A 144179-nucleotide genomic window follows, 5' to 3' on the forward strand; every position below is an offset into this window, starting at 1 on the left:
GAAATGTCGTTAATTCGCATACCAGATGTGCCGAATCATTGCGCATTTCATGGTCCTAGGATAGTACAGAGTGAGTCCACGAAACCAAAGACTCATTCTAGGTCACCGCCAACTTCTGACACCAATGAAGCCGTGAAACTTACTCTAGGTCTTCCAACCACTATAGTGATGGGGCCATTACCATCTGGATGTACTCCACCGAAGCGTGATTCCAGACCGTCTTGCCTATCTAAAAACTATGTTACTTAATTTTGTGTTGTGATCTGTGAATAAGTTTTGTTAGAGACTTTGTTCCAGTTGAATGATCATGTTAGGACTGTCTGGTGACTCAGTTCCTACTCAATAGCAATAGTGCAGCATTCATGTAGAGTTTAAGACTGTTTCAACTGAATTATTCTCCAACGTCCACGTGCTTAGTGAGTTTGGGCATTCATTATTGGACTTAGCCATAAGTTATGCTCAAAATGAATATGATTATAATTTTCTATTCCAGTCATGGAAGTGTTAATTGTTTATTAGTCAGGTCAGTTCAGAATAGTTACAATTTTGGAACATGTTGAATGATCAAACATAGTACATATTACAGACCATTTGAGGGATTCAACTCAAACATATACATTAGTACATAGATTCCTCGCTTTACAGGTTCAATTTTAATCGGGTTGTTATGAAACTTCTCACGCACGTTCACAGATATTTATACTACCTAGTGTTAGAACGAGGTCACAGTTACTATAAATACAATATTGACATCCTCTTCACTGGCTCCCACTGTTAATCCCACTGTCACGAAAACATGACTTGTTAAGTCTGCTTTTAGTTTCTGACGCGCGTTTAATCGTATTGTCTGCTGTGCGTCACTTGAAAAAAATGCATCTCCGATATCAAAGCAGAGTTTTGACGGATTTATTTGTCAAATACAATGTTCTTGAATTTGTCAGGTCTCGGGCCAACATGTTCTATTTATAGCGACTCAACTCATTCTACATATGTATTGTTTAACAGAGATTAAAAGAGATTGTGGCTAAAATGTTGAATTGAGAACTAACATCGCTATCCCGTCATGTTAAAGAGTGTGAACCTTTCAGCTCTAATGGGGACAATTTTGTAAATAAAACGTGGAAAAATTGTATCATCAGCTAATCTTTTATTTTATAATTGAACATTTGTATGTTGAAAGAGTTCATACTTTCCACAAAGATTTTGGAATGTTGAATGCCCAACCATCCGTGCGGAGGTCACACGGGGAGTTAATTAACAAATGAATTTAGATGTCCATCGTCAATAATCTGTGGAACGATCGAAGCTCTATATCCGGGTTCCCAGCTCTACATCCGGGTACAGTGTGTAGTTGTATTTGTCATGGTAAGGCCTGTAGCACTATGACTCGAGTCATCCATCTTAGATAAAGTTGTGTAACGCTGTTTCTTGTAACAGCCAAACATTATTTTGAATCCTACAACAGAAAACAAGTAAATAGGGTACTCAGAAAGTTAATCTTATTCCAGAGGTTCGAAAAATGCTAAGGTGCTCGCCAACGTTTCGATACACAAGTTGACACCATTTGATATAATGATGTTTCTATGGATTATTTTCCAACAGAAACAACAATATCACATATAAAATACACTTAACTTTTGTATCAAAACGTTGTTCAGACTTAGAGGTGCCGTTTCCAAATAAACCCAAAATGACCAGAGTTGACCTCCTATTTAAATACTAAACCAAAACCTCTTACTCTATAGATAGTGGATCCCGTGGCCGAGACATACCAGAGTCTATAATATACAAATATAGACTTTAGTTGAGGGCAATACGTGGTTTAATAGACCTGATCAGGACAATATTTACCGAGGCCAAAGGACCTGGCGAAACTACTCGGTGACATTATGAGATATTTCTATGGATATAATTAATGTCATGTGATCTCATTTGGACCAATGAGTAAATGTGTTACATACTAATCATATATTAGATTGTTTAACGCTCAGCATTAAAGTGCAACAACTGGCCATACGGTCCGAATCAGTCGGCTTACTCCCAAAATACTGCTGCCCTGCAAGTAGGGCGAAGGAATTGTACCTACTGATCGTAGGCTTACACGGGAAAGTGTCATATCAAGGAATGAATTAGAAAGAAGAGAAAATATAAGACCCCTAAGTTAGTCGCCTCTTACAACGGCTGATCTGTGTGATCCAGATCAGGAACAGGCATATACCGTTGTCAATATCATGTGACAGGATGGGATACCCTGCATGATGTATTCGGCATCATACGCCAGGGAGGAAGCGATTTGCTGGGAACAGTTTAATAAATTGTGGATATTATTTACGCAAGTCTTGTTATTTCACTGATAAATGAATTCCAATACGTAATTATTATAAATGCCGCGCGAACGATCACAGGAAAAGCCACGGGGCAATTATTCGGCTGTACGTGATATAACAATGGGAGGAGTAAACATTTCCTAACACATCTTTGTCAATATTTCATCACAACGGCCTCACCTTTACGGAAGTTGTTGTTAAACCCAGCGTAGATGATCGGGTTCATTGCACTGTTTGAAAAGGCAAGGAGTTTGGCGAAGAAAGTAAAGTCTTTGTACCACGCAGCAAGCTGATGATGAAATAACAATTTATATTAATACATCACACATTTCCTCGTCTATGTAAATGTTTCGCTTTATATAACAAACACAAACTTTATTTAAAAAACCGAGTGAAGAAATGTAATGGAGTAGAGATTTTAGACTCTAAATTATGTTTTTCTGTATGCATTTCAAAATTAGGAAACACAGTATTTTTCAGATCAAAACAACCGGGGAAATTATAACATGATTATAAATCAATGGATGTTTTAATTATAATCATTGTATGATATTTGCTGTCGGCAGGTGTTAGTAGTATTGCCTGGCCAAGTATCACATAGGAAATGAATGTTTTGCCGTAGAAAATCATTAAAACAATTAGTAGAAAATTTATCAACTTTCCCTCGAAACCAGTAATGCTTTATATGGATTAACAAAATAAGTTTATCTTTATAATAAATAGACACCAGAGTTATGGAAGACTAATATAACGTGGGTCTGATAAAAGCTGGGTGTTTTCCCATTTTTTGTTTTCTGTCTACTTACCGGAGTATTTTGATTTGGTCTGTAGTTATCATATAAAACGGAGAATTGGAGTGGAAACCAACAAACAAAAAACACCACCATGATCAGAATCAACATAAACACCACCTAGAAATAAAAACAAAAAGGAATTCAATCTCTATTCTATAGCTGTATAATACTAAAAAGATAAATAAATCTGTATTCTTAAGCTGAAAAAGAGAAATAAATCTGTATTCTAAAGCTGTATAATACTAAAAAGAGAAATCAATCTGTATTCTATAGCTGTATCAACTAAAAAGAAATATAATCTGTATTCTTAAGAAACAAAGAAACACGTGTACACTATTTGACAATGCAGTATACACGTGTACACTATTTGACACTGATACATGTGTACACTAGATGAACTTGATACACGTGTAAACTAGTTCACTGATACACGTGTACACTAGATGACATTGATACACGTGTACACTAATTGACACTGATACACGTGTGCACTAATTGACACTGATACACGTGTGCACTAGATGACATTGATACACGTGTACACTAATTGACACTGATACACGTGTGCACTAATTGACACTGATACACGTGTGCACTAGATGACATTGATACACGTGTACACTAGATGATACTGATACACGTGTACACTAGATGATACTGATACACGTGTACACTAGTTGACATTGACACACGTGTAGACTAGATGACATTGATACACGTGTACACTATTTGACACTGATACATGTGTTCACTAGTTGACACTGATACACGTGTACACTAGTTGACATTGATACACGTGTACACTATTTGACACTGATACACGTGTACACTATTTGACTAAGATACACGTGTTCATTAGTTGACATTGATACACGTGTAGACTAGATGACATTGATACACGTGTATACTATTAACGTCGATACACGTGTACACTAGCTGACATTGGTACACGTGTAGACTATTTGACACTGATACACGTGTATACTATTTGACTCAGATACACGTGTTCTCTAGTTGACATTGATACACGTGTAGACTAGATGACATTGATACACGTGTATACTATTTGACGCCGATACACGTGTACACTAGATGACACTGATACATGTGTTCACTAGATGACATTGATAAACGTGTAGACTAGTTGACATTGATACACGTGTACACTAGATGATACTGAAACACGTCTACACTATTTGACATTGATACACGTGTCCACTAGATGACATTGATACACGTGTTCACTAGTTGGCACTGATACACGTGTACACTAGTTGACACTGATACAGGTGTACACTAGTTGACATTGATACACGTGTACACTAGTTGACATTGATACACGTGTACACTAGATGACACTGATACACGTGTTTACTAGTTGACACTGATACACGTATACACTAGTTGACATTGATACACGTGTTCACTATTTGACATTGATACACGTGTACACTAGATGACACTGATACACGTGTAGACTAGTTGACATTGATACACGTGTAGACTAGTTGACATTGATACACTTGTACACTAGATGATACTGAAACACGTGTACACTAGTTGACATTGATACACGTGTAGACTAGATGACATTGATACACGTGTATACTATTTGACGCCGATACACGTGTACACTAGTTGACATTGATACACGTGTACACTAGTTGACACTGATACACGTGTTCACTAGTTGACACTGGTACACGTGTACACTATTTGACACTGATACACGTGTACACTATTTGACTCAGATACACGTGTTCACTAGTTGACATTGATACACGTGTAGATCAGATGACATAGATACACGTGTATACTATTTGACTCCGATACACGTGTACACTAGTTGACACTGATACACGTGTAGACTAGTTGACACTGATACACGTGTACACTAGTTGACACTGATACACGTATACACTATTTGACACTGATACACGTGTACACTAGTTGACACTGATACATGTGTACACTAGTGATACTGATACATGTGTACACTAGTTGACATTGATACACGTGTTCACTAGTTGACATTGATACACGTGTACACTATTTGACACTGATACACGTGTACACTATTTGACACTGATACATGTGTTCACTAGTTGACATTGATACACGTGTACACTAGTTGACACTGATACACGTGTACACTAGATGACATTGATACACGTGTACACTAGTGACACTGATACACGTGTACACTAGATGATACTGATACACGTGTACACTAGTTGACACTGATACAGGTGTACACTAGTTGACATTGATACACGTGTACAATATTTGACATTGATACACGTGTACACTAGTTGACACTGATACACGTGTACACTAGATGATACTGATACACGTGTACACTAGTTGACACTGATACAGGTGTACACTAGTTGACATTGATACACGTGTACACTATTTGACATTGATACACGTGTACACTAGTTGATACTGATACACGTGTACACTATTTGACGCCGATACACATGAACACTATTTGACGCCGATACACGTGAACACTATTTGACGTCGATACACGTGTACACTAGTTGACACTGATGAAAACTTAAACAATGGAAAGAAAAACGAAATCAAAAATGATAATAGGACGTTAAACAAACCAAACCAATCAAAACGGATGAGTTTGCTGTCAGTAATGATCGGTTTTAAGTCTGATTAGTGGACTTTGACACGTTGTATAAGTCAGAAAGTTTGGTTGTTATAAAAAATAAATATTCTCTGACCCGACTTCTTTCTTATTTTAACCATTTTGTAAATTTGACGTTTGCTGTTGTGAATTAAGTACCACTCCTCTTTATTGGTAGTATTCTTAGTGACACGGCGATTTAACAAACGGAAGTAGTGATTAGTTCAACTCCGTAAAATCTCATCCTCTGACTTCATCAAATTAATTCATTTCCGGCTCGTGTTGCCCAAACCGGAAAAGCGGTAATGAGCATACACACATTCTGAGGACGGCCATAACCGTGGTTTATAGACCGAGACAAACAAGGACACCACAGTTGGTATAGAAGGACATCACAATTCAACTCAGGAATACGGCAAACATCAACCCCGATCACATGTACAACTCAGGAATACGGCAAACATCAACCCCGATCACTGTACAACACAGGAATATGGCAAATATCAACCCCGATCACCGTACAACACAGGAATATGGCAAATATCAACCCCGACCACCGTACAACACAGAAATAGGGCAAATATCAACCCCGATCACCGTACAACACAGGAATATGGCAAATATCAACCCCGATCACCGTACAACACAGGGAATATGGCAAATATCAACCCCGATCACAGTACAACACAGGAATATGGCAAATATCAACCCCGATCACCGTACAACACAGGAATATGGCAAATATCAACCCCGATCACCGTACAACACAGGAATATGGCAAATATCAACCCCGATCACTGTACAACACAGGAATATGGCAAATATCAACCCTGATCAGCGTACAAGACAGTAATATGGCAAATATAGACCCCGATCACCGTACAACACAGGAATACGGCAAATATCAACCCCGATCACAGTACAACAAAGAAATATGGCAAATATCAACCCCGATCACAGTACAACACAGGAATATGGCAAATATAGACCCCGATCACCGTACAACACAGGAATATGGCAAATATCAACCCCGATCACCGTACAACACAGGAATATGGCAAATATCAACCCCGATCAACGTACAACAAAGAAATACGGCAAATATCAACCCCGATCCCCGTACAACACAGGAATATAGCAAATATCAACCCCGATCACAATTCAACTCAGGAATATGGCAAATATCAACCCCGATCACTGCATGTACAGTATAGGAATATGGCAAATATCAACCCCGATCCCCGTACAACACAAGAATATGGCAAATATCAACTCCGATCACCGTACAACACAGGAATATGGCAAATATAGACCCCGGTCACCGTACAACACAGGAATAAGGCAAATATCAACCCCGATCACAGTACAACAAAGAAATACGGCAAATATCAACCCCGATCCCCGTACAACACAGGAATATGGCAAATATCAACCCCGATCACAGTACAACACAGGAATATGGCAAATATCAACCCCGATCACAGTACAACACAGAAATATGGCAAATATCAACCCCAATCACAATTCAACTCAGGAATATGGCAAATATCAACCCCGATCACTGTACAGTATAGGAATATGGCAAATATCAACCCCGATCACCGGACAACACAGAAATATGGCAAATATCAACCCCGTTCACAATTCAACTCAGGAATATGGCAAATATCAACCCCGATCACTGTACAACACAGAAATATGGCAAATATCAACCCCGATCACCGTACAACACAGAAATATGGCAAATATCAACCCTGATCAGCGTACAAGACAGGAATATGGCAAATATCCACACCGAAGATTTTACTCATGAAGAAATATAATTACAAATCTCACCTTAAAGCCTGAATTTTGTTTGAAATATTAACAATAATCAATATAAAAACATTAAACAGAACATATCATTTGAATTTCATTAATACAAATAACCGTTATTTATTTGCGAAGGTGCACGGACGGTGAAAAGAAGACAGCCTGTATGACATGGGCCGAGCTGACGAGGGTCTCTGAAAACCGTGACCACCTGAGCACTTTGTTCCCGAGCGAAACAAGATGCATAAGTCAAGTAAGTCATAAGGCTCAACAATCCCATAATGCAGTGCGAATTGTGATGATCTGATGTAAACAAAAATGGCCGAACGAAAACATGATTGTAAGAAAACAGTAATGGAGTCTGCGACAAAGTGAGAAGACGAATATGACACAGACCGTATCCGAAAATATCTTTGGGAGTAAAGATAGATTGTGTAAATGTCATTAAACTAGAAACGTTATACTGTTAGTACCTCAACCTGCTTCTGTAAGCTTTTATCTTTTATCAATAACGGCTCAGTGAATAAGAAAAAAAAAAAGAAAAAAAAAAAAAAAAAAAAAAGGAAAAAGGAAAAAGAAAACCCCCCAACAAAACAACAACAACAACAAACAAACAAACCAACAAATATAACATTTGATATTTTATAAGCCGTTGTTCAAACGCAAATAAAATAAGTATTTTCCTGTTGAAGCTGAACATTAGACTGTCTAATAAAGATGTTTAACGAAGGAATGGTCATCTGAAAGCAAAATGTATTTTGTGTGATATTTTAGTACGTGACTACCTTTAACGCTCAGTTTTGGAAATGGAACAGCAACAATGAAGTTCTAAGTTTAATGTGACCAGGTGGGGTGCCCTGCAGGGTGTCTCCGTCAGTATATTATGATGCGGCGGTGTTCCCTTCTGAGTGTCTCCTTAAGTATAATGTGACTAGGTGGGGTGTCCTGCTGGGTGTCTCCGTCAGTATAATGTGACTAGGTGGGGTGTCCTGCTGGGTGTCTCCGTCAGTATAATGTGACCAGATGGGGTGTCCTGCAGGATGTTTCCGGCAGTTTACTTCAGTATACTTATTGTTTGAGTCCTATATACAGCTACATGTAATATCACCATACACCATGACAAAGTCCGTAGAGTGTATCGGATGGCTTGTGTGGTACCAGGTTTTGTGTACTTCACATTATGGTGAAAATATATGTGGCTGTTAGATAATAAAATTATCTTTGTTCTTCATTGCTTAAGACACTAGTCGACCTTTCCGAGTCTCTCATTAAACGCCGATGTTGCCTGATCATCACGCCCACATAGTTTTATGTCAGAAATAAGTAGAACACCTTTTCCACATAATTCTGAAGTCTACTATTTTATAAAACGAAAATAAAAATGAAATAGAGAGAACCCTCTTTACTAGAAGTATAATTTATATTAGGTTTCAAAAGACTATAAACATCGACAGAAGCACAAATAATCTCCCGTACTGTTGTTTGTTGTTTAACAATAAGGTAATTGTTGTTTGTTGTTTAACAATAAGGTAATTGTTGTTTGTCGTTTCACAATAAGACAACTGTTGCTTGTCGTTTCACAATAAGACAACTGTTGCTTGTGAGCAATTGTTGATAGTAAGAACCTTATCATTAATCTTGTTTTATTATCATAATAATCCTGATTGCATATCTATTTATAGTTTGATATCAGGAAGGTAACTAAAATCAATGTATGACGTAGGAATTGTACCTGCTGTATCCCATTAAGTGATTCACAAAAGGCGACTAAAGATATCTCATCTTTATCTTCTCTCTACACGACTTTCTTTTTCTTATATCTCCCCCAATACTGCCTCACTTTTGGCATTTAATTGAGCGTTCGTCCCTGTAAGGAAGGCTCATAAACTCTATAATTGTAACCCCTTCGAACGTTCTCGATAGTCCTTGATAGTCCTTGATAGTCCTCGGTAGTCCTCAGTAGTCCTCGGTAGTCCTCGGTAGTCCTCGATAGACAGTCCTCGGTAGTCCTTGATCGATAGTCATCGACAGTGAGAACCAAGGCGACAAACATGAGTGATACCGCAGTCACCGAAACGTTCACATCGCAAACAGGTGAGGTCGTCCTTAAATGACCATATATCTGTCGATAGGACGTCAAACAGGTGAGGTCGTCCTTAAATGACCATATATCTGTCGATAGGACGTCAAACAGGTGGGGTCGTCCTTAAATGACCATATATCTGTCGATAGGACGTCAAACAGGTGGGGTCGTCCTTAAATGACCATATATCTGTCGATAGGACGTCAAACAGGTGGGGTCGTCCTTAAATGGCCATATATCTGTCGATAGGACGTCAAACAGGGAAAGCCAAACTGAAATGTTATATTATTGAGTAAGGAGTGACAGCTATCGATAATGACGAATTAACACGTGTTTAACTCTTGTACTAGTAGATTGTTCTAAAGGGGAAAATTAAAAATTACTATTCTATTTCCGTTCTTTATTTAAAGATCAGACTTGAAAACGTGAGTGTGGTTTCGTTGACACCTCATCTGATTAGGTGAACATGACTTTAATTCAATTTTAGCTCGATTGTCACTATCCTGTGGCGTATCAATTTTATCTGCTGCTCTAAAGGGGAAAATTAAAAATTACTATTCTATTTCCGTTCTTTATTTAAAGATCAGACTTGAAAACGTGAGTGTGGTTTCGTTGACACCTCATCTGATTAGGTGAACATGACTTTAATTCAATTTTAGCTCGATTGTCACTGTCCTGTGGCGTATCAATTTTATCTGCTGCTCCATTGTCAGATCAAAATAGTCGACTAAAATCTTATCTCTTCTCTTCTTTATAGTAGTTTTTTCTTTCCATTGTCTCCCTCGACACTGTCCCCCTCAACACTGTTCCCCTCGACACTGTCTCCCTCGACAATACCTCCCTCGACACTGTCTCCCTCGACACTGTCCTCCTCGACACTGTCCCCCTCGACACTGTCCCCCTCGACACTGTCCCCTCGACACTGTTTCCCTCGACACTGCCCCCTCGACACTATCCCCCTCGACACTGTCTCCCTCGACACTGTCCTCCTCGACACTGTCCCCCTCGACACTGTCCCCCTCGACACTGCCCCTTCGACACTGTCCCCCTCGACACTGTCTCCCTCGACAATACCTCCCTCGACACTGTCCCCCTCGACACTGTCCCCCTAAACACTGTCTCCCTCGACACTGTCTCCCTCGACAATGTCCCCCTCGACACTGTCTCCCTCGACACTGTCTCCCTCGACACTGTCCCCCTCGACACTGTCCCCCTCGACACTGTCTCCCTCGACACTGTCCCCCTCGACACTGTCCCCCTCAACACTGTCTCCCTCGACAATACCTCCCTCGACTCTGTCCCCCTCGACACTGTCCCCCTCGACAATGTCCCCCTCGACACTGTCTCCCTCGACACTGTCTCCCTCGACACTGTCCCCCTCGACACTGTCTCCCTCGACACTGTCCCCCTCGACACTGTCCCCCTCGACACTGTCTCCCTCGACACTGTCCCCCTCGACACTGTCCCCCTCGACACTGTCTCCCTCGACACTGTCTCCCTCGACCCTCGACACTGTCTCCCTCGACACTGTCTCCCTCGACACTGTCTCCCTCGACACTGTCCCCCTCGACACTGTCCCCCTCGACACTGTCTCCCTCGACACTGTCCCCCTCGACACTGTCCCCCTCGACACTGTCCCCCTCGACACTGCCCCCTCGACACTGTCCCCCTCGACACTGTCTCCCTCGACACTGTCCCCCTCGACACTGTCCCCCTCGACACTGTCTCCCTCGACACTGTCTCCCTCGACACTGTCCCCCTCGACACTGTCCCTCCTCGACACTGTCCCCCTCGACACTGTCCCCTCGACACTGTCCCCCTCGACACTGTCCCCCTCGACACTGTCCCCCTCGACACTGTCTCCCTCGACACTTTCTCCCTCGACACTGTCCCCCTCGACACTGTCCCCCCTCGACACTGTCCCCCTCGACACTGTCTCCCTCGACACTGTCCCCCTCGACACTGTCCCTCTCGACACTGTCTCCTTCGACTCTGTCCCCCTCCACACTGTCCCCCTCGACAATGCCCCCCCCCCTCGACACTGTCCCCCTCGACACTGTCTCCCTCGACACTGTCCCCCTCGACACTGTCTCCCTCGACACTGTCCCCCTCGACACTGTCTCCCTCGACACTGTCCCCCTCGACACTGTCTCCCTCGACAATGTCCCCCTCGACACTGTCCCCCTCGACACTGTCTCCCTCGACACTGTCTCCCTCGACACTGTCTCCCTCGACAATGTCTCCCTCAATACTGTCTTACTTGAACTTGAGCTGAGTATTCGCCTTTGAGAGGAAGGCTTTAGATTCTAGCCCTGGCCATTACATATCATTGTCTATGAAATGGTAAAATTGTAGTTGCTACTCCTGTTTAGTGATCTGTATTTTAGGAGCTGGACGATAGGTTCGCCCGTTGTCAGTATAATGTGACCTGGGATTTCCCTTGTCGATTTTATTGAGGGTGTTGCTGATAAAGCAAAAGATGCTTTCTTTCTGGAACGCTTAGTCTTTTTTTTTACTTGAACTTGGATGGATTTTTATTCAACTTTGCGTTCGTTAAATCCAAGAATAGAAAATAATGAACATAAAGCAGGATTATATTGTACTTATCGACACCACAAACAGATATAAGTATTATATTGTACTTATCGATACCTCAAACAGATATAAGTATTATATTGTACTTATCGATATCTCAAACAGATATAAGTATAATATTGTACTTATCGATACCTCAAACAGATATAAGTATAATATTGTACTTATCGATACCACAAACAGATATAAGTATAATATTGTACTTATCGATACCTCAAACAGATATAAGTATAATATTGTACTTATCGATACCTCAAACAGATATAAGTATTATATTGTACTTATCGATACCTCAAACAGATATAAGTATTATATTGTACTTATCGATACCTCAAACAGATATAAGTATAATATTGTACTTATCGATATCTCAAACAGATATAAGTATAATATTGTACTTATCGATACCTCAAACAGATATAAGTATAATATTGTACTTATCGATATCTCAAACAGATATAAGTATAATATTGTACTTATCGATATCTCAAACAGATATAAGTATTATATTGTACTTATCGATACCTCAAACAGATATAAGTATAATATTGTACTTATCGATCTTCAATCAGATATAGATCTTAATCTAAGACTACTCAAACAGTATTAGTATTATATGACGTCATCTCGTTCTAGCACGATTGATTAATTGACATACGCCACCAATCAAATTCGCCTCTACCGAATCTTTCGTGTGACAATACGTCCCAATGTACATTATATTCTCATTATCAATAAATACTAATACTCTTAGACACATACCATGACAATATTCCAACTGCCTTTAATACATCTACGATTGCTGTAAACATACCTCCAAACAATCCATACGTATATTCCTGTGTAGACAACAATACAATACTACTATATCCTGTGTAGACAATACAATACTATCTATATTCCCGTGTAGACAATACATCCAATGACAATACTATCTATATTCCTGTGTAGACAATACAATACTATCTATATTCCTGTGTAGACAATACAATACTATCTATATTCCTGTGTAGACAATACGTCCAATGACAATACTATCTATATTCCTGTGTAACAATACGTCCAATGACAATACTATTTATATTCCTGTGTAGACAATACGTCGTGTGACAATACTATCTATATTCCTGTGTAGACAATACAATACTATCTATACTCCTGTGTAACAATACGTCCAATGACAATACTATCTATATTCCTGTGTAGACAATACGTCCAATGACAATACTATCTATATTCCTGTAGACAATACGTCCAATACTATCTATATTCCTGTGTAGACAATACGTCCAATGACAATACTATCTATATTCCTGTGTAGACAATACGTCCAATGACAATACTATCTATACTCCTGTAGACAATACGTCCAATACTATCTATATTCCTGTGTAGACAATACGTCCAATGACAATACTATCTATATTCCTGTAGACAATACGTCCAATGACAATACTATCTATATTCCTGTAGACAATACGTCCAATACTATCTATATTCCTGTGTAGACACTACGTCCAATGACAATACTATCTATATTTCTGTGTAGACAATACGTCCAATACTATCTATATTCCTGTGTAGACAATACGTCCAATACTATCTATATTCCTGTGTAGACAATACGTCAAATGACAATACTATCTATATTCTTGTGTAGACAATACGTCGTGTGACAATACTATCTATATTCCTGTGTAGACAATACGTCCAATACTATCTATATTCCTGTGTAGACAATACGTCCAATGACAATACTATCTATATTCCTGTGTAGACAATACGTCGTGTGACAATACTATCTATATTCCTGTGAAGACAATACGTACAATACTATCTATATTCCTGTGTAGACAATACGTCCAATGACAATACTATCTATATTCCTGTTTGACAATACGTCGTGTGACAATAATATCTATATTCCTGTGAAGACAATACGTACAATACTATCTATATTCCTGTGTAGACAATACGTCCAATGACAATACTATCTATATTCCTGTGTAGACAATACGTCCAATACTATCTATATTTCTGTGTAGACAATACGTCGTGTGACAATACTATCTATATTCCTGTGTAGACAATACGTCGTGTGACAATACTATCTATATTCCTGTGTAGACAATACGTCCAATGCCAATACTATCTATATTCCTGTGTAGACAATACAATACTATCTATATTCCTGTAGACAATACGTCCAATACTATCTATATTCCTGTGTAGACACTACGTCCAATGACAATACTATCTATATTTCTGTGTAGACAATACGTCCAATACTATCTATATTCCTGTGTAGACAATACGTCCAATACTATCTATATTCCTGTGTAGACAATACGTCAAATGACAATACTATCTATATTCTTGTGTAGACAATACGTCGTGTGACAATACTATCTATATTCCTGTGTAGACAATACGTCCAATACTATCTATATTCCTGTGTAGACAATACGTCCAATGACAATACTATCTATATTCCTGTGTAGACAATACGTCGTGTGACAATACTATCTATATTCCTGTGAAGACAATACGTACAATACTATCTATATTCCTGTGTAGACAATACGTCCAATGACAATACTATCTATATTCCTGTTTGACAATACGTCGTGTGACAATAATATCTATATTCCTGTGAAGACAATACGTACAATACTATCTATATTCCTGTGTAGACAATACGTCCAATGACAATACTATCTATATTCCTGTGTAGACAATACGTCCAATACTATCTATATTTCTGTGTAGACAATACGTCGTGTGACAATACTATCTATATTCCTGTGTAGACAATACGTCGTGTGACAATACTATCTATATTCCTGTGTAGACAATACGTCCAATACTATCTATATTCCTGTGTAGACAATACGTCCAATGACAATACTATCTATATTCCTGTGTAGACAATACGTCGTGTGACAATACTATCTATATTCCTGTGTAGACAATACGTCCAATACTATCTATATTCCTGTGTAGACAATACGTCGTGTGACAATACTATCTATATTCCTGTGTAGACAATACGTCCAATGGCAATACTATCTATATTCCTGTGTAGACAATACGTCCAATACTCTCTATATTCCTGTGTAGACAATACGTCGTGTGGCAATACTATCTATACTCCTGTGTAGACAATACGTCCAATGACAATACTATCTATATTCCTGTGTGGGATATAAGTAGACACTCTCTTGGTGTTAACACAACTTCTACAATCGTAAATAATAAATAAAACCTAAAAATACTTCTGGAACCGTTTCAACAACCAGTCCGACGATGGACTATATAACTGTAGTACTGATGTAACCTCACCACACCTCCTCTGGGAAGGTAGAGCTTACAATATGTCTGTTGTCAAGCCAGATTTCCCTAAGGTCTTTAAACCTGTACCGACTCTAACCTTGTCTCTAGAAGAACAGGGACACGACCACTGTTATTATTGTACCACAATTTAATGTTCTCATCAGCTGAAATGCCTTAAAAAGCAGAGTAAAATTACACTTACTACAGCGGTTCTCGAACCTTCATAGGTCGGCATTGATGTTATCTATTATTAAACATATTTAAAGTTTTTGTTCCCATATTTCTTTCGATCAGTCATTAGGGATGGCTGTGGAATTATGTTCGATTGATTTAGGCCCCGCTGATTACCATAACCTGTATATATCGGTATCACGGTGTGTCACAGGGTCGCGATACATTCTACACTGACGTCAATGATCCCAAACTATCGAATGTGTACAGTTATGGCATTTATAGCGGGACTGGACTGGGTCGATCATCGGTGACTAGGTAGCTCAATCGGTAGAGCATCCGGTTAGTGTTCGGAGGTCCCGGGTTCGAACCCCGGTCTGGCCGCTACATTTTCTCCTCTCCTGTTACACATTTGTTAATATCCTCTGTTCGTTCTGGGAAGTGTTAGGACAATTTAAAGTATGACATCTATTCTTCCCGAAATTCCAACTCTTCGTTTCCTTTATCACCATGGTGACACCTATAAGGACCAGATATCTGTTTGAGTTCTATATTAAATACTGTAAGATTTCAACAGACTTTATTTACGATAACAGGTTAAAAACAACTAAACAATTCTACATTTAACAGAGAAAGGGTCACACAGATCCCTGTTGTAGCCGTCCCCGCTCACAAAGACCCGGAGAGGTCACCAAACGCTCTAATTCGACGAAGTTTATGACATGGGGAATTACCGCACGTCCTGCTGGTTCATAGCTTGGGTCGAAGAGAGCGAATCGCATCTCCCGCCACAGGAAAATCCACACAAGGGGAGGTAACTCTTCCGAGATTCCCAACAATACTATATGTTTTAAACACTCGTACACAGTGTACCTACCTTTCGTTTGACCTTGGTTTCCACCTTGACGTCACTGGACAGTCGTTCCCCTGGCACCTTGGCCTGCCACAAAGTTTTGATGATGCCGACATATGTACCAAGCATTATCAACATCGGAATGAAAAACAGCACGACGGTTATAACTGTCAAGTAGGCCACTCGACCTGGACGGTGGTCCATCCTCTGTCCAGTTTCAGGTGAAACTCTCTGGACAACAGTCCAATCTCCTTCACACCAAAGTTCTAAATGGTCACGCCATTGTCGTTTATGGACTGTTCTCACCACCAACATGGGAACGCCCATGGCAAGGGAAATTATCCATATCACAAGTATGCTGTGAAAAGCACGTCTCTCTATGATGTGGGCCTTCATGGCGAACACAATCCCGAAAAACCGATCACAGGCGATAAGGGTTAGTGACATGACGCTGGAAACAAGAGAGGCAACTGGAAAAAAAAGGGGAGAGAATTAGAAAGCATGTTCCAGCTAGGATCGTTACTACGTGATAGGGTCATCATGTTGGACTGAAAATAATAAAATACTATTTTATGCAATACTAACCGTAATTTACTATATCTTAATTAGTACCATCCACCATAACGTTTTCGATTCTCTTTAATCAAAGTGTTGTGTGTGACATGCTAGCAGTGTAACGATGTCGACAGTGAAGCATCTTAAAGGAACATGTCTTTACCACGTGGTCTTTTGTCTTGTAATTGTGTAAATCAGTTAAAAAAGAAAAAGAAAATTTTATTTCCGATAGTAATTATTTCACAAGGTTCTTTGATGATGTGTTCATGGTATTGGTTGCTCGATTATTTCATCACTACTGAATTCTGATGAACTTTGTTGATCTATCACAGATTATGTTTCAGTGAATACCATTAAAACAATGGTATCCTACGCCATTTCTAGATCCAAATCAGTAGCTCGTATGCCCACCCCTGGCATCAGTCGCTGATCTAACTCGCCGTAATATTGACCCCACAAAGGTGTTTATTGCCCTTTGCTCGATTTGGGACATATATGGACTGTATGATGGCCAATTAATAACTGGAACGTTGTTTTGAGTCAGAAAGTTACGACAAATCCCAACAACATAGGGCCTCGCATTGTCCTACTCCAACGTAAGGTTACGGTGATGGATAAGAAGAAGATCGTGTGGTCTCAAGATCTGATCCCGATATCTTACTGCTGTAAGATTACCGTCGATAACCACGAGAGGTGTGTTCACGCCTTGAGATATCCCTGCCCATACCATAACAGACCCTCCCCGAATCTGTCGCTTTCCGTTACGTCAGAATCTCTCACACCCCGACGTCGTTAGACACGTTGTCGTCCATCTGACCTGTAAAGCGAGACTCATCCGTGAACAACACGCGTCTCTAATGGGCCAAAATAAACCGATAAGGTGTATGTGCAAGCAACCACGGCATTCGACGTTGGCGTGGCCACAGCGTAAGTGGCAGACCAACATTGGGAATGTCGTGGCCTTAAATGAAACCCCCACAATCAATTCCTAACCGTTCTTGGACACAATGGTTGACCATGAATACCGATAACTTGACGTGCCGTCTTCGTCGCCGTCTGAAGTCGGTTACGGAGGTGCGAGAAGTATAACCCTATCTTGACGTCGCGACGTAATGCGAGGACGTCCGCCCATGTGACGGTCACCCAATCTCCCTGTGGCTCTGAGACGCCCAGTTAACGTGATATTCACGGTGTGGAATCACGTGGTCAGACGATACGAATTCAACATGGCGGCCGCTAGTGTAGAAAACATAAAATGAGGTAAGATATTGAAAATACTCATTACATAGGTTTTTGTATTGTAGCGAGCATATGTCATACTATAATCTCGACATATCCATACCTCATGTGTGCTGGGACAGTTTGTAGTTATCCGTAACATCGAAAGGATTCCACTGACGAATTCCATTCAAAATTTTGGTCAGAATGTTACGGAAAACTACGGACTGTTCCAAAACACATGAGGTATGGATATGTCTAGATTAGAGTAAAGAATATGCTCGCTACAATGAAAAGCCTATGTAATGACTATTTTCAGTGTCTTACCTCATTTTATGCTTTCTACACTGGTGGCCACCATTTTGAATTGGTATCTTCAGATCACGTGATTGCCCTCCGTGATATTGTTGTCTCATATACACAATATTACTGAGGTACATGACGTTGTGAATGTCCCTACCCCTATCAACTTCACACAATCGCGGCATTTCGCTGTAAGTTCGCTTCGAAAGGCATCTGTGCTGTTCAAATGTTCGGTTTGTAATGATTTACAAGCACATGTGGTGTAAGGGTACCCCGGAGACAGGTTTTCTTGAAAAAACTGCTGAAAGCATGCAGCGTCAAGCGGGGTCACGGTCGACTGAATTTGAACTGAAGAACATTTTCACAATGCACGGAGTTAGCTCAGTGGAAAAGTTAATAGAATTTAGACCACGAGTCTAAAAGTTTCTTTTTTCCCGATAGTATTATTACAAAGTCTAAATTTATCAAATCCAATTCGCCTTTTCTCTCTGTATATCATCTATTGTAATGTTCAAATGTATAGTATATTTCTGTCACCCTCGTCAGCCATATGTCTATAATTGTTCAGGTCGGTAGATATAAGTTATGAAGTAAACTGAATTGTAGCGCAATTCGGCATCACTAAGCAGTACAAAAGGAAGGTTTACTTTGTCGTGGTAAATGATAGATCAGAAACAAAAACATTTGTTCAAAGATATATATAGTGATACTTTTTGGGCTTTCAGACGCAAGCTGATCTGGAACTAAACAAAAGCTGATTGTACTAAAATTGCTCCACGTGTTCCCCCCCCTTCCTATACCGTAAATGGCTGTACGTCTCTATTGTGATGGCACAGCTTTACAAGTGCTGCAGGAACATATCAAAGTGCGTTGGTGACAAGCGTGTCTGCGACCCTGTCACCAATCGGTGTCTGACATGACGCTTTGTACTCATACGTCAACACTTCTGTTACAACTGTTATCAGACAATGCGCCTCTCGTTCTATATATAGCAACAGAAACGTAAATGGTATCCTATAATTGGTCAATTAACAAAATGCGTGGGAATAGTTTATGTATATTTATGTCAATAAGAGGTTAATGTAACTGCCATTCACACAGGGTACAAACAGTGCACTTGAGGAGAAGGACCGACGACTGTTGTCATCTTTATACCACGTGACAAAGACTTCAATATTTACTTGGCCAATAATATAAAATAACACATGCGCAATGAATTTGGTTTGGTGTGGTTTATTTTCTTTAACGTCCTATTAACAGCCGGGATAATTTAAGGAATATTTGCATGATTTATATTGACTATGAATACGGACAAATTTCCATTTTTCTGTTCACGCGTTGATTTATTTAGATAAATGAGTATCACTTCCGGTTGTGCCACCATTTTTACATGGGTCAATCGTTGAACTCTGAGATAGAAATCTGACAGACGAATGATTTTAAGGATTATCCCCAAGCCACCACACAGACCCGCCAGATTTGTCTACGTGTAATCAACATCAGCTATACCTGTTTTATAACGACATTGCCACCACTAATGACTTATTTAACAGAATCCAGGGAACGGCATTCTAAACATAGTACTTGTATACCATGTATGTGTGCTTTCGGCACTCCTTTGAGGTAGGTGTTTGGTAAAAGCCCATGTTTAATATAATAAGCTTTGTTGCTTTCCTTAGCTAGGTATACTTTACAGTTTGCTGCGGTTCACGTAAACTCTGCTTTATTGATTAAACATCCGCAGTTATCAACGACGAGAGTCTCAGCACAGTCGGTATTGGACATAAGCTGTATATAGACACATTAAAACAGTCGGTATTGGACATAAGTTGTATATAGACACATTAAAACAGTCGGTATTGGACATAAGTTGTATATAGACACATTAAAACAGTCGGTATTGGACATAAGCTGTATATAGACACATTAAAACAGTCGGTATTGGACATAAGGTGTATAGAGACACGTTAAAACAGTCGGTATTGGACATAAGTTGTATAGACACATTAAAACAGTCGGTATTGGACATAAGTTGTATATAGACACATTAAAACAGTCGGTATTGGACATAAGTTGTATAGAGACACATTAAAACAGTCGGTATTGGACATAAGCTGTATATAGACACATTAAAACAGTCGGTATTGGACATAAGTTGTATAGACACATTAAAACAGTCGGTATTGGACATAAGCTGTATAGAGACACGTTAAAACAGTCGGTATTGGACATAAGCTGTATAGACACATTAAAACAGTCGGTATTGGACATAAGTTGTATATAGACACGTTAAAACAGTCGGTATTGGACATAAGGTGTGTAGAGACACGTTAAAACAGTCGGTATTGGACATAAGCTGTATAGACACATTAAAACAGTCGGTATTGGACATAAGCTGTATATAGACACATTAAAACAGTCTGTATTGGACATAAGGTGTATAGAGACACATTAAAACAGTCGGTATTGGACATAAGCTGTATATAGACACATTAAAACAGTCTGTATTGGACATAAGGTGTATAGAGACACGTTAAAACAGTCGGTATTGGACATAAGTTGTATAGAGACACATTAAAACAGTCGGTATTGGACATAAGGTGTATAGAGACACGTTAAAACAGCCGGTATTGGACATAAGCTGTATAGACACATTAAAACAGTCGGTATTGGACATCAGTTGTATATAGACACATTAAAACAGACGGTATTGGACATAAGTTGTATATAGACACATTAAAACAGTTGGTATTGGACATAAGCTGTATAGAGACACATTAAAACAGTCGGTATTGGACATAAGTTGTATAGAGACACATTAAAACAGTTGGTATTGGACATAAGTTGTATATAGACACATTAAAACAGTCGGTATTGGACATAAGTTGTATATAGACACATTTAAACAGTCGGTATTGGACATAAGCTGTATAGAGACACATTAAAACAGTCGGTATTGGACATAAGTTGTATATAGACACATTAAAACAGTCGGTATTGGACATAAGCTGTATATAGACACATTAAAACAGTCGGTATTGGACATAAGGTGTATAGAGACACATTAAAACAGTCGGTATTGGACATAAGTTGTATAGAGACACATTAAAACAGTTGGTATTGGACATAAGCTGTATAGACACTTAAAACAGTCGGTATTGGACATAAGTTGTATATAGACACATTAAAACAGTCGGTATTGGACTTAAGTTGTATATAGACACATTAAAACAGTCGGTATTGGACATAAGCTGTATAGAGACACATTAAAACAGTCGGTATTGGACATAAGTTATATAGAGACACATTAAAACAGTCGGTATTGGACATAAGCTGTATAGAGACACATTAAAACAGTCGGTATTGGACATAAGTTGTATATAGACACATTAAAACAGTCGGTATTGGACATAAGCTGTATATAGACACATTAAAACAGTCGGTATTGGACATCAGCTGTATAGAGACACATTAAAACAGTCGGTATTGGACATAAGCTGTATAGAGACACATTAAAACAGTCGGTATTGGACATAAGCTGTATAGAGACACATTAAAACAGTCGGTATTGGACATAAGTTGTATATAGACACATTAAAACAGTCGGTATTGGACATAAGGTGTATAGAGACACGTTAAAACAGTCGGTATTGGACATAAGCTGTATATAGACACATTAAAACAGTCGGTATTGGACATAAGCTGTATAGAGACACATTAAAACAGTCGGTATTGGACATAAGCTGTATAGAGACACATTAAAACAGTCGGTATTGGACATAAGTTGTATATAGACACATTAAAACAGTCGGTATTGGACATAAGCTGTATATAGACACATTAAAACAGTCGGTATTGGACATACGCTGTATATAGACACATTAAAACAGTCGGTATTGGACATAAGGTGTATAGAGACACGTTAAAACAGTCGGTATTGGACATAAGCTGTATATAGACACATTAAAACAGTCGGTATTGGACATAAGGTGTATAGAGACACGTTTAAACAGTCGGTATTGGACATAAGCTGTATATAGACACATTAAAACAGTCGGTATTGGACATAAGTTGTATATAGACACATTAAAACAGTCGGTATTGGACATAAGCTGTATATAGACACATTAAAACAGTCGGTATTGGACATAAGTTGTATATAGACACAATAAAACAGTCGGTATTGGACATAAGCTGTATATAGATACATTAAAACAGTCGGTATTGGACATAAGCTGTATATAGACACATTAAAACAGTCGGTATTGGACATACGCTGTATATAGACACATTAAAACAGTCGGTATTGGACATAAGGTGTATAGAGACACATTAAAACAGTCGGTATTGGACATAAGCTGTATATAGACACGTTAAAACAGTCGGTATTGGACATAAGCTGTATATAGACACATTAAAACAGTCGGTATTGGACATAAGCTGTATAGAGACACATTAAAACAGTCGGTATTGGACATAAGTTGTATAGAGACACATTAAAACAGTTGGTATTGGACATAAGTTGTATATAGACACATTAAAACAGTCGGTATTGGACATAAGCTGTATATAGACACGTTAAAACAGTCGGTATTGGACATAAGCTGTATATAGACACATTAAAACAGTCGGTATTGGACATAAGCTGTATAGAGACACATTAAAACAGTCGGTATTGGACATAAGTTGTATAGAGACACATTAAAACAGTTGGTATTGGACATAAGTTGTATATAGACACATTAAAACAGTCGGTATTGGACATGAGTTGTATATAGACACATTAAAACAGTCGGTATTGGACATAAGCTGTATAGAGACACATTAAAACAGTCGGTATTGGACATAAGTTGTATAGAGACACATTAAAACAGTCGGTATTGGACATAAGCTGTATAGAGACACATTAAAACAGTCGGTATTGGACATAAGTTGTATATAGACACATTAAAACAGTCGGTATTGGACATAAGCTGTATATAGACACATTAAAACAGTCGGTATTGGACATCAGCTGTATATAGACACATTAAAACAGTCGGTATTGGACATCAGCTGTATAGACACATTAAAACAGTCGGTATTGGACATAAGCTGTAAAGAGACACATTAAAACAGTCGGTATTGGACATAAGCTGTATAGAGACACATTAAAACAGTCGGTATTGGACATAAGCTGTATAGAGACACATTAAAACAGTCGGTATTGGACATAAGTTGTATATAGACACATTAAAACAGTCGGTATTGAACATAAGTTGTATATAGACACATTAAAACAGTCGGTATTGGACATAAGGTGTATAGAGACACATTAAAACAGTCGGTATTGGACATAAGCTGTATAGACACATTAAAACAGTCGGTATTGGACATAAGCTGTATATAGACACGTTAAAACAGTCGGTATTGGACATAAGTTGTATAGACACATTAAAACAGTCGGTATTGGACATAAGCTGTATATAGACACATTAAAACAGTCGGTATTGGACATAAGCTGTATAGACACATTAAAACAGTCGGTATTGGACATAAGCTGTATAGACACATTAAAACAGTCGGTATTGGACATAAGCTGTATAGAGACACGTTAAAACAGTCGGTATTGGACATAAGCTGTATATAGACACATTAAAACAGTCGGTATTGGACATAAGCTGTATATAGACACATTAAAACAGTCGGTATTGGACATACGCTGTATATAGACACATTAAAACAGTCGGTATTGGACATAAGGTGTATAGAGACACGTTAAAACAGTCGGTATTGGACATAAGCTGTATATAGACACATTAAAACAGTCGGTATTGGACATAAGCTGTATATAGACACATTAAAACAGTCTGTATTGGACATAAGGTGTATAGAGACACATTAAAACAGTCGGTATTGGACATAAGGTGTATAGAGACACGTTAAAACAGTCGGTATTGGACATAAGTTGTATAGAGACACATTAAAACAGTCGGTATTGGACATAAGGTGTATAGAGACACGTTAAAACAGTCGGTATTGGACATAAGCTGTATAGACACATTAAAACAGTCGGTATTGGACATCAGTTGTATATAGACACATTAAAACAGACGGTATTGGACATAAGTTGTATATAGACACATTAAAACAGTTGGTATTGGACATAAGCTGTATAGAGACACATTAAAACAGTCGGTATTGGACATAAGTTGTATAGAGACACATTAAAACAGTTGGTATTGGACATAAGTTGTATATAGACACATTAAAACAGTCGGTATTGGACATAAGTTGTATATAGACACATTTAAACAGTCGGTATTGGACATAAGCTGTATAGAGACACATTAAAACAGTCGGTATTGGACATAAGTTGTATATAGACACATTAAAACAGTCGGTATTGGACATAAGCTGTATATAGACACATTAAAACAGTCGGTATTGGACATAAGGTGTATAGAGACACATTAAAACAGTCGGTATTGGACATAAGTTGTATAGAGACACATTAAAACAGTTGGTATTGGACATAAGCTGTATAGACACTTAAAACAGTCGGTATTGGACATAAGTTGTATATTGACACATTAAAACAGTCGGTATTGGACTTAAGTTGTATATAGACATATTAAAACAGTCGGTATTGGACATAAGCTGTATAGAGACACATTAAAACAGTCGGTATTGGACATAAGTTATATAGAGACACATTAAAACAGTCGGTATTGGACATAAGCTGTATAGAGACACATTAAAACAGTCGGTATTGGACATAAGTTGTATATAGACACATTAAAACAGTCGGTATTGGACATAAGCTGTATATAGACACATTAAAACAGTCGGTATTGGACATCAGCTGTATAGAGACACATTAAAACAGTCGGTATTGGACATAAGCTGTATAGAGACACATTAAAACAGTCGGTATTGGACATAAGCTGTATAGAGACACATTAAAACAGTCGGTATTGGACATAAGTTGTATATAGACACATTAAAACAGTCGGTATTGGACATAAGGTGTATAGAGACACGTTAAAACAGTCGGTATTGGACATAAGCTGTATATAGACACATTAAAACAGTCGGTATTGGACATAAGCTGTATAGAGACACATTAAAACAGTCGGTATTGGACATAAGCTGTATAGAGACACATTAAAACAGTCGGTATTGGACATAAGCTGTATAGAGACACATTAAAACAGTCGGTATTGGACATAAGTTGTATATAGACACATTAAAACAGTCGGTATTGGACATAAGGTGTATAGAGACACGTTAAAACAGTCGGTATTGGACATAAGCTGTATATAGACACATTAAAACAGTCGGTATTGGACATAAGCTGTATAGAGACACATTAAAACAGTCGGTATTGGACATAAGCTGTTTAGAGACACATTAAAACAGTCGGTATTGGACATAAGTTGTATATAGACACATTAAAACAGTCGGTATTGGACATAAGCTGTATATAGACACATTAAAACAGTCGGTATTGGACATACGCTGTATATAGACACATTAAAACAGTCGGTATTGGACATAAGGTGTATAGAGACACGTTAAAACAGTCGGTATTGGACATAAGCTGTATATAGACACATTAAAACAGTCGGTATTGGACATAAGGTGTATAGAGACACGTTTAAACAGTCGGTATTGGACATAAGCTGTATATAGACACATTAAAACAGTCGGTATTGGACATAAGTTGTATATAGACACATTAAAACAGTCGGTATTGGACATAAGCTGTATATAGACACATTAAAACAGTCGGTATTGGACATAAGTTGTATATAGACACAATAAAACAGTCGGTATTGGACATAAGCTGTATATAGATACATTAAAACAGTCGGTATTGGACATAAGCTGTATATAGACACATTAAAACAGTCGGTATTGGACATACGCTGTATATAGACACATTAAAACAGTCGGTATTGGACATAAGGTGTATAGAGACACGTTAAAACAGTCGGTATTGGACATAAGCTGTATATAGACACATTAAAACAGTCGGTATTGGACATAAGTTGTATAGAGACACATTAAAACAGTCGGTATTGGACATAAGCTGTATACAGACACATTAAAACAGTCGGTATTGGACATAAGTTGTATAGAGACACATTAAAACAGTCGGTATTGGACATAAGCTGTATATAGACACGTTAAAACAGTCGGTATTGGACATAAGCTGTATATAGACACATTAAAACAGTCGGTATTGGACATAAGCTGTATAGAGACACATTAAAACAGTCGGTATTGGACATAAGTTGTATAGAGACACATTAAAACAGTCGGTATTGGACATAAGCTGTATATAGACACGTTAAAACAGTCGGTATTGGACATAAGCTGTATATAGACACATTAAAACAGTCGGTATTGGACATAAGCTGTATAGAGACACATTAAAACAGTCGGTATTGGACATAAGTTGTATAGAGACACATTAAAACAGTTGGTATTGGACATAAGTTGTATATAGACACACTATAACAGTCGGTATTGGACATAAGCTGTATATAGACACGTTAAAACAGTCGGTATTGGACATAAGCTGTATATAGACACATTAAAACAGTCGGTATTGGACATAAGCTGTATAGACACACATTAAAACAGTCGGTATTGGACATAAGTTGTATAGAGACACATTAAAACAGTTGGTATTGGACATAAGTTGTATATAGACACATTAAAACAGTCGGTATTGGACATGAGTTGTATATAGACACATTAAAACAGTCGGTATTGGACATAAGCTGTATAGAGACACATTAAAACAGTCGGTATTGGACATAAGTTGTATAGAGACACATTAAAACAGTCGGTATTGGACATAAGCTGTATAGAGACACATTAAAACAGTCGGTATTGGACATAAGTTGTATATAGACACATTAAAACAGTCGGTATTGGACATAAGCTGTATATAGACACATTAAAACAGTCGGTATTGGACATCAGCTGTATATAGACACATTAAAACAGTCGGTATTGGACATCAGCTGTATAGACACATTAAAACAGTCGGTATTGGACATAAGCTGTAAAGAGACACATTAAAACAGTCGGTATTGGACATAAGCTGTATAGAGACACATTAAAACAGTCGGTATTGGACATAAGCTGTATAGAGACACATTAAAACAGTCGGTATTGGACATAAGTTGTATATAGACACATTAAAACAGTCGGTATTGAACATAAGTTGTATATAGACACATTAAAACAGTCGGTATTGGACATAAGCTGTATAGAGACACATTAAAACAGTCGGTATTGGACATAAGCTGTATAGACACATTAAAACAGTCGGTATTGGACATAAGGTGTATAGAGACACATTAAAACAGTCGGTATTGGACATAAGCTGTATAGACACATTAAAACAGTCGGTATTGGACATAAGCTGTATAGACACATTAAAACAGTCGGTATTGGACATAAGCTGTATAGAGACACGTTAAAACAGTCGGTATTGGACATAAGCTGTATATAGAGACATTAAAACAGTCGGTATTGGACATAAGCTGTATATAGAGACATTAAAACAGTCGGTATTGGACATACGCTGTATATAGACACATTAAAACAGTCGGTATTGGACATAAGGTGTATAGAGACACGTTAAAACAGTCGGTATTGGACATCAGTTGTATTTAGACACATTACAACAGTCGGTATTGGACATAAGTTGTATAGAGACACATTAAAACAGTCGGTATTGGACATAAGCTGTATATAGACACGTTAAAACAGTCGGTATTGGACATAAGCTGTATATAGACACATTAAAACAGTCGGTATTGGACATAAGTTGTATAGAGACACATTAAAACAGTCGGTATTGGACATAAGCTGTATATAGACACGTTAAAACAGTCGGTATTGGACATAAGCTGTATAGAGACACATTAAAACAGTCGGTATTGGACATAAGCTGTATATAGACACATTAAAACAGTCGGTATTGGACATAAGTTGTATATAGACACATTAAAACAGTCGGTATTGGACATAAGCTGTATATAGACACATTAAAACAGTCGGTATTGGACATAAGCTGTATAGAGACACATTAAAACAGTCGGTATAGGACATAAGCTGTATATAGACACATTAAAACAGTCGGTATTGGACATAAGTTGTATATAGACACATTAAAACAGTCGGTATTGGACATAAGCTGTATATAGACACGTTAAAACAGTCGGTATTTGACATAAGCTGTATATAGACACATTAAAACAGTCGGTATTGGACATAAGCTGTATAGAGACACATTAAAACAGTCGGTATTGGACATAAGTTGTATAGAGACACATTAAAACAGTTGGTATTGGACATAAGTTGTATATAGACACATTAAAACAGTCGGTATTGGACATAAGTTGTATATAGACACATTAAAACAGTCGGTATTGGACATAAGCTGTATAGAGACACATTAAAACAGTCGGTATTGGACATAAGTTGTATAGAGACACATTAAAACAGTCGGTATTGGACATAAGCTGTATAGAGACACATTAAAACAGTCGGTATTGGACATAAGTTGTATATAGACACATTAAAACAGTCGGTATTGGACATAAGCTGTATATAGACACATTAAAACAGTCGGTATTGGACATCAGCTGTATATAGACACATTAAAACAGTCGGTATTGGACATCAGCTGTATAGACACATTAAAACAGTCGGTATTGGACATAAGCTGTAAAGAGACACATTAAAACAGTCGGTATTGGACATAAGCTGTATAGAGACACATTAAAACAGTCGGTATTGGACATAAGCTGTATAGAGACACATTAAAACAGTCGGTATTGAACATAAGTTGTATATAGACACATTAAAACAGTCGGTATTGGACATAAGGTGTATAGAGACACATTAAAACAGTCGGTATTGGACATAAGCTGTATAGACACATTAAAACAGTCGGTATTGGACATAAGCTGTATAGACACATTAAAACAGTCGGTATTGGACATAAGCTGTATAGAGACACGTTAAAACAGTCGGTATTGGACATAAGCTGTATATAGACACATTAAAACAGTCGGTATTGGACATAAGCTGTATATAGACACATTAAAACAGTCGGTATTGGACATACGCTGTATATAGACACATTAAAACAGTCGGTATTGGACATAAGGTGTATAGAGACACGTTAAAACAGTCGGTATTGGACATAAGCTGTATATAGACACATTAAAACAGTCGGTATTGGACATAAGGTGTATAGAGACACGTTTAAACAGTCGGTATTGGACATAAGCTGTATATAGACACATTAAAACAGTCGGTATTGGACATAAGTTGTATATAGACACATTAAAACAGTCGGTATTGGACATAAGCTGTATATAGACACATTAAAACAGTCGGTATTGGACATAAGCTGTATAGAGACACATTAAAACAGTCGGTATTGGACATAAGCTGTATAGAGACACATTAAAACAGTCGGTATTGGACATACGCTGTATATAGACACATTAAAACAGTCGGTATTGGACATAAGGTGTATAGAGACACGTTAAAACAGTCGGTATTGGACATAAGCTGTATATAGACACATTAAAACAGTCGGTATTGGACATGAGGTGTATAGAGACACGTTTAAACAGTCGGTATTGGACATAAGCTGTATATAGACACATTAAAACAGTCGGTATTGGACATCAGCTGTATAGAGACACATTAAAACAGTCGGTATTGGACATAAGTTGTATAGAGACACATTAAAACAGTCGGTATTGGACATAAGCTGTATATAGACACGTTAAAACAGTCGGTATTGGACATAAGTTGTATAGACACATTAAAACAGTCGGTATTGGACATAAGCTGTATATAGACACATTAAAACAGTCGGTATTGGACATAAGTTGTATAGACACATTAAAACAGTCGGTATTGGACATAAGCTGTATATAGACACATTAAAACAGTCGGTATTGGACATAAGTTGTATAGACACATTAAAACAGTCGGTATTGGACATACGCTGTATATAGACACATTAAAACAGTCGGTATTGGACATAAGGTGTATAGAGACACGTTAAAACAGTCGGTATTGGACATAAGCTGTATATAGACACATTAAAACAGTCGGTATTGGACATAAGTTGTAAATAGACACATTAAAACAGTCGGTATTGGACATAAGTTGTATATATACACATTAAAACAGTTGGTATTGGACATAAGTTGTATAGAGACACATTAAAACAGTCGGTATTGGACATAAGTTGTATAGAGACACATTAAAACAGTCGGTATTGGACATAAGCTGTATAGAGACACATTAAAACAGTTGGTATTGGACATAAGCTGTATATAGACACATTAAAACAGTCGGTATTGGACATAAGTTGTATATAGACACATTAAAACAGTCGGTATTGGACATAAGCTGTATAGAGACACATTAAAACAGTCGGTATTGGACATAAGCTGTATAGACACATTAAAACAGTCGGTATTGGACATAAGCTGTATAGACACATTAAAACAGTCGGTATTGGACATAAGCTGTATAGAGACACATTAAAACAGTCGGTATTGGACATAAGCTGTATAGAGACACATTAAAACAGTCGGTATTGGACATAAGCTGTATAGAGACACATTAAAACAGTCGGTATTGGACATAAGCTGTATATAGACACATTAAAAGAGTCGGTATTGGACATACGCTGTATATAGACACATTAAAACAGTCGGTATTGGACATAAGCTGTATAGAGACACATTAAAACAGTCGGTATAGGACATAAGTTGTATATAGACACATTAAAACAGTCGGTATTGGACATAAGGTGTGTAGAGACACGTTAAAACAGTCGGTATTGGACATAAGCTGTATAGAGACACATTAAAACAGTCGGTATTGGACATAAGTTGTATAGACACATTAAAACAGTCGGTATTGGACATAAGCTGTATAGACACATTAAAACAGTCGGTATTGGACATAAGTTGTATATAGACACATTAAAACAGTCGGTATTGGACATAAGCTGTATATAGACACATTAAAACAGTCGGTATTGGACATAAGCTGTATATAGACACATTAAAACAGTCGGTATTGGACATAAGCTGTATAGAGACACATTAAAACAGTCGGTATTGGACATAAGTTGTATATAGACACATTAAAACAGTCGGTATTGGACATACGCTGTATAGACACATTAAAACAGTCGGTATTTGAGATAAGTTGTCAAACTGATTTAAACCATGATAGGTATCGTAAACGCATTGTAACGTTATGCCATCCCACAACTGTATCATAATTCACCTTTCAGCAATACAGAGCAGAAATATTAAATGCTAATTAAGCAGGCTTTTTTTTTCAGCAATACAGAGCAGAAATATTAAATGCTAATTAAGATACAGAGCAGAAATATTAAATGCTAATTAAGCAGGCTTTTGTTTCAAGAAGTGATATTACAGATTATCATAAAGTCTTTGGCGTTCTTCAAAATCCTACAGTCAAACAATTGCAGTAGGTCTTGACGGTAAAAAAACTGTAACATTGTCGGTTGTGAGTGTCACGTGACATTCAATTTGTATCCAATACTGACATGTCGATTTCGATTGTCACGTGATTACATCCAAATCATGTCTCAGAATAAACCTATTATTTTGACGCGATTTTTATTGTTTCCCGATTACTGCGCGCTTTACTGACACTTGCCAATTAAGCGTTGTTCTGACACAGACACGGAACTGATAGGTAGATAAAACACGATGCAAACATTGTGAGGACCTCATTAAACCTAAATTAAAGTGAGATAGGAGAGGACTGGAAGCTTCCTCTGTAATGAAGTTAAATGTAATCACTTACCTGTCAGTACATAATAAAACGTATTGGAGATGCCGTTACAAAATAAAATGCCATCAATTGTCCCACGTATTCTTTACCGACATTTATGTAGAAGACAAAGAGTCATTGTAATCGAACTTAGCAATAATTTATTTTTAAAGTTGTAAGTTACCGGTATAAATGACGTCCATTTCTATATATATGTTGTAAGTTGCCGGTATAAATGACGTCCATTTCTATATTTTAGTTGTAAGTTACCGGTATGAATGACGTCCATTTCTATATATATGTTGTAAGTTACCGGTATAAATGACATCCATTTCTATATATATGTTGTAAGTTACCGGTATAAATGACATCCATTTCTATATTTTAGTTGTAAGTTACCGGTATCAATGACATCCATTTCTATATTTTAGTTGTAAGTTACCGGTATAAATGACGTCCATTTCTATATTTTAGTTGTAAGTTACCGGTATAAATGACGTCCATTTCTATATATATGTTGTAAGTTACCGGTATCAATGACGTCCATTTCTATATTTTAGTTGTAAGTTACCGGTATAAATGACATCCATTTCTATATTTTAGTTGTAAGTTACCGGTATAAATGACGTCCATTTCTATATTTTAGTTGTAAGTTACCGGTATAAATGACGTCCATTTCTATATATATGTTGTAAGTTACCGGTATAAATGACGTCCATTTCTATATTTTAGTTGTAAGTTGCCAGTATCAATGACGTCCATTTCTATATATATGTTGTAAGTTACCGGTATAAATGACGTCCATTTCTATATTTTAGTTGTAAGTTACCGGTATAAATGACGTCCATTTCTATATATATGTTGTAAGTTACCGGTATAAATGACGTCCATTTCTATATTTTAGTTGTAAGTTACCGGTATAAATGACATCCATTTCTATATTTAAGTTGTAAGTTACCGGTATAAATGACATCCATTTCTATATTTTAGTTGTAAGTTACCGGTATCAATGACATCCATTTCTATATTTTAGTTGTAAGTTACCGGTATAAATGACATCCATTTCTTTATTTTAGTTGTAAGTTACCGGTATCAATGACGTCCATTTCTATATTTATGTTGTAAGTTACCGGTATAAATGACATCCATTTCTATATTTTGTTTGTAAGTTACCGGTATAAATGACATCCATTTCTATATTTATGTTGTAAGTTACCGGTATAAATGACATCCCTTTCTATATTTTATTTGTAAGTTACCGGTATAAATGACATACATTTCTATATTTATGTTGTAAGTTACCGGTATAAATGACATCCCTTTCTAAGTTTTATTTGTAAGTTACTGGTATAAATGACATCCATTTCTATATTTATTTTGTAAGTTACCGGTATAAATGACGTCCATTTCTATATTTTAGTTGTAAGTTACCGGTATAAATGACGTCCATTTCTATATTTTAGTTGTAAGTTACCGGTATCAATGACGTCCATTTCTATATTTATTTTGTAAGTTACCGGTATAAATGACGTCCATTTCTATATTTTAGTTGTAAGTTACCGGTATAAATGACGTCCATTTCTATATTTTAGTTGTAAGTTACCGGTATAAATGACGTCCATTTCTATATTTAGTTGTAAGTTCCCGGTATAAATGACATCCATTTCTATATATATGTTGTAAGTTACCGGTATAAATGACATCCATTTCTATATTGATTTTGTAAGTTACCGGTATAAATGACATCCATTTCTATATTTTAGTTGTAAGTTACCGGTATAAATGACATCCATTTCTATATATATGTTGTAAGTTACCGGTATAAATGACGTCCATTTCTATATTTTAGTTGTAAGTTACCGGTATAAATGACATCCATTTCTATATATATGTTGTAAGTTACCGGTATCAATGACGTCCATTTCTATATATATGTTGTAAGTTACTGGTATAAATGGTATCCATTTCTATATTTTAGTTGCAAGTTACCGGTATAAATGGCATCCATTTCTATATTTTAGTTGTAAGTTACCGGTATACATGACGTCCATTTCTATATTTATGTTGTAAGTTACCGGTATAAATGACGTCCATTTCTATATGTATGTTGTAAGTTACCGGTATAAATGGCATCCATTTCTATATTTTAGTTGTAAGTTACCGGTATAAATGACGTCCATTTCTATATTTATGTGTAAGTTACCGGTATCAATGACATCCATTTCTATATTTTAGTTGTAAGTTACCGGTATAAATGACATCCATTTCTATATTTTAGTTGTAAGTTACCGGTATAAATGACGTCCATTTCTATATTTATGTTGTAAGTTACCGGTATAAATGGCATCCATTTCTATATTTTAGTTGTAAGTTACCGGTATAAATGACATCCATTTCTATATATATGTTGTAAGTTACCGGTATCAATGACGTCCATTTCTATATATATGTTGTAAGTTACTGGTATAAATGGTATCCATTTTTATATTTTAGTTGTAAGTTACCGGTATAAATGACATCCATTTCTATATACAAGTATATTTTGTAAGTTACCGGTATAAATGACATCCATTTCTATATATATTTTGTAAGTTACCGGTATACATGACGTCCATTTCTATATATATGTTGTAAGTTACTGGTATAAATGACACCCATTTCTATATTTATTTTGCAAGTTACCGGTATAAATGACGTCCATTTCTATATTTTAAACTACTTTAAATCGGTCCAGAATGACACCGTACGTACACGTTTTCTGATCGCCCTACACTCATTCTATTTGTAACGTACAAATCCTATGAGTATACCATAAGACCATTCTTTAGATCAACGTATTACAAAGTTACATAAAAAAAGTTTCTCGACGAATGCTGACGTCACGACTGAGGAATCGTAGAGTATGAAATAGATAATAACATATGTTACACAACAAACTGGTCGGTGTTTTTATTGTATTATGTTAAATGAATCAGGACCTCACTCAGTAAAGACATCCTTTCCTGGTGTGCCTTTAATAATGTTGGTACAACACCAACGGGCCTTATAATATTTCATTGTTGAGGCTGACTAATCGTGAAGGCCATCATCCATTTCATAAATTACCAGCATGTGGAGGAAAAACCTCCGCGACCAGTTCTGTCACATTATATCTGAGAGACGTCAGGGTAATTACATAATGGGAGACCTACCTTGGGAATAACAAACCCACACCTCACATATCGATTTTACTGAAACAATAGAAAACGTGAGCACGGCAATTACGATCTGTTAGAAATCAACATCATCAACCAATGGGACACCTGTATCACTTTGATGTCCACACATCTGAAAGTGGTTACCAAGATTTTGTGGATTAAGACAGGTAATAGGAAGCATGTCTGGTTGTGTTTATTCTGAAGTATAATAATACCAACCATAAAATATTTAAATACTTACACGAAGAAAACATGCAAAACGTTTTCAATGGATACACGACAGGAATCTAAGGTTCCTTAGTCAAGTGTAAATGGCGGTTACCTAGACCACACATAGGCGCCGCCTCGTTGAATAGTAAGAGGCGACTAAATTTGGGATCTTTTCTTTCTAAACATCGCCCCCCCCCCCCCCCCCCCCCCCCCCCCCCCCCCCCCGTAATGCAACAGTCCTTAAATGACCATAGCTGTTGAAAGGATGTTAAACAATACAAATAAAAAAACAACAACTAAAAGTTGACATTTTGGCTGTGTTTCTATAAACTATTTCGTGTCTAAAACCGTGCACTGGAAATCAGTCCTATTTGACTGGAGGCATCTCTAGGTAGTGGGAAATAGTACAAATGGTGGAGCTGACCCCTAAGGAGCTGGGTGAAGGGGCCCTATACGGGAACTATAGCAAATAGTTTAAAACAGGTTTCATGTATGCATGAAAAGCTTGGGACTGAAAATTCGGCGGGTGAAAGGAGCTCAATAGGGATCGTATTGCAAATTCTTCAAAATCCTTTTTCTGCGTTGCTTACAGGTGTACTATGTATACCCCCTGTCGCCTGAAGACCGGGGCCCAATTGGGGAACTTGATGTATAACCTCCTTCGGCAGGAGGACAGGGGCCCAATGGAGGGATCTTGTTTTGGTTAACCTCCTGGAGCCCGAGGGCCGGGGCCCGAGGGGGATTTTTTGTATTGCCTCCTGAGGACTGTGGACCAGGGCCTAATGTGGGATTCTTTGTATAACCTCCTGGGGCAAGAGGGCCGGGGCCCGAGGGAGGTTTTTTGTATAACCTCCTGGGGCATGAGGGCATGGATCCATTGAGGGATTTTTTTTTGCATAACCTCCTACGGCCAGAGGGCCGGGGCTAATGAAGGTTTTTTTTTGTGTAACCTCCTGAAGCCTGAGGGCCGGGGCCCGAGACGGATTTTTTGTATAATCTCCCGGGGCCTGAAGGCAGGGATCCAATGGGTTTTTTTTTTTTTGTGTAACCTCCTGGGAGCAATAACTCTATGTATGTCTGGCCTGAAGTATCATTAGGTGAGGGGTTAAAGTGGGATTTACTTGAAATCTTACTTCTGTATTGATAAAAGGATTTTTTTTATTTGGTAACTAATATTGAATGCTTTTCAGCTTAGTCAGTTGTAAATCACCTTTTGCCCAAGAAAGATAAATTAGTTGTGTTGACTGGAATTCATTGCACTGCTCATCAATTGCAAATGTAAAAATGGGAAAAAGTATTAATAATATAACATTCAATGAAATTGTTTTTCCATAACCAAAAAAATATCCAGGTGAGCAATGCAGGTCGTCTGGGCCTCTTGTTTTCAATATAAAGAATAAATATCAAGTACTAATGTTGTTTGCAAAGCTGACCACAAATGCCAAATCAAGACAGTTTGATGTTTTACTGTATACCAGAGAAATGATTGACAAGTGAATTAAATAACAATCTTTCCTCTTCGTACCGAAAGCCTCGTAATCGTACAAGATACAAGTGTCAGACTGTCATCCGTTATAGACGTTTGATCATATTCCTGTTGACGCTTGATTGAGCCTTGGCTATCGGGCTTGCTTACAAACGTCTCGCAGGAATCCTGTTTGATATTTATTATTAGCGCCAGATCGTATGTTTCCGTATGGGAGTATGCTTTCAGACAGGAAAAGACACCATCACTTAGTTTTATTGTCTGACTGTTAATCGTGGGAACATGTAAACTTATTACCGGGGGAATTGTGAGGAAGGTAAAGATACGTATTCCCTGGACCATCGCTAGTCACGTGTATGGTATTATGTGAAAAAACTTCTACATATCAAGTTACACTGTAACTCAGAGCGAACACGTGTCCAGACTGACCGAAGGAAAAGGTCACTGGATCAAACAGGTCAAGGATATTGTATCAAGGGTAAAGATCAAATTATGTATCTTTTAGCAGAAGAACACTTAATTTGACATTGTGAAGTGCATGTAAAAGTTGGTTGGCAGTAAACAAGGACTCAACTGAGCAAAGGTCAAGGTCACATGGTCATAGATCAAGGTCAAGTTTTGTGTCTATCAACCCTAACAATAACATTTTGTTATGAAGCAAAGTGACCAATAAGGCACACGTGACTCTTTTATTACATTGTATGTGGTCGTGAATCTCATTATTTGTATCTACATTAAATGTTACATTTAATCTTTAAAACGAGTATTCGCATAAATAAATTGGAAAAGTACTGAATATTTTAATAATGTGATTTATTTAATAGATTGTGGAATCACACCAAATCATCTCCGTTCACTTCAACCTCCTACAATCGTCAATTTTAACAACATTTATAGAATCCCAAATTACAGACTTCCTCCTAAAGTCAGTCCTTTTGCAATTATTCCTTTCTCTCAACACATTTAAAATGATGCAGATGAACCGACTACAACGTCAAAAGGAAGCACGTCTGTATTTGTGAGTTTTCGCTGTGGTTAATTGTGTGTTTGTGAGTTGACGCTGTGGTTGATTCTGTGTTTGTGAGTTGACGCTGTGGTTAATTGTGTGTTTGTGAGTTGACGCTGTGGTTAATTGTGTTTTGTGAGTTGACGCTGTGGTTAATTGTGTGTTTGTGAGTTGACGCTGTGGTTGATTCTGTGTTTGTGAGTTGACGCTGTGGTTAATTGTGTGTTTGTGAGTTGACGCTGTGGTTAATTGTGTTTTGTGAGTTGACGCTGTGGTTAATTGTGTGTTTGTGAGTTGACGCTGTGGTTGATTCTGTGTTTGTGAGTTGACGCTGTGGTTAATTGTGTTTTGTGAGTTGACGCTGTGGTTAATTGTGTTTTGTGAGTTGACGCTGTGGTTAATTGTGTGTTTGTGAGTTGACGCTGTGGTTTATTCTGTGTTGATGAGTTGACGCTGTGGTTTGTTGTGTGTTTGTGAGTTGACGCTGTGGTTAATTGTGTGTTTGTGAGTTGACGCTGTGGTTAATTGTGTGTTTGTGAGTTGACGCTGTCGTTAATTGTGTTTTGTGAGTTGACGCTGTGGTTAATTGTGTGTTTGTGAGTTGACGCTGTGGTTAATTGTGTGTTTGTGAGTTGACGCTGTGGTTAATTCTGGGTTTCTGAGTTTGTCGACGTACTCGCTCCTTTTCCGATCCTTATAAGCCTTGTCACTATCAACAATGATCACTATTTAAACGTTCAGATATAACATTGGTCTTCATCAGTAGCTCGGTAGTATTTTGAAATTCAAATAATAACTTCGTAATCATGACTGATATAGTTTGTGACTAAGTGTCTGACACTATAAACCCCGATAACGGGTGGACATGCTGTACCACACAATCTCTCAATCGGCTAATCACGTGGTTACATCTCAGACCTCAGCCACTGATTGACACTTAGGGCCGAATACTCCGTAAACCAGCTAAAAGATTACACACACACGGATATCATTATCTCTGATCCTAGTAATCAAAGCTATTTTTCACAACTGAGAACAACTACCTATTTCTGGTGTCGTTGAACGTTTGGCGACTTTTTCTCCCAAATCAATACGATGATGTATAGACTGTGTAGAAGGGATAATCTGGTGATGACAAGTCTGACCGCACGACGTCGGCAAAAAGTGTTACCCATTAAACACATTGTGGGACTAATTACTAACTAAACATGTGCGGCCACCATTGAGATAAGATAATACATTTTCTGGGTTTTTTTTTACCTTTTCTTTACCAAAAAAACAAACAAACTGTTTTCACTAATTTTCTTATTTATGTCCGTCCATCGTCGAAATAAAGGAGTTGTCTGCATCTTGCTATAAAAAATAAAAAACAAAACAAAACAAAAAACAACAACAACAAAAGAAAAACCCAAAAAGCAATAGCCCAAAAGCTGAGTGAAATTGGTCTTTGGTAGATTATTTAGCCGAGATTTTAAGATACTGACTAAATAAATATTGATGGTGTCAATGATCTTACTATAAAGAGACTCGATTGACTACCAATTAAGTCCGATTGTGACGTATAGACTTGACTGGTAGTTATCGAGGTATCCGTGTATCGATCAGCCAATCAGATATCCCTGACGCGATCACGGACAGGTCATTTTCAATGCTTATCGACCTCTGCTGCGCATGCTCATTGGGTCTCTGGTGAAGTAAAGAGAGATTATAAATATCACGCACTGCCGCACTGGTACACTGCATTTATTTTGTCACGTGATTTTGTCATGTTTCACGTTTGAATTCAGTAAGGTGATCTGATACTAGATGTACCAAAAAATGTCCACGCCATCGTCAGAACTACACACGCATGGTACCATATCATCATCACTGTGACGGAACAAACCACAAAACCATATTACTGATTCATTCGTATACCGCTCAATTCCGTAAATGGAACAACTGCGTTTCACAATTTGATAAAATCAGTAAATGGATATTACTTTTACGATATTCAAATACATATCGGAACTATATCCTAAATACATATCGGAAATATATCCTAAATACTGATCGGAAATATATCCTAAATACATACTGGAAATATATCCTAAATACATATCGGAAATATATCCTAAATACATATCGGAAATATATCCTAAATACATACCGGAAATATATCCTAAATACTGATCGGAAATATATCCTAAATACATATCGGAAATATATCCTAAATACATATCGGAAATATATCCTAAATACATACTGGAAATATATCCTAAATACATATCGGAAATATATCCTAAATACTGATCGGAAATATATCCTAAATACATACTGGAAATATATCCTAAATACATACCGGAAATATATCCTAAATACATACTGGAAATATATCCTAAATACATATCGGAAATATATCCTAAATACTGATCGGAAATATATCCTAAATACATACCGGAAATATATCCTAAATACATACTGGAAATGTATCCTAAATACTGATCGGAAATATATCCTAAATACATACTGGAAATATATCCTAAATACATATCGGAAATATATCCTAAATACATACTGGAAATATATCCTAAATACTGATCGGAAATATATCCTAAATACATACTGGAAATATATCCTCAATACATATCAGAAATATATCCTAAATACTGATCGGAAATATATCCTCAATACATACTGGAAATATATCCTAAATACACACTGGAAATATATCCTAAATACATACCGGAAATATATCCTAAATACATACTGGAAATATATCCTAAATACATACCGGAAATATATCCTAAATACATATCGGAAATATATCCTAAATACACACTGGAAATATATCCTAAATACATACCGGAAATATATCCTAAAAACATACTGGAAATATATCCTAAATACTGATCGGAAATATATCCTAAATACACACTGGAAATATATCCTACATACATACCGGAAATATATCCTAAATACATACCGGAAATATATCCTAAATACATACCGGAAATATATCCTAAATACATACCGGAAATATATCCTAAATACATACTGGAAATATATCCTAAATACATACTGGAAATATATCCTCACTACCCACGGGAAATATATCCTAAATACATACTGGAAATATATCCTAAATACTGATCGGAAATATATCCTAAATACTTATCGGAAATATATCCTAAATACATACCGGAAATATATCCTAAATACTGATCGGAAATATATCCTAAATACATACCGGAAATATATCCTAAATACATACCGGAAATATATCCTAAATACATACCGGAAATATATCCTAAATACTGATAGGAAATATATCCTAAATACATACCGGAAATATATCCTCAATACATATCGGAAATATATCCTAAATACATACCGGAAATATATCCTAAATACATACCGGAAATATATCCTAAATACACACTGGAAATATATCCTAAATACTTATCGGAAATATATCCTAAATACATACCGGAAATATATCCTAAATACATACCGGAAATATATCCTAAAACATACCGGAAATATATCCTAAATACATATCGGAAATATATCCTAAATACATACTGGAAATATATCCTAAATACATACTGGAAATATATCCTAAATACTGATCGGAAATATATCCTAAATACATACCGGAAATATATCCTAAATACATATCGGAAATATATCCTAAATACTGATCGGAAATATATCCTAAATACTGATCGGAAATATATCCTAAATACATATAGGAAATATATCCTAAATACATACTGGAAATATATCCTAAATACATATCGGAAATATATCCTAAATACATACTGGAAATATATCCTAAATACATACTGGAAATATATCCTAAATACATATCGGAAATATATCCTAAATACTGATCGGAAATATATCCTAAATACATACTGGAAATATATCCTAAATACATATCGGAAATATATCCTGAATACATACTGGAAATATATCCTAAATACTGATCGGAAATATATCCTCAATACATACTGGAAATATATCCTAAATACTGATCGGAAATATATCCTAAATACATATAGGAAATATATCCTAAATACATACCGGAAATATATCCTAAATACATACCGGAAATATATCCTCAATACATACTGGAAATATATCCTAAATACATACCGGAAATTCATCATCATCATCATCATCATCATCATCATCATCATCATCATGTTAATCAAAATAATCAAGCAATCATAATGAATTTGACCACCTTACTACGTGGTAGTCGGGACATGCCAATACAGTAAGATGGAACTATTTTTGATTGTGTTCAATACTTTATCGGTCAGTCGAAGTGCTTTTTAAACAGTTAATTATCCTTTATCTTAGCTCTATAATGTCATGTTATATCTGCAATATTGCTTGTATAAGTACTACCCTCCACAGCAGCCATATCGCCATACATTGCGTGATATCAGCCAATCAGTGTCTGTTCCCTTCCTAAATCCTTTCTCTTTCTTTCCTCTGAACATGTTAAATATTGACACATGTTTTGTCAGCACTCTTCAATAGCTATTCTATAAACGCTAGGAGACGAATTCACATACATGTAAGTGCCATGTACTTGTTTCTGAATCCTTTCATTTTTTGTTTGCTTAATGCATGTCCTATTGCAATTTACAACAATGAAATACAGTTTTTTTCGCGATTGGCTACGGACCAATATGAAGACAACATGATTATTTTAATCTTTCAGAGTTTGTTTGACATGCCGACATTCTTCATTGTATCAGTTGAATTTATTTCGTTTGTCGCCCTACAGTTTGAAAATTATGATGCTGAACTGTTAACATGTTACAATGTAATACATATGACCATTGAAAGTGACCTTGACCGATGACCACCCCATTGTAATCAGACGTCCCTGTCCTTGTTTTGTTTTGATATATTAAAATTCATTTGTAACGAAAACCAGTAAAGCAAGACAACCTGCTGAAACTACCAAGACAACATTTTAGCTCAGCGTCATCTTTGCCGTCCGTCCGTCCGTACTTACTCAACATCGTTGTGGGGTGCATTTACCGACTCATTGCGTCAAAATATCTTCGTCGCCTAGAGGAAACGAATTTTAAGGTATTTTTCTTTTTTTACCCATAAATCAACATTAAATCTCACTGCGCATGTGCTTTTTTTAACGACGGAATGAACGGAAATAAAAACAGATTTTGAAATTCTGATCGACTTGCGCCGTGCACCCCACAAGTTGACAGACAAAACACTGTGTCTGTCCGTCCATAAACAATTTAATCCATGATATCGCTAATTCTTGATAAGTACCTAAAGGATCACGCTCAAACTGCCTTGCTGTCAAATTGTGTCCGTGCAATTTCGAGCCTGGTTAGAAAAACAAATGACTAACAGGCAGCCATCTTGTATATGGATTTTTGATGTTTGTTATCGGGGTGTAATTCATAAGAAATAAAGGAAGGCTTTTTCTCAAGATTTATTAGTACAATATTATGTTGGTTTCCCTTAGACAGGCGGCCATCATGAATAGTTGACGTTTATTAATGTCAACCCACGTATTATTGCTGGACATATTATTCCAGACATGGCATCAATCTAGATCTAAAACATGTCTGTATTACGGACAACACTACCAAGATACTATCATATTTATCCCAGTCGACGTCAATTTATTACAACTTACTATTAATCCTTTGATTGCGTATTTTGTCAAAAATTCCTGTATGCAGCACATGTATATTATATTCTGTAGGTGTGTTTTCGGAAACCTTCGCCAGTTTAGGGACAATTTACCTGCAGAAAAAGCCATCATTGTTTTATTGCCTTTTTCATGAAACACTTTTTTTAAGTTCAGTGCTGTGTGATCACTATGCATTTGTAGACGTGAACAGACCGTCAACTGACAATTTACAGGCATAGCTTTGTAACGTATTCACAAACACATACGTTGTGCAGCTTTAGATTCAGTAACGACCTCTCTAACTCTGACTTGACTTAAATACTAATTTATGGTAATGAACATCGTGTTGATTTAATTAAATACATTTGTTCATTAAACAGAAAGCAATTAAAACAATCAATAGTCATCGATTTTAACATGGTCACGGTGTCGATTAGAATTCACTGAGTCTGAGAATCTACAGGACCGACCATACTGAGGATTATTGACGGTAAAGTGTCTGATAATCTAAAGGCCCGACCATACTGAGGATTATTGACGGTAAAGGGTCTGAGAATCTAAAGGCCCGACCATACTGAGGATTATTGACGGTAAAGAGTCTGAGAATCTACAGGACCGACCATACTGAGGATTATTGACGGTAAAATGTCTGAGAATCTAAAGTCCCGACCATACTGAGGATTATTGACGGTAAAGTGTCTGAGAATCTAAAGGCGCGACCATACTGAGGATTATTGACGCTAAAGTGTCTGATAATCTACAGGACCGACCATACTGAGGATTATTGGCGGTAAAGAGTCTGATATTCTAAAGTCCCGACCATACTGAGGATTATTGACGGTAAAGTGTCCGAGAATCTAAAGGCCCGACCATACTGAGGATTATTGACGGTAAAGTGTCTGAGAATCTAAAGGCCCGACCATACTGAGGATTATTGACGGTAAAGAGTCTGAGAATCTAAAGGCCCGACCATACTGAGGATTATTGACGGTAAAGAGTCTGAGAATCTAAAGGCCCGACCATACTGAGGATTATTGACGGTAAAGTGTCTGATAATCTAAAGGCCCGACCATACTGAGGATTATTGACGGTAAAGAGTCTGAGAATCTAAAGGCCCGACCATACTGAGGATTATTGACGGTAAAGTGTCTGAGAATCTAAAGGCCCGACCATACTGAGGATTATTGACGGTAAAGAGTCTGAGAATCTAAAGGACCGACCATACTGAGGATTATTGACGGTAAAGTGTCTGAGAATCTAAAGGCCCGACCATACTGAGGATTATTGACGGTAAAGTGTCTGAGAATCTAAAGGCCCGACCATACTGAGGATTATTGACGGTAAAGAGTCTGAGAATCTAAAGGCCCGACCATACTGAGGATTATTGACGGTAAAGTGTCTGAGAATCTAAAGGCGCGACCATACTGAGGATTATTGACGGTAAAGTGTCTGAGAATCTAAAGGCCCGACCATACTGAGGATTATTGACGGTAAAGAGTCTGAGAATCTAAAGGACCAACCATACTGAGGATTATTGGCGGTAAAGAGTCTGAGAATCTAAAGGCCCGACCATACTGAGGATTATTGACGGTAAAGTGTCTGAGAATCTAAAGGCCCGACCATACTGAGGATTATTGGACGGTAAAGTGTCTGAGAATCTAAAGGCCCGACCATACTGAGGATTATTGACGGTAAAGTGTCTGATAATCTAAAGGCCCGACCATACTGAGGATTATTGACGGTAAAGTGTCTGAGAATCTACAGGACCGACCATACTGAGGATTATTGACGGTAAAGTGTCTGATAATCTAAAGGCCCGACCATACTGAGGATTATTGACGGTAAAGAGTCTGAGAATCTACAGGACCGACCATACTGAGGATTATTGACGGTAAAGTGTCTGAGAATCTAAAGGCCCGACCATACTGAGGATTATTGACGGTAAAGTGTCTGAGAATCTAAAGGCCCGACCATACTGAGGATTATTGACGGTAAAGTGTCTGAGAATCTAAAGGCCCGACCATACTGAGGATTATTGACGGTAAAGAACCTTAAAATCCACCAACGTGTAGTTTCGATGAACAATGATATAGTTACGGAATCAACAGAAGTCTTTGAGATAAGATAATGAATTCGCAAATTATTCCGATGAAAGTTTATTTGTCCAGAATAAATCTACATTTGATTTCTATAGAGGAAGTATGAACAGCTGTAAGTGTTGACATGACAATACACTGTATATAATTACCGATTCACCCTGTCTAAGTCTCCACACATAAATATCAATAGCTTTTGTATATTGACTGATATGTTCCATTTCGTTATTTCGTTATTTCGCCCCGTTAATCATCGTCTTTTCGCAGCGACAGAACGAAATAACGAAAAAGAAGCAACGCGAAATAACGAAATTTTAATCTTCGCTATCTCACCCCGCGGGGCGAAAAGACAATAAACATCGCTATCTCGCTGTAAAAAACGATGTTCTTTGCTCTGTCGCCCCGCAGGGCAAAATAACGATGATTAGCGGGGCGAAATACGATAAACAAAGGGGCGAAGTATTTCCGGTCGCTAAATAGCGACCTTAAAATTTCGTTATTTCGCGTTACTTCTTTTTCGTTATTTCGTTCTGTCGCTGCAAAAAGACGATGATAAGCGGGGCGAAATAACGAAATAACGAAATGGCACATATCAGCCACAATACTTTTGATATTTTCCTACCTTTATTCTATCAACATTGAGAATATAAGCCGTCATTTCGTAACCCTCAAAAATCTGACCCGGAAGTAATAACTCCAATGCCCTCACTGTAACTGATGCTCTGGAACTCTTACTCTCTAACATTTACTCTTAATTCATATTTCTTAACCAACCCTTACTCTGTAACCCTGACAATAACCCTTTACTCTGTAACCCTGACAATAACCTTTACTCTGTAACCCTGACAATAACCTTTACTCTGTAACCCTGACAATAACCCTTACTCTGTAACCCTGACAATAACCTTTACTCTGTAACCCTGACAATAACCCTTACTCTGTAACCCTGACAATAACCTTTACTCTGTAACCCTGACAATAACCTTACTCTGTAACCCTGACAATAACCCTTACTCTGTAACCCTGACAATAACCTTTACTCTGTAACCCTGACAATAACCTTTACTCTGTAACCCTGACAATAACCTTTACTCTGTAACCCTGACAATAACCTTTACTCTGTAACCATGACAATAACCCTTACTCTCTAACCCTGACAATAACCCTTACTCTGTAACCCGGACAATAACCCTTACTCTCTAACCCTGACAATAACCCTTACTTTGTAACCATGATAATAACCCTTACTCTGTAACCCGGACAATAACCCTTACTCTGTACCCCTGACAATAACCTTTACTTTGTTACCCGGATAATAACCCTTACTCTGTAACCCTGACAATAACCCTTACTCTGTAACCCTGACAATAACCCTTACTCTGTAACCCTGACAATAACCTTTACTCTGTAACCCTGACAATAACCCTTACTCTGTAACCCGGACAATAACCCTTACTCTCTAACCCTGACAATAACCCTTACTTTGTAACCATGACAATAACCCTTACTCTGTAACCCGGATAATAACCCTTACTCTCTAACCCTGACAATAACCCTTACTTTGTAACCATGACAATAACCCTTACTCTCTAACCCTGACAATAACCCTTACTCTGTAACCCGGACAATAACCCTTACTCTGTAACCCTGACAATAACCCTTACTCTGTAACCCTGACAATAACCTTAACTCTGTAACCCTGACAATAACCCTTACTTTGTAACCATGACAATAACCCTTACTCTCTAACCCTGACAATAACCCTTACTCTGTAACCCGGACAATAACCCTTACTCTGTAACCATGACAAGAACCCTTACTTTGTAACCATGACAATAACCCTTACTCTGTAACCCTGACAATAACCCTTACTCTGTAACCCGGACAATAACCCTTACTCTGTAACCCTGACAAAAACCCTTACTCTGTAACTCTGACAATAACCCTTACTCTGTAACCCTGACAATAACCCTTACTCTGTAACCGTTGGCTTTTTTTAAACATTTACACTTTTCCCCTGACGCTCATTTGTCCAGAAAACCTTAAATCAATAGGTCATTATTCTGAAATTGCTCTCGAAATCCCGAAACATTCGACCTATTAACATTGAAAAGCTTAGCTTCCTGACCAATGAATCTCTAAATCATAGGTCTCTAAACATTAGATGTCTTTACCTTGTCTCTATAAACCTGATCTCCCCTTACCTTAGTCACAGCGAATTCTAAGTCTGTATATTTTAGCCTAAGTAACATTAGTTTTAACTCTCTAAACCATGCCCAGCCCTTTGCTCTAAAAAAGTATTAGCTCTGTAAACCTTAACCCTGCGAACTTTATCTCTAAAATTCTTAAATCTATAAACATAAGCCTTTAGCTTCATAAACCTTAGCTCTAGAAACCTTAGCTTGATAAACATTAGCCCTCTAACCAAAGCCTAGACCTCAGCTTGATAAACATTAGCCCTGCAATCAAAGCCTAAACCATAGCTTTCTACACTCTAGCTCTATAAACCTTAGACTTCTAAACAGAAACCCTGTAAATCTTATCTGTACTTATTTCTCTATACCTTAGCTAAGTAAACATGAGTTCTCTAAACCTTAGATCTATTAAAGTTAGCTCAATCAACCTTAGTTCTATTAATCTTATGTCTATAGAATTAAGTTCTATAATCTTATCTCTATAAACTTTAGTTATATAAACTTTAGTTATATAAACTTTAGTTTCATAAACATTAGTTATATAAACCTTAGCTCTATCAACATAAGCTTTGTATACTTCAGCTCCATAAACCTTAGTTCTGTAAATCAAGTTGTATGAATCTTAGCCCCATAAATCTTTAGCTGTATAAACTTTAGTTATATAAATCTTAGCTCTATAAATTTTAGTTTTGTAAACCTCGGCTCTGTAAGCCTTAATTCTGTAAACCTTATCTCTATCAACTTTAGCTTTGTAAACATTAGTTGTATTAATCTTGGCTCCATAAAACTTTAGCTGTATAACATTTAGCTTTAAAAATCTTATCTCTATTAACATTAGCTCTATCAATCTTAGCTGTATAAACCTTAGTTCTATCAATCCTAGCTGTATAAACCTTAGCTCTATCAATCTTAGCTGTATAAACTTTAGTTCTATCAATCTTAGTTGTATAAACCTTAGCTCTATCAATCTTAGCTGTATAAACTTTAGTTCTATCAATCTTAGCTGTATAAACCTTAGCTCTATCAATCTTAGCTGTATAAACCTTAGCTCTATCAATCTTAGCTGTATAAACCTTAGTTCTATCAATCTTAGCTGTATAAACCTTAGTTCTATCAATCTTAGCTGTATAAACCTTAGTTCTATCAATCTTAGCTGTATAAACCTTAGTTCTATCAATCTTAGCTGTATAAACTTTAGCTCTATCAATCTAAGCTGTATAAACCATAGTTCTATCAATCTTAGCTGTATCAACCTTAGCTCTATCAATCTTAGCTGTATAAACTTTAGCTCTATCAATCTTAGCTGTATAAACCTTAGTTCTATCAATCTTAGCTGTATAAACTTTAGTTCTATCAATCTTAGCTGTATAAACCTTAGTTCTATCAATCTTAGCTGTATAAACCTTAGTTCTATCAATCTTAGCTGTATAAACCTTAGTTCTATCAATCTTAGCTGTATAAACTTTAGTTCTATCAATCTTAGCTGTATAAACCTTAGCTCTATCAATCTTAGCTGTATAAACCTTAGCTCTATCAATCTTAGTTGTATAAACCTTAGCTCTATCAATCTTAGCTGTATAAACTTTAGTTCTATCAATCTTAGCTGTATAAACCTTAGTTCTATCAATCTTAGCTGTATAAACCTTAGCTCTATCAATCTTAGTTGTATAAACCTTAGTTCTATCAATCTTAGCTGTATAAACCTTAGTTCTATCAATCTTAGCTGTATAAACTTTAGTTCTATCAATCTTAGCTGTATAAACTTTAGTTCTATCAATCTTAGCTGTATAAACTTTAGCTCTATCAATCTTAGCTGTATAAACTTTAGTTCTATCAATCTTAGCTGTATAAACTTTAGCTCTATCAATCTTAAACTTTAGCTCTATCAATCTTAGCTGTATAAACTTTAGCTCTATCAATCTTAGCTGTATAAACCTTAGCTTGACACATCTTAACTGAATGAATGATGATCTAACGTGGTTAAGTTGAGTTTAGATCTTGGTCCGGTTTTATGGCCGACATCAGGAAAAATTCAATATCTTTTTATTTGTCTTGTGGTGCCAGTTTCACTTCCCTAGTTCTCCTTTTGAGCTAGTGACATTACCTAGATTAACATAACATATATGGACGTTAAAGCAAAATACCTCTTACCCTTCAGAGAAACCTGGACTTATCCTGTACTCAGCATGTTTAGTATTCTAGGTATAGTTTGTATATTGGCCGTGTGGAATTCGTGTGAAAATAACACTGTTAGATAGTTTTCAAGGATTGAAATCAATATTCCTCATTCGTAATAGCATTTAATGCAATACGGAACATCTGTCACCCATTTGATAATATTGATATTGTTTATTAAGATGACGTCATTCATTTTAATTCATGTTATATCATTTGAGTTTTATTAGAAAATAATGATTTCCAGTGTGTAGTACAAGGTTTGGTGACAGTGTGTAATACAATGTTTGGTGACAGTGTGTCGTACAAGGTTTGGTGACAGTGTGTAATACAAGGTTTGGTGACAGTGTGTAATACAAGGTTTGGTGACAGTGTGTAATACAAGGTTTGGTGACAGTGTGTAATACAAGGTTTGGTGACAGTGTAATACAAGGTTTGGTGACAGTGTGTAATACAAGGTTCGGTGACAGTGTGTAATACAATGTTTGATGACAGTGTGTAGTACAAGGTTTGGTGACAGTGTGTAATACAATGTTTGATGACAGTGTGTAGTACAAGGTTTGGTGACAGTGTGTAGTACAAGGTTTGGTGACAGTGTGTAATACAAGGTTTGGTGACAGTGTGTAGTACAAGGTTTGGTGACAGTGTGTCGTACAAGGTTTGGTGATAGTGTGTAATACAAGGTTTGGTGACAGTGTGTTATACAAGGTTTGGTGACAGTGTGTAATACAAGGTTTGGTGACAGTGTGTAATACAAGGTTTGGTGACAGCGTGTAATACAAGGTTTGGTGACAGTGTGTAATACAAGGTTCGGTGACAGTGTGTTATACAAGGTTTGGTGACAGTGTGTAATACAAGGTTTGGTGACAGTGTGTAATACAAGGTTTGGTGACAGTGTGTAGTACAATGTTTGGTGACAGTGTTTAATACAAGTTTTGGTGAAAGTGTGTAATACAAGGTTTGGTGACAGTGTGTAGTACAAGGTTTGGTGACAGTGTGTAATACAAGGTTTGGTGACAGTGTGTAATACAAGGTTTGGTGACAGTGTGTAATACAAGGTTTGGTGACAGTGTGTAGTACAATGTTTGGTGACAGTGTGTAATACAAGGTTTGGTGACAGTGTGTAATACAAGGTTTGGTGACAGTGTGTAATACAAGGTTTGGTGACAGTGTGTAATACAATGTTTGGTGACAGTGTGTAGTACAAGGTTTGGTGACAGTGTGTAATACAAGGTTTGGTGACAGTGTGTAATACAAGGTTTGGTGACAGTGTGTAATACAATGTTTGATGACAGTGTGTAATACAAGGTTTGTTGACAGTGTGTAGTACAAGGTTTGGTGACAGTGTGTAGTACAAGGTTTGGTGACAGTGTGTAATACAAGGTTTGGTGACAGTGTGTAATACAAGGTTTGGTGACAGTGTGTAATACAAGGTTTGGTGACAGTGTGTAATACAAGGTTTGGTGACAGGGTTAATACATGTTTGGTGACAGTGTGTAGTACAAGGTTTGGTGACAGTGTGTAGTACAAGGTTTGGTGACAGTGTGTAGTACAAGGTTTGGTGACAGTGTGTAATACAAGGTTTGGTGACAGTGTGTAGTACAAGGTTTGGTGACAGTGTGTAGTACAATGTTTGGTGACAGTGTGTAATACAAGGTTTGGTGACAGTGTGTAGTACAAGGTTTGGTGACAGTGTGGAGTACAAGGTTTGGCGACAGGATTAATACAAGGTTTGGTGACAGTGTGTAATACAAGGTTTGGTGACAGTGTGTCGTACAAGGTTTGGTGACAGTGTGTAATACAAGGTTTGGTGACAGTGTGTAATACAAGGTTTGGTGACAGTGTGTAATACAAGGTTTGGTGACAGTGTGTAGTACAAGGTTTGGTGACAGTGTGTAATACAAAGTTTGGTGACAGTGTGAAGTACAATGTTTGGTGATAGTAAGTAGGACAAGGTTTGGTGACAGTGTGTAGTACAAGGTTTGGTGACAGTGTGTAGTACAAGGTTTGGTGACAGTGTGTAATACAAGGTTTGGTGACAGTGTGTAGTACAAGGTTTGGTGACAGTGTGTAATACAATGTTTGGTGACAGTGTGTAATACAAGGTTTGGTGACAGTGTGTAATACAAGGTTTGGTGACAGTATGTAATACAATGTTTGGTGACAGTGTGTAGTACAAGGTTTGGTGACAGTGTGTAGTACAAGGTTTGGTGACAGTGTGTAGTACAAGGTTTGATGACAGTGTGTAGTACAAGGTTTGGTGACAGTGTGTAATACAATGTTTGGTGACAGTGTGTAGGACAAGGTTTGATGACAGTATGTAATACAATGTTTGATGACAGTGTGTAGTACAAGGTTTGGTGACAGTGTGTAGTACAAGGTTTGGTGACAGTGTGTAGTACAAGGTTTGATGACAGTATGTAATACAATGTTTGATGACAGTGTGTAGTACAAGGTTTGGTGACAGTGTGTAATACAAGGTTTGGTGACAGTGTGAAGTACAAGGTTTGGTGACAGTGTGTAGTACAAGGTTTGATGACAGTGTGTAGTACAAGGTTTGGTGACAGTGTGTAATACAATGTTTGGTGACAGTGTGTAGGACAAGGTTTGATGACAGTATGTAATACAATGTTTGATGACAGTGTGTAGTACAAGGTTTGGTGACAGTGTGTAATACAAGGTTTGGTGACAGTGTGTAGTACAAGGTTTGGTGACAGTGTGTAATACAAGGTTTGGTGACAGTGTGTAATACAAGGTTTGGTGACAGTGTGTAATACAAGGTTTGGTGACAGTGTGTAGTACAATGTTTGGTGACAGTGTGTAATACAAGGTTTGGTGACAGTGTGTAATACAAGGTTTGGTGACAGTGTGTAATACAAGGTTTGGTGACAGTGTGTAATACAAGGTTTGGTGACAGTGTGTAGTACAAGGTTTGGTGACAGTGTGTAATACAAGGTTTGGTGACAGTGTGTAATACAAGGTTTGGTGACAGTGTGTAATACAATGTTTGGTGACAGTGTGTAATACAAGGTTTGGTGACAGTGTGTAGTACAAGGTTTGGTGACAGTGTGTAGTACAAGGTTTGGTGACAGTGTGTAATACAAGGTTTGGTGACAGTGTGTAATACAAGGTTTGGTGACAGTGTGTAATACAAGGTTTGGTGACAGTGTGTAATACAAGGTTTGGTGACAGGGTTAATACATGTTTGGTGACAGTGTGTAGTACAAGGTTTGGTGACAGTGTGTAGTACAAGGTTTGGTGACAGTGTGTAATACAAGGTTTGGTGACAGTGTGTAGTACAAGGTTTGGTGACAGTGTGTAGTACAAGGTTTGGTGACAGTGTGTAATACAAGGTTTGGTGACAGTGTGTAGTACAAGGTTTGGTGACAGTGTGGAGTACAAGGTTTGGCGACAGGATTAATACAATGTTTGGTGACAGTGTGTAATACAAGGTTTGGTGACAGTGTGTAGTACAAGGTTTGGTGACAGTGTGTAATACAAGGTTTGGTGACAGTGTGTAATACAAGGTTTGGTGACAGTGTGTAATACAAGGTTTGGTGACAGTGTGTAGTACAAGGTTTGGTGACAGTGTGTAATACAAAGTTTGGTGACAGTGTGAAGTACAATGTTTGGTGATAGTAAGTAGGACAAGGTTTGGTGACAGTGTGTAGTACAAGGTTTGGTGACAGTGTGTAGTACAAGGTTTGGTGACAGTGTGTAATACAAGGTTTGGTGACAGTGTGTAGTACAAGGTTTGATGACAGTGTGTAATACAATGTTTGGTGACAGTGTGTAATACAAGGTTTGGTGACAGTGTGTAATACAAGGTTTGGTGACAGTATGTAATACAATGTTTGGTGACAGTGTGTAGTACAAGGTTTGGTGACAGTGTGTAGTACAAGGTTTGGTGACAGTGTGTAGTACAAGGTTTGATGACAGTGTGTAGTACAAGGTTTGGTGACAGTGTGTAATACAATGTTTGGTGACAGTGTGTAGGACAAGGTTTGATGACAGTATGTAATACAATGTTTGATGACAGTGTGTAGTACAAGGTTTGGTGACAGTGTGTAGTACAAGGTTTGGTGACAGTGTGTAGTACAAGGTTTGATGACAGTATGTAATACAATGTTTGATGACAGTGTGTAGTACAAGGTTTGGTGACAGGGTGTAATACAAGGTTTGGTGACAGTGTGAAGTACAAGGTTTGGTGACAGTGTGTAGTACAAGGTTTGATGACAGTGTGTAGTACAAGGTTTGGTGACAGTGTGTAATACAATGTTTGGTGACAGTGTGTAGGACAAGGTTTGATGACAGTATGTAATACAATGTTTGATGACAGTGTGTAGTACAAGGTTTGGTGACAGTGTGTAATACAATGTTTGGTGACAGTGTGTAGGACAAGGTTTGATGACAGTATGTAATACAAGGTTTGGTGACAGTGTGTAATACAAGGTTTGGTGACAGTGTGTAATACAAGGTTTGGTGACAGTGTGTAATACAAGGTTTGGTGACAGGGTTAATACATGTTTGGTGACAGTGTGTAGTACAAGGTTTGGTGACAGTGTGTAGTACAAGGTTTGGTGACAGTGTGTAGTACAAGGTTTGGTGACAGTGTGTAATACAAGGTTTGGTGACAGTGTGTAGTACAAGGTTTGGTGACAGTGTGTAGTACAAGGTTTGGTGACAGTGTGTAATACAAGGTTTGGTGACAGTGTGTAGTACAAGGTTTGGTGACAGTGTGGAGTACAAGGTTTGGAGACAGGATTAATACAATGTTTGGTGACAGTGTGTAATACAAGGTTTGGTGACAGTGTGTCGTACAAGGTTTGGTGACAGTGTGTAATACAAGGTTTGGTGACAGTGTGTAATACAAGGTTTGGTGACAGTGTGTAATACAAGGTTTGGTGACAGTGTGTAGTACAAGGTTTGGTGACAGTGTGTAATACAAAGTTTGGTGACAGTGTGAAGTACAATGTTTGGTGATAGTATGTAGGACAAGGTTTGGTGACAGTGTGTAGTACAAGGTTTGGTGACAGTGTGTAGTACAAGGTTTGGTGACAGTGTGTAATACAAGGTTTGGTGACAGTGTGTAGGACAAGGTTTGATGACAGTGTGTAATACAATGTTTGGTGACAGTGTGTAATACAAGGTTTGGTGACAGTGTGTAATACAAGGTTTGGTGACAGTATGTAATACAAGGTTTGGTGACAGTGTGTAGTACAAGGTTTGGTGACAGTGTGTAGTACAAGGTTTGGTGACAGTGTGTAGTACAAGGTTTGATGACAGTGTGTAGTACAAGGTTTGGTGACAGTGTGTAATACAATGTTTGGTGACAGTGTGTAGGACAAGGTTTGATGACAGTATGTAATACAATGTTTGATGACAGTGTGTAGTACAAGGTTTGGTGACAGTGTGTAGTACAAGGTTTGGTGACAGTGTGTAGTACAAGGTTTGATGACAGTATGTAATACAATGTTTGATGACAGTGTGTAGTACAAGGTTTGGTGACAGGGTGTAATACAAGGTTTGGTGACAGTGTGAAGTACAAGGTTTGGTGACAGTGTGTAGTACAAGGTTTGATGACAGTGTGTAGTACAAGGTTTGGTGACAGTGTGTAATACAATGTTTGGTGACAGTGTGTAGGACAAGGTTTGATGACAGTATGTAATACAATGTTTGATGACAGTGTGTAGTACAAGGTTTGGTGACAGTGTGTAATACAAGGTTTGGTGACAGTGTGTAGTACAAGGTTTGGTGACAGTGTGTAATACAAGGTTTGGTGACAGTGTGTAATACAAGGTTTGGTGACAGTGTGTAATACAAGGTTTGGTGACAGTGTGTAGTACAATGTTTGGTGACAGTGTGTAATACAAGGTTTGGTGACAGTGTGTAATACAAGGTTTGGTGACAGTGTGTAATACAAGGTTTGGTGACAGTGTGTAATACAATGTTTGGTGACAGTGTGTAGTACAAGGTTTGGTGACAGTGTGTAATACAAGGTTTGGTGACAGTGTGTAATACAAGGTTTGGTGACAGTGTGTAATACAATGTTTGGTGACAGTGTGTAATACAAGGTTTGGTGACAGTGTGTAGTACAAGGTTTGGTGACAGTGTGTAGTACAAGGTTTGGTGACAGTGTGTAATACAAGGTTTGGTGACAGTGTGTAATACAAGGTTTGGTGACAGTGTGTAATACAAGGTTTGGTGACAGTGTGTAATACAAGGTTTGGTGACAGGGTTAATACATGTTTGGTGACAGTGTGTAGTACAAGGTTTGGTGACAGTGTGTAGTACAAGGTTTGGTGACAGTGTGTAATACAAGGTTTGGTGACAGTGTGTAGTACAAGGTTTGGTGACAGTGTGTAGTACAAGGTTTGGTGACAGTGTGTAATACAAGGTTTGGTGACAGTGTGTAGTACAAGGTTTGGTGACAGTGTGGAGTACAAGGTTTGGAGACAGGATTAATACAAGGTTTGGTGACAGTGTGTAATACAAGGTTTGGTGACAGTGTGTAGTACAAGGTTTGGTGACAGTGTGTAATACAAGGTTTGGTGACAGTGTGTAATACAAGGTTTGGTGACAGTGTGTAATACAAGGTTTGGTGACAGTGTGTAGTACAAGGTTTGGTGACAGTGTGTAATACAAAGTTTGGTGACGGTGTGAAGTACAATGTTTGGTGATAGTAAGTAGGACAAGGTTTGGTGACAGTGTGTAGTACAAGGTTTGGTGACAGTGTGTAGTACAAGGTTTGGTGACAGTGTGTAATACAAGGTTTGGTGACAGTGTGTAGGACAAGGTTTGGTGACAGTGTGTAATACAATGTTTGGTGACAGTGTGTAATACAAGGTTTGGTGACAGTGTGTAATACAAGGTTTGGTGACAGTATGTAATACAATGTTTGGTGACAGTGTGTAGTACAAGGTTTGGTGACAGTGTGTAGTACAAGGTTTGGTGACAGTGTGTAGTACAAGGTTTGGTGACAGTGTGTAGTACAAGGTTTGGTGACAGTGTGTAATACAATGTTTGGTGACAGTGTGTAGGACAAGGTTTGATGACAGTATGTAATACAATGTTTGATGACAGTGTGTAGTACAAGGTTTGGTGACAGTGTGTAGTACAAGGTTTGGTGACAGTGTGTAGTACAAGGTTTGATGACAGTATGTAATACAATGTTTGATGACAGTGTGTAGTACAAGGTTTGGTGACAGGGTGTAATACAAGGTTTGGTGACAGTGTGAAGTACAAGGTTTGGTGACAGTGTGTAGTACAAGGTTTGATGACAGTGTGTAGTACAAGGTTTGGTGACAGTGTGTAATACAATGTTTGGTGACAGTGTGTAGGACAAGGTTTGATGACAGTATGTAATACAATGTTTGATGACAGTGTGTAGTACAAGGTTTGGTGACAGTGTGTAATACAATGTTTGGTGACAGTGTGTAGGACAAGGTTTGATGACAGTATGTAATACAAGGTTTGGTGACAGTGTGTAATACAAGGTTTGGTGACAGTGTTTAATACAAGGTTTGGTGACAGTGTGTAGTACAAGGTTTGGTGACAGTGTGTAGTACAAGGTTTGGTGACAGTGTGTAATACAAGGTTTGGTGACAGTGTGTAGTACAAGGTTTGGTGACAGTGTGTAGTACAATGTTTGGTGACAGTGTGTAGTACAAGGTTTGGTGACAGTGTGTAGTACAAGGTTTGGTGACAGTGTGTAATACAATGTTTGGTGACAGTGTGTAATACAAGGTTTGGTGACAGTGTGTAATACAAGGTTTGGTGACAGTGTGTTATACAAGGTTTGGTGACAGTGTGTAATACAAGGTTTGGTGACAGTGTGTAATACAAGGTTTGGTGACAGTGTGTAGTACAATGTTTGGTGACAGTGTGCAATACGAGGTTTGGTGACAGTGTGTAATACAATGCTTGGTGACAGTGTGTCGTACAAGGTTTGGTGACAGTGTGTAATACAATGTTTGGTGACAGTGTGTCGTACAAGGTTTGGTGACAGTGTGTAATACAATGTTTGGTGACAGTGTGTAGTACAAGGTTTGGTGACAGTGTGTAGTACAATGTTTGGTGACAGTGTGTAATACAAGGTTTGGTGACAGTGTGTAGTACAAGGTTTGGTGACAGTGTGTCGTACAAGGTTTGGTGACAGTGTGTAATACAATGTTTGGTGACAGTGTGTAGTACAAGGTTTGGTGACAGTGTGTAGTACAATGTTTGGTGACAGTGTGTAATACAAGGTTTGGTGACAGTGTGTAGTACAAGGTTTGGTGACAGTGTGTCGTACAAGGTTTGGTGACAGTGTGTTATACAAGGTTTGGTGACAGTGTGTAATACAAGGTTTGGTGACAGTGTGGAGTACAAGGTTTGGCGACAGGATTAATACAATGTTTGGTGACAATGTGTAATACAAGGTTTGGTGACAGTGTGTCGTACAAGGTTTGGTGACAGTGTGTAATACAAGGTTTGGTGACAGTGTGTAATACAAGGTTTGGTGACAGTGTGTAATACAAGGTTTGGTGACAGTGTGTAATACAAGGTTTGGTGACAGTGTGTAGTACAAGGTTTGGTGACAGTGTGTAATACAAGGTTTGGTGACAGTGTGTAATACAAAGTTTGGTGACAGTGTGTAGTACAAGGTTTGGTGACAGTGTGTAATACAAGGTTTGGTGACAGTGTGTAGTACAAGGTTTGGTGACAGTGTGTAGTACAAGGTTTGCTGACAGTGTGTAATACAATGTTTGGTGACAGTGTGTAGTACAAGGTTTGATGACTTTGGTGAACTACGTCAGTTAAAACACTGTATACAGCGGTAACTGAGAATGTGAAATGCCATCATATATCGGAGTACTGTACTATTTTACTGTCGATTTCCCCTGTTGAGAAAACAAATTGAGTTACCACCGTTCGCGTTCACGCCTAACCTGGCTCTCGTGAGCTCGTGAGATTTTAATGCCTTGATCGTCACAGAACTGAATGTCGCCAGGCTGACTTCTATTATCATATACGTAAGCAGACAATCATTTGAATTTGTCTGTAGCGTAAATAAATTGATGTTGTTTGAACTCACACGGTTATTGTTATGTTACTGTTGACGCTTAACGGTCTGTGGAACAATATACTTAACAATTTCGTCAAAATATTCAAAATCATCATGCTACAAGTCTCCCGCGTTTTGACATGCAATAAATATTTAACGTTGATGTCACCAATCCAGAAATATTTGTTAGTTTATAAGAAGACATTTAGTTTTATTTTAGTTCATTAGCGTAGGAGACTTGGTGAGAAAAGACATTATTAACTTAAGATGGCGTACCTTGCGCAAAGCTGTTGAATTTGCAGAAGAATGTTCCGAGGATCCAACCTTCTGTCAAATCATCCACAACATGAACCCATGAACAAGCCAGCGTTACCAGCAAATCCGACACTGCTAAATTCACAATGTAAAAGTTGGTAGTTGTCCGTAATTGTTTATTCCAGATAACAACGAGAATGATTAAAACATTGCCTACAGCGGCCAGTAATATTATACTGGAGTAGACAGCCACTTTGATGACGGCTTCAAGCAGGGGCACAGATTTAAGGGGTTTCAGGTAGTCGTACTGTGAGTAATCTATGACGTAATCGTAGTCGAGGTATTCTTCTGAAACGTTGAAGAACCGAGTACCGTTCACGTGAAGTAGTGAGTCATTGTGGACAGGATGTTCCTGGTCGTAATACTCAGGTTCACCGTCCAGAGCCATACTTAGACAGGCTGTAGTTCCCTGACGAATGTCTCTAAATGTCGAGGATAGTCTCCGGAGCTGGCCAACCTTACCTTAGGCCTGCTTGGCTCGAGCCAATGATTGTCGGTATGATCAGCAGCAGTAGTAACAGGTATGGTGATAGTCGACTGCTGGAATTGTAACGATACGGGGTACACTAGGATTATCACAATGGCTTCTAGTCCTAGTGTTAAAGGCGGGGGATGTGTTATAAAAACCATCGGGAGGTGTATGTTATAGTTAAAACAGGGAGGTGTGTGCTATAGTTAACACAGGAAGGTGTGTACTATAGTTAACACAGGAAGGTATGTGTTATAGTTAACACTGGAAGGTGTGTGTTATAGTTAACACAGGAAGGTGTGTGGTATAGTTAACGCAGGAAGGTGTGTGTTATAGTTAACACAGGAAGGTGTGTGGTATAGTTAACGCAGGAAGGTGTGTACTATAGTTAACACAGGATGGTGTATGTTATAGTTAACACAGGAAGGTGTGTGTGTTATAGTTAACACAGGAAGGTGTGTGGTATAGTTAACGCAGGAAGGTGTGTACTATAGTTAACACAGGATGGTGTATGTTATAGCTAACACAGGAAGGTGTGTGTGTTATAGTTAACACAGGAAGGTGTGTACTATAGTTAACACAGGAAGGTGTGTGTTATAGTTAACACAGGAAGGTGTGTGTTATAGTTAACACAGGGAAGGTGTGTTGTGTTATAGTTAACACAGGAAGGTGTGTTTATAGTTAACACGGAAAGGTGTGGTGTTTATAGTTAACACAGGAAGGTATGTTGTATGTATAGGTCAACACAGGAAGGTGGTGGTTGTTATAGTTAACACAGGAAGGTGTGTGTGGTTATAGTTCAACACAAGGGAAGGTGTGGTGTTATAGTTAACACAGGAAGGTGTGTATGCTATAGTTAACACAGGAAGGTGTGTGGCTATAGTTAACACAGGAAGGGTGGGTGTGCTGTATAGTTAACACAGGAGAAGGTTGTGTACTGTATAGTTAACACAGGAAGGATGTGTGTTATAGTGAACACAGGAAGGTTTATGCTATAGTTAACACAGGAAGGTGTGTGGTATAGTTAACACAGGAGGTTTGTTGCTATAGTTAACACAGGAAGGGTGTTGTGTTATATTTTAACACAGGAAGGTGTGTGTTATAGTTAACAAAGGAAGGTGTGTGTTATAGTTAACACAGGAAGGTGTATGTTATAGTTAACACAGGAATGTGTGTACTATAGTTAACACAGGAAGGTTTGTGTTATAGTTAACAAAGGAAGGTGTGTGTTATAGTTAACACAGGAAGGTGTATGGCATAGTTAACACAGGAAGGTGTGTGTGTTATAGTTAACAAAGGAAGGTGTGTGTGTTATAGTTAACACAGGAAGGTGTGTGTGTTATAGTTAACAAAGGAAGGTGTGTACTATAGTTAACAAAGGAAGGTGTGTACTATAGTTAACACAGGAAGGTGTGTGTTATAGTTAACACAGGAAGGTGTGTGTTATGGTTAACACAGGAAGGTGTGTGTGTTATAGTTAACACAGGAAGGTGTGTGTTATAGTTAACACAGGAAGGTTTGTGTGTTATAGTTAACACAGGAAGGTATGTGTGTTATGGTTAACACAAGAAGGTGTGTATGTTTTAGTTAACATAGGAACGTATGTGTGTTATAGTTATCACAGGAAGGTGTGTGTTATAGTTAACACAGGAAGGTGTGTGTGTTATAGTTAACACAGGAAGGTGTGTACTATAGTTAACACAGGAAGGTGTGTGTGTTATAGTTAACACAGGAAGGTGGGTGTGTTATAGTTAACATAGGAAAGTTTGTGTGTTATAGTTAACACAGGAAGGTGTGTGTGTTATAGTTAACACAGGAAGGTGTGTGGTATAGTTAACACAGGAAGGTGTGTGGTATAGTTAACACAGGAAGATGTGTGTGCTATAGTTAACACAGGAAGGTTTGTGTTTGTGTTATAGTTAACACAGGAAGGTGTGTGTTATAGTTAACACAGGAAGGTGTGTGTTATAGTTAACACAGGAAGGTATGTGTGTTATAGTTAACACAGGAAGGTGTGTGTTATAGTTAACACAGGAAGGTTTGTGTTATAGTTAACACAGGAAGGTTTGTGTTATAGTTAACACAGGAAGGTTTGTGTTATAGTTAACACAGGAAGGTGTGTGTTATAGTTAACACAGGAAGGTGTGTACTATAGTTAACACAGGAAGGTGTGTACTATAGTTAACACAGGAAGGTGTGTACTATAGTTAACACAGGAAGGTGTGTGTGTTATAGTTAACAAAGGAAGGTGTGTGTGTTATAGTTAACACAGGAAGGTGTGTGTGTTATAGTTAACACAGGAAGGTGTGTGTGTTATAGTTAACACAGGAAAGTTTGTGTGTTATAGTTAACACAAGAAGGTGTGTGTGTGTTATAGTTAACACAGGAAGGTGTGTGTTATAGTTTAAACAGGAAGGTGTGTGTTATAGTTAACACAGGAAGGTGTGTGTGTTATAGTTAACACAGGAAGGTGTGTGTGTTATAGTTAACACAGGAAGGTGTGTGTGTTATAGTTAACACAGGAAGGTGTGTGTGTTATAGTTAACACAGGAAGGTGTGTGTGTTATAGTTAACACAGGAAGGTGTGTGTGTTATAGTTAACACAGGAAAGTTTGTGTGTTATAGTTAACACAGGAAGGTGTGTGTGTTATAGTTAACACAGGAAGGTATGTGTGTTATAGTTAACACAAGAAGGTGTGTGTGTTATAGTTAACACAGGAAGGTGGGTGTGTTATAGTTAACACAGGAAGGTATGTGTGTTATAGTTAACACAGGAAGGTTTGTGCTATAGTTAACGCAGGAAGGTGTGTACTATAGTTAACACAGGAAGGTATGTATGTTATAGTTAACACAGGAAGATGGGTGTTATAGTTAACATAGGAAGGTGGGTGTTATAGTTAACACAGGAAGATGGGTGTTATAGTTAACACAGGAAGGTGGGTGTGTTATAGTTAACACAGGAAGATGTGTGTTATAGCTAACACAGGAAGGTGTATGTGTTATAGTTAACACAGGAAGGTATGTGTGTTATAGTTAACACAGGAAGGTATGTGTGTTTTAGTTAACACAGGAAGGTTTGTGTTATAGTTAACACAAGAAGGTGTGTATGTTATAGTTAACACAGGAAGGTTTGTGTGTTATGGTTAACACAGGAAGGTATGTGTGTTATAGTTAACACAAGAAGGTGTGTGTGTTATGGTTAACACAGGAAGGTATGTGTGTTATAGTTAACACAGGAAGGTGTGTGTGTTATGGTTAACACAGGAAGGTATGTGTGTTATAGTTAACACAGGAAGGTGTGTGTGTTATAGTTAACACAGGAAGGTGGGTGTGTTATAGTTAACACAGGAAGGTGTGTGTGTTATGGTTAACACAGGAAGGTGTGTGTGTTATAGTTAACACAATAAGGTGTGTGTGTTATGGTTAACATAGGAAGGTTTGTGTGTTATAGTTAACACAGGAAGGTATGTGTGTTATAGCTAACACAGGAAGGTGTGTGTGTTATAGTTAACACAGGAAGGTGTGTGTGTTATAGTTAACACAGGAAGGTATGTGTGTTATAGTTAACACAGGAAGGTATGTGTGTTATAGTTAACACAGGAAGGTGTATGTGTTATAGTTAACACAGGAAGGTGTGTGTGTTATAGTTAACACAGGAAAGTTTGTGTGTTATAGTTAACACAAGAAGGTGTGTGTGTGTTATAGTTAACACAGGAAGGTGTGTGTGTTATAGTTAACACAGGAAGGTGTGTGTGTGTTATAGTTAACACAGGAAGGTGTGTGTGTTATAGTTAACACAGGAAGGTGTGTGTGTTATAGTTAACAAAGGAAGGTGTGTGTGTTATAGTTAACACAGGAAGGTGTGTGTGTTATAGTTAACACAGGAAGGTGTGTGTGTTATAGTTAACACAGGAAAGTTTGTGTGTTATAGTTAACACAAGAAGGTGTGTGTGTGTTATAGTTAACACAGGAAGGTGTGTGTGTTATAGTTAACACAGGAAGGTGTGTGTGTTATAGTTAACACAAGAAGGTGTGTGTGTTATAGTTAACAAAGGAAGGTGTGTGTGTTATAGTTAACACAGGAAGGTGTGTGTGTTATAGTTAACACAGGAAGGTGTGTGTGTTATAGTTAACACAGGAAAGTTTGTGTGTTATAGTTAACACAAGAAGGTGTGTGTGTGTTATAGTTAACACAGGAAGGTGTGTGTGTTATAGTTAACACAGGAAGGTGTGTGTGTGTTATAGTTAACACAGGAAGGTGTGTGTGTTATAGTTAACACAGGAAGGTGTGTGTGTTATAGTTAACACAAGAAGGTGTGTGTGTGTTATAGTTAACACAGGAAGGTTTGTGTTTGTGTTATAGTTAACACAGGAAGGTATGTGTGTTATAGTTAACACAGGAAGGTGTGTGTTATAGTTAACACAGGAAGGTGTGTGTGTTATAGTTAACACAGGAAGGTGGGTGTGTTATAGTTAACACAGGAAGGTGTGTGTGTTATAGCTAACACTGGAAGGTGTGTGTTATAGTTAACACAGGAAGGTGTGTGTTATAGTTAACACAGGAAGGTGTGTGTGTTATAGTTAACACAGGAAGGTGTGTGTTATAGTTTGGGAAATAAAACAGTTAACCCGTTTTTACATAAATGCAAAAGTGCACATCACATTTTAGTGAGGAACATCAAACTGGTTGATCTGTACATACATAAAGTTACATTATCATGGTTAAGTAATTCTGTGTAATTTTGTGAATTTTTAATATTTATCAATATGTGTTGATCAAGTTTTTACAAATGATATGGATATCTCGGGTAAAAACAGGTAATTTCATGGGTTAATGAATTATAATTCGGATACATGGCAATATTTCTAAAACAATCCTTAGGTCACCAAAATAATATCTTAACTTTTGGGTATCAACCCCACTAAAACAATCCTTAGGTCACCAAAATAATATCTTAACTGTTGGGGTCTCAACCCCACTAAAACAATCCTTAGGTCATCAAAATAATATCTTAACTTTTGGGTATCAACCCCACTAAAACAATCCTTAGGTCACCAAAATAATATCTTAACTGTTGGGGTCTCAACCCCACTAAAACAATCCTTAGGTCACCAAAATAATATCTTAACTGTGGGGTCTCAACCCCCACTTAAACAATCCTCAAATTACCATTGCTGTTGATACGACGTTAAAAAGACAAGAACAAATTGGCCCATTGTATAATGGATCATAAGGATACTTCGCCCCGAGTTACGATTAAAGTGGTTCAAGACTCTTGTTAATTTATCTGTATGACTTGCTTTGATATTTCTGTAATTAGTGCCCAGCATCTTCAGCAATTTACTGACCACAAGATCGTACACTAAGGATAAAACTGGCGATTTAATCGCTAAATCAATTACATCCTTCATCGGCAATGTACACTAAATACTTAATATGGAAAAGATACGCGAGATCACTTGGAATCGATAAGTCAGAGACATACACGGAAAGGGTTATTTATCATAAAAGTCTACAAACGGTTAGTCGTTCGCATTACTAAACCAGAACTGCAGTCCGCAGTGTATTTAAGTTTAACGAAGCCATGTTGTTTCGGGAAGCGGGGACTCTCAAACATAAATGACCAGGTTTTAAAAAGGCATGACTTGATCGATATGCTCCGTAATAATCACACATTTTTTTTTTTTTTTTTTTTTTAGGGTACAAAATACTTTTATTTCCCAGATATTTATGCATGAAGACCACTGCCAAGGTTGGGACCCTGGGATCAGTGTCCGAACAAATAGGTCCTCATGGAAGAGGGCTCTCATTCAACATACAATATAGTACAATGTACCAATCATTCATTCATCCATTCATTCATTATTCATCCATTCATTTTTCATCCATTCATTCATTTATTTTGAAATTATTTATTCATTCTGTAATTCACGTAATTCATTCAGTCATTCATTCATTATATATATCATACTCATCCTATACTGCATTCATCACTCATTCATTCTATACCTCCTTCATTTATCCACTCAGTTATATCTATTACATAAACAAATTTCATATTAAAAATATAATATAAATAAATAATCACACATTTGTGCAAAACATAAATTTTGGTCATAACTTTGGCAGATTGTTGTCACAAATACGGCAGAATAAAGTCGCTACCGGTAATAACATACAGTTACTGAATCCTATTAACAGTAGTAATTATATACTAATTAAGTCAAGGTAACTTAATTACTCTGACTGAGGTATAGAAACAGGGTGTCTGACTATCTATTATTTACATAGATGACGCAATATATGTTTATCCGGATAATGTGGGGACGAAGGCGTAATATTCACGTCTTTCCGATTCTGTAACCATTAGACATCGACTGGACGCAGAAAAGCACATGATTTTTAACCAAGATTCTTTGATTAAAACACTTTTAAACACAATAGAAATGAACATCGTGTAAGTATGTATATGTGTACAATCGACAGTACTAGTTATAAAAAAAGAATGGAAGACGGATTAGAAAGATGCCATAAGGAGTATGCCGACACTAATAAGAAACGGATTGATGAAGTGGAAATATATCGACATCCGGATTTTGCCTCAGAAATCGTTATAGTTCAGATCTTGCTCTACTTTTGTTTGAGGAATATTCCAACCAGAGGCTTTGTCAGCGGGGATTCCTCCCAAATCCTAATTATTCTTTGTGTCAGACGGTAACTTTGATTAATGGTTAGATTCATTTTCAATCTCGGAATAAAAATGGATGTTATTGATTTACATTGCAATATAAGAACTTGACTCAATTAAATCTACCAGATCATAGGGACCTGAATCAATTAAACCTACCATATCACAGGGACCTAACTCAATTAAACCTACCATACCACAGGGACCTGACTCAATTAAAGATACCATATCACAGGGACCTGACTCAATTAAACACACAATGCCACAGGGACCTGACTCAATTAAACCCACTATACCACAGGGATCTGACTCAATTAAACCCACAATACCCAAGGAATCTGACTCAATTAAACACACAATACCAAAGGGATCTGACTCAATTAAACCCACAATACCACAGGGACCTGACTCAATTAAACCCACAATACCACAGGAACCTGACTCAATTAAACCCACAATACCACAGGGATCTGACTCAATTAAACCCACAATACCACAGGGATCTGACTCAATTAAACCCACTATACCACAGGGACCTGACTCAATTAAACCCACAATACCAAAGGGATCTGACTCAATTAAACCCACAATACCACAGGGACCTGACTCAATTAAACCCACAATACCACAGGGACCTGACTCAATTAAACCCACAATACCAAAGGAACCTGACTCAATTAAACCCACAATACCAAAGGAATCTGACTCAATTAAACCTACCATACCAAAGGGATCTGACTCAATTAAACCTACCATACCACAGGGATCTGACTCAATTAAACACACAATACCAAAGGGATCTGACTCAATTTAATCTACCAGATTAAAGGAACATGGTTCTATATAACATAACACAACTTGTTCACAAATAATGGATGGCATTTGTTGGGATTTTAAAAACACATTCCGTAACTACTAAGTAATATTCTTGCTCGAGGAATTGTAACAGGCACACAATTATAAATAAAAGGTCAATGACCATTAAATCAATTTAAACGAAGTTTTGATGGATTTTAATGATTCAATGTATTTTCGTCGGTTTTCACACGAACTCAATAGCTTTTGAACTCAACATCCAAAAGAAAAGTGTTGTTACAATAATATAACAGCAAGTCCTTCCAGAGGGAAGGATCTGAACGCGTCCAGTATTTCTGTGTATTAATCAGGGACTAATATTAGCCTGATGAATTTTGAAATTCACGAATGGTGTCCGCTTAAAACTTGTCCATTAACCAAGCGCTATTCACGGTAATGAATTCCCACGAACATTTTGTTAAGTTGTTTATACGAGTATATCCGAACGGTTAGCAGCATTCGATACTTATGAGTTAAAACTTCTGGCATTATTTCGTGTAACAACAAAGGATTAAAACCTAAATATGGACATTGGTAGACAAACATTTCTTGAGAAATCCGATAGGAACGACAGCTCCCTACACCAATACCATGCCCTGTTTTCTGTATACAGTAAGAGTGCACGCGTAAAATATGGATTGATATATGTGCGTTTTGAGTACGGGAGCCTTAGGTTGGTTCCGAGCTCCGTTTAAATAAAACGGAACTAGGAATCAGTTCCGCGTTCCGTTTAAGAAAAGCGGACCAGTTCCGCGTCCCGTTTATCTTAAAGGCTATCTTAAACGGAACTGAGACGAAGTCGCATAAAGCTTAACCGTGACTGATAACTGTCTTTACACCCATTGACACATATAGGTGTTCCCTCTTCAGATTCGGGTCTCATTTAAGGATTTAATGGTGTTTTCCCCATTTTTATGGCGGCTATGAATAACACCAGCTTTCTACAATGTACATGTACATATCCCGTGGTGCGCAGTGGTGAACTTTCAAAGAAGTTACAACGCAACAATTTCTCGTAGTTTTACAATATCAGTAAACCAGCCATGTTGTCGTCCCTTTCTCCAGAAGTAACAACGCATGCAAGATTTTTTTTACAATGATGGCCTGACGCACGTGTAACACGACTGTGATGGCCCGACACACATGTAGCACGACTATGATTGCCTGACACACGTGTAACACGACTGTGATTGCCTTACACACGTGTAACACGACTGTGATGGCCTGACAAACATGCAACGCGACTGTGATGGCCTGACACACGTGTAGCACGACTGTGAAGGCCTGACACACATGTAACACCACTGTGATGGCCTGACACGCGTGTAGCACGTCTGTGATGGCCTGGCACACGTGTAGCACCACTGTGATGGCCTGACACGCGTGTAGCACGTCTGTGATGGCCTGGCACACGTGTAGCACCACTGTGATGGCCTGACACACCTGTAACACGACTATGATTGCCTGACACACGTGTAACACGACTGTGATGGCCTGACACACATGTAACACGACTGTAATGGCCTGACACACGTGTAGCACGACCGTGATGGCCTGGCACACGTGTAGCACGTCTATGATGGCCTGACACACGTGCAACACGACTATGATGGCCTGACACACGTGTAACACGACTGTGATGGCCTGACACACGTGTAGCACGACTGTGATGGCCTGACACACGTGTAGCACGACTGTGAAGGCCTGACACATGTGTAACACGACTGTGATGGCCTGACACACGTGTAACACGACTGTGATGGCCTGACACACGTGTAGCACGACTACGATGGCCTGGCACATGTCGCACGACTTTGATGGCCTGACACACGTGTAACACGACAATGATGGCTTGACACACGTGTAGCACTACTGTGATGGCTTGACACACGTGTAGCATGGCCGACTGTGATGGCCTGACACACGTGTAACACGACAATGATGGCCTGACGCACGTGTGACACGTCTGTGATGGCCTGACACACGTGTAACACGACTGTGATGGCCCGACACACGTGTAACACGACTGTGATGGCCTGGCACACGTGTAGCACGACTGTGATGGCCTGACACACATGTAACACCACTGTGATGGCCTGACACGCGTGTAGCACGTCTGTGATGGCCTGGCACACGTGTAACACGACTATGATGGCCTGACACCCGTGTAACACGACTGTGATGGCCTGACAAACATGCAACGCGACTGTGATGGCCTGACACACGTGTAGCACGACTGTGATGGCCTGACACACATGTAACACCACTGTGATGGCCTGACACGCGTGTAGCACGTCTGTGATGGCCTGGCACACGTGTAACACGACTATGATGGCCTGACACCCGTGTAACACGACTGTGATGGCCTGACACACATGTAACACGACTGTAATGGCCTAACACACGTGTAGCACGACCGTGATGGCCTGACACACGTGTAATACGACTGTGATGGTCTGACACACGTTTAGCACGACTGTGATGGCCTAACACACGTGTAGCACGTCTGTGAAGGCCTGACACACGTGTAGCACGTCTGTGATGGCCTGACACACGTGCAACACGACTATGATGGCCTGGCACACGTGTAGCACGACTGTGATGGCCTGACACACGTGTAACACGACTGTAAAGGCCTGACACACGTGTAGCACGTCTGTGATGGTCTGACACACGTGTAACACGACTATGATGGCCTGACACACGTGTAACATGACTATGATGGCCTGACACACGTGTAGCACGACTGTGATGGCCTGACACACGTGTAACATGACTGTGAAGGCCTGACACACGTGTAGCACGTCTGTGATGGCCTGACACACGTGTAACACGACTTTGATGGCCTGACACACGTGTAACACGACAATGATGGCTTGACACACGTGTAGCACTACTGTGATGGCTTGACACACGTGTAGCATGGCCGACTGTGATGGCCTGACACACGTGTAACACGACAATGATGGCCTGACGCACGTGTGACACGTCTGTGATGGCCTGACACACGTGTAACACGACTGTGATGGCCCGACACACGTGTAACACGACTGTGATGGCCTGGCACACGTGTAGCACGACTGTGATGGCCTGACACACATGTAACACCACTGTGATGGCCTGACACGCGTGTAGCACGTCTGTGATGGCCTGGCACACGTGTAACACGACTATGATGGCCTGACACACGTGTAACACGACTGTGATGGCCTGACAAACATGCAACGCGACTGTGATGGCCTGACACACGTGTAGCACGACTGTGATGGCCTGACACACCTGTAACACCACTGTGATGGCCTGACACGCGTGTAGCACGTCTGTGATGGCCTGGCACACGTGTAACACGACTATGATGGCCTGACACCCGTGTAACACGACTGTGATGGCCTGACACACATGTAACACGACTGTAATGGCCTAACACACGTGTAGCACGACCGTGATGGCCTGACACACGTGTAATACGACTGTGATGGTCTGACACACGTTTAGCACGACTGTGATGGCCTAACACACGTGTAGCACGTCTGTGAAGGTCTGACACACGTGTAGCACGTCTGTGATGGCCTGACACACGTGCAACACGACTATGATGGCCTGGCACACGTGTAGCACGACTGTGATGGCCTGACACACGTGTAACACGACTGTAAAGGCCTGACACACGTGTAGCACGTCTGTGATGGTCTGACACACGTGTAACACGACTATGATGGCCTGACACACGTGTAACACGACTATGATGGCCTGACACACGTGTAGCACGACTGTGATGGCCTGACACACGTGTAACATGACTGTGAAGGCCTGACACACGTGTAGCACGTCTGTGATGGCCTGACACACGTGTAACACGACTTTGATGGCCTGACACACGTGTTACACGACTGTGATGGCCTGACCCACATGTAACACGACTTTGATGGCCTGACACACGTGTAACACGACTGTGATGGCCTGACACACGTGTAACACGACTGTGATGGCCTGACACACGTGTAACATGACTGTGAAGGCCTGACACACGTGTAGCACGTCTGTGATGGCCTGACACACGTGTAACACGACTGTGAAGGCCTGACACACGTGTAACACGACTGTGATGGCCTGACACACGTGTAACACCACTGTGATGGCCTGACACACGTGTTACACGACTGTGATGGCCTGACACACGTGTAACATGACTGTGAAGGCCTGACACACGTGTAGCACGTCTGTGATGGCCTGACACACGTGTAACATGACTGTGAAGGCCTGACACACGTGTAGCACGTCTGTGATGGCCTGGCACACGTGTAACACGACTTTGATGGCCTGACACACGTGTAACACGACTGTGAAGGCCTGACACACGTGTAACACGACTGTGAAGGCCTGACACACGTGTAACACGACTTTGATGGCCTGACACACGTGTAACACGACTTTGATGGCCTGACACACGTGTAACACGACTGTGAAGGCCTGGCATACGTGTTACACGACTGTGATGGCCTGACCCACATGTAACACGACTTTGATGGCCTGACACACGTGTAACACCACTGTGATGACCTGACACACGTGTAACACCACTGTGATGGTCCAACGTTGACCTAACGATATCTGTTCCGTGGGGGCCTACGTTGTAATGTAACGTTAACGTTGTTACACTCTAATTGTTATTAGACTTGCTATTGTCTCTCTTATACACTGCAATACAAGATATCACGAGTCCCCACAGCAGGTCATCTCAGCATGACCTTTGAACTTTAGATATAAGCTAATGAAAACTTGACAATGACTTCAACAGTCTAACAATGACAACAAGTCTGATACGAGTCTTCGGTTTCGTCTCCTTCGTATTTACGACTCAATACAGCGCTTTATTTGGAATGGATAAAAAAGTTAGTGTACTGACTAAAATAGTACGGCAATAGAACACAGTTGTTAATCCTCAGGCGTTACATTGGAAGAAGAATAGAAAACGAGTATACAATGTCTCTTGGACAGGACGGATTATATAGCAGTGCTGCAAACTGGATTTGGAAAATCGCTGCCATACATGTTAATCCCTTTCAATCTAAATATTTTTTCATGATGCTGTTGTCTTCACTGTCCATCTTTACTCCGATAAAGAAAAAACCAGAAAGGTGGCATACGCTTCTTAAACTAAAAATTCGTTGAAGTGTTCTCGGTGAAGCCGGACTGGGAGAGTGTACCGTTACTCTCGACCATCGGAATGCCTCGGGACGTTACATTCATACTCCGATGAACGAAAACATCGACAACTTCATAAGCGGCGCACTGATTGGCTGAGGTCAAAGGTCAGGCTGAGATGACCTCCTGCGGGAAATTTTTAGATTTTGTATTTAAGTGATTGGTAGAGTATTGTAAAGGGGCGGACATATCAATCCTGGTTTCGTTTAGATTGTCTTTGGAATAACGGCAAATCGGCATGCTTATGTTTATTTGTTGTATGCCAAATGTTGGCCCTAAGTTAGATTATTGTATGTAAAATACTGGATCAATCATGGCCAATATTTAGACAACTGTATGTCAAACGTTGGCCAAACAACAGGTTACTGCATGTTAAATGCGGAAGCAGAGTTACAATGAATCTATAAAAAATATTTAACAAATGTTTACATATCAAACGTGTCACCGACATTTGATACATGTTTACAAGTCAACTATTACCTTGACAACATGTCACTAACATTTAGCCAATGTATACATACCAACATTTCACTTCTATCTAGTTTTTTGAAAGAGTAATTAAGGTATTGTGCAGCAACCAAACAAGAGGCCCTATGGCCCTGTATCAACCACCTGCTTCTCTGGTTCTCTTGGCTATTAAGAAAAAAAGTGTTTCAACAATTTGGCATGTTTGACTCCTGTGACCTTGAATGTATGTCAAGGTCAATAATTTTTAACAAAAAATTGTATCATTTTACCACTGTATATTACAGGCCCAATATTAGGTCGCTTGACCTCTTGGTTATTGAGAGGAAGATTTTCAAGTTTTTTTCCCATGTCTGGCCCCTGTGCCCTTTAATGAAGGTAAAGTTCATTCATCCTTGGTAGACAAACTTGGTAGACTTTCCGGCAAGTAATTGAGTTGAAAATAGACAGACAGAATATTTAATTTTAGGGCACCACATCTCATGATTTGGGACCATAACTACAAAGTGTTCATTTGAATGGAAGAATCCCCCTTTTGGGTCCCATCCCTCCCCCGTGGGAGTCCACAGAGTGCTGTAAGAGAAACTTATGTCTCTTAAAACATTTAGTTAAGTCAACTAATGATCCAGACCAAGTTTTAAAACATTGTACTAATCAAGTTAGCCATACAGACGAAGAACAACTTAACAGTGATGTTCTCTAAGACTAGTTGCCTTTTCTGGCCCCTCCCTTCCTCCACAGAGGATGTCCTCTAACATATACTGTCACAATTAGATGTACAACCCATAGGAGAAAAAAATGTTTGAGTAGGGTAACCTTAACAATGATAGGGAAAGGGACATGATTATTGATGTGATAATGCAATTTTGAATAAAGTTCGTGCTGATCTGACAAATCAGCCATTTAAAGATATCCAACATCATCATTATTGGAAGTTTTAAGCAAACTCAAAACAACAATTAAAAATTGTTGTAAAAAAGGAAGTGGCAGAGCATGTCTATGTCTACTATAGAGAGATGTAAAATATTGATGTATTGCAAAACAAAAAGCAAATTTTGGAAAATAACTAATTCTCAAAACTACCAAAAAAAAGGTCTTTTTTTTTTTACTCAAGGAAACTGGGAACTTATAGAAATGAGAACAAGATTTGAAGATATTTAACAGAAAGAAATATAAAGATCTTGTGAGGGACTGTCACTCAGAAAGAGTATCAAAATAAATAAACAAATCAGAAACATACAAATATGGAAGTGTGAACCTAATTATATAAAGTTATATCGGATTGCTATGAATAAGTTCCCCTACCCTCACAATGGAAAGTAAAACAACCATAATTGAAAATGTTTTTATCTTACCAACATGAAATCGGAAATGAATTTGTAAAGTTTCGCATCTTCTGTAACTTGCAGATTTCTTGAACTTGATGAATTGGAGAAATGAAGTCAGTGAGACTCAACAAAATAACCAATTCCATTTTGGGAGCCTGAAGTTGGTTCCGAGTTCCGAGTTCCGAGTTCCGTTTACTTAAACGGAACTCAGAACAAGTAAACGGAACTCGGAACCAGTTCCGAGTTCCGTTTAAGAAAAACGGAACTAGGAACCAGTTCCGAGTTCCGTTTAAGTAAAACGGAACTGGGAACTGGGAACATCCCCTCCTCGCGGGAACAATTGCTTTGTTCCCGCGAGGAGGGGATGCTTGGGATTGCATTTGAGTTTTGTAAGTCAGAGCTCACATGATCTGCTACTGAAAATATTAAATTATCTCAGTTTTTCTTAAACGGAACTCGGAACTGGGACCAAAACCAATATTCTTAAACGGAACTCGGAACTGGTTCCGAGTTCCGTTTATCTTAAACGCAACTCGGAACTGGGACCAAAACCAATAAAGCTAATACATAGTATTTCAGTTTTTCTTAAACAGAACTCGGAACTGGGACCAAAACCAATAAAGCTAATACATAGTATTTCAGTTTTTCTTAAACGGAAATCGGAGCTGGGACCAAAACCAATAAAGCTAATACATAGTATTTCAGTTTTTCTTAAACGGAACTCGGAACTGGGACCAAAACCAATAAAGCTAATACATAATATTTCAGTTTTTCTTAAACGGAACTCGTAACTGGGACCAAAACCAATAAAGCTAATACATAGTATTTCAGTTTTTCTTAAACGGAACTCGGAACTCGGAACCAACTTCAGGCTCTTCCATTTTCAGATATCACCAGGTGAATATAATGAGATGCAGACCAATTCAAAGATATGAATGGCAAACTGGTAGAATAATATGAACAGGAAATAAAACAAAGAGGCACAACCCTTCAAGTTAGTGAAAATCCAGCTCCGAATTTAATATGTAATTATTTTCCCCAGAGTGCATTGCGGTTCCCTTCATAACACCACCGTTAACTGCTCACGCAATTTCAAGATTCTTGAAAAACGTATTTTTTTGGTATGTAATAAGTTTGTTTCTCCAATTTCGAAGTTTCTTCTTTTGTCATTTCGTCTATATGATTCTCAGTTACTTCAGAAAATAATCCTATCATTTTAAGAAATATATTATTATTGTGAATTATATTGCGGATGATTATTCCTGAGTAAATAGTCACATTTGTTTACGCTGTGTTTACATTTCATTTTAATCCCAACTTCTACTTTCACTTTACCTATCGTACAAGAAAGGCAATCGGAACATAATTATACACTTTTAACGAAGAGAACACGTTATTTGTTGACCAATTCACTGGTAGGTTACGTTCATTATGCGAGTTCGAAATCAATAATAGTGTATAATGTTATAAAATTAGCGAGGTTGCCACGGCAGATATAACAAAGTATTTCAAAAAAGATGGGCATGTATTAATTGTCACAGAAACATACGTCACGAGTCAGATTCTTATATATATATATATATATATGTACAATGTATATGACTTAAAAAGTTGTTGGGAGGGATTTATACAAAAGATTTAAAAAAAAAATCTTTTTTACAGTATGGAAATACAAATGAACTAAATTCAAAAATGTAAAATCTGGTAATTTGTATGAAGATCCAGATTTGACTAAGATTTTTATTGAGGATGTCGAGTCAGAATGAATCAGAAGGCGGTTACTCTGCCGGCACGCCTGGTTTTATTCCTCTTTGTAATTTTTCAAGAGTCTCCGTACGATTTTTTTGTCCTCGTTTATCGATTAAGAATCATAATTAGGATTTCTTTATTAGGTTGGTACTCTCGGCCATTTGATAGATTTAATCAGACAATAAGGTGGAATGTAGCGTACGTATGCCACTAGTAGCACCAATTTAACCTGGCTTGCAGCTATTTAGCAAACCTCGTTGGCGGCAAATTCGAGCAGCAGCGCTTTCAGTAACAAACCATAGATACACCATTGAATAGTAAATTTAAACCACATTTAAGTTATAGTTTACATACGTAGCTTTTGAATTTTCATCATTCTGTGACTGTACAGTGACGTTAGAGAAGAACAGTGTAGCAATCTAAAGTAAAACATGAAAAACGCCGGAATGAATAAAGTAATCAGAGCGTGAAGGAATGAATGATTGATTTAAAATCGGCGTGAGGGCAGTATCTAATTCCAGAGCCGGTTCCCTGTCAGTTTCCAATCTAGGTGCCGAGAATTTTTGTTGAATGATAAATGTTGATTTTATTTGTTATGTAGTTAGTCCAGAAATTGATGTTTGAATTGTACCAGATATTTCCATAACAATCATCAATTATCATAAGTTAAAAGCGTCACCCAATAATTTTCCGGAATGGCCATCAGGCGTCGCTCACAATGACTAATTAGCTCTTAACCATCACAGGAATTTAATATGTATCGTCACATGAACATATAACTCCTTTCCCAAACGAGTTTGATAATTAACTAATCTAAAAACAAATATATTTCATGGTCGTGAGCTTCAGTATTAAGTTGTAGATCCCCCCTCGCCGTATTGTTTAATGACCAGTTAGGAACTGATGCATATCCTTACAACTATCTACCCACTGATCTGTACATATCCTTACAACTATCTATCCACTGATCTGTACATATCCTTACAACTATCTATCCACTGATCTGTACATATCCTTACAACTATCTACCCACTGATCTGTACATATCCTTACAACTATCTACCCACTGATCTGTACATATCCTTACAACTATCTACCCACTGATCTGTACATATCCTTACAACTATCTACCCACTGATCTGTACATATCCTTACAACTATCTACCCACTGATCTGTACATATCCTTACAACTATCTACCCACTGATCTGTACATATCCTTACAACTATCTACCCACTGATCTGTACATATCCTTACAACTATCTACCCACTGATCTGTACATATCCTTACAACTATCTACCCACTGATCTGTACATATCCTTACAACTATCTACCCACTGATCTGTAGGAGAGACAAGAGGTAGACAGAACATTGATACAGAGGGTTCCACATCCGGAACGCTCAACACAAACCTTCACTGGAACTGTCCGTCATTACAAGACAGGAAATGTTTATTCGGTAACCCTCTAGACAGAGGGATATGTATTGACCCGATTTCTGGCCTTTCCGAATATCCGGAGGAAGAGAAAGGATCGTCCATCATTGTCGAGACGATAAAAGCTGTCTATGTATATAATTGATGTCCGTAAGCTTTGTAGTCCTGGGTAATCAACAATATGTACAGTTGTCAGACATCCAAAACAGCGTGTCCAAATCATCCACTTGGCCAGCACTGATTACAAAACCAGAGCCCTGCCATTAACACCTAGCCGTGTCCTCACGGACAAAACAATATGTGACATGATTCTCGGGACGGAACACGAATGTACAACTATAATACCAAGTACACCCTTCATATTTACTGGACATCTCGATGTTTTGAAATAAAATTAAATCTCAAAATCTCAAAATGATTTAATGTTAACACACACACACGTTCTTTCTGTTGTCTATGTCAATGTTTCCTTAAATTTACTTTTGGTCTGGGTTTCCAGTTTCTATCAAAGAATTATCATGACATTTACTTGACTGAGCGGTAAAGCAGGCAATGTATTTTGCTATTCTTGTACTTAAGAATGTGTCATGGGTTTCCGTGTCAGTTTTTTAAGTTTATATCCTCATCTGTACTAATTTCTTCAGTATAGAGTTTCTATATTTAGAATGAGTGAGAAATTCAGTGAATAGGTTACCGGGATATTGAGCCATCAGTATCGAGTATAAATAGTCGTTATATGACAGTTGTGGTATTAACACTACTGAACCATCAGTATTCAGTATAAATAGTCGTTATATGACAGTTGTGGTATTAACACTACTGAACCATCAGTATCGAGTATAAATAGTCGTTATATGACAGTTGTGGTATTAACACTACTGAACCATCAGTATCGAGTATAAATAGTCGTTATATGACAGTTGTGGTATTAACACTACTGAACCATCAGTATCGAGTATAAATAGTCGTTATATGACAGTTGTGGTATTAACACTACTGAACCATCAGTATCGAGTATAAATAGTCGTTATATGACAGTTGTGGTATTAACACTACTGAACCATCAGTATTCAGTATACACAGCAATTTTGTGACAGTTTCCGCTCTGTCTTAAATTCAAACATGCTGCATTCTTTGTAGATAATTACATCATAACATTTAACAGTTTTTTTAATAAGAGATACTCACAACATACTTGTTTTAAAGTCATATCATGAAAAGTGTTCGAAAAGCCGAATTACCGTGAGTTTGATTGATTTTCTTCTTCTTTTTGTTGTTTAAATAGGAGAAACATACTTTTGTTTCCATTTTCACATGATGTTTATTAACGCTATTTTAAACAAGACATATCTTAAAAAAAGATAAACGGCATAGTTTTAATGCTGGTGGTTATAACGTAAAACTGATGGTGAATAAATCAACGAACTAAAGTGTTTTAGCACGAATAACAAAATTATATCAGTTTGAATCATTTTTGGTAATAATAAGACTGCTTTTGAATCAGTAATAAGATTTTATTAATGTGTCATTTAAAAAGATAATCTACTTATTCAGCTTGCATTCAATCTTATCTTTGGTTCGTTTTTAACTGCACATTGACCAATCACATACTGCATCTTGACCAGTAACGCCACCTGTCGCGTCATATCCGGAGCCAAAAGAAAATTATACGGCTATGCCGAAAAAAACAATAATCGTCGTATATAGCAAACTATAAACGCTGATAGGAACAGCCCGGCAACCCATAATACAGCAATACAACTGATTTTAATTTGAAGGGAAAGGCTGTCAACCACAGAAATGAAACATGATATAGATCTAACACCATCCATTTATTCCATTTCCGTGCGATATTTTAACTTTTACATATTGATTTGTTTATGATTCATAAAATCTGAATAAATTTTTTTTTTTAAAATGTAATCGCGTGAGCGGAACCTAGTCCCCAACTCACTTACTGCCATGTATTCCTACGAGCCAGACTGAAGTTTATTGAAGTGTAAACGTCAGTTTTAGTGGTAAGACCAAATATAATACACATCAAAAGTTGACACAATAACTAACTCCAATTGCACAAGAGAAAACCGCCACATAACGCCCTCCGATTCGACAAGACAATATTGACATATAACGCCCTCCGATTTTAGAAGAGAATACTGCAAAATAACGCCCTCCGATTGGACAAGATAATACCGCCACATAACGCCCTCCGATTGGACAAGAGAATACCGCCACATAACACTCTCCAATTGGACAAGGGAATATAGCCAAATAACGCCCTCCGATTGGTCAAAAGAATACCGCCACTTAACGCCCTCCGATTGGACAAGCTAATACCGCCACTTAACGCCCTCCGATTGGACAAGAAAATATCGCCACTTAACGCCCTCCGATTGGACAAGAAAATATCACCACATAACGCCCTCCGTTTGGACAAGATAATACCACCACATAACGCCCTCCGTTTGGTCAAAAGAATACCACCACTTAACGCCCTCCGATTGGACAAGAAAATATCACCACATAACGCCCTTCGTTTGGACAAGATAATACCACCACATAACGCCCTCCGTTTGGACAAGATAATACTACCACATAACTCCCTCCGTTTGGACAAGATAATATCACCACATAACGCCCTCCGATTGGACAAGATAATATCGCCACATGACGCCCTCTGATTGGACAAGATAAACCACCACATAACGTCCTCCGATTGGACAAGATAATATCAAGGCATAACGTCCTCCGATTCGACGAAAGAATACCGGCACATAACTCCGATTGGACAACATTATACGATACTTATTTCACAATGTGTCCCTCGAAATAGAAAAAACTATCAAATTTGATTCCGTAGTAGAAAACGGAAAGGTCTTGATTTAACGTCTTCATTAAAGAATTATTCATTCTCTTAGAATAAAAGTAAAATAAAAAGGTAAATTCTCAAATGGTTTTATTGATTTTTACGCTTGATCAAGTAATAGACCGAACAAATAGAATGTGTGTTGATATTGTTGTGAAAAATGAATATAATTCTTTTCACAAAAACATAGGACATTTAAGACGATTGTTTGTCACTAGACCAACTAACTCTTATCCAAATTTTATCGATCATGAACAGCTTTCCATAGAGCCGATGAATTTGTGATGTAACATCCCTTGTTGATAAGCTATGTACGTGTAGCTGGATGTTTGCTTCCCTAGTTCAGCCATTATTTTATTTTCTCCACGATACGTGTTTATTACGTTAATATAACAATGACATGTCTTAACCTTTAACATGGTTTTTCTAGTTGTGTCCTACGCTTTATTCGGACCACCCACAGTTTCAACAAAAAGATGAAAAGCTTCCATTTTCAAATTAATCAGAACAAAAGAATTTTAAGGAATTAACGTCATAAAACTGTTTATTTCTAATAAATACCAACATTATCTGGCCGGTAGGTACACCCTCAGCTCACCTGGAGATTAGAATGATCTAAAATTCTTGTAAATGGATTTTCCTTTTGAAAAGTCATATCGGGTTATATTTCCACCACACCAGATTACACGACGTCAGCAATGTAAATCGGTTTCTGTCATTCACCAAACAATACCCCGCACTTTTCCCACCTCTCACGTCATATCTCTCACAACAATTCTTTGATTAAAGAGTCGAGAAGGTATTGTACTCTGTGGTCGCCATTACCATCCTCAAAACATATTCAGCATCAGCATCAGCATCAGCAGCAGCAGCAGCAGCAGCACGGCCATTATGTAAATCACAATACATTTCCCTTATAACAAGACATGCTAAGATTATCTATTTTATGTGGTTCAAACAAAATAAATCCTCACGTCCTTTTGTTTCAACTGATGCTAGAAGTCACGGAGGCCTGTTTACTGATCATTATTTTAATGACAGTCGAACACCCTCAGGTGGATTTTTTAGATTAAATGAAAACTTTAACATCCGACGTGTAAAACCTATTATTTCACTAATGGTTTCCCTGAACAGGAAATGTTTCTACGCAATTATAAAAAAATGGTTGCAGCTTAGCCAGTATAGCATCCATCAAACGTCAAAATAAGTAAAAAATTACTTGATCGAAGTACCATCCATGCATAATTGCATTACGAGAACTAGTGTTCCGTTCAGTTGCTCAATCAAAGTACCATCCGTGTTTAATTACATTACCAGTGTCACGTTCAATTACTCAAGCGAAGTACTATCCGTGTTCAGTTGCTCAAACGAAGAACCATCAGTGTTTGATAACCTGATGCAGTGGTCCGTTCAGTTACTCAATCAAAATAGCATCCGTGTTTAATTACATTAGCAGTGTCCCGTTCAGTTACTCATGCGAAGTACCGTTCGTGTTTAATTACATTACCAGTGTCCCGTTTAGTTACCCAATCAAAGTACCGTACGTGTATAATTACATGTACATTGTAGCAATGTCCCGTTCAGTAAATGACTACTATGACATTCAATTACTAAATAGAAGTATTATTATTCGATTACCAAATTAAAATAATATCCGACATTCAACAAGTGTTCATTCAGTTACTCAAAACACGTATGTAGATGTACAAGTGTTGTCGATTATAAGTGTCATGACATTAGGGGGCATAAACTAAATGTTCTCTTTCCAAATTAATTAGTTTTGAAATATAAAGGTTCTAAGATGATATACATGTATGTGTGAAAGTAGAGAGTATAAGGTCACCTTACTAGCTCAGACTTGGGGGAGTTGCCCTTTAGTCCAGTGGTAGGATGTTTGCCATGAGAGCAAGAGGTCACTAGTTCGAGCCCCAGCACAGACAGGGTATTTTTCATTACTCCCTCCTATTGCATTTGAATGTAGCGAGACCTGGTTAGGTGGTTACATTTGAATGTAGCGAGACCTGGTTAGGTGGTTACATTTTTTTCTCGTTACAATCACAGTACATTATAAATTGATGGAGATCGTACTTAAAAACACTTTCCATCTGATTATCGACAATTAAGACGAAAGACCAGCGCATTATTAGTTAAATTTAAACCACTGCCTCCGCTAGGGATCGAACCCGGGACCTCTGGCTTACTAGTCTTGCGCCTAGTCGATCGAGCTGTATAGACGAGGAGTATATTGTGGCTCGTAATCACCAGGGTTACATTTCCCCCCTAAACATTCCATGAAACAGCAAAGTATCTACACTGTATGATGACTGTAGTAAACCTGGATCCACACCTCCCGTACGCGTGTTTCCCACCTATTGAACACTTAACCGAACCATTGTCTGAATACTCTTTAAGTGTGGCGCCACCCCCAGACCGCGGCACGTCTTTGAGTCTTTGAGGTCGTTCTGTTTTTGTCACTTTGTAATGCCAGCAGGGACACGTTTACGGCTATAAAGTCAAGCACTAATATTTTGACTCACGCATATAGCTTGTTTGCACTTCCGTTTTGGGGACATCCGCGTACTAATGTAGTCCCCAGCCCGAGGTGTCACTCCGCCAGAAATACTCTCTGTGTACAACAGCTATTGTTTGTGTTAACGACATGCATGTCAAAGCTCTGATTACATCACACGTGGTGATGTTGGTTTTAAATAATTCCTAACGCTAGGCTGATGTTTTATAAAGAACAATTGGCATGACGTCATAGAGGCTGTAATGGGATGATATATGTATCCATACAAACACACAAATGATCAGGATGGTTATCGGGGTTGATATACAGAATGTTTTCTATAAAAGCATACATGTACTCTCTAATTATCAATCTTATACTGATCTTTATTTATCTCGTGGCGATTCTGTTTACACCATTGTCCTCCGGAATAACGATAGCGATAAAAACATTTGAAACTACTACCATTTCGAACACGTTCTGCATCCTTGTGTCGTTTTTGTCAGATCCCAAGACAACAATTGGAACTAATGATTTTATAAATAGATATTTTGTTATTATTCTAACCATGCTAGACAAGTTATGAATATATATCGTATACTTTACTGTATATGTGCTTGTATATGTAACTTTAGCACCACACTAGTTTCGGGCCATTATTTCTTTCGAAATCTTGCATATATTTACGAACTTTTGTTTCGTATTATGAGTATGTCACTTTGTTATTTGTAGACTTCTAAGCAAGATCCAAAAGAAGGTTTGATAAAAAGTGGACCTATTGTGTTTATAAAGACCATCCAACGGTGGTCTCACTAGAAGCATTTTAAGAAGAAGAAAAAAAACAACAACAAAACAAAAACAACAAAACAACAACAACAACAACAACAAAAGAAAAAAGAAACAAAAAGAAACAAAACCGAGCAGTTCATTGTGTAGTTAATGGATCCTCTGAACATGTTATACAGAGTTAACTGTATATAAAGATTTTAACAGTATTCTTTAAATTCTTTAACAATTTACACATCTACCGGATAGTATTGTGGGTATCTAATTTTCAAGCATTTTAAATTCTATATTGGTATTTCAGTGTTAAACTTATAATCAACACTCCAAATGGTCGTACTGATGCCTATGTAGATCCAGAGATGACTTCACTTTATAGATCTGGTCAGAAATATAATAATTTATGTTGTAAATACTAATAGTAAATCAATGTATTACCATCACATGATGAGTCTTTCTCATGATTCCGATTTTGCTGACCAATACAGGTTCACCTGAACATGAGTCTATTTGTGTTGGGCCTCTTTTAAAACCCAAAGTGAATGCCTAAGACTTCTGCTTAAAATATACATGTATTCTTAAAAGCCCTTGATGAAAATAATGTAAATTACTCCCCGGAAGTCTCTACCATTTATATCAAATGAATACTTTTATCTTCCTTTGTTTCAATTTTCTCATCAATTTCATCCATATCTCGTAATCATATACTTAGTATGTACATGTATATATACAATGGTTGATTTATATAACACCCGTTATAGACAGTGATCCCTTAGATCATTTCTAAATCAGCATCTTCAGATGTCTGCTATATATGATGGTGTTGCCAGTTCGATCTTAAGCTCCTCATCGGTGTCAAGTAATGTCATACTGTAAGTCCACTACCGACGGACTTGGTCTGATGGTCCGCCCACTACCATCAGACTAAGTCCGCCCACTACCATCAGACTAAGTCCGTCCGTCCACTACCATCAGACTAAGTCCGTCCACTACCATCAGACTAAGTCCGCCCACTACCATCAGACAAAGTCCGCCCTATACCATCAGACTAAGTCCGTCCCCTACCATCAGACTAAGTCCGCCCACTACCATCAGACTAAGTCCGTCCACAACCATCACACCAAGTCCGCCACCTACCATCAGACCAAGTCCGTCCACTACCATCAGACTAAGTCCGTCCACTACCATCAGACTAAGTCCGTCCACTACCATCAGACCAAGTCCGCCCTATACCATCAGACCAAGTCCGCCACCTACCATTAGACCAAGTCCGCCCTATACCATCAGACCAAGTCCGCCACCTACCACCAGACCAAGTCCGCCCACTACCATCAGACCAAGTCCGTCCACTACCATCAGACCAAGTCCGTCCACTACCATCAGACTAAGTCCGCCCACTACCATCAGACCAAGTCCGTCCTCTACCATCAGACTAAGTCCGCCCACTACCATCAGACCAAGTCCGCCCACTACCATCAGACCAAGTCCGTCCGTCCACTACCATCAGACCAAGTCCGTCCACTACCATCAGACCAAGTCCGCCACCTACCATCAGACAAAGTCCGCCCACTACCATCAGACCAAGTCCGTCCACTACCATCAGACCAAGTCCGTCCGTCCTCTACCATCAGACCAAGTCCGTCCACTACCATCAGACAAAGTCCGTCCACTACCATCAGACCAAGTCCGCCAACTACCATCAGACTAAGTCCGTCCGCCCACTACCATCAGACTAAGTCCGTCCGCCCACTACCATCAGACCAAGTCCGTCCACTACCATCAGACCAAGTCCGTCCACTACCATCAGACTAAGTCCGCCCACTACCATCAGACCAAGTCCGTCCACTACCATCAGACCAAGTCCGTCCGTCCACTACCATCAGACCAAGTCCGTCCACTACCATCAGACCAAGTCCGTCCACTACCATCAGACCAAGTCCGTCCACTACCATCAGATAAAAGTCCGACCACTACCATCAGACCAAGTCCGCCCACTACCATCAGACCAAGTCGGCCCACTACCATCAGACCAAGTCCGCCCACTACCATCAGACCAAGTCCGTCCACTACCATCAGACTAAGTCCGCCCACTACCATCAGACCAAGTCCGTCCACTACCATCAGACAAAGTCCGACCACTACCATCAGACCAAGTCCGCCCACTACCATCAGACCAAGTCCACCCACTACCATCAGACAAAGTCCGACCACTACCATCAGACCAAGTCCGCCCACTACCATCAGACTAAGTCCACCCACTGTCAGACTAAGTCTGTCCTCATATGACCCTGGCTGTTGGTGTCCCCTAGACACCCGTCCTCATATGACCCTGGTTGTTGGTGTCCCCCTAGACACCCGTCCTCATATGACCCTGGCTGTTGGTGTACCCCTCGACACCCGTCCTCATATGACCCTGGCTGTTGGTGTCCCACTAGACACCCGTCCTCATATGACCCTGGCTGTTGGTGTCCCCCCTAGACACCCGTCCTCATATGACCGTGACTGTTGGTGTCCCACTAGACACCCGTCCTCATATGATCCTGGCTGTTGGTGTTCCCTAGACACCCATCATCATATGACCCTGGTTGTTGTTGTCCCCTAGACACCCGTCCTCATATGACCCTGGCTGTTGGTGTCCCCCCTAGACACCCGTCATCATATGACCCTGGTTGTTGTTGTCCCCCTAGACATCCGTCCTCATATGACCCTGGCTGATGGTGTACCCCTCGACACCCGTCATCATATGACCCTGGCTGTTGTTGTCCCCCTAGACACCCGTCCTCATATGACCCTGGTTGTTGTTGTCCCCCTAGACACCCGTCCTCATATGACCCTGGCTGTTGGTGTACCCCTCGACACCCGTCCTCATATGACCCTGGTTGTTGGTGTTCCTCCTAGACACCCGTCCTCATATGACCCTTGTTGTTGTTGTCCCCTAGACACCCGTCCTCATATGACCCTGGCTGTTGGTGTACCCCTCGACACCCGTCATCATATGACCCTGGCTGTTGTTGTCCCCCTAGACACCCGTCCTCATATGGCCCTGGTTGTTGTTGTCCCCTTAGACACCTGTCCTCATATGACCCTGGTTGTTGTTGTCCCCCTAGACACCTGTCCTCATATGACCCTGGCTGTTGGTGTACCCCTCGACACCCGTCATCATATGACCCTGGTTGTTGGTGTCCCCCCTACACACCCGTCCTCATATGACCCTGGTTGTTGGTGTACCCCTCGACACGCGTCCTCATATGACCCTGGTTGTTGTTGTCCCCTTAGACACCCGTCATCATATGACCCTGGTTGTTGTTGTCCCCCTAGACACCCGTCCTCATATGACCCTGGTTGTTGGTGTACCCCTCGACACCCGTCCTCATATGACCTTGGTTGTTGTTGTCCCCCTCGACACCCGTCCTCATATAACCCTGGCTGTTGTTGTCCCCCTAGACACCCGTCCTCATATGACCCTGGTTGTTGTTGTCCCCCTAGACACCCGTCCTCATATGACCCTGGTTGTTGGTGTCCCCCTCGACACCCGTCCTCATATGACCCTGGTTGTTGGTGTACCCCTCGACACCCGTCATCATATGACCCTGGCTGTTGTTGTCCCCCTAGACCCGTCCTCATGTGACCCTGGTTGTTGGTGTCCCCTCGACATCCGTCCTCATATGACCCTGGTTGTTGGTGTACCCCCCGACACCCGTCCTCATATGACCCTGGCTGTTGTTGTCCCCCTAGACACCCGTCCTCATATGACCCTGGTTGTTGTTGTCCCCCTAGACACCCGACCTCATATGACCCTGGTTGTTGTTGTCCCCCTAGACATCCGTCCTCATATGACCCTGGTTGTTGGTGTCCCCCCAACACACCCGTCCTCATATAACCCTGACTGTTGGTGTACCCCTAGACTCCCGTCCTCATATGACCCTGACTGTTGGTGTCCCCTAAGCCACTCGTCCTCATATGACCCTGACTGTTGGTGTACCCCTCGACACCCGTCCTCATATGACCCTGACTGTTGTTGTCCCCCTAGAAACCCGTCCTCATATGACCCTGGTTGTTGTTGTCCCCTAGACACCCGTCCTCATATGACCCTGGTTGTTGTTGTCCCCTAGACACCCGTCCTCATATGACCCTGGTTGTTGTTGTCCCCCTAGACACCCGTCCTCATATGACCCTGGTTGTTGGTGTCCCTCCTAGACACCCGTCCTCATATGACCCTGGTTGTTGTTGTCCCCTTAGACACCCGTCCTCATATGACCCTGATTGTTGTTGTCCCCTTAGACACCCGTCCTCATATGACCCTGGTTGTTGGTGTCCCCCCTAGACATCCGTCCTCATATGACCCTGGTTGTTGTTGTCCCCTTAGACACCCGTCCTCATATGACCCTGGTTGTTGGTGTCCCCCTAGACATCCGTCCTCATATGACCCTTGTTGTTGGTGTCCCCCTAGACACCCGTCCTCATATGACCCTGGTTGTTGTTGTCCCCCTAGACACCCGTCCGCATATGACCCTGGTTGTTGTTGTCCCCCTAGACATCCGTCCTCATATGACCCTGGTTGTTGGTGTCCCCCCTACACACCCGTCCTCATATAACCCTGACTGTTGGTGTACCCCTAGACTCCCGTCCACATATGACCCTGACTGTTGGTGTCCCCTAAGCCACTCGTCCTCATATGACCCTGACTGTTGGTGTACCCCTCGACACCCGTCCTCATATGACCCTGGTTGTTGTTGTCCCCCTAGACACCCGTCCTCATATGACCCTGACTGTTGTTGTCCCCCTAGAAACCCGTCCTCATATGACCCTGGTTGTTGTTGTCCCCCTAGACACCCGTCCTCATATGACCCTGGTTGTTGGTGTCCCTCCTAGACACCCGTCCTCATATGACCCTGGTTGTTGTTGTCCCCTTAGACACCCGTCCTCATATGACCCTGGTTGTTGGTGCCCCCCTAGACATCCGTCCTCATATGACCCTGGTTGTTGTTGTCCCCTTAGACACCCGTCCTCATATGACCCTGGTTGTTGGTGTCCCCCTAGATACCCGTCCTCATATGACCCTGGTTGTTGGTGTCACCATAGAAACCCGTCCTCATATGACCCTGGTTGTTGGCGTCACCATAGAAACCCGTCCTCATATGACCCTGGTTGTTGGCGTCACCATAGAAACCCGTCCTCATTTGACCCTGGTTGTTTGTCGTCACCATAGAAACCCGTCATCATTTGACTGCTGCATGAACGATGAACCTTTAAGAGTAAAATATTTTTTCATTAATATTAGACATTTCTAAATAAAACCTGGATTCTCTTATCTGAAAACAGCAATGTCAATCATTACAATTGGATACTTCTCGATGTCAAGTATTTGTCGTGGTTAATGGAGAATTTGTAGGTTCTAGAAAAGGCAGGTATTTCATTTCACTTTAATTTTGTGCTGATCTTGCGAAAAAATATTGAACTTTTTCATGAATCATACTTTTCTCAGAGTATGTGTTACACCGATGTCTGATACGTAAAGACAAGTGTGCGATGTTGTTATTAAAATGAAGTATTTTATCGCCGAGTAAGGACAATGTCGAGTTCTAATGAGGATATATGTATCTGGTTTTCGTTCAAGGTTTGCCAAGAGAAGCCCGTTATTGATTTACTTCACGAGTCATTGTATAATACACTGTACGAGATAATTAGATATTTATGATGGGTGAAGTGGACAGATGATAAATCGTCTCCATCATCCCCTCCTTGACCGATGGTCACTCTGTCGAGTATATAACACCAAATATTTCCGTCTTGTCTGAACCTAAATGTATACAAAGGAACTATCTACATTTACAAAGGAAAACAATATCAAAACGTAATTTTCATAACCAGACAAAATCACATCTGCTTAAAAAAAAAAAAAAAAATCCTCCGACAAATTTGATATTTTTAACGTAGTCATTGGTGTCAACCTAACAAACTTAGTAATTGGTGTCAACCTAACAAACTTTAGTCATTGGTGTCAACCTAACAAACTTAGTCATTGGTGTCAACCTAACAAACTTAGTCATTGGTGTCAACCTAACAAACACTAATTCTTGTAGGAATTATTGAATTCGCTAGAGTTATTTTTACTAACTGTGTTGAACTTATTACATGTAACATGAGCCGAGGAGTAGAGGTCGCACATTATCATGAAAGGTGCGGAAGATCAAAGGTCGTTTATATCTAGGACAGGGACAGAGTAGCAGATGTCGCTTATTAACATGACAGGTGCCGAGGAGCAGATGTCGCTTATTAACATAACAGGTGCCGAGGAGCAGATGTCGCTTATTAACATGACAGGTGCCGAGGAGCAGATGTCGCTTATTAACATGACAGGTGCCGTGTTGTAGAGGTCGCTTATTATCATGACAGGTGCCGAGGAGCAGATGTCGCTTATTATCATGACAGATGCCGAGGAGTAGAGGTCGCTCATTAACATGACAGGTGCCGAGGAGTAGAGGTCGCTTATTATCATGGCAGGTGCCGAGGAGTAGAGGTCGCTTATTATCATGACAGGTGCCGAGGAGCAGATGTCGCTTATTATCATGACAGGTGCCGAGGAGTAGAGGTCGCTTATTATCATGACAGGTGCCGAGGAGCAGATGTCGCTTATTATCATGACAGGTGCCGAGGAGTAGAGGTCGCTTATTATCATGACAGGTGCCGAGGAGTAGAGGTCGCTTATTATCATGACAGGTGCCGAGGAGTAGAGGTCGCTTATTATCATGACAGGTGCCGAGGAGCAGATGTCGCTTATTATCATGACAGGTGCCGAGGAGCAGATGTCGCTTATTATCATGACAGGTGCCGAGGAGTAGAGGTCGCTTATTAACATGACAGGTGCCGAGGAGTAGAGGTCGCTTATTATCATGACAGTTGCCGAAGAGCAGATGTCGCTTATTATCATGACAGGTGCCGGAAAGTTATCCTGTTATTTTGAGTAGCGATACAGCGGACTTATTTGATAATTCAACGGGACACAATATGCTTTGGAAACTGAAAAAAAAATGAAAAAAAATAAAATACTGAGGTAGCCGACAGTCAGGCATTGATATATAGCAATGCGGCGGAGAATGCAAGCGGCTAGTTCATTTATTTCTTTATTGGTTGGAAATTGAATAACAATTGATGAAAATAAAAGCCGTCTTTGCCAGTTGTAAATTGGATACATTAGTAATGAGATGGCAGTGTCCACAGTTGAATAGCACTCTTCATCATAGCGTATAATCTGTTGTTTCTTAATACCATTTGTTTTTTCTATGTCATTTTTATAAGATGTATTAAAGCGTAAAAACTATATTTAATATAAAGTATTTAGGATACAGATCAAAGTGTTAAGATAGAATATTTTCATTTGGATATAAAAGTGCAAAATAATCGATTTACTAAAATATAAATACACTGCAGCGTCGACAAGAGACATACATGGATGGTTTGTGTCTATTTAACATGACAATTTAACTTTATTCATATTCTATCGATTGTGACTACACAAACTCAATGTACGTCACAACCCGCAGCGCACCATTAAACCATGGCGGTCTGTTTTATCATTTGGGGAATTCGCTATAAATCTCGTGATATTTTACCTTCCCTGTGCGTGACCTAGGTCAGGATAAGTGGCAATCGGAACCCCTCGTCATTTTCTACAAAACAAGACTTGGATACTAGAAGGAATTTGTTTTGACTACTTTCGATCACTTGCTAAGATAAAAAAAATGGCTACACCAATGGTTGACGAACGCATTTTGTGATTCAACACTGACGATAACGGTTTAAAATGCTCGTTTGTACTTTTCGTGACGAATCTAACAGAGCTACATGTTTAGGGGGTACAAACTCTGTATTGATGTAAAACAACAGATCGAATAGGTGATGCAGTATAAATAAATTCTGAAAACTTCAAGTCAAAGATAATGAAAAATGTAGGTCTGGAAAATTGTGATGTTTGACATTTCCCGAGCGGTGTTACACCTAATTCGAAGAGCAGTTGGGAGGGGACAGTGATTATATAGCAGATCATACTTATGTAAATGTAAACTTTACCCTTTTTACAACAATTGCGAAACAAGTTATATCAACTTATATTAATCACGCTTGTTCCCCCGGATGGAAGCGCGCGAGGAGTCGTATTTTTGGTTTGGTTTGTTTTTGTTTAACGTCCTATTAACAGCCAGGGTCATTTAAGGACGTGCCAGGTTTTGGAGGTGGAGGAAAGCCGGAGTACCCAGAGAAAAACCACCGGCCTACAGTCAGTACCTGGCAACTGCCCCACGTTGGTTTCGAACTCGCAACCCAGAGTTGGAGGACTAGTGTTACAGTGTCGGGACACCTTAACCACTCGGTCACCGCGGCCCCAGGAGCCGTACTATGGCAGGAAATATATGGGAGGAAATCGGAGTACCCGGGAAAAGCAGATTATATCGTCACGTCAAACAGATCTGAAGCTGAAAGAGTCATCACCTGTGACGGCACATATATAATTTATTTAAGTTTAAAAGTCACAACAAACATAAAACTAAGGAAATAAATAATTAAAAAAAATATAGAACAATAATCAGGACATCTTCATTATCCAACAAATTAATTCCAATTTCAATAGTATGCTGTTACTTTCATTTCTTTGTGACAATCAATGGTTTATCTTTAAACTTCTCATTTACAAGTTGTGCGTTTTGAATGTGGTTGTTAAAAACTGCAGACATCCATAAAACGTTTTATTGCAGTAAGCTATACTACCCATGATACATGTATAACTAAGGTTTTAACATTGATTTTCCTAATTACAGAAATTCGAGGCTTATCCTCCCCCCCCCCCCCCCCCCCCAAAAAAAAACAACAACAACAAAATCAATCAGTAAAAAGAAAACAAAATCCACGAAATGCTTTTTGTGCTGACTGATGTTTGTTAGGTCTAGCTCTGAAACAGGTGTCACAGACCTAAATTCAAAACCTTAACATTAGTTTCTTCCAAGTCCAGAAATTAACTCCCCCCCCCCCCCCCCCCCCCCCCCCCGAATTTGTCAGGAACAGCTTGATTTGATATGCAAGAGCTAAATGCAAAACCTGAACATTAGTTTTTCAGTCATTTGGGATTTTCATCCCCTAAATGCAGAAATCCATGAATTAATTTGAGTGTAGTAGACTACCCATACTATATCAGATACCGACGTCAAACCTTAGCATTGTCGCCGCAGCCCGAAAAGCACCGCCTATATGAGTCACCTTTCCGACATATGTCAAAGGCGACACAAAAATAAGAAACAGGACATTTTTTTTTCCAATTTATATCTTAACCAAACAAATTTAGTGAACTGTTTGTGAAACCATTTTTGATACTGCAACCATTTTCTGTCAATTTTACATCACAACGGACCACGGTAGCCTGTCAGATATCAGCATCTGTAGCAAAAAAAGGAACAGATGGACAATGTAAAAAAGGACCAGATGGACAATGTAAAAAAGGAACAGATGGACAATGTAAAAAAGGACCAGATGGACAATGTAAAAAAAGGAACAGATGGACAATGTAAAAAAGGAACAGATGGACAATGTAAAAAAGGACCAGATGAACAATGTAAAAAAGGAACAGATGGACAATGTAAAAAAGGAACAGATGGACAATGTAAAAAAGGAACAGATGGACAATGTAAAAAAAGAACAGATGGACAATGTAAAATAAAGACATATCAACGACCTCATCATTTTTACGCAAAATGGGATCTAGTGTGTTGTTCAATAAACAAGCAAACTGTTTGACTGAAAATGACATATTTTCAACAGTGTTATCGATAAGATGCAAATTAATGTCCTGCTTCTCCTGGTATTGTTGGTGGTGAGGCGGTGGGATCAAAGCGTGCAACCATTGTGACAATCTTTGGCAAAATCATGCACAGCAGAAACATGGAGGCATCTGCCGTACACCGGATGTGGCCAGCAGCAGCCATCAAACGTCATGCTGATAACAAAGTATGCCACTGTTGTGTATTGTTTCCGTTTTGCATAACGGTGCAGGTACAAGTAGGACCTTAAAAGAGAACAAAGAACTCATTTCATTTGTTATGTTTTTTTTGCGTGCCGATACTAACTACTGTGGAGGTATTGCTGTCGGCAGCGGTGTCCGTAGACAGCTAGGTTCCATTTTGTAGACAGCTAGGTTCCATTTTGTATAAAACATTGTTGTGTCAAAGCTAGTGAGGATACCTCTGATGTATTTGATTTCTATAAGCCATGTACTATTAAACTGTATGAATGAACATGTTTTCAAGGTAACCGAGACATGTGAGCTATTACGTACACTGTATGCTACACAGGAACATGCTTCACATTAGGATTCACATTCCGACATATAATACTTAAACATTAAAATCATCATCATAATATTAATCATCATCATGCTAATCATCATCATCAACATACTCATCCCCATCATCATCATCATAATCATCCTCAAAGTCATCTTCATCATAATATCATCATCATCATAATCATACTAATCATCATACGAATCATTATCATCACAATCATCATACTCATAACCATTATAAAATCATCATCATCATCATCATCATCATCATCATCTCATCATGATATCATCATCATCATAATGATAATAATAAACCTTACATCATCAGCATCATCATCATCATTTTACTCATCATCATACTAATCATCATATAACCATAATCATCATCATCATACTCATCATCAACATCAATTTAACTACAAGGATAAATACATACAAACCATACATACTCCTATACCTGTATACATATTCTGATAAACATACATCCATCCACACATACATACATATTCAGTTTCCTGGTAGCCTGATCAATCCTGTCGAGGGCTCAGTTTCTGTGTTGGTCATATCAACTCTTGCCACATCAACTGAGTCATCGGCACCATTGACCAGGCTCCACACTGATTGCACTATTTAGATCTAGCATATACACACAAAACATACATACACATTCAAAATAATATCATACATTTACCCACATTTACATGTGTGTGTGTGTGTGTGAGAGAGAGAGAGAGAGAGAGAGAGAGAGAGAGAGAGAGAGCATGTAATTACTAAATTTATGTGAATAGTGAGTTAAATTTAAAAATAAATATATATATATTTTTTTTTTTAGAAATGGAAGCATCAAGTGGCATTTGTCAGGGACTGGTGAAAGACTGAGATTAACTCAATTTACTCAAGACTGTTCAATGATATAATTGTTGTTATAATAATATATACATGTAAATAGTAAAGCAAATACCAATATTAGAGTAAAGTTACACAGACGAAATTAACATTTTCATGTACTTTTTGATGTCATATCTTATATATACATGCATGTACAATAGTAAGCATGTCATTGTAAAATTTGTATTAATTTTTCCCACTCTTTCCAATCATTCTTAAATTTCTTCTTAAAAGCTCCCTCCCCTTTAATGTTAGTGATGTATTTCTGTACTTTGTAGTGATCAAGTATAGAATAAATCAATGCATTGATGTTGAGAGACTTATGCAGACATCTAGTTCTGTAAATATATTGCTTTATTAGTAAAATTATTTGATTGTCAATTTTGTATAATGCAGGGTTATAAGTATTAAGCTTGTATTGTTTGTTTGTTTAAAGTAAAAGGAATAAAAAGAGTTTCCAATAACAAATCTAAACTTTGTAAAAGATTTTGAACTTGATTACATTCCCAAAATAAAAGATTTTGAACTTGATCACATTCCCAAAATAAATGTTCAATGGTTGGTTATGCTCTATTTTCAAACACAGGTAACAATCTATTTGTATTGTCTTATTGTTGTTGTTTTTTTCTAAATTCAGCTTTTGATAAGACTGAACAAGATTTACCTGACTCTATCAGCGGGAAGCATGAAGAAAATCGGTAAAAACTTGGGTAGCTTGACTGAAAACAACATCTGTACAGACATACAGTGGTAACAGAGGGGAAATCAGTGGTGACAACCTTGATCTTCATTGAAAAATACACGATGTCCATAGGATTAATCACGACAAAGATTTATTTTACCAGTGACTGGACTCTGTTGTGTTTAGCAAAGGATGACTCTTGTCCCAAATCAATGCTTACAACAAAGCATGACAAAAAAAAACTATGTAAGTTCTATCCATCAGATAGTGAAATTGACCAATTTGTTGGAGTAGTCCAGATTCAGGTGGGCAGAGAGATTTTGACTAGTTGTCAATATCTAAATGGATAGATTTAATGCAACCGAAACAAATTCCACATGACTTGTCAGACTTAACGTCCATCGTCAACTTACATGTATGTCATGCCGACCTTCTCCAGAATGAGGGTCGTTATGGTGACTGTCTAAACATATTGGCGGCATACCGTGCTTCGACAGAAAGTCACGTGGTATAACATAATCACGTGGTACAACATAGTCATGTGGTACAACATAGGCACGTGGAACATAGCCACGTGGAACAACATAGTCACGTGGTACAACAAAGTGGAACGAGGTAAAATGAGCTGGCATATCTTTATCATTTTATCCCTCTTTCACTGAAAAGGGGAATACTAATTATAGGTTTTCGTCCGTCCAGCCCGTCCTTCCTTGCGTCCGACCCTAAAACTTCGTTTCCGTGCAATAACTGCATCAGATATCAACGAGCTTTCTTCAAACTTGGTAGCAAGGTTAAACGCATTCAGGCCTCGGCTAAGTTCGATTGCTACCTTTGCTTGACTTAATTTGACGAAGTAATGTTTTTCATAGTTACGGTCTTTTGATTAACGAATATTTTAGCTTTCCGCTGTTTCCATTCAATTACTCCCACACATATCATCATCAAACTTATTATCAGAGTTATCGCCCCTTGATTCAACACTTTATCACTGGCCCTCCACCTCTGGGTTGCGAGTTCGAAACCTACGTGGGGCAGTTGCCTGGTACTGACCGTAGGCCGGTGGTTTTTCTCCGGGTACTCCGGCTTTCCTCCACCTCCAAAACCTGGCACGTCCTTAAATGACCCTGGCTGTTTATAGGACGTTGAACAAAATAAAACCAAAACCAAACCTTGATTCAACAGAATTTATAATTCAGTCTATATGTAATGACATGTTTACTTATAACCTGAACAAATGTTTACCTACGATATGCAAGAAAAGCGGGATATAATTTAAAAAAATGCTTATTAAAATTGTGTTCCATTTAGATTCGTCCTAAGACAGTGACAGAAAAATCGACTATATAGGATGTATGTATGAAACATATTGGCTCAGCGGAAGTTCCACTTTGTATCACGGGCTTGTTCTTATGACCCAGAATAAATAATTTAACTCTGGAGTCCGACAACCGATTACTGATATTATTAACAATTATAAGTGATCTGGGATGTCAGACCATGGTGTTCAATAACTAATTCTTGGTCATATTATCAAGCACCTGTGGTTTGTTGGACTTTTCCAGGTGATGAACTGTAGTCTCCGAGAGTTCCTATTGGTGGAGATCAGAAGACAAGGGTGATATTTGATGGTGCCAGGCGCCTAAAGATGGGCGCCACCACTGCAGACGAGAGGACCAAGGATTGTGGAAGTTTTCTATGAACTGATTGATTTCCTTCAGGTTTCCGGTACATTTGGCTATTTTGATGTAGATATACATTACTGAATGTTATTGTATGAAGTTTTCTATGAACTGATTGATTTCCTTCAGGTTTCCGGTACATTTGGCTATTTTGATGTAGATATACATTACTGAATGTTATTGTATGAAGTTTTCTATGAACTGATTGATTTCCTTCAGGTTTCCGGTACATTTGGCTATTTTGATGTAGATATACATTACTGAATGTTATTGTATCAAGTTGTCTATGAACTGATTGATTTCCTTCAAGTTTCCGGTACATTTGGCTATTTTGATGTAGATATACATTACTGAATGTTATTGTATGAAGTTGTCTATGAACTGATTGATTTCCTTCAGGTTTCCGGTACATTTGGCTATTTTGATGTAGATATACATTACTGAATGTTATTGTATGAAGTTGTCTATGAACTGATTGATTTCCTTCAGGTTTCCGGTACATTTGGCTATTTTGATGTAGATATACATTACTGAATGTTATTGTATCAAGTTGTCTATGAACTTATGGAGTTCCTCCAGGTATCCTGAAAATTTTGGTATTTTGATATACAAGTTTACATATATATTACTGAATGTTATTTTATGAAGTTTTTATGGCCACTCTGTGTCATCCTTGGAAACCAAATGTCAAAAACTACTCAATGTTACATGAATACATCAATTTTGATAAGCATGGAATGACGTGTGTAACCTATGATGACTTTGTAAAATGTTATTACAATCTTTATACCGAGATGTGTAAATCAATAACACAACATTCACATTGAGTACAAACCATTGGTCTTAATATCAAATTATTTCTATTCAATTTTCTCGTGCAAAACTATTTTTCATGTATGCTCCAAATCTATACCAATGTATATATAAATCCTTTCTTTTAAGTGTTCTCGTACAAAGCTTTGGTCTTTTTTATATATTAATACCCAAACTCTGTTACCAATGTATATATACATTACTTTCCAACACCAATCAGACAGCTCAAGAACAACTCGGCAATTTGGTTCTCTTGCATATTTGATAACAGCCATTCATCGAAGTAATGAAAATCTTAATGTTAAGAGTCGTTTTAAGGTAAAGTGCATAGAGATTTAGAAATCAATTAAAAAACAAACATGTACATGTACCAGTTGGTATCATACATAAAATAACAAAATAAGATACGTACGTCAACAGGATCAAAATAAATACCCCAGTAATGTTTTCCTTACAGCGTCACAAATTTACATTATATATATGCTATAGACAATGATTGTATTTGCCGTGTAGTACAAATAAAATTGTATGTACTCATTTAAATATTTATATACTAAATTGGTTAAATGCAAATATTTTCATTGTGACTTTTTAAATTGATATGAAATAATCGAAATTCCTATGATACCATTTTTCATAACAACATTAGCCTCATCACAGTGTGTAGTAATGTCGGGGACCACATTACCACGGATTGTACTACTCTCCGCCGTCACAGTGTGTAGTAATGTCGGGGACCACATTACCACGGATTGTAGTACTCTCCGCCGTCACAGTGTGTAGTAATGTCGGGGACCACATTACCACGGATTGTACTACTCTCCGCCGTCACAGTGTGTAGTAATGTCGGGGACCACATTACCACGGATTGTACTACTCTCCGCCGTCACAGTGTGTAGTAATGTCGGGGACCACATTACCACAGATTCTAGTACTCTCCGCCGTCACAGTGTGTAGTAATGTCGGGGACCACATTACCACGGATTGTACTACTCTCCGCCGTCACAGTGTGTAGTAATGTCGGGGACCACATTACCACGGATTCTAGTACTCTCCGCCGTCACAGTGTGTAGTAATGTCGGGGACCACATTACCACGGATTGTAGTACTCTCCGCCGTTACAGTGTGTAGTAATGTCGGGGACCACATTACCACGGATTGTACTCTCCGCCGTCACAGTGTGTAGTAATGTCGGGGACCACATTACCACAGATTGTACTACTCTCCGCCGTCACAGTGTGTAGTAATGTCGGGGACCACATTACCACGGATTCTAGTACTCTCCGCCGTCACAGTGTGTAGTAATGTCGGGGACCACATTACCACGGATTGTACTACTCTCCGCCGTCACAGTGTGTAGTAATGTCGGGGACCACATTACCACGGATTCTAGTACTCTCCGCCGTCACAGTGTGTAGTAATGTCGGGGACCACATTACAACGGATTGTACTACTCTCCGCCGTCACAGTGTGTAGTAATGTCGGGGACCACATTACCACGGATTGTACTACTCTCCGTCGTCACAGTGTGTAGTAATGTCGGGGACCACATTACCACGGATTGTACTACTCTCCGCCGTCACAGTGTGTAGTAATGTCGGGGACCACATTACCACGGATTGTACTACTCTCCGCCGTCACAGTGTGTAGTAATGTCGGGGACCACATTACCACGGATTGTACTACTCTCCGCCGTCACAGTGTGTAGTACTGTCGGGGACCACATTACCACGGATTGTACTACTCTCCGCCGTCACAGTGTGTAGTAATGTCGGGGACCACATTACCACAGATTGTACTACTCTCCGCCGTCACAGTGTGTAGTAATGTCGGGGACCACATTACCACGGATTGTACTACTCTCCGCCGTCACAGTGTGTAGTAATGTCGGGGACCACATTACCACAGATTGTACTACTCTCCGCCGTCACAGTGTGTAGTAATGTCGGGGACCATATTACCACGGATTGTACTACTCTCCGCCGTCACAGTGTGTAGTAATGTCGGGGACCACATTACCACAGATTGTACTACTCTCCGCCGTCGGATTTATTCTTCCTCTCGTTTTCTTTTATACAAACACGATCCATGTAATAGGTGCATTAATCTAATGTTGTTACGGTCTCCAAATTGTTCAAAATACAAAAACATTACTCCAAAAATCTCACAAACTAGATGCTTAACATTGAACTACATTTTGTTTTGTTTGTTGACATTTGCTAAGACCGTGTCAAGAACTGTCTGACACTTTCCCTCGAAAACAGCTGTTCTCTCTCCGACATCACTCCCAGATGAAACACACGCATTTTATTATTATTGGATGCTTCAACAGATAAAATCAGAAATAATCAGAATGTAAATATATAAATAATAAAAGTTATTTTTCAACATTCACGAGGTCAAAACAACCTTGACTTTCTTGACATATTTACCACGAATTGCTTAGTCAACGTCGTATTTACTGGGCGCGGTCATATTGTCTATCCTTATGACAGATATTTTTTGCGGTAGTTTGGTCAATGTCCGGTGAATCACCAAGACCCATTGTTTACACGTGTAACACCGCTGTATAAACATGTTGTTTTTTTTTGTTATTTTTATGAAATTTGGTGGATATTCATTTTCGTGATTAATTTAATGACCACGAACATGGCGAAAGCAAATTCCTCGCCAATATTACCAGCTATTCAGTAACGCTGTGTATGACGGAAGCAAATCTCCCGCCAATATTACAAGTTATTCAGTAACGCTGTGTATGACGGAAGCAAATCTCCCGCCAATATTACAAGTTATTCAGTAACGCGGTCTATGACGGAAGCAAATTCCTCGCCAATATTTCCAGCTATTCAGTAACGCGGTGTATGACGGAAGCACATTTCTCGCCAATATTTCCAGCTATACAGTAATGAGGTGTATGACAGAAGCAAATCCCCCGCCAATATCACTAGCTATTCAGTAACACGGTGTATGACGGAAGCAAATCCCCCGCCAATATTACTAGCTATTCAGTAACACGGTGTATTACGGAAGCAAATCTCCCGCCAATATTACCAGCTATACAGTAATGAGGTGTATAACGGAAGCAAACCCCCGCCAATATTACCAGCTATTCGGTAACGCTGTGTATGACGGAAGCAAATCTCCCGCCAATATTACAAGTTATTCAGTAACGCGGTGTATGACGGAAGCAAATTCCTCGCCAATATTTCCAGCTATTCAGTAACGCGGTGTATGACGGAAGCAAATTTCTCGCCAATATTTCCAGCTATACAGTAATGAGGTGTATGATGGAAGCAAATCCCCCGCCAATATCACTAGCTATTCAGTAACACGGTGTATGACGGAAGCAAATCCCCCCGCCAATATTACAATTTATTCAGTTACGCGGTGTATGACGGAAGCAAATTCTTCGCCAATATTTCAAGCTATTCAGTAACGCGGTGTATGACGGAAGCAAATTTCTCGTCAGTATTTCCAGCTATACAGTAATGAGGTGTATGACGGAAGCAAATCCCCCGCCAATATCACTAGCTATTCAGTAACACTGTGTATGACGGAAGCAAATCCCCCCGCCAATATTTCCAGCTATTCAGTAATGAGGTGTATGATGGAAGCAAATCCCCCGCCAATATTACTAGCTATTCAGTAACACGGTGTATGACGGAAGCAAATCCCCCCGCCAATATTACCAGCTATTCAGTAACGCTGTGTATGACGGAAGCAAATCTCCCGCCAATATTACAAGTTATTCAGTAACGCGGTGTATGACGGAAGCAAATTCCTCGCCAATATTTCCAGCTATTCAGTAACGCGGTGTATGACGGAAGCAAATTTCTCGCCAATATTTCCAGCTATACAGTAATGAGGTGTATGATGGAAGCAAATCCCCCGCCAATATTACTAGCTATTCAGTAACGCTGTGTATGACGAAAGCAAACCTCCCGCCAATATTACAAGTTATTCAGTAACGCGGTGTATGACGGAAGCAAATTCCTCGCCAATATTTCCAGCTATTCAGTAACGCGGTGTATGACGGAAGCAAATTTCTCGCCAATATTTCCAGCTATACAGTAATGAGGTGTATGGCAGAAGCAAATCCCCCGCCAATATCACTAGCTATTCAGTAACACGGTGTATGACGGAAGCAAATCCCCCCGCCAATATTTCCAGCTTTTCAGTAATGAGGTGTATGATGGAAGCAAATCCCCTCGCCAATATTACCAGCTATTCAGTAACGCTGTGTATGACGGAAGCAAATCTCCCGCCAATATTACCAGCTATACAGTAATAAGGTGTATGGCGGAAGCAAATCCCCCGCCAATATTACCAGCTATTCAGTAATGAGGTGTATGACGGAAGCAAATCCCCCGCCAATATTACTAGCTATTCAGTAACACGATGTATGACGGAAGCAAATCCCCCCGCCAATATTACCAGCTATTGAGTAACGCTGTGTATGACGGAAGCAAATATCCCGCCAATATTACCATCTATACAGTAATGAGATGTATGACGGAAGCAAATCTCCCGCCAATATTACAAGTTATTCAGTAACGCGGTGTATGACGGAAGCAAATTTCTCGCCAATATTACCAGCTATACAGTAATGAGGTGTATGACGGAAGCAAATCCCCCGCCAATAATACCAGCTATTCAGTAACGCTGTGTATGACGGAAGCAAATCTCCCGCCAATATTACAAGTTATTCAGTAACGCGGTCTATGACGGAAGCAAATTCCTCGCCAATATTTCCAGCTATTCAGTAACGCGGTGTATGACGGAAGCACATTTCTCGCCAATATTTCCAGCTATACAGTAATGAGGTGTATGACAGAAGCAAATCCCCCGCCAATATCACTAGCTATTCAGTAACACGGTGTATGACGGAAGCAAATCCCCCGCCAATATTACTAGCTATTCAGTAACACGGTGTATGACGGAAGCAAATCCCCCGCCAATATTACCAGCTATTCAGTAACGCTGTGTATGACGGAAGCAAATCTCCTGCCAATATTACCAGCTATACAGTAATGAGGTGTATGACGGAAGCAACTCCCCCGCCAATATTACCAGCTATTCAGTAACGCTGTGTATGACGGAAGCAAATCTCCCGCCAATATTACAAGTTATTCAGTAACGCGGTGTATGACGGAAGCAAATTCCTCGCCAATATTTCCAGCTATTCAGTAACGCGGTGTATGACGGAAGCACATTTCTCGCCAATATTTCCAGCTATACAGTAATGAGGTGTATGACAGAAGCAAATCCCCCGCCAATATCACTAGCTATTCAGTAACACGGTGTATGACGGAAGCAAATCCCCCGCCAATATTTCCAGCTATTCAGTAATGAGGTGTATGATGGAAGCAAATTCCCCGCCAATATTACTAGCTATTCAGTAACACGGTGTATGACGGAAGCAAATCCCCTCGCCAATATTACCAGCTATTCAGTAACGCTGTGTATGACGGAAGCAAATCTCCCGCCAATATTACCAGCTATACAGTAATAAGGTGTATGGCGGAAGCAAATCCCCCGCCAATATTACCAGCTATTCAGTAATGAGGTGTATGACGGAAGCAAATCCCCCGCCAATATTACTAGCTATTCAGTAACACGGTGTATGACGGAAGCAAATTCCCCCGCCAATATTACCAGCTATTGAGTAACGCTGTGTATGACGGAAGCAAATCTCCCGCCAATATTACCATCTATACAGTAATGAGATGTATGACGGAAGCAAATCCCCCGCCAATATTACCAGCTATTCGGTAACGCTGTGTATGACGGAAGCAAATCTTCCGCCAATATTACAAGTTATTCAGTAACGCGGTGTATGACGGAAGCAAATTTCTCGCCAATATTTCCAGCTATACAGTAATGAGGTGTATGATGGAAGCAAATCCCCCGCCAATATTACTAGCTATTCAGTAACACGGTGTATGACGGAAGCAAATCCCCCGCCAATATTACTAGCTATTCAGTAACACGGTGTATGACGGAAGCAAATCCCCCCGCCAATATTACCAGCTTTTGAGTAACGCTGTGTATGACGGAAGCAAATCTCCCGCCAATATTACCAGCTATTGAGTAACGCTGTGTATGACGGAAGCAAATCTCCCGCCAATATTACCATCTATACAGTAATGAGGTGTATGACGGAAGCAAATCCCCCCGCCAATATTACCAGCTATTCAGTAACGCTGTGTATGACGGAAGCAAATCTCCCCCCAATATTACCAGCTATACAGTAATGAGGTGTATGACGGGAGCAAATCCCCCGCCAATATTACCAGATATTCAGTAACGCTGTGTATGACGGAAGCAAATCTCCCGCCAATATTACAAGTTATTCAGTAACGCGGTGTATGACGGAAGCAAATTCCTCGCCAATATTTCCAGCTATTCAGTAACGCGGTGTATGACGGAGGCAAATTTCTCGCCAATATTTCCAGCCATACAGTAATGAGGTGTATGACGGAAGCAAATCCCCCGCCAATATTTCCAGCTATTCAGTAATGAGGTGTATGACGGAAGCAAATCTCCCGCCAATATTACAATTTATTCAGTAACGCGGTGTATGACGGAAGCAAATTCCTCGCCAATATTTCCAGCTATTCATAACACGGTGTATGACGGAAGCAAATTCCTCGCCAATATTTCCAGCTATATAGTAATGAGGTGTATGACGGAAGCAAATCCTCCGTCAATATTACCAGCTATTCAGTAACGCGGTGTACGATTGTGGTTAGTCCTCCTTCATTTAGACAGTTTCACCTGCTCTGGCTTAGCCTGATATAAAATTCCGTCTAGTGTTTAGATGTTTAACTGTGTTCAGATAGATAATTCATCAGTTTATATGTTTTGATACCGTGCCCTAAAGCTGATGTATGTGGTGTCTGGCTGAGAAAGGTTTTGGATCGTAGTGTGTGATGTGGAGGAATGAGGCTGTTTACTTCTGCATACTTCCTGGTTTCAATATTGTGGACGAGGGCCACATGATGTCCATAAAACAAGTATATCTGGTATTGACAATTGTTGATGATATACTTATAATGTAAACTATAGTTATGATGTATACTTTAACTAGGATCTATATTATAATTATGATCTATATTATATGTATTATGTATTTTATAACTATGATGTATATTATAATATGATGTATATTACATAGTTAGTCAAGCCCTAGTCAGCGTTACAATATTCAATCAAATCTAGCAGTATGTCAGAATACTTTATCATGGAAATAAAGCCATCCATATGTAGAGTTAAGTATTTATCCCGAAACGTGTCAGATGCCAAATATCAAGATGGCTTTTATAAGATTGTCGTTTGTATTGAATCCATAAAAAATCACAACAGAAAAAAAGCCGTGTGGTTGGCTAACAACGCGATATTGTCTGGCTATGAAAGATGGCACAGTTTTGTCATATTATTAATCAGGAACTTAATTAGCCTGACGAATATCAGTCCCTGATGGGAAATAGCTATCATGTCTTGTGTGTGAGGTCTTGCCGATGACAGCAATTCTTTATACACAAATGGGACATTGCGGTGGAGCAATATCGTAACAGCGTGTTTTCTCGACACACTCACAAGTCGTGTGGGTTTCTTTGTCACAATCTATCGTGTGTTGTGATGACGTCACATATTGATGGATAAAAGTCGTAGTTAGTACGTGAGAAGAAAAGTGCTGGACATGCTCAATACAGTAATGGTAGTAGTTTATCTTATCGTCTATTGATCTCATACCTGTCAATATATTTATAAAATAGAGCATCTGTCATTAGTTTTACTCAATATAAGAAAGGAAATACATGTGTTATATAATCTATATGTGCTAGTCCAGCCCTTGACCACAGGTTCTGTGCTAGGCCAGTCCCAGACCAAATGTTCTGTGCTAGGCCAGTCCTAGACCAAAGTTCTGTGCTAGACCAGTCCTTGACCAAGGGTTCTATGCTAGACCAGTCCTTGAACAAAGGTTCTGTGCTAGACCAGTCCTTGACCAAGGATTCTATGCTAGAGCAGTCCTTGACCAATGGTTCTGTGCTAGGCCAGTCCTAGACGAAAGGTTCTGTGCTAGGCCAGTCCTAGACGAAAGGTTCTGTGTTAGGCCAGTCCTAGACGAAAGGTTTTGTCCTAAGCCAGTCCTAGACCAAAGGCTCTGTGCTAGGGCAGCACTGGACCAAAGGTTCTGTGCTAGGGCAGCACTGGACCAAAGGCTCTGTGCTAGGGCAGCACTGGACCAAAGGCTCTGTGCTAGGGCAGCACTGGACCAAAGGCTCTGTGCTAGGGCAGCACTGGACCAAAGGCTCTGTGCTAGGGCAGCACTGGACCAAAGACTCTGTGCTAGGGCAGCACTGGACCAAAGGCTCTCTGCTAGGGCAGCACTGGACCAAAGGCTCTGTGCTAGGGCAGCACTGGACCAAAGGCTCTGTGCTAGGGCATCACTGGACCAAAGGCTCTGTACTAGGGCACATGGACCAAAGGCTCTGTGCCTATGGCAAGCTCACTGGACCCAAAGGCTCTGGTGCTAGGGCAGCACTGGACCAAAGGCTCTGTGCTAGGGCAGCACTGGCCAAGGCTTCTGTGCTAGGGCAGCACTGGACCAAAGGCTCTGTGCTAGGGCAGCAACTGGACCAAAGGTTCTGTACTAGGGCAGCACTGGACCAAGGCTCTGTGCTAGGGCAGCACTGGACCAAAGGCTCTGTGCTAGGGCAGCACTGGACCAAGGCTCTGTGCTAGGGCAGCACTGGACCAAAGGCTCTGTGCTAGGGCAGCACTGGACCATAGGCTCTGTGCTAGGCAGCACTGGACCAAAGGCTCTGTGCTAGGGCAGCACTGGACCAAAGGCTCTGTGCTAGGGCAGCACTGGACCAAAGGCTCTGTGCTAGGGCAGCACTGGACCAAAGGCTCTGTGCTAGGGCAGCACTGGACCAAAGGTTCTGTGCTAGGGCAGCACTGGACCAAAGGCTCTGTGTTAGGGCAGCACTGGACCAAAGGCTCTGTGCGAGGGCAGCACTGGACCAAAGGTTCTGTGTTAGGGCAGCACTGGACCAAAGGTTCTGTGTTAGGGCAGCACTGGACCAAAGACTCTGTGTTAGGGCAGCACTGGACCAAAGGCTCTGTGCTAGGGCAGCACTGGACCAAAGGCTCTGTGCTAGGGCAGCACTGGACCAAAGGCTCTGTGCTAGGGCAGCACTGGACCAAAGGTTCTGTACTAGGGCAGCACTGGACCAAAGGTTCTGTGCTAGGGCAGCACTGGACCAAAGGCTCTGTGCTAGGGCAGCACTAGACCAAAGGCTCTGTGCTAGGGCAGCACTGGACCAAAGGCTCTGTGCTAGGGCAGCACTGGACCAAAGGCTCTGTGCTGGGCAGCACTGGACCAAAGGCTCTGTGCTAGGGCAGCACTGGACCAAAGGTTCTGTACTAGGGCAGCACTGGACCAAAGGTTCTGTGCTAGGGCAGCACTGGACCAAAGGCTCTGTGCTAGGGCAGCACTGGACCAAAGGCTCTGTGTTAGGGCAGCACTGGACCAAAGATTCGCAAAAATGAAAAATTACAATCGAGTATCATCAATATTAAATGAAGCAAAACGGCTGACAGGTTCTATTAATCTTATGGCTCATATTCATTTTCGTTTCTTTCTGTTTTGAGTGCTGATCAATCAACTGGTCAGCGACCGTGTTATGTCAGTAAAGTGCACATATGTCATAAAAAACAGCGCAGGAACCAGAAATCTCTCTGGAAGACATGAAATGTTCAGGAATCTTTCTTAAGATCCTTATTTGATGCATCCACCATGCTGATATACTGTGGACGTTTTGTAAACTTGAAATGTGATATGTGTAAAAAATCTGTTAAAGTTTGATTTAATTGTTGATTACATATATAAATTTAAACAAACTTTTGACATTCAGATGTAAGATTTTGTAACATGTTTTTAACCATGTTTAGTACCGACATCACGGTTGACCGCTGGACTCCCGAAATGCACCTTCATCTAACTTATCTTTAACAGTTGGCCTAACTTTACTGTAAACTAAACCCACCGTCCCCGCCTATGACGATGGTCACAGCTGACTGATTTGGAGTAACCTTTATAGGTTTCTAACCATTGTAGATTGACATGGATTATTATCTAATTATCTGCCAATCTTCAGGTAACACAATATCATTGTCTACACCCATCTTGTCTTAATATCGAGTTACATTGGTACAGTGACTGGACAGTGTCCATTGTACTGGCCATTAGGGATAACTTTCACAGGAGTAACTACCTCAGCATCAGATAGAAATGATACAGAAACTACACCTTATATATAATCAATACAACTGAACCCATCACCAATAGGCACTTAAAGTCCAAGTCTAGCCAAGCTCAACAATTCCAGGTTATCAGCTAAACCTTGACAACCTGCCTCTGACATAGGTCACCATCGACCCACTGTCCACTTTCATTCTGAGTTATCGACATAAACTGAATTCTAAACAACAACCATATGGTTTATCAAATTCTGGTATTTTTAACCAGGCCTCTGGTTAGCCACACCATCCAGCACTTGGGTCAACCGGCCAGTCTTATGACCTGGATTAAAGGTCTCAAGTTTGACCTTGGCCTACTTTTTTACCTTTATTTTGACTTTTTCCTTGACCGATTTGACTTTGACTTGATTTAAAATCCACTAGGGTGACTACCACCTCTCTGGTAACCTGACCTTTCACCTGAGTTAGCTTAGATATCGCCCCTCGACTTACCCATTGGACTATCTATGTTTTCTCCAAAAGATCAAATCGTTTTTCAAACTTCTTCTCAAGTTCTTTTATAGGAACTTTCTAATAGCTGATTGATGGACTAGAACCTGTCTTGTAATCAATATCAATTTCCTTCTCAATCTTTCAAATTTCTCTTGGTAACTCCTTATTATCTGTTATGTTACCATACTTCCATTTCTTTTTAGAATATGATATTAATAATACCTATATAATACATACAAATAGTTATGCATGCAAATACAGCATTGTTAAAAGAATCAGACAACAGGCTAAGCCTATATAAGTCTTCAAGGTACCATGCTTATAACGGAGTTGACTTTTGAGTTCATCCGAAGATAAAAAAAAAATGTTCCTAAGGCTACATGTCCCAGTATCCAAGACATTGTTGTCAATATCACAAAAACCGTGACCGATTACTGACGGTGGGCAACTAATGTGTAAATAGTCTTTACTGGTGTTTAACGAGTTTGATTATATTTTGATTACGTTGTTATGTATTTATGTTAGTGTGTGTGAGAGTGTGTGAAAGTGTGCGAGTGTGTTTATTAGACGTAAATAATTGTATTCTTTGTACATGTATTATTGATGCGCCTTTGAGCCGTAAGGCTCTCGGCTTTTAAAATAAAGAATCAGACTCAGAAGTCATAGACACTTTCGGAGTAAGTGTTTGCATATTACTGTTGTTTCCGTTCAATATATGTATATCAACACATACTGTTGTTTCCGTTCAATATATATTTATATCAACACATAGCCTATTGAAGATCTACACCAAAACGGATTATTCGACTTCGAACAAATAGCGGACGTAGTTCCTTTATTCGGCCTAAAACTGGAAAACAAATTTAAAATCATACGTGGATATAGGGAACACGCTCAACGATTTATCATAAAATTTGGATTATCGCACTATATTTTGAAATCATCTATCCTCCGATTAATCTAAATGTATAAATACGCTCAAAAATATATAAATGAATACATAAATGTTGTAAATAAAACGAAGAATAATCAATCTAAACAAAATAATATCGATAACACTCCAAACTAAATGGGATCTCGTCAACACTTTGTTAGGCATGGCTTTACATTCACAGAAAGTTCAATGGAGGGTTTACGTGAGCATCATGAATATTTCCATGTCTACAGGATATTGTCCAACTTCAACAAACAGATGATAACTAGCAAAGGGAGAGCTAAACATATTGGTTTAAAATGAATAAAATAATTTTGGTTTACTTACATAAATAGCCGACTAGATAGACTATAAAGAATCATCGGAAGTAGTTTGTGGTGATAGAGCATTTCAGTAGGTGATTGTTCTGGGAAAGAAGGAGAACTTTCTGTGTGTTATACGTGATGGAATGTGTGTTATTCAAGGTGGGAATTTCAAGAGAAAATGTTCGGTGGAATAAGACAGTTTTTTTCTTTACAATCATTAGTCATGCTTGATTTTGAAAAAGTCTTTTCTTCTATTTGCTAAAGAGTGCCACTCTAGGATGTTTAACATATCTCCAACACTACAGCTGTTAATAAATGTGTTTGAGACATAACGAGCAACTCTTCGTTGAACCATTTCAATCTTGTTTATGTCAGTTTTCAGGTGTGGATCCAGGCCGACCGAGAATACTCTACGGTTAGTCCTTACTAAGAAGAAGGGTACTTGCGTTTTGACTTTTTTGGAACCCGTTTTGATATTTCTTCTTAAAAAGTCCAGTGTTGAGTTTGCCTTTGCACATATATTACTTATATGGGGTTCACATTTGAGATTTGATAGGAGAGTTACTCCCATGTATTTTGTTTGTCACGTGACTGAGTTCCTTTCCGTGTGCTTTATTTAAGGATTGAATCTTGATTTGGTCGTTTTCATGGGGTCATGAATTGAGTTGCTCTTCAGACAAATTTAATGAACTGCGAAGCAGTTCATGTTGAATTTGTCTCAAGAGCAACTCAATTCATGACCACATGAAATCGACCTAATCAAGATTCAATCCTTATATTTCAATTGGTGTTTTTTTTTCGAATAAAAATGTCGGTCTAGATATTAATGTCTCGAAGCTTGAGCAAGTCCAAATGCGGAAAAGTCCGACAAGTTCCGGTTTGTGCATGTCTAGTCGGTCGAGTAAAATAGTCCGCACTTTAAGGATTAAAAACAGCATTATTTTGTCAAAATAGAAGTATCTAGAATATGTAATCTTTAATTAAAAACAAGAATACATTATAAATTTGATAATTTAATAATTAATCCATGTTTATAACAACAGCGTAGAAAAAGTGACATCGTTCCGCGGAAGGATTTTAACCATGTATTCATACGCACTGGTCAGTGTTAATCTGGTTAAATTCATGAGCAAATGAAACAGATTAAGTATAGTAGTTTCATCGAGTCCAACTTGAGTAGAAATTGAAATATAAGAGAAATGTGAAACAGTGTTTATAGCTGGTGATTGAATAGGATGATAGGATGAAACGTTTATCAGGATTTAATGACATATTCCAACGGCTTTCTCAGAATGGCAACTACTCTAGGTGTTTCTGTAGACTATTTCAATCTGACTTAAAACATACTGTCAGATACATGATGGTATTGTCAGCAAAAGGCCTAACAGTAGATCTAGAGGTAGGTTATTAGGGGTGTCATTTATACAGAGAAGGAAAAGGCATAGGCCGATGACAGAGCCTCGAGGTACTTCAGATGATGTTTGGCAACTCACAAATACACACTGTTCTCTGTTTATAAACTTTCTATCCAGGTGTTGACTTTATCATTTACTCCATTTGATCTAAGCTCGTGGCAGACTAGAGAATGATTCATTCTGTCAAACGCCTTCGATAGGTCCACGATGATGACATCACTCTGCCTTCCGTCATCTACACTCCGTGATACATCATCTACGAAATCTAAAAGCTGAATCTCGCATGATCTTAATTTACGGAAACCGTGTTGGAGTGGATACAGGGTGTTATGGTTGTCAGCATGGTTCATAATGTTGGATACTATAATGTGCTCTAGGATTTTACGTTTGCTCCACATTTCCCCATTGACACAATGCTAAGAGGCAGTTGCCAACATACGCCTATAACACCCAGTGCCTCAAGCTATAACACCCAGTGGGTCATGTGACTTTGAAAAAAACCTTTTTTTGTGGTTCAGTTTTTTTCACAGTTGACGAAAATGGTAAGACAATGTAAATATAAGTATTGAACAGTGGTTTTAATGTTATTGTGGTCGATATGACAGCAAGATGCATGATTAGGGTTCCCATGCTACATTTGCCCACCATACATCTTGCTGCCATATCGACAATAACAACATTAAAACCACTGTGCATTGCTTAAATGACTAATAGTACACAGGGCAAAGACGAAACGGAAAAGGAGCGTCGTACACAATTCACCACAGACAAGGTTTAAACTATATGTAGTCCGTCCCCGCGTCGGCCGCCGTCCTGTGTTAGTTTAAACTATACGTAGTCCGTCCCCGCGTCGGCCGCCGTCCTGTGTTAGTTTTAAACTATGTGTAGTCCGTCCCCGCGTCGGCCGCCGTCCTGTGTTAGTTTAAACTATGTGTAGTCCGTCCCCGCGTCGGCCGCCGTCCTGTGTTAGTTTAAACTATGTGTAGTCCGTCCCCGCGTCGGCCGCCGTCCTGTGTTAGTTTAAACTATGTGTGGTCCCGTCCCGCGTCGGCCGCCGTCCTGTGTTAGTTTAAACTATGTGTAGTCCGTCCCCGCGTCGGCCGCCGTCCTGTGTTAGTTTAAACTATGTGTAGTCCGTCCCCGCGTCGGCCGCCGTCCTGTGTTAGTTTAAACTATGTGTAGTCCGTCCCCGCGTCGGCCGCCGTCCTGTGTTAGTTTAAACTATGTGTAGTCCGTCCCCGCGTCGGCCGCCGTCCTGTGTTAGTTTAAACTATATGTAGTCCGTCCCCGCGTCGGCCGCCGTCCTGTGTTAGTTTAAACTATGTGTAGTCCGTCCCCGCGTCGGCCGCCGTCCTGTGTTAGTCTGAACTTTGACATGTTGGTGACGAATACCAAAACATTGTCAAAGAGTGTTGGCGATATCGCATCTATTTGAGAGTGTTATCGATATTATATTGTTCAGGTTGAATAGTTGTCGTTTTAAATACAACATTCATGTATTCATTTATATATGTATTGGCGTGTTTATACATTTAGTTTAATCGGAGTATAGGATGGTTTCAAAATATAGTGCGACTGCCATTTATAGCCATATTTCATGACAAGTTGTCGAGTGTGTTCCCTATATCCACGTACGATTGGTTTTTTCTTCTTCAGTTTTTTGGCCAAATGAATGAATCCGCTATTTGTTGCGATCGGGTAATCCTTTCTGGTGTATATCCTCAATAGGCTATGTGTTGATATTCAAATTGAACGGAAAACAACAATAATCTGCAAAAACTTTACTTCGAATCAGGCCGTGGAGACGCCATTTTTGTGTTACCGAGTCCATGTATGTGACATAGTTTCCTACCCCTGTAATCACCTTGTACATTTTCAAGAGTCTCCATACATTAAATCTAAATTTTTGTGTGTATTTCGACCTCGTTTATCGATTTCGGGTTTAAATTACGATTTCGTTATTATGTCGGTGCTCTTTGTTGTGTGACGTACAAACATATCCGGTATTTTGACATCTTGTAAACTACTTGTTGTAAATATAGTGATTTTTTTACGTTTCCTTTTATTTAAACATTCATATAAATAAAATTAGAAAAAATAAAGAAATGTATCAAAAGTCTAAAACGAAGCAAAATGAACTATACAGTCATGTTAGAAAATCTTACGTAACTTTGTAATTCATTCATATTACATTTCACTAAAAATATCCGTGTGACATTGGAGATTTATCTCCATCGTGTTTCTGAAGGATAGGGGGTCTAAGTCATCTTCAAGGTGGCAGTGACCATTATACCTGATGACGTCACCTCGTTAAATCCAAATTAATCAAGATAATCCGTCACAAAAACGCTTATCGTTAATGGGTCACCACGGCACGTTAATGACGGTGTCCATACACCCAGATTACTGCCTACACCGATATAGCTTGTGGTGGAAATCACATACTTAATTGCTTGCAAATGGTGAAAATGGGGATATTTCGTTATTTAGACAACTAAACCATACACGTAGCAGGCATAGCCCCCAATACTTTAGTGCATTTTCATCATTTCCCCGTTTTTTTTGTTTTTGTTTTTTTTTTTAAGATAAGATAGATATTGATTCCGTGACGAAATTTTACCTAATGATACTTTACCTACAAACCACAACCCCTAACATCGGATACATCTCATCTGTTCGAGGTTTACTTTAAAGTACAAAAACACCATATCGTATAGCGTGGGGTATGTACTAGGGTACTGTATGATTACTGATGATGAGTTTGGGTTTTGAATTTAAAATTTCTCTTGTTTGAAAATTCAGATCTTTCTGTAGATCAAAACTCTCTTATGTTCCGACACGTGCAAAACAACATCAAATCCAGCAATAGATTTTGATATGCTTTCTTGTAGTCTTTCTTGCAAACCTGTGTCTATGTTAATTACATGTATTCTATATATCTAGCCTACTTTATACCTATCTAAATGTTTTATGTAATGTATTTGTGTGATGGGAGAGGGTGTCTATAAGCTGATTTTTTTTTTGTTTAATTCCTTGTCAATTGGCAATAAAATATGATTAAAGTCCAAAAAGTGATATGATTACAAAACTAGTACATGATATCAATTTACATCTATTAGATATAGGCATACGTGTACGTAGATAGGTTTGTCCTAAAGTTAAACTAATTTTCTATGAAGGTATTGTATACTAAACATACCCGTTAAATTATTACGAATATTTCAACACTCTGTGTTTCTCAATATATTTCTAGGTTGAAAATATCATACTGGTTATATGTTTAACATTTTACCTTTTCTTTTAAACAAATCTAGACTTGTTCTTGAAAGCTAAGTTGTTTTAACTGAAAATTAAAAAAAAAATATGATCCTGTCCGGGTACTTTACTGCTATTTGAGTCATTTAATTGGAAAAAAGTAATTAAGCAATCAGAATTTCAAGTGTACAAATATGATAATTAAGTATCTTTTCACGAATTCCATGCACCCTTCGTTATCCACACATCGTGCATATCATATCTCGATTAATAGGAATTTATCCGATGTATTAGCGGAATTTATCAATGAATGACGGCTATTTCCATTTAAAAAACGCATTTTGTTAAAAATTTGAATAATCCAGCTCCGAAACAAAATAAAAACAAGGAAGTATTTTTGCTCTGAGAATGCTGGAAATCGCAAACAAGAGTATCCATATTCATTTTTCAGGGGTAGCATGACGTTTAAATTACGTCCATGACATAGTTAATGTACAAGTTTGACAAACGTTCTTGATGAAAGCATAAAATAAGGTACAAGGTTCATACATAAAATAAGGTACAAGGTTCATACATAAAATAAGGTACAAGGTTCATACATAAAATAAGGTACAAGGTTCATACATAAAATAAGGTACAAGGTTCATACATAAAATAAGGTACAAGGTTCATACATAAAATAAGGTACAAGGTTCATACATAAAATAAGGTACAAGGTTCATACTTAAATAAGTTTGATACTTTCCCATTTTTTTAAGATCCTGTTCGCTGCATTTTGATCAACATATGGTTCGAATATAGATAATATCTGTAATTTTGTATGAATGTCTTACATGTTTCCCAGTTTTGAATTCAATTGCATTGTAGCACCAATTATTTCTTAATAAACATAGGTAAACCTATCACGTGAACATTATCAGTTGTGCCGAATAGGAAAGTAGCAGATTTTCTGGCTTAAACAACATTATATTTGAGATAAACAAAATTTATAAAACTTATCCAGAGTGACTATGTTTACAAACCCAAAAATATTGTATCAGGTGCCCCTACATCAAAACTGCATTCCTGGGGTTCTTATTATTTTTGTTTTGTTTTAATAGCAAAGAATTTGTAAAAAAAAAAAAAAATCTGTTAATGAATCTGTATGGAGAACTTTGTAATTTGGAATCTTTTGTCTCACGAAATGGGAGACCATGGATGTTCTCCCAGTTGTCTTGGTTGAAAGAAATATCTAAAATGGAGTACCGTCTTTCCTGAGACTGTCGAGGACCTGTCAATACAGTAGCCAATAGTTTGTTATATAAATACTTATACGGTTTTTCAATTTTTTTCAGTTGTGTCAAATTTCTATGTTACACATTTGTAATATTTTTGTCATAATTGGTGATCGATCCCTTCCAACTTCTCGGCCTTCCTCTAATGGGACTTTGATCATTCATGGAACTGATATTTACCCGGTATTTCTGAATAAGGCTGTCCAGGGACATAATATTACCGTGCTCATCTACACACAGTAATTAACGCCTTCATTACACAATTTTAAAGAAAACAGTTCGTCTATTAACTTCTATCTCTTTATCAAAGCATAGCGGCTGCGAGAGAGTGTCTTCCGGGTCTGCTGGAGAGAGTTCCTCAATATTTCCCTAAATAGATATGATTCCGGTCCAAAATTTCCCCAAACTATACCTTTTAAATACTACCTCCAGACCATGTTTTTTCAAACTCCATATATCATTTCCTCCAACATGTTCTATGTCATCAATTAATAATCTTTTCCGATCTGCGTTATTACTTGAATCGAAGCATTCTTTATCCATAATAATTTTAATGATTTACTGTAAGAAAATATATTTTGAACTTCCAAACCTCTATCTTTATAATCACCAATCAAAAGGTTCCTTTCAGTTCATCAACTTTGCTATTTCATATAAAACGAAAAAAAAAAAAAAAAAAAATTTGGGAATTTATTTCGGATCCTAACATGTGTACTAGGAAGAGGAAATACTATTGTTTCTGAATGAAAAGAAAGATGCCTAAAAGATCGTCTGTGATTTTTCAAAATTTGATTTTAGACCAGAACATTCTCCGTAGATGTCGATCAGATAGGGAGATTTTACTAAGGACCTTGTATCGTCATCAAGCAGTAATGTTGAGTCATCTGCGTACTGGCTTATAAGGTATTCAGAACTATTTAAAATTATTCTCTTGACAATAGGATCATAAAAAAAATAATAATAATAACGTAAACTTTTTATCTATAAATGGCCACTTTATGGAGTCAAATATCTTTTCAAAATTAAACATTAGCAAAATACCTAATTGTTTTTTTTGTTTCGATTTTTCAATATTATTAATTATCATGGTACATTTCTCTGTGTAACGACCTTGGAAAAAATCCCGCCTTACTGAGATCTTACATAAGCTCTAAGCTTGTTACCAAATCCTCGTGTATACTTTTGATTTATTGTAATATCACTTATTCCCAAACAAATATTGTTTAAACTAACCAGAGGTTGTTTGATTCTATTGGCAATACACGATGATTCAATTAGTCTTCTAGTCTTATAGTCAACATTCAATAAATTAATCGGTCTCCAATTTTATAGATACAATTTTGATTTCCCATGTTTCAGAATACATTTAATTAATCCACGGCGCTGACTTAATTACATTTCCTGATCTCTTAACAATTGATTAATGCATCTTAACAGAATTTGGTTTGTTTGGTTTGGCTTGTTTTTTAACGTCCTATTAACAGCCAGGGTTATTTAAGGACGTACCATGTTTTGGAGGCGGAGGAAAGCCGGAGTACCCGGAGAAAAACCACCGGCCTACGGTCAGTACCTGGCAACTGCCCCACGTAGGTTTCGAACTCGCAACCCAGAGGTGTCAAAAATAAAATAAAATAAAACAAATAAATAAATTTAAAAAAAATAAAAATAAAAATATATATAACTCTTACCCTGGATATTTTCCATTGCTCATTTTTACTACTACTACTACTACTACTATTATTTTTAAACATTCTTCAGTCTTTAGTGGACCACTCCTAGAATAACTTTGCTAATCCGTGAGTTAAGTTATAAACCACCAATTATCATCAACAAATGATGCCCGATGAACAGCATTAATCCATATTGTTTCTATCCTGTCTACGCCCCTGTCTACCTCAGCTATGGTGGAACTTCTTATTTAAGGTATCCATGCTGCATTGGTAGACTAGTAAAATAGTAGGAATGTTGTTTACGATAATATATAGCATTAGCGGTCAATGAACGGTTGGTGATCTTACAAACCCCATCACTTAAATTTTGGAAACCACCGCAGACCACGCTAATTTATTTTTAATTACACGGTATATTGCAATGTGTTATCGAAATTTAATGACATTTGACACGAAAAATATTCATTTGTATGATTAAATCTACATTATCTGGAGAAAGTAAACAAAATGCCATACCACAATACGGCAGCTGGTCGTGGCTCTGTAAATATCGTCTGTCGAACTTCCTGTTTATAGAGCTGTTGGCGCAATTCTGATTATATAATGGACGAGATTTTAATGCATACAGAATTGTCGATGACGAAGACAGGAGCCTTAACTCTGCAAGACAACCGACGATAGGGTTTGAAATTTCTCTCCTGATTATCTTAATCTATTTAACTAATACAGATGGCAATATTCCTCTTGTGATAACGTGGCGTCATTGTTAGATTCTATAGTCACCTAAATGAGTATAGAAACCAGAAACAATATATGTTGACCATATAAATGAACAGTGAAAAAAACCCAGAAAATATAAATATATTCTGATATCCCTGCAAAAATACAAACAAATAAAATAGCACGTGTTGGAGAAGGATAAGCGTCTTCTTCATCGACGACACACGACATAAAAATCTAGGTCACGACGACACTCGACATAAAAATCTAGGTCACGGCGACACTCGACATAAAAATCTAGGTCACGACGACACTCGACATACAAATCTAGGTCACGGCGACACGCGACATACAAATCTAGGTCACGACGACACACGACATACAAATCTAGGTCACGACGACACACGACATAAAAATCCAGGTCAAGACGACACACGACATAAAAATCTAGGTCACGGCGACACTCGACATAAAAATCTAGGTCACAGCGACACTCGACATAAAAATCCAGGTCACGGCGTCACTCGACATAAAAATCCAGGTCACGGCGACACTCGACATAAAAATTTAGGTCACTACGACACACGACATACAAATCTAGGTCACTACGACACACGACATAAAAATCTAGGTCACGGCGACACTCGACATAAAAATCTAGGTCACGGCGACACTCGACATACAAATCTAGGTCACGGCGACACTCGACATACAAATCTAGGTCACGACGACACACCACATACAAATCTAGGTCACGACGACACACCACATACAAATCTAGGTCACGACGACACACGACATACAAATTTAGGTCACGACGACACACACCATACAGATCTAGGTCACGACGACACACGACATACAAATCTAGGTCACGACGACGCACAACATACAAATCTAGATCACGACGACACACGACATACAAGTTTAGGTCACGACGACACACGACATACAAATCTAGGTCAAACAAGGCTGGTGACGACGGGACCATACCGACTACTGCAAATACCCGATTTTCCAATTAAATGTGAATAAAGTATTTTGATTATCTTCCAGTAAAAAATACTGATAAACCGGACGACAGTCAAAAGTGTTGACCGGCGTGTGTCAAAAACGAGGAATTGAAATTTATATTTTAAGGGATATTTTCTTGGGTAGCCGGACTATCACTGAGTAAACTGACAACAAAGGCATATATTTGACTTAAACAAGACTTTATCACAAACGTCTGCTTCTGGTTAGTATTTACAGAAAAAAAAAATTATCAACCCATCTGTGTGTACCACATATCTAACATTATCAACCCATCAGTGTGTACCACGTATCCCATCTGTGTGTACCACGTATCTAACATTTTCAACCCATCTGTGTGTACCACGTATCTTTGTGTACCACGTATCCCATCTGTGTGTACCACGTATCTAACATTATCAACCAATCTGTGTGTACCACATATCTAACATTATCAACCCATCTGTGTGTACCACGTATCCCATCTGTGTGTACCACGTATCTAACATTTTCAACCCATCTGTGTGTACCACGTATCTTTGTGTACCACGTATCCCATCTGTGTGTACCACGTATCTAACATTTTCAACCCATCTGTGTGTACCACGTATCCCATATGTGTGTACCACGTATCTAACATTATCAACCCATCTGTGTGTACCACGTAACCTATCTGTGTGTACCACGTATCTAACATTGTCAACCCATCTGTGTGTACCACGTATCTAACATTGTCAACCCGTCTGTGTGTACCACGTATCCCATCCGCGTGTACCACGTATCTAACATTATCAACCCATCTGTGTGTACCACGTAACCAATCTGTGTGTACCACGTATCTAACATTGTCAACCCATCTGTGTGTACCACGTATCCCATCTTTGTGTACCACGTATCCCATCTGTGTGTACAACATATCTAACATTGTCACAGTTTGTGAGTACAAAGTAGTAAATACTTCAGGTCACGAAACACGACCCTGTGATTCCAACACAACAGTTCGTAACACACACAGGATGTTTAATCACAGTTGTCTCACCAGGGAGCTCACTTTCACTTTCCTTTTTTAACATTGTTCTCTTGGCACTCCAATCCAAGCAAAATCATAAACCTGCCTCTTTAGATTACCAGGAGGCGTAGCTATTACGGTATTTTACAATTTGACCACAAACTCCTTACACGCATGAATTCGATTGCATCCACATATGGAAATATTCTTTTTTTCTTGGCGGTGCACACATAAATAATTCTTATTTTTTCATATTGATTCTGAAAGCTTGGAACATCAGCACGAGCTTTAATATTCAAATGTTTATGATAAGACATCACTCTGATCGGTATGATGGTATCGAAATGTCTACAATACAAGGTTTCTATAGATGTAGTTTGATACATCGTGATCTTTTCTGGATTTAATCTTGATGAGGTCAGACATGTTCGGGGCTAGTTGATATGCCTAGTAGTAAATTTGTCACCACTCTGATTCTTGTGAAGAGATCTCGGATTTCAACTGGAGCTGTATGACGAGTGTTGCTGTATGACGAGTGTTGTTGTATGACGAGTGTTGTTGTATGACGAGTGTTGCTGTATGACGAGTGTTGTTGTATGACGAGTGTTGGTGTATGACGAGTGTTGTTGTATGACGAGTGTTGTTGTATGACGAGTGTTCACTGTTGCTGTATGACGAGTGTTGGTGTATGACGAGTGTTGTTGTATGACGAGTGTTGTTGTATGACGAGTGTTGTTGTATGACGAGTGTTGGTGTATGACGAGTGTTCACTGTTGCTGTATGACGAGTGTTGGTGTATGACGAGTGTTGTTGTATGACGAGTGTTGTTGTATGACGAGTGTTGTTGTATGACGAGTGTTGGTGTATGACGGGTGTTCACTGTTGCTGTATGACGAGTGTTGTTGTATGACGAGTGTTGGTGTATGACGAGTGTTGTTGTATGACGAGTGTTGTTGTATGACGAGTGTTGTTGTATGACGAGTGTTGGTGTATGACGAGTGTTGTTGTATGACGAGTGTTGTTGTATGACGAGTGTTCACTGTTGCTGTATGACGAGTGTTGGTGTATGACGAGTGTTGTTGTATGACGAGTGTTGTTGTATGACGAGTGTTGTTGTATGACGAGTGTTGGTGTATGACGAGTGTTCACTGTTGCTGTATGACGAGTGTTGTTGTATATTTTTCTTTCTTATTTTACACTGTTTTGTCGAAGTTGAATAACACCATCGTTAGTAAGCCTGCGATCTCTTGTTTTTGCCGTTAAATATGTGTATACAACTAATTAATGGTATATATGAAACATTCATGTTTAAACAATTTGAAATAATCATATTAAGTATAGACAATAACATTAATCTGTTTGGAAAATATCCGTATAACTATTATTGTATGCATTTTCGACTTATACTGTCGATATATTTGGGCGTGACTACTTTGTCGCTGGCCCTGGTTTATCACGTCACATCGGCCGCGTCAGTAAATTATAACGTTTACTTCCCACTGACATTCGAAAGACAAGCCAGAGGAACAACATTTCTCGTTTCTAGAGTCTGTCTTATGTATAATATAGAAATATACGTATGCAGTGATGATTATAAATCTCAACACTTAAGGTTTCATCCTACAATTTACATAAAACGTAATTTGAGACGTATTTACGGCTAATAAAATCCCCAATGCTTTTAAACAGATGACAAGATAATGAAGATTTCTACTGTGGAGCCGAAGCCCCCTGCTTAGAGAGGCGATGAAAAACTGACAACCTTTCATTGCGTTTGTGAAAGGTAGGACACACAGCCGGACATTATAATCTGCAACGAACTTAGCAAATGTCAATCACGTAATATGTGGCACGTGCAATATTCAGGAGGAAAGGATGGCACAGTGGTAACACATTTTCAATTAGGCGTTCTGGGTTCGATTTGGATCGGACGTGAAAAATTATAGGGTCACCAGTCGTACCTCGGGGTGTTCCGGTTTCCTGCCACAGTAAAATCTCTCGCCCGCTTACATCCGGGCACGCAAGAGTGATACGTTGGTTTACATACAATGTACATACATTATATACTCCCAGTAACGTTTCTTTGTTATTCCGATATTCACTGTCGATTTTTAAAACCAAGCTTGACCATTCGACTTATAAAGGAACCCATGTTAAACTGATTTGGTGACAAGTAAATGAAGAAGTCATGCAGTCAAACATGCTATAAAGTGGCGTTCCGGATATTATGTCGCTGTCTCTGACTCTATTATTAGTCCCAGCTAGCAACAAAACAATCGAGCTACAAAAATCATTGCTTACATTGGAATTTCTCACCCTGAACATTACATGAATATCTGGCCAGTTTAGAGAGACTTCCGGTTTGGAGAAGTGATCAATTTTGTCCGGTCGTAATCCGGGATGAGGTTTTGTTTTTTGAAGCAAAGTTAACATCATGGAAGTTATATATAATGAAGTCATCATCATCATTCTTTATTTCCTCCTTACCGGAGATTTTGTTTGACAATAAAGTAGACAAAAAAAAAAGCATTCAGAATGTCATATTAAGAATAAGAAATAAGTCACGCCGTTAAGCACTCGCCACCCTTAATGGGGGCGCTCACGTGACGCGTTTCGCGGTCATTTAATCTCTGTGTCAGTTTTAAAGGCAAGCATTAGATATGCAAGACACATCCGCTTGAAAGGGTGTTGGTCCAGATAAACATCAGGCACTTTAGCTCCAAGAATGGATCGAAGAAACAGTTCATCGTCCATACTCATTAAGCGAGTAACGCAGTCAGCTCCAAAAGAAGATCGTCTAGGAAGCTCTCTCTCAAGTGAGAAGTTCGATTACATGAGGCAACAACGTGAACAGTAACGTCATCAATTACGTGGTTGCATCGGTGGCAGAATGAAGGCACTTTAGTTGGGACGGACGTAATGAGTTCGCATAAAAAATATGTATCCCTCGTCTGTAGATAAGCTTGAAATTTTGAGAAGTGAAACGTTCTGTACTGGTTATGAATAAGCTTATATCTCTCCATGGAAGTCTTGATCACTGTCTAGTCTACAGCGAAGTGACCTGTCCTCGTGCGAGAGAACAGCGCGATTAACAAGATTCTTCCATTCATTCTTAGCAGGGAAGCATCGAGTCTTTAGATACGATTCCAGATAATGCATAAGATCATACCGGATGAGAATGTTCACTACGTCAGGGATGAAACCTCGTTGATTCCCATTACTGGCAAGGAAGTATTGGAACAGACGGACGAGAAAAATCTGCTTGATGTTAAAACAGCAGTCCAAGGAAATAATTTTTTGAAGAAAAAATATTTTCCGCTTACATATCTCCGCGTCAATCCTTATAACTCCGAGCATACTTTCGATCATTTCCGATCTCGTTGACCTTCTGAGATGAAGTATATGCTTTAAAGCATAGTGTTGGAACCGACGGATTGATAGAATATTTGTAATAGACAATTGTCACCAGTTTTTGCAACCATAAAGGATCGAGGATAGGATCACCTTCCTGTACAGATTTATCTTCACCATGGGGTGAATGTCACAGGTATTCCGATTATCGAGACCAATAATGGCATGGAGCAGTTTACGGCCTTTCTGACAAGCCCGGGCAATCCTCTCATTATTCGAGAGGGAAGAAGAATGCACTGTTCCGAGATGGACTTTTGAGGTTTGTGGATTGATTGTCTCCGCTCCCAAGAACCACTTGAGCTCAAGGCTCCTTGGGACAAAGTTCCTAAAAACTAATATCGAAGATTTTGCGTTGTTGAAAGCAAATTTCCACGAAACACTGTATGCATAGCATATATCCAGCATGTGTTGAAGAGCGGAAGGCGACAGGGAGATCAGAACAATGTCGTCTGCAAGAGTGGGATTCCAAGCTGGTATTGATAGGATATTCGCTCCGTAATTGGAATTCTGCAGGTTTACCAAAAGATTGTCAATGAAAACTTGATACAGAAAAGTGGAGCTGACTCCACCCTGCCTAACTCCCGAGTTGACGGCGAACCATCTTGACGTAACACCATTGCACGAAACAGCGCTGGACATACCTCCGTAGGAATCACGAATGACGTTGAATATTGGTCCACTTAATCCAATACAAGCTAACTTATAGAAGAGACCCTGGTGCCAGACGGTGTCAAACGCCTTCCTGGTATCAAGGTAGGCGACGTACGCTGTACTATGCTTTTCCACGATGGAGAATACCACTTCCTGTGTGTGAAAAGAAGCTGTTGAGCATCCTAAATGCTTACGGAACCCGTATTGCTGTTGGCAAGGGAATACATCCTTACGCACGCTTAAGCATGACTGAAGTTTGGAGTTGATAATATTTTCGAAAAGCTTGTAGAGAGAGCATAATAGTGATACTGGCCTGTAGTTGCCCATGTCCGTTTTGCTCTTAGAACCTCCTTTGTGTATCGGTATTCCAAACTACTGGACAGTGCTGGAGAGATAACACATGATTGAACAATTTCACTAACGATAAAATAAGACGACGACCGCCATATTTCAAGTGTTCATTCTGGACGCAATCGATACCCGGGGCCTTACTGCATTTTAGAGAGCGGATAGCAGCTTCAACGTCATGAAAGGTGAGTCTACAGTCTAATTGATCAAAAAGTGAAGTCACTTTATCAGTGGGTGATGGAGTACTGTCATCAGGGTGTCCACAATAGACCGAGCTGAAGTACTCGGCAAAGGCGTCGGCAATGCCTTCCGGGGTTCTCACAACCTCGCCTTTGTGAACCACAGAGCTACAACGCGTCTTAGTCGTACCCTTTAGCTTCTGCAGTGCCTTCCAGAATAGTGTATTATCGCACTCGGCGGATTTGTTTAATTCGTCGTGAAGAGTTTGCCAATAGCTCTCATAAGCTGCTTTTTGAGTACTTCTGAACGCGCGTTTAGCAGTCTTATAGTGTTGAAATGTATCAAACTGGCTTCCACGCGGTCTACCATCCATTAACCAATAACGTCTTGCATGACGCGCAGCGCGGTGTGCTTCTCGAACCTCTCGCGTCCAGTATGGCTTCCGATGAGGATTGAAATTAGCCAAAGGCAGTTAATAATAGCGTCCGTGATACGGCTGCAGTATTTATCAACGTCACTCGAACTAGAAACTTCGAATGTACCCAGAGCCTCAAGTGAATCGTTTAAACTTAGTTGGAAATTAACCAAGTCGTGTATTGATGCGCTCTTCCATTTCAGGTTCGGTATATGGATCGCAGGACGAAAGCGCTTTACAGAAGGCAACAATACGTTGGCTATAACTACAAGGTGATTTGACGCAATTGACACGTCATCAGAATCAAGAATAGAGCATTCCGTAACGCATTCAAGTTGTGAGTCCTGGATAAGGATATAATCGAGTGTCACTTCTGTAGGGACAAAGGTAAAATGAGATCCAGTTGTCTTACTCGATTTGTTAATAGCAGTCAAGTTACATTCTGATATGAATGTATGTAGCTTTTATTGCTTCTGTCTGGCGACAGAAGCACTTCGGCCTGGTATCGTATTGGGCATTGAAGTCACCTGCCACAATTACCTCGCCCAAGTTCGAGTAATAGTAGACGAGATCGGCAAGACACTCGATTTCACGCGAGTAGTCTTGCATGTTACTGTCGCTCGGCAAGTAGGTTTCAAGAACGAAAACCGGACAATCATTCCGACGATGAATTGCTATACCGGCAATTCTATTTGTTGATGTGAAATGCAAGTCTTCCGTGGAGTACAACAAACTTTTATTCACAAGAATAGCAATACCACCACTTCCACATAATACATCGCGCTTCCCGTCATGCCAGGGAAGGCACAGAAATCAGCACTGACAGAACTTGGAAAGTCTATGCAATTTGGAGGGAGTCTGAGCTCCGTGAGAATCGCAATGTCATCTCTATTATTAGTCCCACCTTGCTTACTCTCCTTGCTGAAACAAACCTAGCAGATTCGGGTCGTCTCTGTTAGCAACAAAACAATCGAGATACAAAAATCATTGCTTACATTGGAATTTCTCACCCTGCACATTACATGAATATCTGGCCGGTTTAGAGAGACTTCCGGTTTGGAGAAGTGATCAATTTTGTCCGATCGTAATCCGGGATGAGGTTTTGTTCTTTGAAGCAAAGTTAACATCATGGAAGTTACATGTAATGAAGTCATATACATTCTAATACGGATTGGAAACGTATCCCACATATTATTTCAATTATCATTTTACAAGGCGTGTCATCGGTACTGACCCGTATCCGGCCAGTCGACTCATTTCAGTGCGTGTTTGAACGTTTTAGTTTACCATGAACTAGAATGGCTTACAAATATAGGTAAAAGGTAATTTTAAACATTAATCATGTCATTTCTACTGTATTCAGGACATCATTATTGCAATTAAAAGTTTTGACTCCTACAGTGTATGTCAGCTCCAAAAACAACCCGTTCGAGGGCTCATGCAAATTAGATGCGAAACTTTGGCTCTCTATCTCCTCTTGTTTTCCTGTGTTAGATAGACCGTACCGCTTCACAATTAAATCCTTATTTTCCTGTAGTTGCACGGATTGCATCACAATTAACTAGATTAACGTCCCTAGACACACAAAGCCACGGGTGTTGATTTCACGGTTGGTTGGCCGGGCACCTGTCATGTTCGCTCAGCTAAGGCCGGTTTATAAAAGAAGTTTTGGGTATATTTCAATCTTATCAAAATTAGTGGAATATAATTAAAACGTGTACGGTAACCATTTTCGAAATCCAGTTGGTAACACAATCTGTCCTGTCGACGAGCTATTGTTTTATCGTTTTCTGTTCTTCTTTCAATAAACATCCAGAGAATTATCAAAAATTTTACTACCGTGGCCATTGACATAATGTAGTTATGTTTGCGAAATTTTGTGTAGATGTAGTTCAAATCAAGCGCTGAATTGAGTCGGAAATACTAAGGAGACGCAACCGAAGGCTTATATAAGACTCTTTGTCATTGGTTGATTAATGACGTCATTGACCATTCATTGGCTTATATTTGAAGCTCAAAGGTCATGTTGAGATATCCTCCTACGGGGCATCGTTATATCTTGTATTGCAGTGTATCGTAGAGTATCGTAGAGGAGAGGAAGTCTAACTTTATTTAGATTGGGGTATATTGCAACCATTCTGAACACAAAGTCGGCTTAGTATTCATAATTCAGAGGTATCGGTATTTATAAATATCTCTCTCTGTGTGTGTGTAGGGGTCGGGGGGTGGGGGGGTGTATTGACCGCCTATTACGGCACGTGAGGTAGTACTCAGATCTCGTTACCACAGATTGACACACTCTGTAGACAGAACTCGGGCAAACTTCAACCTATACTTAATTTAGTCACGTGATCAATTGTTATATCGAGTAAGTATCGACTGCATTACACTATATATATATAGCTAGTGACGACATCAGTCGTAACATTTGATAATCGTGGTCACGTGACTAAAAGGAATATCACATTATCTATCTTGGTTTCGTGCCGTTAATCAGATACCCTGGTCGGTGAACTGATGAGAGTCGCCCACGGAGACACACATTACTGTATTATCGTCATGTTACAGAGCCCCTTGTCATGTTTAGTTCTCTGTAAACAGAGAGGTGTTAGGGTTAGAAAGGTCACACAGATCGTGATATAGACAACTACACGATACAATATTAAAAGGATACTGTTTTTGTATGTGTGAGTGAAAATACATCTTAGTTTACCAATATCTGTATATAACACGTATATAATGTACTCAACATCAACTTAAAATGAAGAATGCCAACAAAATCAATAAAATTCAGGATAATATATATAATGATTTAATTGACAAGTAAGAACGCCGATGTGGCGAAGCGGTATAAGCCGCGGGTATTTCTGGCTAGGCGATTGGGTGCCGTAGATCGTGAGTTCGAGGCCCGGTCAGGGTACGAGTCAAACAGTTGTCTGCCTTCGTCATTTGTGTTGCCATATATATAAATATAATGAAAAATGAAGCATGGAGACTTTTGAAAATAAGAGGAATAAGACTACTGGTTTCAGGGTTAAAGGTCATCGAAATACCAGTGATATTTTACCTATAAATCTACCATGCCACAGACGTAATCTGATCAATTGTTAGTCTGTATCATGGGTAGCCATGGGTCTGACTGTTGTTAAGTTGCTAGCATCTACAAAACTTGTATGTTCCAGGGGAACACAACCAGCTAATGTGGACATATATTATACGTAAAATAAACATGCACGTGTCTACTACACGTAAAAGAGACATTTGTTTGATCAGATTGAACTCCGAAAATGCATTCTTTTTGGAACTTGAAATACAAATGGTGGGTTTGAATAATTTCAAATAAATGTGGCATATAAGAAAGTTTTGAATAATCAACAATACCCGTGTCGCACACTACGAGTCTGACACTAATAAGAACTTAACAGTAAGAATGTTTATAGGAAATTTTGTTCAACTGATTGAGGTCAAATGTAGAGATTTCTGTGACAAACTTCCTAGTTTTAATGCATCTTTCCTGTCTACCTATGGCCAGACTGTCTACCTATGGCCAGATTGTCTACCTATGGCCAGATTGTCTACCTATGGCCAGATCGTCACCCTATGGCCAGACTGTCTACCTATGGCCAGATTGTCTACCTATGGCCAGATTGTCTACCTATGGCCAGACTGTCTACCTATGGCGAGACTGTCTACCTATGGCCAGATTGTCTACCTATGACCAGATTGTCTACCTATGGCCAGATTGTCTACCTATGGACAGACTGTCTACCTATGGCGAGACTGTCTACCTATGACCAGATTGTCTACCTATGGCGAGACTGTCTACCTATGGCCAGACTGTCTACCTATGGCGAGACTGTCTACCTATGGCCAGATTGTCTACCTATTGCCAGACTGTCTACCTATGGCGAGACTGTCTACCTATGGCCAGATTGTCTACCTATGGCCAGATTGTCTACCTATGGCCAGACTGTCTACCTATGGCGAGACTGTCTACCTATGGCCAGATTGTCTACCTATGGCGAGACTGTCTACCTATGGCCAGATTGTCTACCTATGGCCAGACTGTCTACCTATGGCGAGACTGTCTACCTATGGCCAGACTGTCTACCTATGGCCAGACTGTCTACCTATGGCGAGACTGTCTACCTATGGCCAGATTGTCTACCTATGGCGAGACTGTCTACCTATGGCCAGATTGTCTACCTATGGCCAGACTGTCTACCTATGGCGAGACTGTCTACCTATGGCGAGACTGTCTACCTATGGCCAGATTGTCTACCTATGGCGAGACTGTCTACCTATGGCCAGATTGTCTACCTATGGCCAGATTGTCTACCTATGGCCAGATTGTCTACCTATGGCCAGATTGTCTACCTATGGCCAGACTGTCTACCTATGGCGAGACTGTCTACCTATGGCCAGATTGTCTACCTATGGCGAGACTGTCTACCTATGGCCAGATTGTCTACCTATGGCCAGATTGTCTACCTATGGCCAGACTGTCTACCTATGGCCAGATTGCCTACCTATGGCCAGATTGTCTACCTATGGCCAGACTGTCTACCTATGGCCAGATTGTCACCCTATGGCCAGACTGTCTACCTATGGCCAGATTGTCTACCTATGGCCAGATTGTCTACCTATGGCCAGATTGTCTACCTATGGCCAGACTGTCTACCTATGGCCAGACTGTCTACCTATGGCCAGATTGTCTACCTATGGCCAGATTGTCTACCTATGGCTAGACTGTCTACCTATGGCCAGACTGTCTACCTATGGTCAGACTGTCTACCTATGGCCAGATTGTCTACCTATGGCCAGACTGTCTACCTATGGCCAGACTGTCTACCTATGGCCAGATTGTCTACCTATGGCCAGATTGTCTACCTATGGCCAGACTGTCTACCTATGGCCAGACTGTCTACCTATGGCCAGATTGTCTACCTATGGCCAGACTGTCTACCTATGGCCAGATTGTCTACCTATGGCCAGACTGTCTACCTATGGCCAGACTGTCTACCTATGGCCAGACTGTCTACCTATGGCCAGATTGTCTACCTATGGCCAGATTGTCTACCTATGGCCAGACTGTCTACCTATGGCCAGACTGTCTACCTATGGCCAGACTGTCTACCTATGGCCAGACTGTCTACCTATGGCCAGATTGTCTACCTATGGCCAGATTGTCTACCTATGGCCAGACTGTCTACCTATGGCCAGACTGTCTACCTATGGCCAGATTGTCTACCTATGGCCAGATTGTCTACCTATGGCCAGACTGTCTACCTATGGCCAGACTGTCTACCTATGGCCAGATTGTCTACCTATGGCCAGACTGTCTACCTATGGCCAGACTGTCTACCTATGGCCAGGCTGTCTACCTATGGCCAGATTGTCTACCTATGGCGAGATTGTCTACCTATGGCCAGACTGTCTACCTATGGCCAGACTGTCTACCTATGGCCAGATTGTCTACCTATGGCCAGACTGTCTACCTATGTCCAGACTGTCTACCTATGGCCAGATTGTCTACCTATGGCCAGACTGTCTACCTATGGCCAGACTGTCTACCTATGGCCAGATTGTCTACCTATGGCCAGACTGTCTACCTATGGCCAGATTGTCTACCTATGGCCAGATTGTCTACCTATGGCCAGACTGTCTACCTATGGCCAGATTGTCTATCTATGGCCAGACTGTCTACCTATGTCCAGACTGTCTACCTATGGCCAGATTGTCTATCTATGGCCAGACTGTCTACCTATGTCCAGACTGTCTACCTATGGCCAGATTGTCTACCTATGGTCAGACTGTCTACCTATGGCCAGATTGTCTACCTATGGCCAGATTGTCTACCTATGGCCAGACTGTCTACCTATGGCCAGATTGTCACCCTATAGCCAGACTGTCTACCTATGGCCAGATTGTCACCCTATGGCCAGATTGTCTACTTATGGCCAGACTGTCTACCTATGGCCAGATTGTCTACCTATGGCCATACTGTCTACCTATGGCCATACTGTCTACCTATGGCGAGACTGTCTACCTATGGCCAGGCTGTCTACCTATGGCCAGATTGTCACCCTATGGCCATACTGTCTACCTAAGGCCAGATTGTCTACCTATGGCCAGGCTGTCTACCTATGGCCAGATTGTCTACCTATGGCCAGATTGTCTACCTATGACCAGATTGTCTACCTATGGCCAGATTGTCTACCTATGGACAGACTGTCTACCTATGGCCAGATTGTCTACCTATGGCCAGATTGTCTACCTATGGCCAGACTGTCTACCTATGGCCAGATTGTCTACCTATGGCCAGATTGTCTACCTATGGCCAGACTGTCTACCTATGGCAAGATTGTCTACCTATGACCAGACTGTCTACCTATGACCAGATTGTCTACCTATGACCAGACTGTCTACCTATGGCAAGATTGTCTATCTATGGCCAGACTGTCTACCTATGTCCAGACTGTCTACCTATGGCCAGATTGTCTATCTATGGCCAGACTGTCTACCTATGGCCAGATTGTCTACCTATGGCCAGATTGTCTACCTATGGCCAGATTGTCTACCTATGGCCAGATTCTTAATAATATCCAATACAAGCATTTCTTATTAATTGAAATACCTTCCTTTATGCCATATTCGTCTAACATTATTCACAATCGCCATTTGCAGGTCAAGGTCAAAACATTTTTTTTGGAAATGGGATTACATTGCATGGCAGAAAATGTAAGATGAATTTTAAGTCCGCATGCTCGTTTTTGTGGTATATAATATGTGGGTTTAAGTGAATGGGTCCGTTTGACCCTTTACATAATAAAAGTCATACAATATCTCTGTTGTCAGACATGTATGAGTGTTTGCTGACCAAAAAAACCTTTGAAATGTTTTGCAGATCAACAAGTTAGTCTTTCTAAAACCGCCATAAAAATGGTGCTTGTGCTTCCTTTGTCATTCATTATTTGTGTTATTTTTCACCAGTAATCCAAAGTGCTTTATATACACCAAAAAATATATAATTTTTCGCATTGTTGTATAATATTCTCATTATACTGAACAATACAAAATTGTACAGCAAAATAAACTCATTTCAATAACAATGGCCACACACTGATGATCTGAGTGACCAATTAAGAGTAAATAAATACAGGTGGCTTTTCATGAAGGGCACGTAATACACATTTTCAAAATGACTGCGAAATTTGTAATTTATAAAAGTTCTTGTGAAAAAAGTTCTACAAACAACAGACGTCTAGATTGTTTACAAAACTTTCAGATTCGTGTTCGCTATTAATTGGCCACATTTTGTTAAATATTACAAAACGCCTTTACACAAGATCAAAACGAGACTTAGACGTGATTGAAACCACAGAGGAATTCATCCTTAAAACTCTTCGCTGTTGTATTTTACCCTAAAGAGTCTTTTTAAAAGAAAATGTCAGCACCTTAAAAAAATCTTTGATGGCTTTAGTATATTGAATGACTAGTTTCGTGCAAATTTGCGGATAATTTAATATTTTTTTTTTAATTCAATATTATTTTCTGATATTGATGCCTTAAATGTCTTTTTCTTCAGCGACGACACCCGGCATACAAATCCTATACAAATTTCAGACTGTCTATTACAAACCAATCTTTTCTACCTTCCTCTTTGACGATGTGGAACTCTATACATTCTGATATTAGATCCATGCCTTTTTCTGCTTTCAAGTCAGCTTTAGCCCCTAACTTACCATGCTCAGTACCCCCTTATTACTTAATTGGTGATAGAAAACTTAATATTATTCACACTAAATTAAGACATGAATGCAGTTCCCTTAATCATGATCTTTACCGTTCAAATCTGGTCCAAAACTCAAATTGTGTAAATTGTGGCTATTATTGTGAGAATGCCTATCACTTCTTCTTTGAATGTCAATCTTACACAAATGCTCGAGTTGTGCTTTTAAATCATTTAAGTGATTTAGATATAAATATATCTTTAAGATTATTACTTTTTGGAAATGAAAATATGTCTTTGGATTTTAATTGTGTTGTATTTAACAAAGTACAAAATTTTATAAAATCCAGCGGAAGATTTTAACAAGTTTTTAACAATATTTAACATGTTTGAAAATTTTATTGACTTTGTTATATTATTTTGTGTGAGTGCCTAATGTTATGTAGGCCTATATCTCTTTCGTACTGCAGTTGATCAGTCTGTAATATCATCTGTTGTCTATGTAACTATTGTAAGGAAATGGCTTCATAAGTTGTAATAACTTGTGCCAAATCCTATTTGCAAATATGTGTAAATAAAATATGTTTAAAGTCAAGTTATACATTTAAACCAGCCGGTGTACGAATTATGTACACGTCAGCCTTTATAACGCACAAAGAAGCTAATGTGATCATGATGACACAATGAAACTTCGCAATGATCTTCACCAACCTGCTTCTATCGAAACACCGTCATATTAGTTTTCTCCATGAACAGTCGATGTGAAATGGTTTTGTGAAGTTGGAATGATACTAACAAGAAAGGGAAGGCTAAAAATTACAAAATTGTCAATCTTATTCATTAGTTGTACGATGAGAGGATGATGGTGAAGATAGTGTACCAATGTCCTTGATTTGAAGTTCCACATGGTATATCCGTTATGGTTATAGTTAAAGTATATTCTACCATGTTTGCTATGCAACGCCAGTTTTGATTGGTTTAAAACCATGTATTCTTTTCCAATAACCCACGCTCGTGCCAATAATACACGGTCGGGAGTCACGGCTGTAACAATTTTATATATCTAATATTCACCCATTTTATGAAAGGTTACTATAGCCGAGTAGGCTAATGGGTTAGTCTTTCAATAATTTTTTATCACGACGCGAGTTCGAATCCTACGGAGGCCCCCCCCCCCCCTTTTTTTCTTCTTTTTCTTTCTTTTTTTTATCCTTTTTTATTTTCAAAATCAATGCTATATGATAGATGCTGTTGATCGTAGTACTGTATTGCCTGTATATTTCATCAACAAATAATGCAATACTCAAGAAATAAATTACAAGGTTTTCTCGGGGTTTCTTTGCTGTTTTTCTATTAGAAAGAGGTCGATCTCAGAACTAAACAGTACATGGTAGAATAGAAATAATCAACTTTGACTCGTGTATTGTTGCAGGATATACAACTCGGACTCGGATATTTTGCAATTTTAATTAATAACTCAGGCCTGCGGCCTTCGTTATTAATTCAATTGCAAAATATCCTCGTCCTCGTTGTATATCCAGCAATAATACACGAATCATCGTTAATTATTTCTTAAATAACCGGTGGGTAGGTGAAATTGGAGCTCTACAATGTCTGTCCTAACTGCTCTGATATGTTCGATGATATGACCAACAGATGGGCACAGTTTGTTTTCATCAACATGTCGATATCCTCCTGGAATATATTATTACCAAACTCAACAGCAATGTTGTTGACACAAAATCCAATCATTCTCGCGGTACTAACCATCCCCTCTGCTATGTAATGCGTGATACAGGTAAAATATTAGAGGAATTTACAGGGGTGCTATTTTTCAAAATATGTCAATTGATGATTCAAGTGTCTTTTTATCTAAATATTTTCAAAACTGTAGATTGATAAAGCGGAGAAAAAATCAAAACATATCGTTTAATACAGAACATTTTTTTTACAAAAGATTAAAATAACCAAACAGTTTGTATACTTAAACTGTATATGATGCAGTCTATATACATTTTGTATTTCCTATAAACCGTAAATCCTATTGGCGTTCCGTCAGTGGTCACACGATCTCCTCCGCTCGAGTTACTCCGCTTTGGGGGAACGACACAGGATGTTAAAGCCGCTTTCCTACACAGCTTGATATCGTCATGTTTTTTCATAAATATTGTTACACGTGTTCCAGGCAATGTCACCGGATTGAGTACATGTATAAGTAAAGCAAATGTCCACATTGTAATAGTCAACAAATTGGGGATGAATTTCATTATTTACTTGAATGTACAGCGTTATCTGCTCATAGAATGTTATATATAGACAAATACTATTGGTCAAGACCAAATATTATTAAGTTTAACGAACTAATGAAGATAACTAATGCTAAAAAACGGATGAAAATGTGTATTTTTATCAGATTATTTTTAATAACATGATCTGTCCTCCTTGATAAGAATGTAAATGTTTTTTTGTGAAACAGTGTCATGTATCAAATACGAATACTACTATAATTGTATACATGTATATTATATTGTTTTACTCTATACTTCATGTCAATATGTGAAAAGAGAATAAAATGAATTTGAATGAGTTAGTCCCGTTATTTAACAAGATGACATCCTACAGTGTCGGTTACATTATAAAGCTGGCTATACCTATAATAATTAAGGGAGGGGTTTATGGTTTGAGTAATCTCCGTTTTCTTGTGTAACAATGTATATCTCTATAGCATAAACAATATTACCAAGTTAATCCTTACAATTTAATCTATACCCGGCAAATATTCACTTTATTGGTGGACTATTTTCTCTTACAAATCATTACGCTGCTTCATCTGCCAATCAAAAGCGGCGTTATAATCGGCGACGTCATTTTTTACGTTATGGACTGATAACAGAAATGTCTAAGCCAATGAGAATGCTTGTTACAAATAAGATAAAGTCATTAACATACATTTTGTGATAAAGGAGGAGCTTGGGTTGATTTTTATCTCTGTAATTTTGTTGTAAGTTTAATATTCGGACTAATATACCCGACGCCGTAACCAAAGGTCTATAAGAAGATTTTAACTTTCCTTAAACGGGTACTTCATTTTTCTTCTATCGTTCACAGATTTGCTTCTCGTTTTACCGGTTCAAGATTTCTCTATCACCCCTAGGGATGCCAGATATCGCGTGCTAGCAACAATACAATGACGTCACGTCGACAATCTAAACACGTATCGTCAACATTATGTAGCAAAGCAATATCTTTAACATTTATGATTGATGAAAAATAATCAACCGTTCCTCGGGACGTGACAGAGAAATCTCCGAACCTTGGGTTGATATTCCTAAAGTTAACCCTCGACAGAGCCTCGGACACATCCAAGGTTATCAGTTCTCGGACTGGAGAAAATAAAAAAGGCGGTATATAGGGAAATGGTGGGATGATAACCGAATCAACAGACCAGAAATCAGAATATAAAGGCACGCATAGCCACCATCAAACTTCAAAGTGTGTATCAAAATTTGAACATACAGGAAACCTAATTTACTCAATTGTCGGTAGTCATTTCATACAATCTGTATTATTTCATAATTTACAAATGTTTTGAGTTCTATTCCAGGAAAGGAAATTTTGAAATTTTGAAATAAAAAATGATCTTCTCAAGCAAATTTTTTTTTTATATACGATACAAAAAGGCGACTTGCACACTGAGACACAAAACAGAGAGAACATCGTGATGATTATTCCAGAATTACTGACGTTTGGCTTTCAGCTTTACGGTCATATTTGATATATTATAGCTCATGATTTTGATGTAGAAAAAAAAAAAAAAAAAAAAAAATGTAGGAAAAAAAAAAAGAAAGAAAAGAAAAAACAAGCCTGTTCTTTAATAAGCACTGGTACCAGTCTAAAGAAACCACAGTTTCTCTCTCATTTTTAGTCCAACCTAAGATACGCCTGATGGTTTAGACCAATAATGTTCATCATTTACAACCTAACGTATGTTCGTGATAAATTGTTTTGTTGTGATGATCCAAAGGTGTATTTCAAACATCTCATTCTTCTGCAGAATCTATTGTAAAGTCAAAGTTTTAGTTTTAAATGATCGGGTGGCGAAGAAGCAGCAACCTCGATTTTCACCGCGACTGGACTTGAACAATTAGTTTAGTTTATTTCCGAATGTAGCACAACATATAGGAATTACATAATACATAAACGTACATTACAATTCATTTGAACAAGAGGCGGAGAACACAACCGATATAATTATAATTCATACCATTACACACATGTATATAACACACTCTCTAAAGCAAACAAAATAACGAAACTTGACAAATACTGTCTAACGCAATTCAATTATTGAGTAGAGATATTCTTTTGGACGAAGCATGCATTAGGTATTTACTAAAATTTCTTAAAGTTTTAACATTTTTACTTGCATATAATTCAGTTAACTTGAATACAGAAGTGCGGCGATAAAAATACGGCTTGATGTACACACTTCTCAACTCTGAATACACTGGACAAAATAATATAAAATGGGTTTCATCTTCAACTTCCCTTCTATTACATAATACATTCAGTCTTTGGGCTCTGGGGATACCTTGGTATCTACCAGTTATGGGGCTCAGCTTCACGGTCGCATATAGGTTTAGGTACTCCGGCCTCCTCCAACAATACATATATATTCGATATTTTACATAAAGGGCACATATCGTTACGGTGGTGCAATCAAGTTTATTTTTCACAGGAAATCTGTGACTTTTTTAAGCCCTTATAGAAATTGCAAGCTTCGATACTGCCGCATTTCTGGGATCAATATATGCTCTTAAGTTATTTTTTTACATGCAGTACCAAATAACTAGGATAATTGTATAGCTATGCTGTAATAAAGCTCCAATAAATCTGTATTATATATTATATTTGCTTTTGACAGCATCATGTCTAATAACACACACTCGCTATACCAACTGGTAGCAAATAGGGAAAATCAAGTTGAATTGTCCTTATTTCAATTGACATTAATATGATTATAATCTGGTGGAAATGAGAATATTCTAAATTTCTATATCCAATATTTTTATAATAATTTATTATCTTCAAAAGATGGTTAAGGTGTTTGCCTGTCGGCGTTGGAAGATTTTATTGTTAGATATACAATGCTTATTCTGGTAGATACCAAATAATCACTAGATAAACCCATCCAAGCGTTTCTGAGACCGGCAATGTTTCGTGTAGCCTTCCCACTCCATTTTGTGATTAATGGCGACATTAAAACAGAATGAACGCAAAACGGATACATGAAACAGTTACCATATATATAGCTACGCGATTTAGCCTAGGGGAAGGTTACTTTAAAAACATCAACACTATTTTCTACATTCAATGTAACGTAAAAGCTGAAGTAATTCAATTCGTAGCGTTTATTTTAGCTTTGAAACTCTAATTTCATTCCGATTGAGAACATTGTTTCGTTTTGAAGACACGTCCAATGTAATGGATGACTTACGCCTCCACTGTCAGCTAGATTACCCGGGGCGTGTCGATAACGGGGGACGTACTGTTTTATATACAGCCAAAACGGAAGTAGTGAACAGGAAAATCTCTCCCATCAACAGGGCAACCGTACATGTCATCTTTTGTTTATTGTTTACCGACTGACGGTGTACTTATATAACCTTTTGTTTACCGACTGACTGTGTACCTATATAACCTTTTGTTTATTGTTTACCGACTGACGGTGTACTTATATAACCTTTTGTTTACCGACTGACTGTGTACCTATATAACCTTTTGTTTATTGTTTACCGACTGACGGTGTACCTATATAACGTTTTGTTTATTGTTTACCGACTGACGGTGTACCTATATAACCTTTTGTTTATTGTTTACCGACTGAAGGTGTACCTATATAACCTTTTGTTTATTGTTTACCGACTGACTGTGTACCTATATAACCTTTTGTTTACCGACTGACTGTGTACCTATATAACCTTTTGTTTATTGTTTACCGACTGACTGTGTACCTATATAACCTTTTGTTTATTGTTTACCGACTGACTGTGTACCTATATAACGTTTTGTTTATTGTTTACCGACTGACTGTGTACCTATATAACTTTTTGTTTACCGACTGACTGTGTACCTATATAACCTTTTGTTTACCGACTGACTGTGTACCTATATAACCTTTTGTTTATTGTTTACCGACTGACTGTGTACCTATATAACCTTTTGTTTATTGTTTACCGACTGACTGTGTACCTATATAACGTTTTGATTATTGTTTACCGACTGACTGTGTACCTATATAACCTTTTGTTTACCGACTGACTGTGTACCTATATAACCTTTTGTTTATTGTTTAACGACTGACGGTGTACCTATATAACGTTTTGTTTATTGTTTACCGACTGACGTTGTACCTATATAACCTTTTGTTTACCGACTGACGGTGTACCTATATAACCTTTTGTTTATTGTTTACCGACTGACTGTGTACCTATATAACGTTTTGTTTATTGTTTACCGACTGACTGTGTACCTATATAACCTTTTGTTTATTGTTTACCGACTGACTGTGTACCTATATAACCTTTTGTTTACCGACTGACGGTGTACCTATATAACCTTTTGTTTATTGTTTACCGACTGACTGGGTACCCATATAACCTTTTGTTTACCGACTGACGGTGTACCTATATAACCTTTTGTTTATTGTTTACCGACTGACTGTGTACCTATATAACGTTTTATTTATTGTTTACCGACTGACTGTGTACCTATATAACCTTTTGTTTATTGTCTACCGACTGATCGACGGTGTACTTATATAACATTTTGTTTATTGTTTACCGACTGACGGTGTACCTATATAACATTTTGTTTACCGACTGACGGTGTACCTATATAACCTTTTGTTTATTGTTTACCGACTGACGTTGTACCTATATAACCTTTTGTTTACCGACTGACGGTGTACCTATATAACCTTTTGTTTATTGTTTACCGACTGACTGTGTACCTATATAACGTTTTGTTTATTGTTTACCGACTGACTGTGTACCTATATAACCGTTTGTTTATTGTTTACCGACTGACTGTGTACCTATATAACCTTTTGTTTACCGACTGACGGTGTACCTATATAACCTTTTGTTTATTGTTTACCGACTGACTGGGTACCCATATAACCTTTTGTTTACCGACTGACGGTGTACCTATATAACCTTTTGTTTATTGTTTACCGACTGACTGTGTACCTATATAACGTTTTATTTATTGTTTACCGACTGACTGTGTACCTATATAACCTTTTGTTTATTGTCTACCGACAGACGGTGTACTTATATAACATTTTGTTTATTGTTTACCGACTGACGGTGTACCTATATAACATTTTGTTTACCGACTGACGGTGTACCTATATAACCTTTTGTTTATTGTTTACCGACTGACTGGGTAGCTATATAACCTTTTGTTTATTGTTTACCGACTGACTGTGTACCTATATAACCTTTTGTTTATTGTTAACCGACTGACGGTGTACCTATATAACCTTTTGTTTATTGTTTACCGACTGACTGTGTACCTATATAACCTTTTGTTTATTGTTTACCGACTGACTGTGTACCTATATAACCTTTTGTTTATTGTCTACCGACTGACGGTGTACCTATATAACCTTTTGTTTACCGACTGACTGTGTACCTATATAACCTTTTGTTTACCGACTGACTGTGTACCTATATAACGTTTTGTTTATTGTTTACCGACTGACTGTGTACCTATATAACCTATTGTTTATTGTTTACCCACTGACTGTGTACCTATATAACCTTTTGTTTATTGTTTACCGACTGACTGTGTACCTATATAACCTTTTGTTTATTGTTTACCGACTGACTGTGTACCTATATAACCTTTTGTTTACCGACTGACGGTGTACCTATATAACCTTTTGTTTACCGACTGACGGTGTACCTATATAACCTTTTGTTTATTGTTTACCGACTGACGGTGTACCTATATAGCCTTTTGTTTACCGACTGACTGTGTACCTATATAACCTGTTGTTTATTGTTTACCGACTGACTGTCTACCTATATAACCTTTTGATTACCGACTGACGGTGTACCTATATAACCTTTTGTTTATTGTTTACCGACTAACTGTGTACCTGTATAACCTTTGGTTTATTGTTTAACGACTGACGGTGTACCTATATAACTTTTGTTTATTGTTTACCGACTGACGGTGTACCTATATAACCTTTTGTTTATTGTTTACCGACTGACGGTGTACCTATATAGCCTTTTGTTTACCGACTGACTGTGTACCTATATAACCTGTTGTTTATTGTTTACCGACTGACTGTCTACCTATATAACCTTTTGATTACCGACTGACGGTGTACCTATATAACCTTTTGTTTATTGTTTACCGACTAACTGTGTACCTGTATAACCTTTGGTTTATTGTTTAACGACTGACGGTGTACCTATATAACTTTTGTTTATTGTTTACCGACTGACGGTGTACCTATATAACCTTTTGTTTATTGTCTACCGACTGACGGTGTACCTATATAACCTTTTGTTTACCGACTGACTGTGTACCTATATAACCTTTTGTTTACCGACTGACTGTGTACCTATATAACGTTTTGTTTATTGTTTACCGACTGACTGTGTACCTATATAACCTATTGTTTATTGTTTACCCACTGACTGTGTACCTATATAACCTTTTGTTTATTGTTTACCGACTGACTGTGTACCTATATAACCTTTTGTTTATTGTTTACCGACTGACTGTGTACCTATATAACATTTTGTTTATTGTTTACCCACTGACTGTGTACCTATATAACCTTTTGTTTATTGTTTACCGAATGACAGAATACAATATTCTCCTCGTTACTGGTCTTATCCTTCCCGTAAGCGGTCTTATTCTCCTCGTAATTAGTGTGATCCTCCTTGTAACTGGTCTTATTCCCCTCGTAACCAGTCCTATTCCCTCGAAACTGGTCTTATTCTCCTCTTAACTAGTCTTATTCCCTCTCGTAACTAGTCTTATTCCCTCGTTACTGGTATTATTCCCCTTGTAACTGGTCTCATTTTGTCCTAACTGGTCTTATCCCTCTCGATATTGGTCTTATCCTTCCCGTAACTGGTCTTATCCCCCTCGTAACTGGTCTTTTCCCCCTCGTAACTGGTCTTTTCCCAATTGTAACTGGTCTTATTTCCCTCATAACTGGTTTTATTCCCCTCGTAACTGGTCTTATCCCTCTCGTAACTAGTCTTATTCCCCTCGTAACCGGTCCTATTCCCCTCGTAACTGGTTATATTCCCCTCGTAACTAGTCTTATCGCTCTCGTTACTAGTATAATTATCCTCGTAACTGGTCTTATTCCCCTCGTAACTGGTCTTATTCCGCTCGTAACTGGTTTTATTCCTCTCGTAACTGGTCTTATCTCTCTCGTAACTAGTCTTATTCCCCTCGTAACTGGTCTTATTCCCCTCGTAACTGGTCTTATTCTCCTCGTAACTGGTCTTATTCCCCTCGTAACTGGTTTTATTCCCCTCGTAACTAGTCTCATCCTCCTCGTTACTAGTCTGACCCCTCTCGTAACTAGTCTTATCCTCCTCGTAACTTGTCTTATTCTCCTCGTAACTAGTCTTATCCCTCTCGTAACTAGTCTTATTCCCCTCGTAACTGGTCCTATTCCCCTCGTTACTAGTCTGATCCCTCTCGCAACTAGTCTTATCCTCCTCGTAACTAGTCTTATTCCCCCCGTAACTAGTCTTATCCCTCTCGTAACTAGTCTTATTCCCCTCGTAACTAGTCTTATTCCCCTCGTAACTAGTCTTATTCCCCTCGTAACAGGTCTTATCCTCCTCGTAACTGGTCTTATACTCCTCGTAACTGGTCCTATTCCCCTCGTAACTGGTCTTATCCCTCTCGTAGCTGGTCTTATTCCCCTCGTAGCTGGTCTTATTCCCCTCGTAACTGGTCTTATCCTCCTCGTAACTGGTTTTATTCCCCTCGTTACTAGTCTTATTCCCCTCGTAACTGGTCTTATTCCACTCGTAACTGGTCTGATTCCCCTCGTAACTGGTCTTATCCTCCTCGTTACTGGTCTTATTCCCCTCGTAACCTGTCTTATCCCTCTCGTAACTAGTCGCATCCTCCTCGTAACTAGTCTTTTTCCCGTCGTAACTAGTCTTATTTCCCTCGTAACTGGTCTTATTCCCCTCGTAAATGGTCTGATCCTCCTCGTAACTGGTCTTATTCCCCTCGTAACTGGTCTTATTCTCCTCGTAACTGGTCTTATTCCCCTCGTAACTGTTTTTATTCCCCTCGTAACTAGTCTTATCCCTCTCGTTACTAGTTTTATTCCTCTCGTAGCCGGTTCTATTCC

General features: G+C 39.0%; 5 protein-coding genes across 5 annotated transcripts in view; 1 reads left to right on the forward strand and 4 right to left on the reverse strand.

Annotated features, from left to right (window-relative positions):
• Positions 1–884: 884 nt before the first annotated feature.
• Positions 885–60397, reverse strand: LOC117339593 (QRFP-like peptide receptor). Its single transcript, XM_033901285.1, has 5 exons — positions 59892–60397; positions 16637–17082; positions 3134–3238; positions 2508–2616; positions 885–1456 (listed from the first exon to the last, which is right to left on the reverse strand). The coding sequence occupies exons 1-5, from the start codon at positions 60316–60318 to the stop codon at positions 1329–1331; spliced, it is 1215 nt and encodes a 404-aa protein (XP_033757176.1). The 5' UTR covers positions 60319–60397; the 3' UTR covers positions 885–1328.
• An 8575-nt stretch (positions 60398–68972) lies between these two features.
• LOC117321643 lies at positions 68973–69746 on the reverse strand. Its single transcript, XM_033876151.1, has one exon. It carries the CDS (start codon positions 69744–69746, stop codon positions 68973–68975), a length of 774 nt encoding a protein of 257 aa, XP_033732042.1.
• A 683-nt stretch (positions 69747–70429) lies between these two features.
• On the reverse strand, positions 70430–70867 carry LOC117321652. The gene has a single exon (XM_033876162.1). The coding sequence runs from the start codon at positions 70865–70867 to the stop codon at positions 70430–70432; it is 438 nt and encodes a 145-aa protein (XP_033732053.1).
• A 14219-nt stretch (positions 70868–85086) lies between these two features.
• On the forward strand, positions 85087–85993 carry LOC117321663 (mucin-2-like). The gene is made up of 2 exons (XM_033876172.1): positions 85087–85157; positions 85309–85993. Exons 1-2 carry the CDS (start codon positions 85087–85089, stop codon positions 85991–85993), a joined length of 756 nt encoding a protein of 251 aa, XP_033732063.1.
• Positions 85994–142881: 56888 nt separating this feature from the next.
• Positions 142882–144179, reverse strand: part of LOC117321673 (probable serine/threonine-protein kinase clkA) — a 1804-nt gene continuing 506 nt past the window's right edge. Inside the window, exon 2 of the mRNA XM_033876183.1 lies at positions 142882–144103. Coding sequence (XP_033732074.1) covers positions 142882–144103 — 1222 coding nt within the window. The remainder of the gene's footprint in view (positions 144104–144179) is intronic.

The sequence above is a fragment of the Pecten maximus genome, chromosome 1 (genome assembly GCF_902652985.1).
Source record: "Pecten maximus chromosome 1, xPecMax1.1, whole genome shotgun sequence".
NCBI lineage: Eukaryota > Metazoa > Mollusca > Bivalvia > Pectinida > Pectinidae > Pecten > Pecten maximus.

Excerpts from the sequence above, each read along its gene's own strand:
- LOC117321643 (XM_033876151.1), bottom strand. The coding sequence starts at position 69,746 with ATGTGCCAGGCCATCGTAGTCGTGCTACACGTGTGTCAGGCCATCACA.
- LOC117321652 (XM_033876162.1), bottom strand. The coding sequence starts at position 70,867 with ATGCTACACGTGTGTCAAGCCATCACAGTAGTGCTACACGTGTGTCAA.
- LOC117339593 (XM_033901285.1), bottom strand. The coding sequence starts at position 60,318 with ATGGCTCTGGACGGTGAACCTGAGTATTACGACCAGGAACATCCTGTC. Across the intron at positions 17,083-59,891 it reads ATTCAACAGCTTTGCGCAAG|TTGCCTCTCTTGTTTCCAGC; the intron begins GTACGCCATCTT and ends TTTTTTTTCCAG. Across the intron at positions 3,239-16,636 it reads AAACCAAGGTCAAACGAAAG|GTGGTGTTTATGTTGATTCT; the intron begins GTAGGTACACTG and ends TTTTATTTCTAG.
- LOC117321663 (XM_033876172.1), top strand. The coding sequence starts at position 85,087 with ATGTCTGCTATATATGATGGTGTTGCCAGTTCGATCTTAAGCTCCTCA. Across the intron at positions 85,158-85,308 it reads GTGTCAAGTAATGTCATACT|ACAAAGTCCGCCCTATACCA; the intron begins GTAAGTCCACTA and ends CACTACCATCAG.